The sequence below is a fragment of the Camelus ferus genome, chromosome 7, assembly GCF_009834535.1.
Source record: "Camelus ferus isolate YT-003-E chromosome 7, BCGSAC_Cfer_1.0, whole genome shotgun sequence".
NCBI classification, from domain to species: domain Eukaryota; kingdom Metazoa; phylum Chordata; class Mammalia; order Artiodactyla; family Camelidae; genus Camelus; species Camelus ferus.
Window position 1 is genome coordinate 46,463,695 of NC_045702.1, and position 116,166 is coordinate 46,579,860.

The window sequence follows — 116,166 nt, forward strand, 5'->3', positions numbered from 1 at the left end:
TAATGAACCACTATTGGTTGCTGGCAGCCATCTTATTGTCATGAGGAGAGAACCTGCCTCAATAAACAGCCAGTGCTGCGGTCAGCAGAGCAGGGAGGGATAGGGCCTGAGCCTTTGATGACATCATCGAGCCACTGAATCACCCAAGCTAGAGTCTTGATCTTCCTCTGTTCCTCCTGGTGTGTGAGGTAATGCAAATACCCTTGTTTAAGCAACTTCAAATCAGAGCTTCTGTTAATTTTGCCATGCTTAAGTACTCAATGTCAGATTAATTACTAAAAATCAATAAAATGAAAATAAATATATTTGAAATGAGTAACATTTTTATTTAATTCAAGCTTTTCCTGTTTCAAATAACTGACAACTTTGTCTTTCATTAATGAGATAATACATATATAAACACAAATCTATTTCTATGCTTTAAATTGCAGAAAGTGCTCAATAAAAGGACGACCCTATTCTTAATGCTTTCATGATATATTGTGGGCAGGAAAGACAATTCTCTTTCAAAAGATTTGATGTGATTAGTTAATAGTTGTCAGTGTGAAACAAACTCTGGTACATTACTAAGTTAGGAAACGCTTGAGATTCTTACACAAGATAAATTCCTTCCAAGGAAGCTGGGCCACACAATCTTAACAATCAGTTTGTTAGAGCTCCATTCTGTCTATAAGTCAAGGTAGGAGCAGAAGTAAAATAAATTACTTCACATCCTTCATGTTTTATGTTGTTATTGTAAATAATTGCAATTATAATAAGGATATTAAAATAAAGGAGCAAACCTCTCAAATAGCAAATTAGCTCTTCTATCTGGCATCACAGATACCATTCATTGTTTGTGACTGTAAGCAAATAATATTTTTGTCTATGATTCTGATACATTTCCATGTAAGAATTCTCTGTGTGAAAGGTCATTTTATTGTAGCATACTCATGCAGTTCTCCCTCAGAAAATGTATGTTACCTGATGACAGAGCCCATCTAAGTCTTTAAGTTATTTTGAAGGAGGGGCAATAACAAGTTTTGAGTTTTTCTGTGTTCTCTAAACCAAAGATCAAGGTGAATAGTAATAATAGCATTTGTTGCTACTTATTCTGTGTCAGTCATTGTGCTAAGTGCTTTACAGGGACTTGCTCATTTCATTCAAACATTAATTCATTCAACAAACACTTGCGGAACGCTTAACACTTGCCCATCTGGTACTATGTAGACCATTTCAGCTAGAATGTTTATCGAGGTGGAAAAGAGCAGCAGGCTAATTTTGGATCCTAGGGCAAGAGCCACATCACCCAGGAAGTAAGAAAAAGATGGAGAGGATACAAATCGTGTTTTTCTCTTTTTATTCCCTGAGGTTCTGCTCCCATATGATGGACTGTGTTTTTCAAAGTTTGTTCCTTGATATTTCCACAAGAGAATGATAATAGGTGTTATTTAAAAAGTTCTCTAAGAATTTTGAGGGGAAATATGGGGATTCCACCATTAAACAGAGTTCTTTACCACAGGAGTTCTCAGTACCTTTAGTTTGCTCTGGGACTCTCTAAGGAGTTGCCACATTTTGTATTATTTCCCAAACTTATTTGATCATAAAAAATGTAAATTTCAATAAATAAATGAAACTTGGCACAGCTCTTCTGAAAAACTGCCAATTCCTGACTAAAACTAAAATGTATAAAAATGAATGTCCTGGATCGTATTTATCCTGGATGCAAAGTGAAGGGGAAAACTTGGAAACTGCCTGTTTAATCTGGTCACGTCTCAAAGTCAAGTCCAATAATTCTTGTTGGAGGAGGCGTGGAGAGGGAGGCGATGGTCTTTGTAACTTGGATCATGTAATTTGGCATTTATGTTAGCCAAATAACCATTTCCAAACCTGAATTTCTTTTGTGTGATGTGTGGACCTGCCCATTGTTTTGAGTTGCTGCACTGATGCAGTTCCATTGAAAAATAATAGTGTAAGTAATGAAAAAGGAAACCTCTTAACTCCAAATACCTTTCCCTCCTCCAAATAAAAACATCCATCAGACCTTATCATTCTCTAGAAATGAGAAAAAGTAATAGCTAGCATCAAGTGGGGAGAGGGGGACTTAGGGAGCTTTCATAATTCAAGAGAAAATTTTTGTATGAGCCAGGATCCTGGTAGGAAACTGAATTCTCCACTCAAAATAGTTCAATGAAAGAGGTTTTAATAAAGGGACTATTTACAGAGATGAGGGAAAGGTTAAGGGAACCAGCAAAGATGTTAAGGTACTCAGGGACTAGCGACAGTGGGAAGCTATTACAATTACAAGATCTAAGGGGGCAAAGAGAGCAAAGATATTACCAGGAGGAGGCACCACCCCACAGAAGCTGTACTTGTGGACGCAGGACACCAAAGCAGGAAGGAAGCAGGAAAGAAATATGTCTCTTTCATTCAGCCCTCTGTTCTCCTGCAGGTATTTCCCACTGGCCAAACCAGACAGAACCAGAGAGCAAAAGAACCCAGGAGATGCAGTGTGAGTGGGATGAGCCTCTCCAGAACCAGAGCACACAAGGCTTTGGTGGGGAGAAATTGAGAATAATCAGGCCTCTTTTGCCACACTCTTACTTCTGGGTAAAAATGTTGAGTAAAACCCCAGTATGTCACTTAAGGGAACAGTTTACTTTCAGTTCAGAGTTCAATCCCCTCATTTTACAGATGAGAAAACTGAGATCCACAGAGCTTGTTCAAAGTCACACAAGACCCACGTGGGATGTCAACTCAATCCTGACTTCTAGTTCCACAGTGCATTTTTTCCATGCTGCCACTCTGAACCTATTAGTCCTTCTGGGTCGACTTGTCATCTTACTTTTCCCTCATAATTCAGTTTCTCAGTTCTGTGTTTCCTGGAGAAGGAAAATGAGAGATGACAATTTCATCTCCAGGCAGACAAACACTACAAACACGAGGTGGTTCATCTGAATAAGGTGCAAATTGCATACAAACGAAAAAGCCGAACTACATCCCTTTGGGCAAGATGGATGGATAAGAAAAACTGGCTCACCAGGAGAAGTCAACTTGATCCTTCCAAATACATAACAGGTATGTCCCCAGGAGATCTGAATGGGTAATTAAGGTGGCCAGAATGCTAGGGTCTATTAACAGGTTCATTGCAGGGAATGCAGGCCGCTTTAGGTTTCAATACTTTAGGGCCAGCCTTGGGGAAAATTGGGAAATGGTTGACCTTTGTCTTAAGTTGCCTCATGTTCACTCCTTCTTCCAAAGTTCCTTACTCCTCTTCACTCTCAGTCACCAAGAGCTAGTTCCCCACTTAGCCAGGAGCTGGTCATCCTCCCTCCTTGAACATAGCCCAGCATTTCAGGCTGTCTTGGCCCTCTGCTCAGTCCAGGTCTATTGTCCTTTAGGGTTTCCCTTTCACTGAGGTTTCAGCAGGAGATCTGCTAAACAAAGTTGTGTCTCACTGTTCAAGGTTGTGACTTAGTGTGTTAATGCATTACCCTTCCCAAATACTCCCCCCACGTTCTCATTCCTGGCCAATGCATGTTGACAGCATCTCATTCTGATAAACAGCACCTACGGTGGACTATTCATACACTCCAGCCAACCTGTGACAAAGGCAGCAGGGGAAAGGTCATCTAGCACTACCTCTTGGTTGAGATGCAGAGGAAGATAATTCGCAGCCTCTTTGCCTAGAACAGAAGAGAGCTTCTCAGCAGCCCCTGTTGCCATCTCTGGAAAGAAATGTTTAAAAAAATAAACTTTTCTTTGGCCTTCAAAGAACATCATGTTCCCAGAGGTTCATCCATGTTTTCAGAGAACCTGTCCTATGAGTCATTCAAAGAAAGATCTTTCTGGGAGATTTTTATTTCATAATACCATCAAACACCTGTCAAAGTTCACTTTTCCCTCGGGGCTGATCGGTTAAATTATTTAGTTGTAGAAACTTATCAATTATTTTCAAGCTGTAAAGTTTGGAAACCCAGCTGGTTTTCACTTTTTATACTCAACCCCTTTCCCACCCTGCTGCCTCTGCCTCTGCCAGCACATTCTTCTCCTAGTAGCTTTCTCTTCACAATGTCAGTGACAATTTGTTGGAGCTAAACCAGTAGGTCTGACCAGAAATCATCTAGTCCAGAAAAATCTCTCACCACCATCTTCAGGTATGTAATCAGAGGCAACTAACACATGTAGTCTCAGATTTACAGTAGGGACTTAAATGATTGTTGATTTTTGACTAGTAGACAAATAGGTCCTGGGTATCTTATGTACAGTATAATAAATATATACAATACTGTATTATAATCATCCAATTTTCTAAGAATCTAGATCTTAATTATTCTAACCACAAAAAAGAAAATTATACGATATGATAGAAGTGCTGGCTATAGCTCTGATGGTAATATATTATAATATATAAATGTATCAAATCAACATGTTGTGTGCCTTAAATTTACAATGTAATATGTCAAATATATCTCAGTTAAAAAAATTGTTAATTCTGAATCAAAATGTGGTTGAGCAGTGATTTACAATGAAACAGACATGCAAAGATCCTTTAAAATTGCAGAGCATGGAAAGGTCGGCATTAATCATCTGAGAAATGCAAAATTAAACCACAGTGAGATACCATTACATATCCACCAGAATAGCTAGAATTTCAAAGACTAGTAGCACAAATATTGATAAGGATATGGAGCAACTGGAACTCTCATATTCTACTAATGGGTGTGTAAATGATTTAACTACTTTAGAAAATGATTTAACGGTATCATATAAAGGAGAGCATATGCTGGCCCTACACCCAGAAATTCCACTCCTGGTTGTCCTGTATATCCACTCCGGTATGTCCACAAAGGTGAACATACGTGTGCAGTAAGAACCATCAAACAAGTTATCTTTAGGAAAGAGGGAGTGAGTGGTGATTGGCAGCAAGCCCAAGGAACTTCTGGATTGTTGTCAATTTTTTTTTCTTGACCTGGATCAGTGGTTGCAGCATTCACCTGTGACAATACAGTGAGTCAATCATATTTTTGTTTTCTGTTTTTTTTCTATATGTATGTTATAGCTCAGTTAAAACAAAAGTACAATTGCAGAGCCAGCAGGACTGGTCCAAGTCAATATAGCCTGCCCCTCCTTGACTCTTTTAGCATATCTTATTTCCTTCAACAGTCCCCCTGATTCTTCTCAGCTCCCAACAGCATCTTTCTGCTCATGGTCTCCAGAGGGAGAGAGCACTTTAGATACTGTCCCAGGCTCACATATCTACATCCCTTCCATCTGTCTTCCTCATTATCTTTCCTAAAGCCCGGCTCTTTCTTAGGGACATGATCAATTAATCTTTGCTAATTTTTTGATGATCTATGTGACTTCTTCTCTTCCTGGTGTAAATCAAATTTGAAAAAAATCTTCGAGAGTGACTTTAAGGATTAGTACCATGTTCAGCCCATAGAGGTAGAGTTTTTTTGGGGGTGGGGGGATGATGCCATTTAAAGGATACAGGGTAGCTCGGCCTGGACACATGTCCCATGCCTGTGCTGAGGAGTTGCCTCAGGTAAGCAGAGAAGTCTACAGAAAGTGTTCCTTAGTTATGCTGACATAATGGGTATCCAAGAGAGACTAGCTAAAAAAAAAAAAAAAAAAGGATGACTAGCTTGATGGAGGACTGGGTCACTTCAACATGTTGGTGGAGGAGATGAGTGTTGGGCTTGTTCTTACTGAACATTGTTGATGATGTTGAATTTGCTCACTGGAACTTTTTTTTTTTTTGGCATAAATATCAGGGTGTGATGATGATGACTAAGTAGATGGGAAGGAACAAAATTAAAAAATAAAAGTATTAATCATACACTGGACTCTCATAACCCGAGAGTTACAGACCAGAGTGAATGGGCTGGCAAAACTCTTTGGGGTGTGCTTCCTGCCTTTCTTTTTCATTCCTCTCCTTGCAGCTGGGCCTTGAGTTCCCAGACTCATCTACTCTTCAACCAGTACTCATGCCTGTTGAAATGCTTTGGGGGCACCACAGGGCAAGGGCAACCAAGGAAGTGTATGGCCCGACTGCTGTCTCTTCTGTCTAGGTGAGAGGTTAACAGATGGGAAATAATTTGGGAAATATTCAAGGTGCTACACAACTAAGTGTTACATTGAATACAGCTGAAATACTTTGTCTCTGATGAATGCAGTGAGTGGTCAGAAAGGGTGAGAAATCATATTTTCACTTGGCCTACGGATGTGGGGATAGGGGTACAAACTTGAAAAAGATTCATAAACCAAACCAAGACAGAAGGAAAAGTGTGGTCCTTTTAGGTTCTCCTTTAATCTGAAGTTTCTCTGTGGGCCGAAAACTTTACTACTGTAAGGGACCCAAAGATGACACAACACAGTTCCACTTCCTCTGGGGGGGGGCTCACTGTTTATCATAGTTACCTATATTTTTTTTCTGTGTTTTCTGTTTTCTGGGACACCATTTGGAAGAGAAAATCTATATTTGTTTGTGCTTTTCTACTAAATACTCACTAGCAAGATCTTTTGCTTGTCAGAGATAAGAGCTTCTCTGCAGGATTTATGAGAACATAAATAATACATTGGTTAAAAGTAAAAGGAAGAATGTTAACCGAGGTTCACTTGGACAGAATTAACAATAAGTGATGGACAGTCCACTGTCTCTAAATCGTAAAAAAATAACGTACACCTTTTTTTTTGGTTGTAAAACTAACACCTGTTTACTGTAGAACATTTGGTAAATTAAAAACATATGTGGGTCCCACGCGTCTGGGTTGTGGAGCGGTCGCTCGCGGTTTACTCTGCAAATGGGCTCGGGGGCCTAGCGCCCGCGTCCCTGTCACCAGTGATCTTGCGCCAAGGCCCGTGACGGATCGCCGCCGAGGTTCCCACCAGCCCACAGGCAAGAGCACGGCAGCCACCACTCCAGCGGCTCGCTCGTGGCCACCCACGACCACTCCCGGCGCCGCCTGGGTTCCACTTCCAGTAACAGCTCCTGCGGAAGTGCGGAGTACCCTGGGGAAGCCATCCTCCACCAGCCTGGTCCCCCCAGAACCAACGTGGGACACTGGTGGGCTAGCCTCTTTTTCAGGAAATCCACTCTCCCATTCATGGCCGCAGTGTTGGAGTCCCCAGAGCACTGGGAATCCCCTCAGCCCTCCACTGGCACGATCACCTGCGACCTGGCTCGGGAAGCCGTGGGGAAGCAGCAGCCTGGCAAAACCAACGCCAGGCTGCCGTCCTGTGTGGCCACCACTAGCTGCCAGGCTTCCTTCCAAGGCGCTAGGCTCATAAGAGCCCCCTACTCACCTTCCTTTCCCTTTCCCTTCCCTCCCCGGGACTAAGCAGGCTACAGCCAGCGGAAGCAGTTGGATTCTTCAATATGAAAATAGCAAAACACCAAAATACCAAAAAGGAAGTTGAGAGAAACCCACTCTTTACTGCCTTAGCCACAAGAAAGCCTTCCTGATACCGCATAACCCTGTGCCTTGCACCAAGTAGAAAATAAACTCCAAGCAGCCATCCAAAACAACAGAAACAAAACAAAACAAAAACTGTGAAGAAAACAAAATTCACTCATAATTTCTCCATGCTTACCTGTTGCTGATAGTCAACCCCCGAGAAATAAACTGTTGCAAAATTGTGACCATGTCATATATGCAGTTTTGTATCCACCTTTTTCATCTTTTTCCTGTCATAAAATATTTTGCAAAACATGATTTATAAAACCTGCAAAACAAGACTCTCCCAACAATAATTCTTCTAGAAAACATTGGTTAGTAAAATGTCTTAGAAGATAAATGTGGATATTTTTCATTTCCAATCACTTGAGGGTAGCAGTTAGTCATTAGGCTTTTCACCCCTATCCATATGGCTTTTTCATAAATATGAACAAGATTGGCTCCACTATTAAAAGATAAGAGAAAGAAGATTGTTTTCTCCTTAAAATATCTATTATAGAAATATTCAAATTATGAATCCTTTTAAGATGTAGAAAATGTTTTCTTCCTTCTAGAATGTAAGCTGGTAACGAACCTTGAAGGATAAAGTTCCCTTTGCAAAATGCAATTGATCCAGCTTCTTTCACTCGCTGGGGCTCATGGGGGTTCTGGAAGCCTACTTATTGGTTTATATAGGAGTGAAAGATACAATTTACTTGCAGTGTCCCAGGGGATGCAGGTGGGACTCTTACAGGACTCTGGAAACAGCTGCGGTTGGGCCGCACAGATGGGAACAGCTGTGATTCAGTGTAGCTGTAGGAAATGGGTTATCTTCTTATCCCTCTACAGCAGGACTTTATTGATTCCTATCTTTATTGCAGTGACTCATCCTACTGTCTCCATTTCTATTGCTCCTTTGTTACCAATTACTTCATCATCTACCTTTTAGGTTTTTTTCTTTCTTTTGTTTTTCCTTTAATGGAGGTACTGGGGATTGAACACAGGACCTCCTGTATGCTAAGCATGTGCTCTATCACTGAGCTATTTCCTCTACTTTTTATGTCTCTTCTCTACCTAATGGCTTCAGTTTACTCATAACTTGCCCCTCTTAGGGCTTCTCCGGGCTTCTTTCTACTGCCTGACTTTTGAGCTACTGCTCCCACCACCTGATTGGTTTTCCCTTCCCATTTCCACTTCAGATTCTTGAAAGAGAATGGGTACAGGCAGTCATCTCTATTTCTGTTTAGGTGGAGTGTTCACATCGGGTCACCTGTGGACCTGCCTGCCCTTGGGTTATATGGTTCTAAGAAGGGGTTGTGTGGCTCTGCTAGGGGCACTGGCTGGCGTGGCTCTCTTAGAAGAGGACTCTAGTACAGCAAGACAGAACGACCTCTTAGGTAAATTCTTCTTTTGATTTTTTAAAATGTGTTTTAACATACTTGCCACTAAAGTAACATATTTTCCATGTTTTTTTGTGAGATAAAATTCTTCTGACTCTTTCATGTAAAGTACTCCTGGTATATAGAAAGAAAGAGTAGGTTGGTGGTTGCAGAGGCTTGGAGGTTGGGGAAAATGCAGAGATGTTGGTCAAATGGTACAGATTTCCTGTTATAAGATGAATAAGTTCTGGAGATGTAATGCACAGTGTGGTGACTTCAGTTAACAATACTGTAGTGCAGACTTGAAAGTTGCTAAGAGAGTAGATCCTAGATGTTCTCACCATAAAAAAAAAAAAGAAAGAAAAAGAAAAGAAAAGAAAAAAAGAAAGAAAAAGAAAAAAAGGCTTAACTATGTGAAGTGATGAATGTGTTAACTAATCTTATTGTGGCAATCATTTCACAATCTATATGTATATAAAATCATCATGTTACACACCTTAAATTTACACATTATGTGTCAATTATATCTCAATAAAGCTGGAGAAAAAGTCTTGTTATCTAGCTGTTTTCCCACTAACTTTAATAGAAATATATTTGAGTGAAATTTTTCTTAGTTTCTGAAATTTATTATCATAGGGAAAATATTGTGCTTTATAATGTTCAAATGACATTATACTTATTTGCAAAAAAGATAAATGCATTTTAATAGTTAATGTAAAATTGTGCCTACAGATACCAGAGACTAGCAAAGATGGTTAAGGTCTAGAATATGCTGACTTTCATAAAGTTGGTTAAAAGTGTCTCCCTTTTGAAACAGAATGTTCTCAGGCATTTTCCTGGTGCTTTGCTGCTAAAACATAAATGGTTATGTGTAACTGTTAACTGCAGACTGTTATTGTTGGAAATTATTTTTACATGTACAAATTGTGTTGCAAAGGAGAGTGGACTGCAAACATCCATTTATTTTGGTCTTTCTCTGACTTAGAGGGAAGACAACTTAAATTGCCTTCTATACCATCTTACCACTGCAAAACAGGAAGTAAAGTCAGGCGATAAACTGCTTCCTGTCTTTTTGAAGAAAGGAAACAAAATTTCCTCCTATGAGCCTTTAGTCTCTCTCCTCTCAATCCATCCTATGCACAGTCTTGATTTAGAATTAGTAAAATGTTATGTCATTCCCCTGTTTTCAACCCTGGGTGTATGTTATAATCACTTGGGAAGCTTTAAAAATAAAGACAGAATCTGAGCGTTTGAGTTGGCTTTTATCTACCTCCAGCCCAGCTTGCCAGGCTCTGGCCAGCTCAAAAAGCTTCCCATGTCTTTAATACTTTGCCTGTACTTCCCCTCTTCTGTTTCTTTTCCAGGCATTCCAAGAGTTTCCTTCTCACAGTTTTTTTTTTTTTTTTCCTTCCTGATTTAAAGTTCTGCCCATTTTTCAAGACCTAGCTCAGTTTTTACCTCCCCTGTGAAGCCTTCCCTGACTACCCTTGACTGGAGATTGCTCCCTCTTCTGAACTCACAGAGCAGTTATTGCCTAGAAATTAATCTGAACAGTGAATCTCTCATGTACTGCTTTGTGTGATTTCTTCTACTGTGTTAAATGATTCATCTTTGCTCGACTGTTCACCTGTTTGTTATTCAGCTACCTATACTGTGAGCTTCTGGCGTTCCTTTGTGTCCTTGACAAGGCGAGTGCCTTGCGTAGCGCAGGAAGTCCATAAGTATTCACCCCTGTCTTCCATCCCCAGTTCACAGGTGTGGTTTGGGGACTTCAGCTCTGCTGGAGTCTTGCCCTGGTCCTAGTGGGCCTTCCTGCCAACAGACTCTCTGGCTCTGTAAATCAGGCCAGCACATCAGTGGCCCACATGGCTAATGGCCAGTAAAGCTGATTGTGTGTGTGTGTGTACTCCTCTGCTCACCCTTGCTCTCTCCCTGTTTTATGATTCAGCTGACCCTTTGGCTTCCTTTCCTTCTCTGACCCCTCACTCTCCTACTCCCTGTTCTGTCAGGAATCGATGGCAGAATTCAGTTTCTCGGGTTTTGACTGCTTGTGTTCTCTAAGATGTTAGAGCACAGCATCCTCTCTGTATCTTCCTGTCCCTTTTCCTTCAGGTAAACACTTCGTCTGGACAGGCTCTGGCCCAGCTAACCTAAATTATGCTGCCAATTTTCCACCAGTACCCTGGTCTGATCTGTCAAGCCAGATTCCCCTCAAAGATAACAGGCACTCTCTGCAGTGTCTTTAGGATTTTCACGCTTTAGAAGAAAACTGATTGTCTTGTCCACCTGGTTAAAAGCTTCCATTGGTCACTTATTGCCTGTAGAATAATGTCTAAACGTAAGCTGTCCAATATGGGAGTTATTAAAATTCAAATAAAAAATTGAGTTCCTTAGCTTTGCCATATTTAAAGGGCTGGATAGTCACATGTGCTAATAGCTATCATATTGGACAACACAAATATAGAACATTTTCATCATTGCAGAAAACTCTGGCAGATAGTGTTCATCTAAATATCTGAGTGTAGTTCATACTCAGATATTTAGATACTGAGTATCAACACTACACTATTCATATGGCCTTTTATAGCTTCATCTCAACCTTTTGCTGTAGTGTAATATTTGACTGCTACTTACCTTTCAGCCCCACCCACTTTCTCAGTGTTCCCCAGCCACCCGGTGCTCTTTCACAACACCATGCCTTTGAACATGCTGTTCCCACTTTCTGAAATGCCCTTTAAGTTTCTTTTCTGGCAAACTCCTAATTAGCTTTTAAGGTCCAGCTCCAACATCACCTTCCTTGTGAAGTTCCCTGACATTCCTAAACACAATAGTTTCTTCTGTGTTCCCCTGGCGCATTGAACCTAGCTCGGTTGCCCTTGTCACCGTATTTTGTTATGAATATGTCTATACTCTTGGAAGGGGGAATCTTGATTGTTCTATAGATCTGCCCTAATAATTGCCTGAAATTGTTTGCTTGATGCCCTTTCAATATCAAGTAATATATTTTCTTATTTTTGTGCTTATTTGAGAAGATGTGTTTGAAAAGATCTGGGTTCTCCATTTTTCTTGTAAAACTAGAATGATTTCCTGTCTTCCAGGTTGAAGTTCCATTTTTTCTGTTAATTAATTCTGATTGGACTAGAGAGAGATGTGGTAGGAAGAGTTGATAAGGTCAAAAACAGAGGGACTTTATGTAGGAAATGGTTCAGATGTGTTCAGTTTCCAGTCAATACATAAAATATTTAGTATGTATTTGGGAGAGGAGTAGGGAAGTAAGATGAAAGAAATAAAAGCAGTTCATGGAAAGGAATAGTGGAATTGTGTCTGATTTTTTTCCAGGCTAAGACCAAAAGCAATGATATAAGGTGAGAAGAGTTTTTATTACCATTTTGCAAAAACATACTTTTTTTTTTTCTTTTGGGATTTGGTAAGATTTTGAGAAATTCTTGTTACTTGAATTATTGGGAGGTAAATCCTCCTAACTAAGAAATTAAAATATCAATTAGTTTCTCTTCTGTGATTATGGTTAACTCACTCCTAAAGGCTTATTTTCTTGGCCTTAAGTCCTAATGACTCAGTCCAAGAGGCCTTCTCTGATCACTATCGCCTAACTGCTGCCGCAATCTGACAATCATCTCCCCTTGGATGCCCCGACCACGCCTATTACCCAGACCACGCCCACTAAATCGCCCTCCCGCCCACCTCATGGCTCCGCCCCAGGCCTAGGAGAAGCGGATTCTCATTGGTGAAGAAGTTGTTCTGGTCCCGCCCCAGGGAACGGCGATAGGCCGAGCTGGTGTGGGGCGGTGGTGGTTGGCTGCCTGGGGACAGGTCCCTCGTGGTGCCTGTCAGAGTAGCTGGCGGCAGTGGCGGCGCTCGGGGCTGGGTTGTCAGTCAGTGAGCGGAGGGGGAAGATGGCTCGCCGGGACCCGTTCTGCTAGGAAGAAGGGGGGCAGGTGGTGCTGCTGACTCGGGAGAAAGCAGAGCAGCTGCTGTCGCTGTCTCTGCGAGCCAGACAAGTCGAGGTTCTGGAGGTGGACCTTGGGGAGCCGCTCTGGTGAGTCCGGCCGAACGAACCACGCCGGGCCCCCAGGGCGGCCGGCGACCGATAACTTTTTTGTCAGGGAGGAGTCGGGCTGAGGCGGCGGCGGGGCGGGGACCGGGACTTTGTCCACGGGACGGCGGCTTCGTTGAGGGTAACCGCTCCCGCGCGAGGCGCTGCGGGTGGGCGAGAGACAGTGCTTGGCGCCGGGGGCGTCCGGGGGTCTGTGAGGCGGGACCTGGCGGTGGGCTGCGGCCGCCGGCTGCTCGCCCCGAAGTTGGGCGCAGCTCGCCTGCTGCCTGGGCGGCGGCAGCTTTGTGAGCGTGGACTCGCGTTTTTTCTTTCCCTGGCGAGGAGCCGTCCAACCTCCGGGCTTGACCCGGGTGCAGCCGCCTCGGCCAGGCCGGCGGCCCCTCGGTGGGGTCGGCATGGGTGGGACCTGCAGCCCCCGCCCTGCTCCGGCTGATGCTCCGGCCAGACCTCTTCCACCCCTCCCACCCCTCTTACCCCTCCTACCCCTCCTACCCCTCCTTCCCTTTCCAGCGAGGCTACCGCTGTCTGTCCAGTCTAATGGCCAAAATGGTCACTGTCGCCCCCCTCGTCTTTGAAAACAGGGTTCGCCTCGGTCTTTGGTCCCCCTCAGGACGGAAAGCTTCAGAAAGCAGCCACGATTCCTTCCTTGGCTATTTACACTGTAATCTCCGCAGCCCTTGCCCTCTTCTTATTATGAGTTATTCTTCTCCTGAGGCTGACTCTAACACAGTCGAGAATCGTGGGGGCTTTGTCTGAAAATTGTTGCGTTGAAAGACCCGAAGTTTCCAGGCTTTGGCAAAACTGGGTATCCGCCCTTCGATGTGCACATGTGTGAGTTGTACCCTCAGAGTTTAGACATTCCTGAAAAATTTTAATTTGCCCTAAGTGGTTTGGAACTGCACAGAATCGGTTCTCTGTTAAATACGCTATCACACGCCCGGCAGCCGCTCCGCTCTTCAGGTAGGGGGAGTTTGCTCCGCCGGCCGTTACTCCTCGTCTCAGATCCCGAACTACCAGCAGTAGGGCCAGGCTGTCCTTTGCAAATTATTTGTCCTTTGGGTCACACAGCAGTTTTTGGAGCAGGTATGCCACCTCTTTGGTTCGTGTAACACTTTAGAGTGAAATTTTCAGCTTTTAAAATCTTATCTGCGTGGAGACACAGATACTGGTGTAACCTTGAGCCAATGTGGTAGTCCTGGGAGGCTTGTTTTCTATAAGAACATTCTCCTAACCTCCATAAATCACCAGTCCCACTTCCCCACCCCCTCCCCCCCAATTTCTAAGCATGTTTCCCTCAGGTTAAAACACTTTAAGGTTTACAAAATTAATACTAGTCCAAAGCACCATATTTTTGAAGTGCAGGTAAAGGCAAGAAAGAAAAAAATTCTTTAGGATCTGCCTGGCCAATAATAGCTTCAAAGTCTAGTTCCAATAATTCATTTCAACAAAGTGACCAGGAAGAAAACCATCGCCTATTTTAAAAAATAAATACGGGATTTGGTGTATTTTATCCTTTTATTATTTACTATAGTTATTACCATAGGGGGATTATAATCTCTCTAATGCTGTTATCAGCATTAACAGTATCTGTATACGGACATTCAGATGAAGCATTGGCTAGGTCAATGTGTTATCCCTGCTTGCTTCCTTTGTTGTATTCCTATTTTATGAAATCTGCTCTTGGTTGCATTTTTAGAGTGGTGGTGTTTTGACAGAGTTTAAATATATCTTGTAGTCAACTGTTTTACTCAGGATCCTGTTGCCTGATATTTATTTTATAAAGAATATTAAGAAATCTTTTAAAAATGTTAATATCAAGACCATTTTGGGGATATCAAATTTACATGTTGTAAATAATTGATATTATGTCAAACATTAATTTGCACTTCCCCAGGCTAAGTAGGTATTAGGGATACAAAAATGAATGTTTTAGCTCTTGTCATCAAGGAATTTACTGTGTAATATACAAGACAGTTCAACAGAGTAGCAATTATAATACCCTGTGATAAGTGTGAATAGAGGTTTGCCTCGTGTAGTGAGGGAGCAGAGTAGGAGATGGCTAGCTTGGGTATATGTAGAGTCAGGAGCATTCGGTAGAGTTTTGAAGTATGATGTAATTTTGCTAAGTATAGGAGGTAAGTGAATAACTTTCCAAGAGGAGAATGTAATAAGTGAGAAAGCAAGGAGATAAGAGAAACCCTGGCAGTTTAGACAAGTCATTGTCAGTGACAAGTCCAAAGTCAGTAACACTGACAGGACTTGAATGCAGGGTTTAAATAGGAAAATGGTGGAAGATGAGAACTGTGAGGGTGGTAGAGGGCCAGACCAGGCCACTGTACCCTTAGCTAAGGGGATTGTATTGAAAATGTTGAGTTAGAAACCATCCAGTGAATTTGTGTTTTAGACCCTCTGTCAGGGTGAGGTAGAATCTGATAGATCCTGTCACCTCTGGAAAGAAAGGAGGAGGAGTCAAGACTCGTAGGATTTGACTTGGTTCCATTGATTGGCAGTGAGGAACACATAGATAGAAGGAAAATGATAAATTCTATTTTGGATTTTTTGAATTTGAGGAAGCTGTGGAGCATTCAGGTGAAGATTTAGGTAGATGTTTGGATCTAGGATGTGGAGCTTGTAAGTGAAATCTGGAATAGAGGGAAGATTGGGGGTTGAATTGAAGATGCTGTATTGACTTGGGTATGTTGAAATGACTCAAACTGGGAAAGCCTTTAGCATAATAAAAGCAGCAGTCAGAAAATAGACAGCTAAAAAAGCAGATAGGTAGAATAGTGTGAAGGAGAAAAAAAGAGTAGGAGATGGAAAGGTAGGAAGAACTTCAAGAGGGATGCCAAGGGTAAAGAAATTTTCAAATAGAGGGGGAATGGGTCAACAATTTTGAATGCATTAAAGAGATGTCAAGTAAGGAGAGGACTTCAGGGATTAGTGAATTTGTCAGGAGTCCATAAGTGACTTTAACAAGTAGAGTGTTAGCTGAGTGATGGTTCAAAACTAGTCTTCAGAAGATTGAGAAAGAATGGATGTTGATAAAGTAGACATGCTTGAGTGAGGCATTTAAAAAAAACTGAGGAAAGTAGAGAATGACAGCTATAGAGCAGTGGTTCTCAATCTTACCAACATATTTACAGTCATCTGGGGGAGCTTTTATGAATCCTGATTTCAAGGGGGAACCCCTATACCAATTTGAGGTATGGAGTGGGACCCAAGCATCTGTATTTACTTCAAAAGCTGTACTGAAGTATAATTGGCATATAATAAACTATGCATATTTAAAATGTGCAGGTTAATGTTTGACATATGTTTATACTCATTAAACCATCACCACAATCAAAGTAATGAACATATCCATCTCCTCCAAAAGGTTCCTAGTGCCCTTTTCATCTCCCTCTCATCCTCAGAAACAGCTGATCTTTTGTTACTATAGATTGGTTGCTTCGGTATTTTTAATTTCCCTGGGTAATTCCAGTGTGCAGGCACAGTTGAAAACAGCTGCAGAGGGATATGAGTTGAAGGAATATTATGCTTGGTTTTTTACATGCATAAGGAAAGTGAGAAGTAACAGATCAGGAAAGATGAGATATCTATTGAAACTAAGTCCCTGAAGAGAGAGAGAAATAGAAGTAGATGGAATTCAGAACTTTGACCTGTAAGGAAAGAAGACAATTCTGGAAGCAGCATGTCTAACAAAGAATATGATATTAAAGATAGTATCTGTTTGTTAACAGCATCAAGGTTCTCAGAAATGTTAATAAAATTAGCATCTTAATTATTATGAAAGTGGATGCCCCTCAGAAAAACCCCTTAAATGGAGCCTGAGACCCCTGGCACCACCATGTAATTTTGTCATTTTTTGGAGGGGAGCAGATGGAATTAACAGTTTGACTATTGCTTATTGCTGAGAGCCAAGTACTGCCAGAATCTTTTTGGCCCTCTTGGAGTTAGGCTGCCTGAGTATCTACACTGTGGAAAGAGAACATTTAACATTTAAAAATCTCCTGTATAAAGTATATTTGTTCGGAAGAAATCCTGCTTACTTGCCCTTTAGATATATGCCTTTAAATGCATTGGAGGAGAAAATCATTCTTCTGTCTCCCAAGTGAAACAGAGAAGAGTTGTGATTAGAAGTTGTCAAAGGCCCATACTTTCTATCTTGAGAAACTAATACCTATTCCTGTACACTTTTTTTTTTTTTTTTTTTAATTTCTGGCTCAAATTTTGGATGGAGGTAAAAGCCAAGCCCTGCTGGTTCTGAAGTCCAGGGATCTTCACTCATGATTCTTACCTTTGGCTATATTGAAATATTATTTGACATTGTACTTGATCATAAATAAAAGTGAAGTGAAAACTTATGCCTGATTGTTTCCTAGAGTCCTGAAAATCTTTCATTGTGATTGAAGTATAAAAGTATGACCAGATCTAGAGAGGGTAGACATCCCTAGTTTTGGTGCATCCTAAAAGAGTGGGAATATCAATGTTACCATGATTTTGGATACTGTTGTTACTATAGTCAAAGCAGTATTGTAAGCATTCTGTATTTTCTAATATAATACATAATAATTTTAGGAAATTTCAGGAATGCATAAATGATAAATAACATTTATAATGCCTCCACCCAGAGATAAACATTTTAACACTTTGGTGAATATTGTTATAGGTCCTTTTTAATAGGATTTACTCTTTTTTTTTTTTTAAATGGTACATACTCTTTCTGTTGTTGTTTATGCTGTTTTGTTTCTAGTTTATTTTTACTTAATTGAATGAATGCTTGCCTGAGTCAATAAAATATTTATTCTTTTACAACATAACAACATTTTATTTATTTATTTTTAATTATTTTTTTCATAACATCATTTTAAATATGTGGCTAATATTCCAGCATATGGATTTACCATTGTTTATTTAACCAGAATTTCAAATCTTGAAAATTTAAGCTCTTTCCAATAATTTTGGATGAATAGTGTAGTAGTTAGCTTCTTGATGGATTAATCATTGTCCGTATCTTTATTATCTTAAGATAAATTCTGAAGTCAAAAGGTATACATATTTTAATTACTTTTGATAGATATTAGTAGATTACCTTCCAGAATGGTTTAATTTTCATTTTTATTAATTGTGCTTGAGAATGCCAGCAACCTCTCCGTATTAAAAACTGCCATTTTGATATGAAAAGTTCTATCTTCTATAAATGTTTTTGTTTCGTTGACTATTAGTAACATTAAATGTTTTTTGTGTGAATTATCTATTAGTGTCCTTTGTTTATTATGATATTAGAGATTTTTAAAAACTGAGTTATAAGAGCTCTTTGTATATAAAACTATGAGACCTTAGTCAAATTATGTTGCAAATAATTTCTCCAGTTTGTCATTTGCATCCTGATTTTATTTTTGGTGTGAATTTTTTCTTTTTAAACAGATTTTTAACACCTAGTGTAGATAAATCTATCCAATTTTTCTTTTATGGTACCTGCCTGCTTAGAAAGGCCTTCTTGCATTCACAAATTATATAAGTATTCAATTCTATTTTCTTAAATTACTTTCAGAGTTTAAAAAAATTTTTACATCTTTGATCTATTTGGAATGTATTTTAAGGCAGAGTGGCAAGTCCAATATTTTAATACTATTTATTGAAAAATTATCTTTCCCCAGAGGTTTTAAATACCTTCTTTATTATATGCCAATTCATGATTTTTTCCCTAGATTTTCTGTTCTTCATTGGGCTATATTTTTTGCTCCAGTAATTCCAAACAGTTCTAATTATTGTAACTTTTTAATGTAATTTACTGTATGTTTGTTTGAATTCCTATTATTTTTTTCAAAACATTTTCAGCATTTCTCATATGTTTCTTTTTTCAGATCACTCTTGATTCAATTATATAAGGTCCTAAAACACCCAATTGGAATCTCTAAATTAATTTTTTAGAGATAGCTGTGGTATCTTTACAATATTTTCATCATTTCTCCAAGTCATCATTTATGACTCAGTGTTTTGTAGTTTTTTTCATATGGTTCTGCCTATTTTTAAAGTTGATTTTTGGTATTTTAAAACTTGTTACTGTGAATGGAATATTTTTTTCATTGTATTTAGAAGAGGATTATATCCTCCTGGTTGAACATAGAAAAGTTGGTGATTTGTGTATACTGTTTTCTAACTGGTCATCTTATGAAATTTTTAATTCTAATAGTTTTTATTGGATTTTATAGTAAGGCAGTTACAACATTTGTAAATGACAATTTTGCTGTCTTGACAATATTTAATCCTTATTTCTTTTTTAAAAATTACATTGATCAGAACATCTAGAATAATGTTAAATTACAGTAGTGAATAGTGAGCATCTTCAGCTCATTTCTCATTTGAATGAGAATACCTTTAGGGTTTCACAGTTGTGTATTCATTTTGAGATTTTTTTTTTAAAGTATGTTAAGGAAATAGTCCTCTATCCCCTTTTTTGGAATTGAGATTAAATTGGAAAAAGATAATCAAATTTGACCATATACTCTCATAATGTATATTGAGATGATTATATGTTTTTTTTCTTTTCCCTGTTGGTTGATGAATTGTATTAGAAGATTACCTAGTAGATTTCACCAATTTTTCTCTCTTCGCGATAAAGGCAACAGGATAATAGCATACCTCTTTAAAGCTAGATTTGTTTGCTATGTAAGATCTCTAGTGTTCCTTTTGTATTACCTTTTTCAGATTTTGGTTTCTGAATATGCTAGCTTTGTAAAATTAGAGAGAGAGAGAGAGAGAAATAATGTTCCATCTTTTTATAAGCTCTGGCAATCTCTTCCTTGAAGGTCTGAAATAGTTTAGCTATAAAAATGTCTAGGTCTTTTTGGACTGAATACAATTTGTTGAGATTTTAATATGTGCTACTTTTGAAGTATTTTGCATAATTAAATTTCATTTATCTGTGCACAACTTTGCAAGATAAGTATTATTATCCTTATTCTACAGATAAAGAAATGGAAACTCAAAGAGATTAATATACTTACTCAAGGCAATGGCTAATTAGTGGTAGAGAGAGTTTAAATTCAATTCCTATATGATGCTGTAACTCATGTTTTTTAAGTACTCTACTTTTTTTCCTAATCAGAACTCTTCTCTTCTTCTCTATTATTGAAAAGTAAACTTAATTTTGAGTATCTTACTAAATGTTTTCCTCTTTGCCTAATTAGTTTCAGTTTTTGGTAACTCTATCATAATTGTTACTGGTTTGTTCTGTGTTGATATCATATCTTCTGCTGTTTTAACAAATAACAACTATAGTTCTGATAGTATGGTTATGATAGAAGATCCGGGAATGGGAATGGGATGATATTTGTTTAATGTGCTTTATATAATTCACATTTTAATTTATTGGGTATTCAAGATCAATTTACATTCCTGAATCCTGTTTGTACCTTGTAAAGAATGTTAAGTGCACGTATATAAGAGAACAGGAGCTTTGGAGACAGTACTTTTCTATTCTAGTTTAAATATTTGTCATTGTTGAAGCTTGCATCAGGCTACCCTTTTAGTAGTAAATGTTAAGTGATATTTGTTTGGTGTGTGCTTTCTTGAACAAAGAGCCTTTTGACTAGTGGATGAACATTAGTTGCTTTCTCATATAAATGCATACACATTCATTCAGTTATTTGCACTAGACCTAGTGAAAACATTATATATGAGTTCTTAAATTATACAATGAAAATTGTTTGAGGTTTCAGCTATTGGAAGATCTACATTTACTCTTTTATAGAGGGACTTATAGGCTTGGAAATTTAAGAGATTAAGCCTTAAAAATGCTTAAGTTGGACAAGCAATTATATTCTCTATTTCTTTTTGAGCTCCTCTGGGTTTTTTCCCCTTTAAATATAAGTAACAATTCATTTAGGGTATTAATTCTAATCAACATACACAGACTTCTAGTGGGGGCCATAAAAAGCTGGCAGGCTGATCTGGCACATATATGCCCTTTTGATCTAAATGTCAAAGTTCCTGTTGATTTGTTAATCCATAGATATTATTATGGTAGATGGAGTGACAACACAGTCCCCAAAGCAGTGCACACCTTAGTAGTTTAGAAGAGGGAGAGACTATTTTGGGAAATTATGAAACTTCAAGTGACCCCAGAGAAAAGAATGGAGAGGAAGGTGGAAGTATTTTAGAGATGCATAAACTAAGCACAAAAGGTAGAAATGTGCAAGTCAAATAGACTATTAAAAAAGTACAGAAAATCAGAAAAATAGGTTACACAGGTGATAGAAGCAGAATATTGAAGTCAGTGAAATCTTCTTGGAAGAATCTCAGAAAGGAAGATGCTTGTGGCAAGGTTAAAGAGAAAGAATGAATATTGAGAGAGAACCAATAGAATTGTCATTTTAAGGTCATGGAGAATATATGTTGAGAACCAAATATGTATTGTAAAGTGAATTAAGGAATAAACTGGTAGTAAAATAATTGGAAACAGTGGCAATAGATTAGGCTACTAAATGAGATAGTGAAGAGTAAATAAGGATGAAAGTAACTGGAGGGCATTAAAATCTAATGAAGCTTCTCTCCCATTTCTCCCCCTTCCCCCCATCCTCCCACCCACACCCCCAGATCCTGAAATGCATTTTGTTCAATTGAATGAAATGCAAATTGTCCAATTGAAAATATTTTGTTAAAGATAACTAGATCTAACATTATTGAGCATCTGTGGTACACCAGTGCTTATTTGTATTATTCTTAATCCCTAAAACATTCCTGTAATGTAGATATTATCACCTACTTTTCACAGTGGAGGAAACTGAAAAGGTCTATGTAATTTGCTGGAAAGTGGGCATGAGTTTTTTGGACTCTTCATTATGCCATGTTGCTTCTTCTATTTATTGAGCTGTATTAAAACACTTGGGGAAACAGTGGTTGTAGAAGGAATATAATAAGGTATATCTCCCATTATAGAAAGGAGTGGAAGAGAAATTTTAGCTATATTTGCTGTAATTTGTGTTAATTGTATTTTCTATTTTAAATGTTTTATAAAAGGATCCCTTTCAATAAGCTCCTCTACCACATGTATAATATTTAATTTTTAACAATTTTGTTTAGAGATGAAATATTCTTTTTATCCGTGATAATGATAGGTTGAAGGGGAAGGAAGGACAGTTCAAAAAAGATGTCAAAAAAAGTAAGAGTAAAACTTGTTCTTTTCACCGTGAGAGCTACAAATATTGTTGCCAAAAAACGGGCCTCTGTACCCTGATAGCTGAATTGAGAGTCGGAGGCAGAGTTTTGGGACAGTAGAAAAGAACAGCTTTATTGCTTTGCCAGGCAAAGGGACTCACAGCAGACTAATGCCTTAAAGGCTGTGAGCCCATCTTGGGGTTGGGGTCTTGAGGTTTTATAGAAAAACTGGATGGAAGAGAAAAGGTAAGAACAATCGGCGTTTTACAGGGTGTTACATTCTCTTCATCTTGATAGGAATTTGCTGTTGTTATGGAGGAATTTAGGAGAGTATGCCCATTTTCTTGAGGTTCAGTCCATCACCTTCTTTCAAGACCTCTAGGGTAAAAGGATAAGTTATTTTAAGAAAAGAATGCGCAGGGAGGGGAGCGTGTTAGTCATAAGATCAGTTTAGCTAGAAGTACAGGCCTGAACAACTCAAGGGCCACCTTGTTAGTTTTCTACTCTCAGTATGTTATATAGTTTTAGGTAGCACCTCAGAAAGGCCAGCTTCTGCATGGAAATCATATTGAGCTGGCCACAAGATGGTAATCAGGGCAGATACTTTGCATGACACCCGATTATAAAGCTCCAGAGTTTATTGTACTATAATGTGATTTATTAAATTTGGATTCCATCTGTCAGGAATTGGTTAGTGGTGAAAGAGTCCAAACAGATGTTTAATTTTCTGTTATGAACACTTTCTTTAGGAACAATGCATAACTGAAAAATACTTAATCTACTTTAGGGATTAAACATTCTTACAGGACTTTCAAATACTTTGAGAGGAACTAAGATAGAAATTTTTGCTGTACTAATTTTAGTTTCAGCTGCAAAGCAACATCTAAGTTATATTTTGTTATACTAGTATAAGACTTAATATTATTAAAAACATTAAAAAAATTTTATAATTCAGCCTATGCTAAAACAAATTGGCTACCCCAGTTAATATGAATCAACATGATCATACTGAATTATTTATTTCTGCTTTGGTTATTATAATTTTTTAAACTAAGAAAAACAACTGTATTAATAAGATCCACTGAGTTTCTGATTGAGATGAATCAAATAGAATTTTGCAGTGTAGTCAAGAGCTGTTGCTTTTGTTATTTTGGCTCTATTTGTATATATTATTGCCATTAACTGTATTTATTTGAGTTTTCTCATTGTACCCTCCCTTTGTCCTCACCATTTTCTGATTGAACATCTGAACCTCTGTTGTCAGACTTCATTAATCACTGAGTGTCTCATTCCAATTTTCGAAAGGGCAGTGACTCACCCTAAGACATCAACCCAACCCATGAGTCAATTAGAATTTGGTTTTCTGAACATTTTTCTATTTTTTAGTCTCCAACATTAGAGAAGGGAAAACTGCCTCTTGATAAGGGAAAACTGCCTCTTAAGAATGCAAAAAACTTTAAAGGAATTAAAGTAGAACTATGCTTTGGAAGGAGTATTTCTGTATGCTATTATTTTAAGGAAAGAGAGAGGAAAGAGGGCAAATAATAATACTTACATTGGGCTTTCTTTAACATTCCTCCTCATTTTCCTCATAACATTTGTTTTTATTTATTTTATTGGCTTATACTCTGATTTGCCTTGATTAGTTACAAAAGAGATTAAAGAACACTCACTTCTGCAGTGTTTCGGGTTGACTTGTTTCTCCTAGTAGACTGTGAATCCCTCAAGTTAGGGGCTGTGTCGTATTCATTTTTGTAAATCTAGCATCTAGGACATAGTAGACATTTAATAGTTCATGAACGGATGATATTTAAGCACCTCTAGAACAAGAAAAGAGAAATTAATTGATGCAATCCTAGTTTATTGCATGCAGCTTTGATGGTGTTAATGGGCTGAATTGTATCTCCTCCCCTCTCACCCCCCGAATCATATATTGAAGTCCTAATCCCCAGCACCCCAGAATGGAACTGAATTTGGAGATAGGGTCTTGACAGAAGTAATTAAGCTAAAATGAGTAATTGGGGTGGGGGTGGGGTCCTAATCTAATGTGACTGGTGTTCTTATAAGAGGAGGAAATTTGGATACGATTTTACAGGTGGAAGATGATGTGAAGAGAGGGAGAAGATGGCTACAAACCTAGGAGAAAGGCCTGGAACAGATCCTTTCCTTAACAGCTCTCAGCAGAAATCAACCCTGCTGACACCTTGATAATTAAATTTCTAGCCTCCAGAACTGTGAGACAATAAATTTCTGTTGTTTAAGCCACCCAATCTGTGGTACTTTGTTACAGCAACCCCAGTGAATTAATACAGCTGGTTTGTATGCTTGGTTGTAGCAAAATCTCAAATACTCTTAATTTGCCTATCTCCAAGGAACAGTTTGCCAAATTCAATGCCAAAATCTTAAAACTTTTTACTCTTCACATAGGCAAGACATGGAGAGAGAAATTTGGATGGCTTAATGGGGAAAGAAATAACTGTCTCCTTCCAGCTCCCTACCAATACAGTCAACGGCAGGCAGTTCAATTGAATTTGGTTTGGCAAAGGGGAAGTGTTTATGAAGTATTTGTGTTTTTAAGTCTTCAATAACTTCTGCCAGTAAACCTGGTTGCTTTTTCAGAGTATACAATGGAAGGGGAATCTTTTTAATATGATGTTAATTTGAACTAATTGCTTGTGCATAATCTCAGCAACATTACTTTGTCTGTGTCATAATCAACAGAGCAGAGCAGTGTGTCTTTTGGCTCATGCCTATGCTTTGATAGTTGTCATACCCTTTCATCATCAACCAGTCATACTGAATTGCCATGGCCATTTTCAGCATTTTTTTCATGACATGCTTTAGCTATAGCTAAACGTATGTGCGATTCTTTCCATTTATTTCTTCTTGTCATTGTAAAACTGGGTAATTTAGCAAATAGTACTGTGTCTAGTGAACTCTTTTACAGTGTTTTGAGATACTTAGTTGAAAGAGAAAATTTTGGGCATGTACAAAAGAAGAACATTTGCTCTTTCACCATTTGGAAGTAGTTTACCAGGGTTCTGAGAATAGGGTAAATTAAATTAACCAGCAACCGGAATAAAGGTCTCAGTCCTAGAGTTAAAAAAATTGTATTTTCCATAAAGCAAAACAAAACAAGTACCAAAAACCTCCAGCTTTTGGGCAAGTAAGAATTTTAACCTAATTTTATCATTTAAACTTCAATCACATCCACACAGTCTGAAACACCCTTGTTAACAGTCTGTAGTTACTGTGGTGGATTCCAAGCATATACTTTTTCATCCCCCCTTTTTTTAACCCCTTCCCAGTTGTTGAGAAAAATACTGAAACCAAGAATTTCCTTAGTCACCTGCTAACAAGTGACAGAGCTGGGTCTAATTGTAAATTGAAGACTTTTGCTCCATTATCCTACCATGTTCTTTTCTGACCCTATAGTTCTCAACTTGGCTGCCTAACAGAATCACCCATGTAATTTATTTTCCCCTACCGATTTATTTTGAAGTGAAAATATCCTAGTTTTCAGTTAAGCATGAAAATATTAAGAAGAAAAGAATAGACAAGCAAATTATTGATGAGACAGGGAATATAAACTTTGAAGTGTTGTGTGCTGAGGGTAGAGCTTGTTGATAGCATGAATAGTGATTGTGAATGGAGACTTTGGAGTTGGGCTGTGTGGGTTCTAATCCTAACTCAGCCACTTACTAGTATGTAACCTTGGACAAGTTATTTCTTTAAATTTCAGCTTCCTTTTTTCAGTGTGTGAAATGGAGATTATATTAATTCACCATTTAGGAAGATTGTGAGGATTAAATGAGAAATTCCATAAAGCACTTAGCAAAGTGCCAGACTTGTAAGTGCTTGAGGAATGTTAGTCCTTTTCCCAGTATTATCCATAGACATCTATCATTGACACATTTGACTCATGCTGTTTTTCATACTATACCCAATGATGCCAGTTGTGTCTGGACCATAGAGAATCTCAAAGTCAAATACACTTGGGGAAATATTTCATTCTAAACACCCTTTTTGGAGATTCATAATACAGATTTAGCATGTTAAAAGGCTCTGAGAAGTTGTTTGGTTTAAAAAGAAAGAGAAAACTCTAATTTTCTTCAATAGTTAAATTTTCACAAGGAAAGCCTTTTCTTCTTCAATACAACTGTTAATATCTTTTGGAATAGTTTTAACAGCAGTTTAGGAAGCACTACCTAAACTATATATACTTGCATTTACCTAGCTTGATGAATTAATAAGGACAGTGATCTTTTTATTTTCCTGATTGTACTCTATAGTGACAATATGATGTATAGTTGGAGGCAGCCAGGAATTTGGAATTCTAGCAGTATTTCTGTAACTAATTAGGAAAGTATATTGTATTTAACCTCTCTATGTACCTTAATTTCCTAGTAGGAGATGGGTATGTTACATCTCCAAAATTCTTTCTTTTACCTCTGAAATTTCTGAATTATTGGGCTTCACAGAGATTTCAAAGAATATATTTTCCTCTCTTTTTTAAAGTAACAAAATAAATGAGGGAAATGACGGTGAACAATTGATTACATTAAAGATTTACTATTGAAATAACTTGCTTATAAGATTTGACTTTTTTTCAGCCTTAGTACCAACTGTCATACAACTAGCCTTGCAAATATGTTCTAGGAATAGGAGTTATGTTCCTGATCAAGTCCCTGATATAAAATTCATTATGGAAATAGTCACTAAGAAAACTACAGAAGGCTTGAGAAATCTGGTTAAAAATAATTCCTTGACAAGTTCAAATTCTGTATATGGCTAAGAAGTTGAGGGGTTTTTTTTATTTAACAAGTTTAATTTAGATTACTTTCTCATATTCTGATAAGTTCGTAGCCTAACTTAAATGAAAAATAATAAAATCTATCCTTTAATGGAGATTACTTGTCAAATAGCATTCCCCCAAAGCAATACTAATAATGATACCTTACATTCATTTATCATTCAACAATTTAGAGTGTTTTCAAATGATACAGTAAAATGGGGTGGGAGAGGATAGCCATGTCACACGTCTTGGTCAGGTCCCTGGGACTTGCCCTGTCAAATGAGGGTCCTTGACTTTGCACAGGAAAGAATTTGAGAGCGAGCCATAGTTGCGTAAAAGCAGATTTAGTCAGAGAGATACACACTCCATAGACAAAGTGCAGGCCATCTCAGAGGGCAAGAGAAAGGCCACAAGGTGCGGGGTTGGGTGTTTAAAGTAAAAGTAGACACACACTCCATAGACAGAGTGAGGGCCATCTCCAAAGGTGAGAGTGAGAGGCCCCGTGGTGTGGGGTTGTTAGGTTTTATGTGCTAGGTAACTTCTCATGCTAACAAGTGGGAGGATTATTCCAACTACTTTGGGGAAGGGGCGGGGATTCCCCAGAATTGGGCCATCACCCAGTTTTTGACCTTTTATGGTTAGCCTCAGAACTTTCAAGGCTCCTGTGGGAGTGCCATTTACTGTGCTAATATATTACAATGAGTGTATAATGAAGCTCAAGGTCTACTGGAAGTCGTATTTCCTGCCATCTTGGGCCTCAAGGCCTATCGGGAGTTGAATTTTCTGCCATCCTGGTGCTAATTGCTGTGTCATTCCTTTAGTGGCTGTGCTCTGCCCACTTCCTTCCTGTCTCACATATGCTTTATTTTCTTCTCCTAACTACTATGTGTGGTAGCTCAGCTATTATTTTTTGCACTCCAGTGTTATTTAACAGTCACGTCACTTAGACTTTCTAAGCCTTAGTTTCCATATGTGCCTGGTTGCATTGGAATAATTGGTGGACATGGAACTCTGGCCCCAGCTGCTGTTCTAGCTTTTTCCTGTACTGTTCTATAGCATCTTTAGAATACTGTGTTCTGTTGTAGGTGTCAGACATTCAAATTCCTCATCCTAAATATTTCCTATTAATGCATCCCAATGTTTTAAAAATCCTCTTACTGTTTTTTTAAGCACCTAAATTTCTGTATATAGTCATGTTTCCCCCATCTTTGTTTTTCCAGTTTCACTTGTTAGGCTCAACTATATGGTCTTCATTTAATTTCTGTTCAGCTTTATCTTTTGAGATTAAATGTGTGGTACCAAGCTGTCACAAGGATGTCCTTTGTATAGGTATTAGCATGACTAAAATATTTGTGTCTATTGTGAGTGTGTGAGGGGTGAGGACGAATTGGCATAGGTTATTTGTGGTAGTGATAGCTCTCATTTAATTATGAACTAAACAAGCAAATAGTTTTATTCGGTATATATGTTAATATTTTTTCTACTTGGATTATTTATTTTTGAAAAATTTAGGAAACTTTTAATAAAGTAATATTTTGTGCAACTTTGGTGTTTTAATTATTTGTTACTATGGTGTTTTAGTTATCTGTTACTGTGTAACAAATTACCCCAAAACTAAGTGGCTTAAAAATAACAAAGATGTGTTTTTCTCAGGATTTTATGGGCTGACTGGGTTCAGCTGACAGTTTTGCTGTTGTATAGCTAAAAGCAGTCTAGCTCAAATCCCTTCTGCAGCTGCATTCATCAGGGAGCTTAGCTGAGGCTGAAATCCCCAAGATGGCCTCTCATCTTCCAAAGGTCTTTCTTCACATGGCTTCTCATTCAGATGTCTGTTCCTGAACTTTTATAGCATGGTGATTACCTTCTAAGAGGAAGTATTTTAAGAGGATATGTCCCAGGCGCAAACTTTTATTAAGCCTCTGTTGGCATCATGTTTGCTAAAGTCCATTGCCAAGCCCAGCATCAGTGTGTGAGAGGACTACATAAATATGTAAATGGTACGAAGGATTGTTTGTTGAAGGACATAAATATAACAGTAATAGTCTGCCTCAAAGGAATAAAAATGTCCAGCATATATTAGATGGAAAAAGATCAAATCTCTGTGGAAAGTGATTCCATTTTTTGAGGGGGAGGAGAATCGAACCACAAATTTACCATCATTATTGTATCAGTTTCACTGTAGAAGCATTTATGAGGATCCAACTATGTTGTATGAAGCTAAGATATTAAAGAAATTTACAAAAAGTGAAACAAAACCACTCTTCTCAATAATTTTTTTGTTTAGAGATTTTTTAAAACTAAAAATACATTGATATATAATAAAGACTAAAAATAGAGTTACCATATGATCCAGCAATCCCACTCCTGGGCATCTATCTGGAGAAAACTCTAATTCAGAAAGATACATGCACTCCAATGTTCATAGCAGCACTATTTAAAATAGCTAAGACATGGAAACAACCTAAATGTCCATTGACAGATGACTGGATAAAGAAGTTGTGGTATATTTATACAATGGAATACTACTCAGCCCTAAAAAGAATAAAATATGCCATTTCCAGCAACATGGATGGACCTGGAGGTTGTCATTCTAAGTGAAGTAAGCCAGAAAGAGAAATACAAATACCATATGGTATCACTTATATGTGGAATCTAAAAAAAAGACAAATGAACTTATTTACAGAACAGACAAACAGATATAGAAAACAAACTTATGGTTATGGGGGAGGGAGTGGGAAGGGATAAATTGGGAGTTAGAGATTTGCAAATACTAACTACTATATATAAAATAGATAAACAAGTTTCTACTGTATAGCACAGGGAACTATATTCAATATCTTATAGTAACCTATAATGAAAAAGAATATGAAAACAAATATAGGCATGTATATGTATGACCAAACTATTATGCTGTACATATAGTACAGAAATTGACACAACATTGTAAACTGACTATACTTTAATAAAAATACATTGACAGATAATAGGTTTATTATTGTAATAAATACTTAAAATTTTATCACTGAAACTATAAAATATGATAAATGTCAGTAAATATATCTACCATAAGCAAAAGCTCTTTGGAGTTCTCAATAATTTTTAAGAGTAAAGAGTTTTGAAAACTGCTAATTATATAGTATATGTGTAGAAAAAAGTTTGGAGTAATACATAATAGTACACCAGTTCTTTCCTTTGAAGAGTGAGATAGCAGCAATGAGAAGGATGAACATCTCTTTTAATTATGTGGAAAAAATTTAAGTGTAGCAATTTAAAAAAACTCCAATAAAGAAAAATATTAGTGGAGATGAGAGATTGATGTTCTATGAAAGTATTTATAGTTTTTTGGTTTATTTATTTTCTTTCCTAATGGAAATTTTGTAAATTTTTTACAGATTCATAACAAGCAGAGACCTTGTTTTACATTGCTCATTTTGTGTATTTTTCATAATGTTATCATAATTCTAGTACTTGTAATTATTCCTCTAGAAAATATAGGGTGCTATCTTGATTCCCTTTTTCCCTCATCTCTTCTCCCTTCCTTTGCCATCTGGATTATAGGCTCCTATGGACACAGATCATATTTTACAAAGTTCTTTTTTCTAATAGTACAAAGTAATAGAAACACTGTATTATACTCAGCAGGCACTCAAGGGCTTGTTGAATTATTAATGTTGCAATTTGAATATATAGTAATATTGACTTTTTGCACATATAAAAATATTGGTTGAGTTAGTCACATGACTGGTTCCCATCCTATGTCTGTTTTTGCCTAGTCTTATTCTCTTTTTTGTTTCAATGTTTAAAACAATCAATCAGATGATGCTGTTGTGGCTCATAGATGCAGTGCTGTAGTCTCTCCTGACAGTTTGCATTGCCAGTCCATATACTTCATCGACATGGGCCCTGAGTTTTTCCTGAGTAGGGTGTAAGAAACTGAGAAGTAAAAGGAAGGTATAGCAAAGTGGAAAAACATAGGTAAGGACATGGTGGTTGGAATGGCATGATGTATTTTGGAGAATAGCAGTAAATAAAATTTAGGTAGATAAATTATGGCTGTATTATAGGAAGAGCTTGAGGTAGAGAATATGATAGATATGATGTGGAAAAGTATCATAGTATGTTCCAGGAGAAAAGCAGTGTTTCAGGAAGGTTAGTCTAGCAGTAATGTGCAGGGTACCCTAGAGAAGAGACAGGAGCAGGAGCGCTGTGTGAACTGAGTGTGCAGAGGCAATAAAGGCCCAGTCTGAGGGTGTTGCTGTGGAGATGGAGAGCAGATGGCAAATTTGACAGGTGTTATGAAGAGTGAAATTTATTCCTTTATTCAACAAATATTTATTAAATACTTGACTTTTTATATTTATGCTTCTAATATCTGGACTGAACTTTGCCTATAATTATAATGCAATTTCAAACTTTAAAATTATGTACACTGGTGGTGAAGTTCTTAACATTCTCTTTTCTAGTGGTTTGTAATTTTAAAAATAATTAATTTTTTATCTTAAAAATAAAATAAATTTAAAAAATTAATCTTTATAAAAATGAAGAGCAAATATTTTTTTCTTAATCTTCCAAAACAATTTGTATTTTATTTCATCAAGAAATTGAAAGGCAGCTACTTAATTATACATATGAGAAATTCTCTGGCAAGCAAATGGAAGTTCTTAACCAGAGGGCTTTATTTTTTTGACAGCTTATATTTATATTTGTGAATGAGTGTTCTAGTGCCTTAAAAAGTCTTTTCTTTACAGTCTTGTAATGCCGACTGTCATTTTATGCCATACTTTCAGCATCTTGTAAGTATAATTTCTACATTAAGCAATGCTTTAAGTAGGTTGTTGGTTTAAAAGAAATTGAAAAGTACTTTAAGTTCAAGATCGTTTTCTCTGGTGAAAACCAATGACACAAAGTATGTATGAATCCACTCAGAGACCCACATTAATCATTCTTAAAAGAAGACTTTCCTCAAGTAATGTTAACACATAATAGTCTGCATGTTGGAATATAAGGGCAGAGTGAGGCAGTGGAAGTAAATCATCATGTTATAAATAATTCATACCTTAATTTGCTGATGGGAAAGTCAGAAATTGAAAATTGAAATTGAGAATTTCAGTTTTAATAGTATTGTCATCATTTACAACAAGCAAAAGTAATTTTTCTTCCTATATTCATAACTAAATATACTGCCTGTTTCATTGCTTTCATTTTTTTCTCTATTAGATCCCAGTGAAAGCCCTGGCTTTCAGTGCTTTCATTCCATTGGAACTATTTTGTTTTCTGTATTGTCTTCCGGGATAGTCTTCAGATTCATTGTTGTAATTCTTGTATATTTTATTACTTTTTCCTTGATATTTCTTCTGTTACCCATTTCAAAGATTTCTATTATTGGCCTATCTGGAACCTTCCTCAGCATAGGCCACTATTCCTTCTCCATTCTAAACATTGAAAACAGATTTTTACCATGGATATTAACTTAGTTTAAGGCCTTCTGTTCTTAGCCTGTGTCCAGTTTGGGAAACATTGCTTATTGTTACTGCACTAATAATTGCTTATACATGGATGGCTTTATAACATATCTCTAGCTCTGATTCCTTACTTTTTCTCTAGTATAAAATTCCTTACATTCAGGATCACTTTTATTGCATGGAGGGCTAATTAATAAGGTAAATATTATGTTAAAAACTCAGACTGGAATTCAGGGCCCAAACTAGCGAAGATTCAAATTTTGACCACTTATTCATGCACTGAGCAAATGTTTGTGTATCTATTACGTGTACATCAACTTAAAAAGGCTGAATTGTAACTTAGATTTTCAAGAATTGAATAGGTAATAAGTATAAGATAGGAGTAACCTGGTTTGGAAGCAGTTTGTCTGAAAAAATGTCTTGGGATTTAGCTGTCTCCAAGCATAATATGAGCTCTTTCTGTGAGACTTGATTTACTGATACAAGAAATTCAGCTAACTCCAAGTGGGATACACTCAAAGAAAAACACACCGAGCTTTATCACAGTCAGACTGCTAAAAATCAGAAATAAAGAGAAATCTTGATATAAGCCTATTTCAGATGTCTCATGGCACCCTTACATTAGATGATATACTAGAAGAACTCATAGGAGTCAGAGGCAGTTATAGTCACAATGCTTTATTATAGTGAAAGTATATAAAGCTTAATTGGTAAAGGAAAAAGATGCATTAGGTAGAATCAGGAGGAAACTAGATGCAAACTTTCAAAGTCCTCCCTCATAGTGGTCACATGGGACACATTTTTTTCTCCTGCAGTGAACTGCAGCAACACATGTAGAGTGTTACTGCCCAACTCACTAAAGCTGAAATGAAAAGAAACAGAAGAATTTTAACAGCTCGAAATCTATTAGAGAAATTGAATCCTTCGAGTAAGTAATAATCTCTTAAACAGGACCCAGAAAATGCTAATTGTGAAAGAAAAAATGGTAAGTTGGACTTCAACAAAATTAAACCCTTCTTTTATTTAAAAAATACCATCAAGAAAATAAAAAGGCATGTCTCAAACCAGGAGGAAATATTTGTAAACCAAATATAAATCTAGAATATCTTAGAGAACACTTGAATTCATCAATTAGACATATAACCTGATTAAAAATGGACAAACAACTTGTAGAAACACTTCACAAAAGAAGATAGATAAGTGGATAATTGGTGCATGAAAAGATATTCAACATTAATCATCATAGAAATGTAAGTTGAAATAATGAAATACCACTATACGCTCACTGGAATGGCTAAAATTTTAAAATATCAAGTGTTGATGAGGGTTAGGGGAACTGCAAATCTTATAAATTGTTTCTGAAAGTGTAAAATGGTATAGCCATTTTGGAAACAGTTTGGCTATTATTGTGATGTTGTATGTGTGTTGCTGTATGTGTGTATAAAGTTAAAACATACAGTTATTATGTGACTTAGCAGCTCTACTCCTAGATGTTTTACCAAGATAAATATAAATGTGCCCTCAAGACGGTTTGTATACAGATTGTTTCAGTTACTATTGCTGCATAACCATCCCAAATTTAGTAGCATAAAATAAAACCATTTTGTATTCTCTCGGATTCTGTAGGTCAGGATTTCAGAAAAGGCAGTTGAAGATGACTTTCCTCTATTTCGCAATGTCTGTGGCCTCAGCTGAGAAGTCTGGAAGACTAAGAGTAACTTGACAGTGGGGAGCTAGAATTATCTGAAGACTCCCTCACTTCACAAGTCTGCTGGTTGATGCTAACTGTTAGCTCTAACTCGATAGGATTGTCACTGGAGGACACCTATATGTAGTCTTTCTGTGTTACTCTTTGGGCATTTTCACAATACAGTGGATAGGTTCCAAGAATAATGGTCCCACAGAGAATCAGCTAGAAGTTATTTCACCTTGTATGACCTAGCCATAGTAACAAGCTTGCCTAGATTCGAGGAGAGGTTACATTGATTCTACTTTTTGATGAGAGGCACGTGCAAGTTATCTTGTAAGAGGACCATGTTGTGGTCATCTTCAGAAAATACAGCCTGCCACATGGATGTTTATAGCAGCTTGATTCATGATAACTCCCACCTGGCAGTAATCCATTTGTCTATCAAGTGAATAGGTAGGCATATTGTGGTATATTCATACAAGCCAGAAATAAAAAAGAAAAAGCTACTGATACACTCAACAGCATGAATAAATCTCAAAAACATTACGCTGAGAAAATGAAGCCAGACACAAGTATACATAATGTATGACTCCATTTATATGAAGTTCTTGAATAGGCTGAAGTAATCTACTGTGACAGAAATCAAATCGGCAGTTGCCTGGGATAGGTGGTTGGAGGGTTGACAGGAAAGGATGTATACATTGAACTGTACACTTAAAATGTGGATATTTTATTGAATATAAATTACACCTCAAAACTAATTTCTAAAAACTAAAAAAAGTTGTGAGGGGAGGTAAGAATTAGAAATGAGCATTCAATTCTTGAGAAGTTTGAATGTAAAGCAGAAGTAGAGAAATGTGAAAATAGCTGAAGAAGAAGGTTGAGAGTTTTGTGGGGAATGAGTTAGTAGGGAGAGAAGGAGACTTGGAGCAATTTCCTTAGGTAGGCAAGAAAGCATAGTTGTAGTGTGTAATTCAAAGGATCGGCCACAGATAGGATCATGGACAATTCATTTATGGTTAACAGAAGGGAAGATGGAGTATAAAGATACAGATGCTATAAGGGAGGTAGACACTGGGGAGTCTGTGGAAGTTCTCTTTTGACTGTTCAGTGAAGTAGAAATTAAAATCGTCAGCCCCGAGTACGAATGGGGAGATGGCTATGGAGTTTTGAGGACCAGGTAGAATACAAGAAACAAATGGGAGAGTAGCAAAGTGAATGGACTTTAGGACACTGCATGAGTGCCAGGCAGCATTAAGAGTTTTTTTTCGGGTTCTTGGTCATAGATTTTAAGTGTTGTTTTAGTTGTTTTCTTCACCTTGTTCAGCTGCATGGGTGGTGACATGGACCAGGTGGAGAGCTGGATTTTACTAAAATTGTATTTTCGCTAAAGAAGTGAAACAAGAGCAAAGGAGTTGAGAGAATATATTCAAACTGGTGATTGTAATTGACCAAAGAATTTGAAATGAGTAAGGAGAGAAAGGAGAAAATTGCAAAGTGACATTAGGTTCTGGTATGGTCAAGAGGTTTTGGGATCTGAGTATATGAAAGGATGTGCTGGAAAGATAAAAGGAGAGATCAGAGTGGGTAATGACAAGGGCTAAGGCAGTGGTTCTCAAAGTATCATTTTGGGACCTCTAGGGGTCCTGAAGACCCTTTCATGTGGTCTGCAAGCTCAGAACTATTTTCATAATACTGGGACTTTTATTTGTTTTTTCACTCCCATTGATGAGTGTGTAAATGCTACATGATAAGTGATGACTAATGAAATATGTGCTTATGTGTTCTTGTGCTTTAAAATTTTGTTTTTGTTCTTGAATACAGTAAATATAAATTGGATTGGATCCTAGAACAGAAATATATCAAAGCCTCAATAATTTTTAAAAATAATTTTAAAAACAATTTTAGATTTATAGAAAAGTCGCAAAGATAGTTCAGAGAATTCCTGTATACCCAACACCCAGTTTCAGTTTCTCCTAATGTCATCTTATATTATCATTGTACATTTGTCATTACTCTTACTGTTAACCAAGTTTGAGACTTTATTGGAAGCTCCCTGGCTATTTACTTTACTCTCCCTCTTCTGCTCTAGGGTACTGCACTGCGTTTAGTTGTCATGGACCTTAGTCTCTCTGGTCTCTAGCAGTCTTTTTTACTTTTCATGACCTTGTTAGTTTTGAGGAGATATTTTGTAGGACATCCCTCAAAATGAGTTTCTTCTAACGTTTGTATCATGATTATACTGGGTTTATAGGTTTTTAGAAAGAATTTAGAAGTAAATCACCCTCCTCATCATATCAAGGTTACAAGATATTCACATGACATCATGGGTGATGTGAACCTTGATCAAGGCAGTGTTTATCAGATTTCTCCACCATTCCACACTCTCTTCTTTGGAAGCAAATCACTGTGTCCAGCCCATTCTCAATGGGGAAACAGGGACTAAACTCCTAGAGGGGGTAATAGCTACATATATTATTTGGAATTCTTCTGAAAGGAAGATTTATCTCTTATTCTCTAATAGTTATTTATTTATTATTTGTTTGTTTGTTTATATAATCACTTATTTATATCAATATGGACTCATGTATATTTTGTACTTTGGGGAATAATTCACTACTATGTTATTTGTTTTGTTGCTTATATTGTTCCAACGTTAACCATTGGATTTTCTTTCAGGTTGGCTGAATATTTAAAGTGTAAAATGGTCCTGACCTTAATGTTTCGTCTAGGTTATCATCATAGGACTGAGTTGCTGAGGCAGGGAAGAAGACAATATTGTTGGAGGAGATTTTAAGAATTAAGAGTTGAGAGAGTGAGAAGAAAACACTCTAAGGTTTTAAATAAGAGTACTTCGAAAGCATGACAATAAGCCAGAGTTAAAATTGTCTGGAAATGAAGGAAAGGGATGGCTGATGGGGGAGGGATTAGTTAATAGATGACAACATGAGTTTTGAAGCAGCATTGGGTGGATGGATAGAGGGGAGAGAGGGAGAATGATCTGAAATGGTAACAGGGAGGAAAGAGGACACTTTCTTTATCTCAAAGGCCAGTGGTTTCTTCCAGGGCCATGAGAGGAAAAACTTTGAGAAGTTTGCGCGGAAAGCAGTGTCTTCAGAGAAGAGCCAGGCTTAGAATAAGAAGAAAGTGACATTCAGAGAACTGTTGAAGATACAGAGGATTTTACTGGTAACAGATTGTGAATTCCAGAAGGCACAGTGAAAGAGAACCTCCTTCCAGAATTAGGGTGGAATAGGAGATGGGGGTAAAATAGAGGACGTGCAAGGGCTGAGTATAACGTGAGAGCTGTAGTTTCTTGTGGGAAAATGACTAGTCCTGATGGACCTGAGGCAGGTAGTGGTGGTGTGTTTGTGAAAGTTTCAGGGTAGGGAGGTATTTTGAGGTCTCCCTTTAGAGCTCTTCAGACAGAGGCAAAGAAGTATGGGAGGGGCAATTTTCCTGAGTGAGTATTTATGAACTCAGCTATGCAAATTGAGGCTCCTATATGATCTCTGTCAAGTGAGTAATAAAAGCCTGGGGCTGTCTAGTGTTACTAATGCATAATATACACAATGAAAAATGCACAAATCATAAGTGTTCACCTAGGTGAATTTTCATTAATGAACACACCTGTGTAACTAGCACTTAGATCAAGTAGAATATTACCAGAACCTAAGAGGTAACTTTCTCAAGTGCAACCACTCTCCTAACTTTTAACACAATCGGTTAGTTCTGCCTGTTCTTGACATTTATATAAATGTAATTATATAGCATGTACTCTTGTTTGCCTTCCTTTTCCCAACATTATGATATTGATGTAGTTATTGTTTATTTACTGTCATTGTTGTGTAGAACACCATATATGATATACCACAACTTATCCATTCTACTCTTGATGGACACTTGGTTTTTTTCTAGTTTTTGGCTATTTATGAAAACGGCTGCTGTGAAGGTTCCTGAACACATCTTTCAGAGAACATACATCTACATTTCTGTAAGGTGTATTTTTATGTGTGGAATTGTTGGATCCATAGAGTATGCATCTGTTCAGTTAAGGGATATCGCCAGAGTTTTCCAGGATATTGTACCAATTTACATCCATGCTAGCTGTGTGTGAATATTCTGGTTGCTTCATATCTTTTTCTACACTTGATATTAACACTTTCATTCTAGCCATACTTTTGTGTGTGTGTGTGTGTGTGTGTGTGTGTGTGTGTGTGTGTGTGTATTTCCCTGATGACAAACGAAGTTGAGCACCTTTCATAGGTTAAGTTTCTATTTGAATAAGTGATATGGTTTGCCTTTCCTATTGGATTTTCTGCCTTCTTCTTAATGATTTATGAGTTCTTTATATGTTCTGGGTATGGGACTTCTGTCAGATATATGAATTGCAAATATCTTCTCCTACTCTGTGGTTTTGTCTTCTTACTCTCTTAGTGGTATCTCTCTCTCTCTCTTTTTTAGTTTTCTTTTTTCAAAATATATTTTTGTTTTTATTTGTTTTTGTTTTTGGGGGAGGTGATTAGGTTTATTTATTTATTTTTTTAATGGAGGTACTGGGGATTGAACCCAGGACCTTGTGCAAGATAAGTATGCATTCTACCACTGAGCTATATACCCTCCCCTCCAGTGGTATCTTTTGATGAATAGAAATTCTTCCCTTTCTCCCCCCAGTTTTACTGAGGTGTGATTGCTAAATAAAAATTTTATGTATTTAAGGTGTATGTGATGTTTTGATATATCACTATCAAGCTAGTTAACATATCTGTCACGTCACATAGTTACCTTTTTGTGTGTATGTATGGTGAGAACACTTAAGATCTACTCTTTTAGCAAATTTCAAGTATACATTATTATTAACTATGGTTACCTTGCTGTACATTAGGTTATCAGAATTTATTCATTGTATAACTGAAAATTTGTGCCCTTTCACCAACCTCCCCCATTCCCCCTGCCCCTATACACACCCCAGCCCCTGGAAACCACTGTTTTACTCTTTGTTAATATGAGTTTGACTCTTTTGGATTCCATGTATAAGTGAGATCTTGCAGTGTTTGTCTTTCTGTGTCTGGCTCATTTAACTTAGCATATTGTCCCCCAGGTTCATGCATGTTGTTGTAAATGGCAGGATTTCTTTCTTTTTAGGACTGAATAATATGCCACTGTGTGGATGTGTGTATATCACACTTTCTTTATCCATTTATCTGTTGGCAGACAGAAGTTCTTACTTTTAATGAAGTCCAGTTTATCTTTTTTTTTTTTACCCCTTTATGATTAGTGCTTTTGTGCCTCTTGTTTAAAAAATGTTTGCCTACCCCAACGTTATGAAGGTATTCTCTTATGTTTTCTTCTAAAAGCTTTGTTTTACTTTTTAAAATTAGATCTGTGATCCAACTGCTGCTGACTTTTGCGTATGGTATGATCTAGTAGGTTATGATTCTCTCCCAAACCCCTGACCCCTTGTATCTGTCCAGTTGATCTAGCCCCATTTCTAATAAAGACTATCCTTTCCCAACTGAATTATAGTGTCACTTCTGTCATAAATCAGGTGATCATGTATGTATAGGTCTGTTTCTGGCTATTCTATCCTGTTCCATTGGTTTTTTGGATAATGCTGATATGATAATACTTTATGATAATACCATACTGGCTTAAGTACTGTGGTTTTTGGTAAGTTTTATAGTAAGCCATGATATTTAGAAGTCCAAATCCTCCAGCTCTGTTCTTCAAGATTGCTTTGATAATTCTTGATCCTTTTGCATATCCTTCTTGATTCATTTCAACCTTTTAAAAATTAGTCTTAATTTTAACTAGAAAACTATTTTGAATTTTTGTAAAAATGTTACATTCCCAGTTCTCTGTAGCTTGTAGTGTGGTTCTCTTTGTGATTGCTCTCTGTCCTAATTTACTAAGCAATGAATAAATGCAAAAGGAAATTCATGTGCATTTATATTTACCTTGCTTCATTTTGCTTCACAAACATGTATAACAGGATAAAAATAAGTAGCTATAGGTAGAAAGAAAATAAAGGCAAGTGTACAATATAAAGTGATAGATAAGATTAATCTAGGCCTGCTTTTTTGTGGACAGAGTTAGGGCAAAAATTATTTGATTATTAAAATCAAAGCAAAGAGAATCTGTTATGAGTCATAGTATCTGTAACTTAAAGGCAACCCAATTACTCTAAAGGAGAGTTTTTCCTGGTGCTAAAAACTGAAGATGTGAATTTTTTCCTTCTTTTGATTTTAGAGGGGATAATTTGTGATCCAGCAGGGTTTTCAGTAACATTTTGGATATAATTCCAAAGCTCAGTTTATCTGAATGGACAGTTTTATAAAATCAATAATATGGTACAAATATGTGGGTTTTTGATAGTCTGGCTTGATCCAGGGATAAAATTTAGAATAAAAGGGCTATTTTTTATCCTGAAAAGATAAAATATTTATCTCAAGTAATTCTTCATGTATGAATTAATATATATATATTTTCTTAACCATGTTTTTTAATGGAAATTAGACAACGGAAGCTTTAAGATTTATTTCTTTGCAAGAACCTGTGTTGTTTATTAAGAAGTTATTTGTATCCTTTGATAGATGGCTGAGCAGAGGCTATACGAGTTGATATTCTCGTATATTATAGAGAATGTAAGAATATAATTATATTATTAATTATATTAATAACAGTACATAAGTGGTAACACTTTGTCAGGTACTGTAATAAGTGCTTTTATTTGCATTTTTTTGTTTAATCCTCACAATAACCCCTTGAAAGTAGGTGCTGTGTTTATCCCTATTTCACAAATGAAAAAAAGTATGGCAAATAACCTGCCCAAGATTATATTACAAGTAAGGGTAGAGTTGGGATTCAGTTTCTGTTAATTCTGCCTCTGTTTCTACTACATGATAATGCTGATGAAAATTAAGAAGCCTAATGCAGGATTTGTGCCTGAATTAGGAGGTTAGGAAATTCAGATAGAGCTAATAAAGTTTTTACTAACCTCTAGAAACAGTTTTTAAGTCCACTCTAAAATAGCTGGATGGGTGAGAAAAACTAAATTGTACTTTGACAAAAATTTTGGCTGAGATAAATTTGTTTTGCATTTCCTTTAGCTTCCTTTTCCCCTTATTTATACTTAAGTAATTTTCAACCTTCTGAATAACTATTATTGAATACGGTCATGATCTTGGATATTTTTGTGTTATGAATATTAAGCTTTCAGGGAACCAGTTGGCTTGCCTAGATTGTTATTGGTGTAAAGAACTGAACTTTAAGCAAATTAAATTACTTTAATGCTTTCTATAAAGTCAATTTTGGGTGCATGTGTTTTTACATTTTCACAGTTTTAAAATATTTTTGGTAGTTTTTTAAGATGCATTATCTATTTGGAATAATTTAATTGAAACTAGGGGAAAATGTCCAGTATGTTTTGCAACTGGCATTATTGAAAGCTGAATGAAAATTGCAGAGCCAATTTCATCATGTTATGGTGTTTATACTTTTGTTAGAATTCTTACATTTTAATGCTTATTTTTGCACATCAGTTTGGAAATGAACCCAGTAATTTATGTTTGAAACTTATTTAATTTCACAAATAATAAAGTAACTAAATTTTATAGGATTACTTCTATCCTTGGTAATCTGAGTATAAAGAAAATCTGATCAAAATTTTAACGTTTTTCTATGTTAACTTTCAGGTTGAAGGTTTAGAACAGATGTGGCAAGATGTTCACTTCAGAGAAAGGGGTTGTGGAGGAATGGTTGTCAGAGTTTAAGGTAATATTTACTATCTTAATATAATGATTATATTCCAAAGTTTTGTCTGGGGATTAAATTCCAGTGGCTTTTTTTTTAATGCCTAAAAAGCTAAGTGCCTTGAAAGCAAAAATATGTTCCAAAAATCTCATTAGGGAATTATTTACACATAGTAGTCTTTTCTAGGAAATTGATTCCTTTTTTTTTACCCAAGTGGTTTAAAGGTTTGTTTTCTCTCTTTTATGGCAACACCACAAAGAATGGTTAAAATCTCTGAAAGTTGTCATTCTCTCCAACCACCATCAAAGATTCAGTGTTGAAATTTTTCTCCCAATTTGGGGGCTGTGGGAGTGGGCATGATCAATGATAAGGAGAAGATACGAAGTTATTTGCCCAATTTTCTCTCATTGGATCTAGTTTGCTAACCCAGTGCCTATATAAGGGATGTGTAACTTTTGGTTAGTTGATGAAGAAAATAAAACCGATTTCTTGTCTCATGAACTTCTCTAAAGCTTATCTAAAGATAGCTAAAATTATGTTCCTTTAGCCAGTAAATTACCTTCTTTTTGTCCTCTGAGTCTTATTGTTACATATAATTATGTGAGCTTCCTGATTGTGAACCACACGAATGTAAGGTTTGGGCTGAAACTGTCATTTTTTTTTTTTGTCCAGCCCAGTTAGCCCAAAACCTTGGACAAAAGTCAGACTTAATGGCTTGTTTCAGTGAGGGAGACTATACAATAGGTACCATGTGGCATCTTACCAAACAAAGGAAAAAATAAAATTGTTACGGGATTTGGAGGAAAGATGGAGTTTAGATGAAATTTAAATGAAACAGTATTTTGACGGGCTCAAAACAAAGCAAAGCCATGTGTAATGGTGTTAAAATCTGGCCTGGACTGTGAAGTGGACCCAGGGTTATGTTGTCTTGAAAACTACAGTTAATATCTGTGTGGAATGTCGTATTCAGAAACCCCTTATGTGAAGCCTCCTTCTCTTTGTCTAGGTGACTTAGATCCTCCAGGCAAGAGTGGGATGTTTCATTCTTACTGACATATGTTTAAACAGCAAAGCTTTTGATATCTATGACTTTAGATAACAAGGCTTCTCATTGAGTAAGAATACAGTAGTCACTCAAAACAATCGAGGTTTTTATGACACTTTTCAGCTTCAGTATGTCCTTGAGAGAAGCAATGCTTCCTGTTAGTTTTGTAGTTGGCCTTACCCATCACTGTTAGCTCATCCGGATGAATGACAAAGAGTTTCACTCCCTCAGCTTTTATAGTCATGAATTGGGTATCCTTTTATGGGTCCCCCAACTCATCATAAAGTGATGTAGAATATTATAAAAGTGCAGGGTATATAGTGCCTTCTACATATTTCAATAGTTTGGTTAAGTCTTGTATGTGCCTTTTATCCCCCCGTATATGTTGTCTTTGTGAATAAATGTTCAAGATGTTTTTTAAGCTTTTTCTGCTTTAAGTGTGTTTAATATGGTTCATTATCATGATTTTTTTTTGGCAAGTTGATGAAAATGGGCAAGTTTAACAGTTGAATACCACTTGTAGGGCATTCTTATGTTTAATGGTGAGGTAAAATTTGCAAAAGCAAATACAAGTTAGCCATTTTTTTAATATGGGAGTTGTGGCAAGAGGGCATGATAAAGGATGAGGAGTGTAGGGGAGGGGTCAGATAGCTGAAATCTGTTGAGGCAGATAGTTGAAAATCATGACTGACCCTTCCCTTCCCATCTGTTTGTTTATTTCCTTCCCCTCCTGGGGAGGAAACTTTTCCCTTGGGAGAAAGGAAGTGAAATCCTGGGCCCCATGAAATAAAAAGTTATCTAAATTTTCTCCCTAACCCTCCAAGGTTAAATTTACTAAATTTTCAATTAATTTGATATAACAAATGTTTTAAGTTATTGTCAAGTGTAAGAGAAGGTATTTCCTATTCCTTGATTAATTTGGTAGGCATTTCTGAAAATTGTTTTGAACTGTGTTAATGTTTATTGAATTCAGCTCTGTTTATGTTTGATAAAGGGATTAAGGTTGTCAGGCAGAATCAGCAGCATATTAAAAGTAATAGAAGATAGGAAAGTGCATGAGAATAAATCTCTTAAGTATATTTTTTTAAATTAGAGTATTTTGTCTTAAAATGTTTTGTGATATTAATTACATATTTTGGTTTAAATACATGCAAAAGAATGTCTAGGGATTATTTATCTATCTATCTGTGCCTCTGCTTGGTTGTTTAATTTAATAACCATGGTACTGGTAAGATCAAGGTCATCATGACTGATAAAGTAAATGGTACAAAGTACATGGGGCTGAGAAGTCAGAAACCCTTTAGTCTAATCCTAACTTTTCCTGTGGGTGGTTTTATGATGTTGGACAAATCACATAACTTCTTTGGGTCTCAGTATCCTCATCAGAAAAACTGAAGTCAGTAGTCTATGAAGATGATTTTAGCTCTACACTGTTCTGTGGTTACAGTCTGAATTCCCAACCTCATAAACTCACTCAGCATTCTCTCAAATGCACAGAGAGAACATAATTTGCTTTGTGCAAATCTTTTTTTTTTTTTTTTTTTTTTTGGTGTCTTTGGAAAACTAGTATCTACTCTAGCTATGGGCCCTCATTTGTATTCTCTTAGTGTACCAATAATGGGACTTCATTATTTTAAGATTTAATGAATAGTTAATTCAATCTCTATCTTTTCAAAGATGTATTTGTAAAATATTATCTTTCAGATTGTATTGTGTTTTTTGTAATGTTATGTGTAGATTTATCCAGCAGATTTTTAGGCTTCTATTTTTTTCATTTTTCTGGTAGTCACTGAATCTCAATATGTGACTCTAAATCTAGTCTTATGCATAACACTGTTGAACAGAGTTGTTTTATTTATTGGTTCTCTACCCATCTGCCCATCTTCATTAATTGTCTTCCACTCAACCCATATTACTTCCTTACATTTTATAAAAGCCATCTGTTAAATGATACTTTAGTATAAAGCATCTGTCTTCTTCAAATTTTGCCAAGACTAATTTCCTAACATAATTTCCCATTATTACTTATTTTGTCTCCAGTTCTGCCTTCTGAAAAGTGAGAAAGCTTAGCTGGTATTTAAGAAGGGCAGTACCTTTGGACTAGTACAGTGCAAAAAATTTAAAGGTTTGCTGTAACAGTATTTAAATCCATAGCTTTTTTAGATCTTAAGATTTTCAAAGCACTGTTCATAACACAGAAATTATATTTCCTCCCCTTCTAAAAGACAAAAGTAACTTTTCCCACATTCACAAAATGAAATAATGACAGAATTGTGATAAAATATAATAGTTTACTAATTTTTAGGAGACTCTTCATCTCATTTAGCAGTAGTAGCCTAGGCCCAGGGTATTTTCTAGAACTTGTCTTTTCAGAAAAGAGTTGTCTTCCGTCTAGCTGCCTTTGGCTGTTTCACATAAAATATTTTACTTTGTGAGTGTTAATTGGTACATAAACTGAAAATTGTAATTCACATTTTTAATGAATTTCCAGTTTTAGCCTAGCTATTGTATGTAATAATCTTTCTATTCACTAATTTTTTTAATATTTATATTTCAATTCACTTAATTTAAAATTTTATGTTTAGATGCACATACATACACATATATATATAAAATAATGTGTTTTACATATATAGTTTAGATTCATTTGCATTCAGGCAATTAGAAATCTGTTATTTATTTGTCTATTATTCCCTTTTATATAAATATATTAAGTTACCCTTGATCAAATAACAGAAATGGAATGTTGCCTGGAGATCTTTTGTTACATGCTTTTGAAATACTAAAGAAAGCCCTAATCTCCTCTTTATGTAAGCAGTTGCAGAGAAACTCTCCCCACCCTGAGAATGGTGGAAGGTACCCAGATAGTTCACATTTGCTTGCAATTCTGGTAAACAAAACCTACCTTATTAAATTAAAAAAAGAATCTATTCACTTATATATCCTAAGGTGAAATGCGACCTATTTTAAAACAATCTACCAAAGTGTGAACAGTGACAGTACTTATTTCTTATTTTGTTCATCTGTAATAAATGTCCTCAGCTAGGGTTTGAGTATGAGGCTTTGTGCTGAATGCTGTGGAAGGAGAGACAATAAGGTAGTTCTTGCCCTCAAAAAATTCACAGTAGAGTAAGAATGAATCAAATATCCTTATTATAAAAATTTATGCTGTTTAATTTTTATATGTCTATTGATGCACACATACACCTATATACAATAACTATAACCCATTTAAAATCATGAAATATTAAGATATGGGACATGTAAGAAACAGTGTATATCTCAGAATGACTGTTAGTGAGATCTTGAGACATTATATCTACTGCAGGATTAGTTGGTTGATTGACTGATTGAAAGAAATAATTTTCATGGGGTAAAAATACTTGAGAGACAGAAGTTGTTAAGGAAGGGGTATATTCTAGAAGGCTAGGTTTTTATCATTTGTTATAATGAAGTGTTTTTTTTGTTTGTTTGTTTGTTTGTTTCAGATTTCCCTACTACTTTGCCCAAAACCAGTCTGACTTACTCCTGGAGTTTTATCTCTTCCTATTCCTCTCTGGTCATGGTGTTCTTTCTGAAAGGGTGGTTTTAGCAAGCTGTGATTAATTGTCAATATTTAAAATGGCATTAGGAAAACGAGTCTGTTGATAGTGTGGCTATCTTTTTCTCTAGTTATGAGAAGTCAAAGATTTCCCCTGAACTCTGTAAAGTAGAACAGCCTTACCTAACTTAACAGTCGTAATACGTAACTCAGTGGTTACTTTGATAGATGATCTGTGGCTTTAAGGTTTGAAACATTAGATCCTTATACAACATGTTTATTAAGAAACAGGATAAAATACTGCTCATGAGATTTGTAACTCATATAATGCTACAAAAAATATATCTTTGGCTTCATAAATGGTTTATATTCTCATTTCTAATCCCAAAGTGTGATCAAAGATGGAAGTGTTGATGTTAATTTATGTCCCTATTGATGCTGAGGATTAAGTATATTTTTATTTTTACAATTGGTTTTATTTTTACAACTTTTTTTTTGTTGAGATATAATTCACATGGTAAAAAATTCACTCTTATAAGGTGAAAATACAGTAGTTTTTAGACTATTCACGATGTTGTGCCCTAGCACCAGCATCTAATCCTAGGACATTTCCATCACCCCGCAAAGAAATTCCATACCTGTCAGTTACTCCCAATTCCCCCTCCTGCCTACTCTCCCTCCCCCAATCTCTGGCAATAATTAATCTATTTTCTGTATATGAATTGTATTCTGTACCTTTCATACAATTAAAATGTATTTTTAAAAATTTGTTTAGACACTACCAGAAACATCTTTACCAAATTATGCCACAAATTTGAAAGACAAGAGTTCTTTAGTTTCATCTCTCTATAAAGTTATCCAGGAGCCACAAAGTGAGGTAAGTTCTCTCACAGTTTATTGTGCTAGTAGTATTCATTTGATTGATTTTTCATTTTTTATCGTGAAATATAACATATATAAAAGAAAAGTATATGCTTAAAGAACTGTAATATATACTATGGAGTATTTAGCTGATTACTTTTTAAAAAATTATTATTTTTTATTTTTTTGAGGGTTGGAAGTAATTAGGTTTATTTATTTATTTACTTTTAGAGGAAGTACTGGGGATTGAACCCAGGGCCTCGTGCATGCTAAGCATATGCTCTACCACTTGAGCTATATCCTCCTCCCTTAGCTGATTACCTTTAAGCAATGGGTAGAGGCATAAGAGAAAAATACTGTATGTTGAAAACATGGTAGAATAAAAAAATTATGGTAAAATAAACTCCAATATACCACCCCCAGGCCAAGAAATAGAATTATTACCATATTCCGAAAACCATCTTTGCACATGTTCTTCTTATCTATCTGTCTACCAACCTCTCTGCCTTGCTGGAGATAGCCTGTAAAAGTCTGGGCCACGGCATTCATTTATTCATTCAGCAGGTATCTGTGTCCCCTTAATAAACCAGCTGCAGTGCTAGACAATAGAAAATCAAAGAAGAGTAGCACATGGTCTTTATTCCAGAAGAGGAAAAAGGGAGAAAATAAGTAAATACATGCTTTCAAGACAATGCTTAACTGAGTCCAGATGGATATGCACATGTTTCCAGATGTGTATGTTAAAAGAACATTCCAAGCTGTAGAGCTAGCATGTGGAAGTCTGAGAAGAAGCAAGGAATTTAAGGAGTAGCAAGGAGTCATTTAAGGCATTTGAATGTCACATTTTTATTATCATTAAATTCTCATGGGATGCAGACTTCTTATTTGTGAACAAATTATTGTAGAAGTTCATTTGTAACTCAATTGTTTTAGAATTCAGAACGTATTTTAGAATGGAAAGAGTACGTGATGATTAGACCATAAAAAGATCATTTAACACATGAAAATATACTTGAGGTGCAGTTCTCTCTTAATAGTACTATGAAACCTACCCACCAAGCATAACAGTGTTTCCATGAGAAAATACATTCAAAAATTAAAAGGAGACTCTAGCAATATAGCATGTTCTAATGCTCCATTGCTTGTCTCAAGTATTTTCAGGTTAGATTAAGTCAAACTCTGGCTGTATTTCCCACATTAAATATTGTTTTATTCTTTTCTGAAAATTTTCAGGTATATTTATACAGGGGTTAAAAAGCCTTGGCTCCAGTCTGACCTTTGTGAGCTGTATGATTTTTGATTATAGTAGATAGCTCTTTGTCTTAATTTCCTTATGTAAGAAGTCTACATAAGGATAATGACATTGTACCCTAAAATGTTGTGGAAATTGAATGGGTTCATATATATGAAAGTACTTTGCAAGCTGGAAAACACTGCACAGATCCTGGTATTTATCTCTAGTGGTTTGATATGCACAATTTCATCTAATCTCATTTCAATATATAATTTCTATGTCCTTTTTGAATCTGTCTTCACTTGATTCTGCTTTCATAAAGCAAGACTTTTTAATTGTGGACTTTAAACCAATTTTAAAGGCCTTTTGGGGTGTTTTGATTAAAATTGATTATGTGTTCATGCAGGCTATTGAATAAATTTTCATAATAATTGAATAAAACCTCAAATTAAAGTTTCACAGTTTTGCAAATACTTGTTATATTATGTCAATTGATTTAATCAAAGCTTTCCCAGGTATTTGAAGATGAGGAATGTCACAACACACAGTACAAGATTACTGACACTGGTCCACAAAGAAATTTTAAAAACTCCACCCTGAAAGCTAACCATTCCACTACCAGTCTTTCTTCTACCACTCCCATCCCTATTCTTCCAAATTCCTACCCTAAAAGCTTTTCTTGCTATCTCTGAATGGGATCACTTTGCCTTTGACCCTCCAGTATCCTGTTACATTTCCCATGCCACAGTGGATACCTGTTGCCCTCTAACGACCATTTTGAGAGTGGAAAAAAATGTTCAATTGTCAGAAGTTAGATAATTTTTCAATAGGAAAAACTAGTTTCATTTAGTTGATGTTTATTGAAATGTAACTTTTGCTATACCTTGTATAAATAATACTGACTTTAATTATACCCAGTTTACTTTACATATTTAACTTTTTTAGAAATCAACACATCCACTTTAAATTTGTTTCTGTTCATTCCAATTAATGATAATAGAAAGCCTGTTTAGTAAATTGACTTAAATCTTTTGCCTAAGTTAGTGAAGTGAATGAACTATAATTTATTGAAAATATTATAGCCTGGTTGTTTGAAAAATAGCCCTGTGAGTATCTTGACAAATTTGCTGATGACTTGTGTGTGATACTCTATATGCTTTAGGATAATATGTACTTATAAGAGGTTTTTGTCTTGACTTTCTGATTTTTTAAAAACATGTCTATTTTAAAGATACAGTCAGGTCTAGTAACTGGATAATGGTGGTGGTGTGGTGGGAGAGAGAAAGATTATCAGTAACTCCAAGTCATGTTTAAAGCAAAGTGACAGCAATGTCTAGATTTTTCAGGGACAATTAACCATGGTTACAGTAGGAAATTCAATGTAGGAGTTCTGTATTGTTCAGCTACTCTACATGCAGGTCGTTACTGTCAGATGCTGTCTGATTATAAGCTCAGGAGGGCAATATGACAGTAACTACCTAGGATTCCCACTTCAACTTCTCCAAACCTGTATCCAGTCATTTATATATTGGCATGTTTTATCTGAAAGAAAGTATATTAAGGGTATTAAGGAAAAAACTTCTCACAATCTAGCCATTCTAGGAAGTTAAAAAGATATAGTATTAAAACTACAATACTACCTTAGAATTACAGAATGTTTTAAAGTTTACAAAGTGCTTCCATACACACTTATTTTGCAGTTTGGCCTTCCACTAGAGTCATAGATTTACTAAATAGCGTACCCATGAGTAGTTTGGCTTCCCTCCCCGCCTAAAGGAAACATTTGTATATTTCAGTAGTAACCAATTAGGGAAAACCTTTTATATTTCATGTATCAGTGCCATTCAAATATGGTCCAATCCTTGAATTAATATTTTGTCCTTCTTCTAGTTGCTAGAACCTGTCTGTCACCAGCTCTTTGAATTCTATCGCAGTGGAGAGGAGCAGTTGCTTCGATTTACACTGCAGTTTCTTCCAGAACTGATTTGGTGCTACCTTGCCGTCTCAGCCAGCAGAAATGTGCATAGCAGTGGATGCATTGAAGCTCTTCTTCTAGGGGTTTACAATTTGGTTTGTATTTAATGTAATCAACAAAATGTTTTCCAGCAAAAGCAAATATATAATCCTTTCAGCAAGAGAGAATACAAAATAGCAACTACTTTTTATTTTAGTAAAGCCAATACTTATTTTTCATACATCAAATGACTCATAGCTCATTCTCCCAAAAATAACTGTGTGGAGATTGAGGGCTATATGGGCATACATACAATTATGTAAATATACATTTTATGATTGATTGAAGACTAAAAATCAGACCATTTAAATTGTTTTAGGGAGGTATCTGAAAATATCGGTGTTAAATTTTAAATTTTTTAAACTTAAAATCCACTGTCTATAAATTGTCTGTGATCTTCATAAAAAGTTTTGGAGAAAAGAGCTACTCTAATATCGACCAATAAGAATTCCATAAAATCCAGACTGTCTCTAGAGTTCATGTTGTTGATTTAAGATATAGTTTACATTACTAATAGTGTTTGCATATTAAATAGTATGATATTCTAGATACTTAAGGTTTGTACTTTTTTTAAAATGGAAAAAAATTTACGGGCCATTTCTTAACATATTTCATAACTATGTTAATTCATTTAGAAAATACAACTTTTTGCATGAGAAAAAGCAATGATTATTAAGACACTACGTCTGTATTTCATCCTTAAAACTATGTCACAATTTTAAGGGGAACGTTAACTCCTAGTGTTTATGAATAATTGATAATGGATTATCATAGTTTAAGATTTTAGTTGACTTTAAAATTCCTTTCCTTGCAGATCTTTTTTTTTTAGACTAACAATTTTAATTTAGCCTTTAAATTTATGTGTAAAAAATAAATATTGTAAGATATTTTCTTTCACTTTCGTAGGAAATAGTTGACAAACAAGGACATAGCAAAGTATTGAGTTTTACAATTCCATCTTTATCCAAACCATCTGTATATCACGAAGTAAGTGACATTTTATCAAAGTAAGTTTATTGGTCCTAAGATTTGAAGTTGCTGTAAATTAGGGTCTGGTTATTGAGGCAAAAAAAAAAAATTGATCAATTTATTAGTACCTTAAAAAGTATAAAACACCACATAGAGTATTTGCTATTCTCAAAGTAAAATGAGAAAATCAAAATCATTAAAGTTTAAACTGCAATATGATTGTAAAAAATCCATTAAAAACATTCATTTTGAAATAATTTTTCTCTTCTTCTGATGGATTAGTCTAAGTTTTGTGTGTATGTGGCAGTTATGTATTTCTGGGGCAGAATTTCTGAACTTAAACTTCTATATTTCTGTGGTTTGTTTTTTAATTATTGTTGAATCTTAGAGCAGAAAATCGATTAGGTGGTCTGAATATTTTTAAGATATATGATGTCATGGCAGTCATTCTTACTGGTGTACTGGTGTGTATATTCTATTCATCTTTAAGCAGAATGGCTTTTCCTTTATTCATATTTCTTTTCTTTAGCCTTCCAGCATTGGGTCCATGGCTCTGACTGAGAGTGCACTATCCCAGCATGGTTTGTCAAAAGTTGTGTACAGTGGACCTCACCCACAAAGGGAGATGTTGACAGCACAGAATAGGTATACTGTGGAGACATAACCTGCTATGCTACCTACATTGTTTTTTTTAAGAAATTATTTTAGTGGATTTATAAATAATTTTTAATGAGTTACGTGTAGCAATTTTTTAAAGTATTGAGTCATTTTGTACAAGAGAAAAAAACATATCTTCCCAATTTGTCACTTACACTCTGCTTCAGATGTCATTTGGAATATTGAATTTTTAAGATAATTTTCACATGACGGTTACTTGGAAAGTCTTCTTTTTCCTTTCAGTTTTGTTGTTGGTTGACTATTTATTGTGTAAGACTGTTCCGTAACATAACATCTCTCCCCAGTGCCTGCTTAGTTACAGTCAACTTCCTAGAATTCTCAAGGTTTGTAAATATTCTTTTGGTTTATCTTTAGGTTTGAAGTGTTGACATTCCTTTTGTTGTGTTACAATGCTGCCTTAACCTACATGCCCAGTGTTTCTCTTCAATCACTGTGTCAAATTTGTTCAAGGTAAATTAAAATTCAAATGTTTTTAATATTGAAATATATGAATCTAGGATTGCTAGTCTGTTACATATCTGAGTTATTTTGTTTTATTTAATTGTTTGTTTAAAACACTAAATAAGTTAATATGAAGTTTCACCTAGCTGTACAGAAAGCTCCCTAAAAACACAGTGATGAGGGGAAAGCTGAATAACCTTTCAATGGAATATTTAATTAGAAAAGGATCATACTATATAATTAAAAGGATGGAACTGTTATGATCTTTTAATTTTTGGTATGTGATTGGTTTCTGTTTTGTTTGCTTTTTATCTATGTATCTATCTAGTTTAGTTAGTTATTTTTATTGTGCTCTAATTTGGTACCAAGAAATAAGTAAGAGATACTGATTTTTAAAATTTTCTTGTTAAAAAAATTTAACCAAGAGCTTGGTGAAATAAATTATGATAAACATAGTGTACATGGTCCTCTTCAAGAGATCTGAAAGGAGGCAAGAGCTAGATGGAATGAGTTTTTGTCGGTGAGTTTTAATTTTCTGCTAATACTAAACATTATATATGGCCCTCCTAAAAGGAATATACCCACCAAAACTACAAATAAGTTTTGCTAGTACATACCAAAGTCCTCTAAATTTCAGCCAGTAAATGACAGCTCTTATGTATTGTACCCAAGGATGAACACACATGTTCACTATAGATGCACAGCATCTCTTTCTTTTTTCCCACCTGTCTGCAATTACCAGCTGTTCTAGAGTATATCTTATACTAGGTCATTCCTTGTTGAAAGAACCTATAGTTGACTTTTCATGACTTATTAGGTTATTTGTAAATTTCTTTATGCCCCTTAAATCTTCTCTGACTTTCCTTCACAACTCAATTGAAATAATCTTTTCTCCAACAACTCAAGCACTAATTTTGTGTGTGGTATTCTATTGAAGAAAGTGATAGAAGATGCAGCCTTTATAAGGCTCCTAATTTCAAAAAGCAGAGGCACAAGAACAGAAAAGTGCTCATTACTGTACTGTATTACAGCAGTTCTTCCCTCTTCTCTCTTCTCTCTTCCCCCTTTCTGGTCTCCTGCCTTCTCCTTACCTTGCCTCTTCTCACTACTTAAAAAGCAGAGCAGAAAGGAAGAGGCTTTGAAACTTGTTAGTCTTATTTCATAGTCTGTATATTTTATCCAGGTGGATAGGATGTAGAACTGGACCAAGTTTTAAATATTTCTCAAATTAAAAATTAAGGAAGCCATTGTTTCCCTTTTTCTGGCTAGTTTCTACTCACTGGTCTGACGATCTGATGATGGTAGTTAATATATTTTCTTTTCTACTTTAGGTTCTGGTATATTCATAAGTAAATGTTCTCTCCAGTTAGCCCCACTGGAATTAGGCCTCCTAATCATTTTGTGGTTTGTAACTTAGAATTTTTTGACAAAAATCTCGAAAGTTTACTTTAAGTCTAAGAATGAGACAATGTCTCTCAACAGAGAATGAGAATCATGGCATAGTTTTCCTCACTTATAAATTGATATTTCAAACTTCTCCCAGAGATGTATTGACAAAATAAGCCTTCTAACAGGATTTTTATTTTAACATGGTTTGTGAATTTGGGAGTTATCTATGTGTGACCATAGCATAGGTTTAATACAGCAGTAGGGGTTAGGCCACTCAACTGCTCTTTTGTAAATTCAGGTCTTTATGTTTTGGATTTGTAAAGGGAAATCAGATACCTTCAATATACTCCTCTGATGAACAGAGGAGTCAGGCATTCATGGCATTTAGCTTTATTGATTGTTTTTGGTTTGTTCTGCATTTTATTTAAATTCAGTGAAGGATCCATAAGAAAAGAATATCCTTGAATAGAGCAATCAGCATACTGAAGAGTAAATCAGAGAATGCTTAATGATTAAAAGAAAGGAATGGAGAGAAGAGGGTAAAGAGACACCATTATCAGTTAGTGATATAGCTGGTTATCTGGTTCACTTACTGTATACTAACATACCTCTAGCTTTCTAATTTTTTTCTCTATCTCACTTAGGAAAATGTTGTGGACAAGTGTTCTGTTTGGAAACATTCTTTGTTTCATAGTTATTTGGTTTGTTAAGAGCATACCTTTCGTTTGTTAAGAGCATCTGTTGGAGAGAATATCTAGTACCTTATTGACTTATAAATGTTAAAAAATACATTACCTAAATTTTTACCATTCTACAAATATATTTATTTTGATCTTTCTAGAATCTGTGTTTGTGGATATCCTCGCCAACATGTAAGAAAATACAAAGGTGTAAGTAGCAGGGTACCTGTTTCTTCAGGATTCATGGTGCAGATGTTAACAGGGGATTTATTTTGCCTTGTAAGTTTATTTTATATACAAAGTAAACCTTTGGTCTCTTTGGAAAATTATAGTCTGTTATGTTATTGTTACTATTATAATCTTAATAATCAGTCAGCATATTTTTGTGAAAAAAATGTGACTTAATATCTTGATGATAGTTTTGTTTAAAATGTATCTTTTAGTGCTCTGAAGAATTTGTAACCAACTGAAACACTTCATCTTCTTTCTTTAAATTAAGGACAGAATGAAAATTAGCAACATCTAAATACACTCACAGTTCCTTTCTTCATTACTCTTTTTTCTTTTTTTGCTGTCATTTCCAAATAGCTTTTTTCTCCAATGAATATCTTTTTCCATTTCCAGAAATTTTAATTTTTGAAAAACATCTTAAAGCTTCTTTCATCTATTATGAATTTACTATTAATTTCTGATATTGATGCTCAGTCTTACTTGATGCCTTAGATATTAGTATTTTTCATTGAACCCTGTATTTTAACTTTGTAATTCTCTGACTATACATAGCGTACTATACTTTGTATTATATTCACTCAGTACTTTAATTTTCCCTAGTAGATTGTAAACTTCTTGACTGAAGGCAGAATTTACGATCTTTGGGCCAAATTTGTCCTGTTCCCCAGCTTTTAAAAAGTGTCATTGAAACACAGTCACATCTACTTGTTTATATGTTGCCGGTGACTGCTTTTGTGCTACAGTGACAGAGCTGAGGAGTTGTAGTGGAGGTTGTGGGGCCCACAAGCCTAAAATATTTATTATTTGACCCTTTAAGAAAAAGTTTGTTTACCCCTATGTTAGACCATTAATATTGTCCCACAGCTCTTGAATGCTCTGATCTATTTTATTTTCTCTCTGTTTTGCTTTGAAATTACTTTCAGATTAAGTAGTGTTTGTTGATCTACCTTCCTGTTCATTGATTCTTTCCTTGACTGTGTTGAGTCTAGTCTACTAATGAGCCCACTGAAGGAATTCTTCATCTCTGTCATTGTGTTTATTTCTAGATTTTTCATTTGGCTTTTTCTTATAGTTCCTATCTCTCTGCTAACATATCCATCTGTTTGTACATGTTGTCCCTGTTTTCCACTGGAGCCTTTAATATGTTAATATTAGTTGTTTTAATTTCTCTGATATCCATAACATCTGAGTCATCTCTGAATTTGGTTTTATTGTTTTTCATCTCTTGACAGTGCGTTGTTTTCTTCTTGCTTTTTGTGTCCTTGTAATATTTGATTGATCATCATTTTGCTCATGGATAGGACAGTAGAGAATGAGGTAAATATTATTTATGCCTGGAGGTGGATATGCCTCTTTTCTAGGCTGTTAGTAGAGTTATTGTAGGCAGGAGTGAACTGGGGCTGGATTTCATTGTTGCTGTGGTTACCTATATTGTATCACCTACTTCAAATTCCTTTTATGTAAACCTGGTACTTATTGCTGGAGGGTTTTTCCTCAATATTCTTACTCCATCCTCAGCTTTCAGCTTTCCCTGTGTATCTGTACCTCAGAGAGGGTCCTTCTGCATGTTCTTGCCCCTCCTCCTGCAGTAGAATGCTGTTGCATGTTCCTAGATGTGTACTAGCCTCGTTGGAGGTGGAGGGAGGGGAAGCAGTGTTCCCTGTCGTCCTGGTATGGCCTAAGTTCTAAGCAGGCCCTATGTCCCTGCATCTCGGGATAGGCAGGAGGTGGCAGTTCCTGAGTGGTCCTGCCCCTCCTCCAGTGGTAAGAGACATCTAGCCCTCCTTCTCAGCGTAGGATGATTTCCTTATCCTCCCCTACAAGTAAAGGGTTTTTTCTTTTTCTCTCCCTCACAGCCACAGTCGGTCTTACCTTTGCCCTCAGAGAAAGAGTTTGCTGCTCTTTTCCCAAAGGCTTTAAACTTTTGTTCCACTGGAAAGGATCTGGCTGGATCTTGGTGCCTTTCTTGCTCTGGTGGCCACTCTTCTCCTTCAGGCCTGCACTACCAAGAGCAGCTTTCTCTGGTCCCCCACCTGGCACTTGGTGTTTCTTATGAGTACCTGTGAGTGGTTTGTGGAGAAGAGCTTGTGAATGGGTATGATAAGCCCTCGTATCTGCTTCCAGAGTTTTTATACTCTTGTGCCAGCCCCCACGTAGCTTTTAGCAATTTGTTAAAAAGTTTAGCTGAATTCTTCTTACCTGCTTTCATTGTGGCCTGACTCTCCTCAGAGGCATCTGCCTGCCATTGGGTTTTGGGCTACTTGGTTGCCCTGTGACCTTAGCTCCTTGCTGGATTCATAAGAAGTTATGATTTTGTAGATTACCTAGCTTTATCTTATTTTTACGGTGAGAGCAATGCTCTTCTCATTTTTTAGGCCTTAGTTGCACTCTTGGATATAATTCACACTAATTAATCTTGTTGGCAGATGACCAAGCCACTCCATTTCTGTCCATTTCATCATTTAGACAATTTTTAGGAAAAGTTTGGCTGTATCTTTGAAAATTAATTTACACATGCACTTTTTTTTCCAGTCTTTCTCTGATATTTGCAGTGTATATCACATACATTACTAAATGACAATCTGAATGCAGAGAAGTAGCTACTTAGGATGCTGCAAGCCACAATAGTTGCAGATTTTCATTAAAACCTGTGGGAGTTACAGAGTAATTTGGCTATAAAGTGTTCTGAACATTATTCTAAGGTATATAATTTATTATGCTCTGACTTGCTTTGAAAGTGTAAAATACTTTGAGATTGCCTACCTTTTTTGATATCTGTTCTATAAATAGACATGTTCTTTAGAGAAGAAATGCACGTGCATAAAATTTTCTTTGCTGTTAATAGACTTTCAGATACAATTAAAAGGAATTCAAATATGTAAAAATACATTTTTAATTAGGGTGGAATGCTAAGCAGTGTGCTAATATGATCTATTATTTTCCTCTGTAAAGATAAACAGTTTCTCATTATATTTTGTTCAGTTATATATAATTAATTTAAAATAATTATACTTTCTTCATTTAATTTTATAGTTATAATGGAGAATGGGATCTAGCTCAAAAAGCATTGGATGATATTATATACAGAGCCCAGCTAGAATTATATCCAGAGCCATTGCTGGTAGGTGCCTCACTTACTTATATAAATTTTGTAATTTAAAATTTCTCAATTTAGAACTATAAATTGAGATGTAGCCATTCATAAAGCATTAATTATATGTCATTAAATACTTAGTGATTCATACTCCTGTTATAGTAGAAAAATTTTATACTTGAAAAGGTATGTATAACAAAATTTGAAAATTTCAGTAGGCTAACTTCTTACCCTGATGAATAGTCATTTTAACTTATAAGAATGTTCTCATTAACATGCTAGAGTTGCATTTATTAATTAGCTTTAGACATTTGGAAATATAATTTAATATTTTAGAATTTAAAATTTCATCACATATATTTTTAACCATAAATTTCCTTCTGAGGTCTTACTCCTTATTCTAGAAGGTTTATGTATCATCTTGTGAAATACCTTGGAGAAATTATTCTTTTTAAAAATGTGTTAAAATTTAGCATCTTGTTTTATCTAAGGGTATAATAATGCATCTGGTTAGTATCAATCTTAAACTGTATTTTCCCTTCTTAGGTTGCTAATGCAATAAAGGCTTCATTGCCTCATGGTGCCATGAAATCTAGTAAGGAGGGTACAAGGTGTATTCAAGTTGAAATCACACCAACTTCCTCTAGAATATCAAGAAATGCAGTAACTAGCATGTCAATAAGAGGTCACAGATGGAAAAGACATGGTAAGAAATAAAACACTCTTCAAATTAGAGTATTGTTAATGCTGTTCTTTTCTTCTCTGTACTTAAAGGTGCTGTAACTGAAAACTTTAGTGAATAGTATCATAGTGGCATGGAAGAAAGAGCTATTGGACCACATTTAATTTATTTTCCACGAATGTCAGGCAGTAAGGAAACAGAGCCTCTTATGATACATATATGAAAGAAAATTTATTTAAACCTTGTATTGGCTTTTAAATTTTATTTCAGTAGAGTAGCAGAGTAGGAAAATGCATCTTAAAATTATTAATGCATTTTGGGTATTCATCAGTACTTGCAAATATTCCTCAATGTTTCTGATTTTTCAACTCTTTAGTGGGTAAATTTGCATATTGATATAGAACAACTAATAAGAACTTTAACATTTTATTCTGGATTTCTTGGTAAAGAATCCCATAGTACTGACGCATCTCTAGGCACTTCTGTTTTCTAGAAGTTAATTTTCTTGCAAGATTATTTGTTTGTTTTAATATTCCTTTTTGACTGCTTCATTTTATTATTTAAAAATTCTACTGGAAGTTAATTTTATTCACCATGGCCTTCTCGATGCTTTCTATCTCTCTCCTTTCTCTTGTAACTTATAATTTTTTATTTAATTTGTTATTCTTTTTGTAACTTTCGTCCTACCTAGAATTTGTTGTGATGGCAAGAATCAGTTTAAGATAAGATTACTATCACCTTCCAAGAAGGTAACCATAGAATAGAAAGTAGAAAGCCACTTCTTTACCCCAAGCATACATAGATATTGGGGTAAAACAAAATCCATTCTCTATTTTCTTCTTCCTATAATCTGCGATGAAAACAGTAGCTCCTTTTGGTATATTTGGTTCCAGTTGTCTCCATGGCACCTATAGAGAAAAACGCAGAAGTGAGAAGAATGAGATAATTCACTGCGAAAGAGAAAGTTAATGATGAGAACAGTTGCCATTGTTCCTACTTAGGGAATCTAGGAAACAGTATGTCCCCCCAAAATGATGATGAAATTCTCCAGCTTAACCAATGATCATTTTCAATCTTTTCCTTCTTTAAAGTGATGTGACCAGTTCTTGAAAGTTCTTCAGGAAGGCATAAAAAGAAGTGGTAAATATTTGCCATCAACAAGGCAAATTATGCTCCTATTTAAAGCATACAGTCAGAGTCTAAAGATACATCAGTTTCTTCAGTGAAAATTATGCTACTGAATGGGACTAGATTACAGGCAGAAAGTCATTTCATTAGACATCACCATATTACCCTAGAGATCATTTTTCTGTTTGGGCATTAATAGGTGAAGAGAGGCACAGAGGTGATGAACCAGTTCGTATGGGTCATTGTGGCCATGATCACTGCAAAACTATCACTACAGGAAGTGCAAGAATGAATTTTAATTCCTTTCTTACTTTTCCTTCTAGCTATTTAGGAGGACAAATTGTAAATTAGGGGAAAAAATAATTGGTCCTGAGGTTAAAAATGTGAAATACTGAAGTTTAATTTTATATGTATGTGTATATGTGTGAAAGAGATTTGTGTATGTGTCCATGTCTGCATTTAACTGAATAAGATGTGTACCCTGCAATAAAATAGAACCAATTTCTGGAAATATTGTATAGCAATAAATTATCAAAATGAAAAAAGACTACTTGAATATATTGTAACTACTAGATTCCCACGTATCTTCCAGATTCCATTTTGGCTACCACTTGAAGGGTTGGCACTGTGTCTTAAGGCTACAGACTCATTACAGTAACCTTCCTTGACACCTATCTCCCTACACTTATTCAGCCTTCCCAACTCTAACACTTGGGGAACTCCCGTTTATGGTAACAGAAAAAGTCAAGGATTAGGATGTAGAAGAGAATGAACTATAAAAAGCAAGTCAGGTGCATGTAGCAGATACAGAATGTAGCTTAGTCTTGTTTGCCACTCCCCTGCACTGTGAATTCTCTTTATCCAATGGGCTCTAAAATATTCCTAGTCCAAGGTCCTTATTTATCTCTACAGGTAGGTTGCATTCTCCCTTTTTTGCGTAGTCTTGGCTTTTCAAGCCACCTACAGATTAGATGGCTATTTAGAAGTCACAATTTGAAAGTAAAATGCAATTAGAGAAGGCTCATAAATAGAATAAGGATTTTAAAAAGCATTAAGGTAAGACAAGAATGTGAGTAGATGATGACCATAACAAGAATCAAAATGAAAATTCCAGAAAGAAAAATCACTTAAAGCAGTGAAATAAATCTATTAACTTTTAAAATTAATAATAAAAGTGCAATTTTATTTTCTTAAATCTTTATTTCCTTTAAACAATAAACAGGATAGCCAAAAGGAAAGCAGAAGGTATTTCTTTATAATTATGCTTCAGTCCTATAGTCATTCTTAAGAGTTGCTTCTCTAGCTATCTTTATTATCTACCATTTTATCTAGAAGAGCCCTTTTTCTTAAATCCCTGAATGATTCTCTATAACATTCTAGTATACAATCTAAACTTATTTCCTTGTACTTTTCCATCCCTTCTCCTCTTCCGGAGCAACTCTAATTGCTTTTTTTTTTTTTTTTTTTTTTTGGTCTTTTTCCCTACCACCACTACTGTTATGACTCACTTGTCTTCCACTTAAAAAAAATTATCTATATTTGGAATGATGTGATCAACTCTCCTCCTTTCTTTTAAAATAGTTGAAATACTCGTTCCATAAAAACCCCCTAATTAAGTTATGGTTGCAAGTAATGAGTGCTTATAATTTTTGCCAACTGGTTATCTGATAAAAACCTTATCTAGTGAAACACTAATTCCTTATTACGGCCCACCGTATTTCCACTTGTGCATTTGTGAGATAATGAGCCAAATAAGTGAAAAGCATTTGGTATGCTTTGACGCACTACCTAAAGGCTGATTGTTTATTAAGAGCTATTTACTTTGTTTTATTAGCTGCACAATAATTGTATGCTTTTTTATTAGCCAGCTTGCTATTCAGATGGTCCTGTGATTGATTTACCCTTTCATTGGCTTTCCTCAATTTGAGACATTTTTAGTTTGAGTGTAGTATCAAACAAAAAAGTATATATATGTTTTATAATAGTAACAGTTAGTGATTTTTTGGTAATTTCTATAGCCCTGAAGTATAGTACTCTAACTCTATTATCTGACATTTATGTCACCATTATAGTCAGAACTTTTTAAAATGTTGTTTTAATACCTGTTGTCTTAATTCTAAATTGACATGAAAATAGAATAGATTGAACTTGTAGTGTTGTTTATATATGGTTACAACTGTTTGCAACAGCCAGTATAACAATAAAGGCAATATTTATAATCTAGATTCTTTGTATTTTGCCCTACTTTTGGTCCTGGTATATGTTAAATTATTTACTTTTATAATATTGCATTTCATTATTTTGACTTAGGAGATCCAAGAGTACAGAATTCTAAGTAGTGAAAAAGAATTGAAAATAAGAACTATATATATTTTTAAGTCTTCTAAGTTAGTAATACCAAATCAGTACCCTGAGAATTTTAGAGTATTTTATTAATTATATGGAATGTTTAAGTGAAAACTCAAACAAAATACAGTTCACAGAGATTGAATCTAAAGAAAGTAAAGTTTCATGTTGTTATAGCCGTTTTATTGCGTTTTCAGCATTGTTTCTATTTAAAGGATGCCAAGGTATTTAAATAAATATATGATTATAACAATTCAAAGAGACCTGTGATTATGCTTTAAAAAATTGACAAAAAAATGTGATTTGTTTCAATTTGCTCAGTGGTTTAGTACTAACTTACTAGATGAGAAAAAAAAACAGCATAAATATGCAATTCTTATTGGAATAGTTTATTTAAAACTGGTTATTGATTTAGAAAATGGTAATAACACTATTATATAATAACATATTGATAAAACAGAACATTACTAACTTTCTAACTGTTGAACAAATCTGAATAATTATGAGGTATATTTCAGTTAAATATTTTTAAAAAGCTATAAATATTTCAAAATGTTTAAGTTCATCTTTCTAGGTACTACAAAAGGTAAATGCCATAAATCTTGAGATGAAATATTTATTTTGTGAATCTGCTTTTATGACCTTATGAGTAAAGCATTAGAGGAAAAACAGTCTCTAATAGTTACAAAAGCATTTTGAAAAATGCAAAGAAGGTCATTTTAAACTCAAAAGTAGCAAACTTTAAAGAACGGGCTATTGGAGTTTTACATTTGCAGTTAGATATTTATAATGCTCATGTTTTTATTTAAAAGTTGTTTATACTTATTAAAGAAATTTAGAAAAATTATTTTGAGAAGATCCATTATTTTCAGACTCTAAAATGCTATTTGAGGAACAAATTTTCCTTTCCCAATATAGATGATAAAACATTTGGACCAAAAATAAGCATTTCCTTCTGATCAAACTTAGCACTGCATGAATTTTAACTGGCATTCTTGATATGGACCTTTTACTCATGGAAGACAAAGTAATATATTAGGAAATATTAGGTGACAAAGAAAAAAGACTATTAACCAAAGAGCTAAAATACAGTTGACACATGTGAACATTAGATTTAAAGAGGAAGACAGTAGTCTCAGAATCCTGGCTTAGTCAATTTTAGAAGAAAACAAAAAAATCTTAATCTACCTCTACGTAAAATAAGATAAATAATTTTCTATACAGAGAAGCAAGATATTTCAAATTACTTATCTTATGAGGCAAAAGCAGTTGTTTATAAATTATTGTGTTCTACATTTTTTACTAAGGAGGACTTACATGATTCTTGCTGTAGTTAAGGAACTTAGTATTTATTATTATATATTAGTGAGCACTACCCCTCCCCTCCACCTTTTAAGGAGCATTTGTTACACAGTGTTCATGGAAGAAGAAATAAGCTTTTATAGATAGTTTTGTAGTAGATGTTGCTTACCTATTTTTGGTCTATCTGATCAGAAAGATCTTAAACATGAAGGATTCACCTGATCCAGCAGTATCCATATGTTGCAATTCTCTATAAGATTTTTTTTTAAACTTGAGACAATAAAGGTGACAGACATTATCGAGAATGATTGAATCCACCTTGATGAGGAGAATTGTGCATTTACTATATACACAACAAAAGCTAAAGACTTGACTGTTCTTTACTTAAGGAAACTGGTAATAGTTGCTAACCAGTGCATCTATAAATACATTGTTCTGGCCCAGACTGTGTTTTTTTGTGTGCCCCAGGTTGCTCTTTTCTTATCTGGAAATTCTTCTGGCTTCAGGACTCAGATTACTAAATCTTAGTTTTTGTTCATGTCCTTGCTCAGAGTACAGCCCCTTAACTGCCAGGATCTTATTCTGTGTTTCTCTGGCAGCTTTGCTTTCCTCTCATCTGCCTTGCAAATTACTGGCCCAGGCTGTGGAAGGTTACAGTGCTGTTCTTTCTAACCCAGGACACATTTGTGCTCAATACTTTGTGTTACACAAATGCAACTTCTGTTGATTAAAAAAAAAGCGCTAATAAAGTACCCAAATAATTCATTTGCATACCTGTCAATGGCTGCCCATTGCAATCAGTAGCAAAATCTAAGCTCTATACTATGGCATAGGTGGCCCTAGTGTTATGTCTTGCCTATTGCTTTGAACTCATCTGAAGACCACTGTCACCTTTCCTTCTAACCCTTAGATTTGCTAAACCATTTCTGCCTTAGCGACCTTGTACTAGCAATTTGGGATATTTGAGCTGAGATTTTCCAGCTTTAACTCTCTTCCTCCACATTGTTGTGTAGCCAGTACTTTTTCATTCAGATCTCAGCTCAAATATCCCTTTCTCAAAGAGGTCTTCCCAGACCACCCATCTAAAGTTGACTTTCTCTCCTACTACCCTGCTCGCTCTTTCCCATTATTATTTTCTTTATTGAGTTTTCCACTATCTAAAATTCTGTTGTTTACTCAATTCCCATGCTATAGCGTAAGCTCTTTGAGGGCAGGGTCTTGGTCTGTCTGGTTGGCCATTGTATCGCCAGCACCTAAAACAATGTTTGGCACATAATAGGTGCTCAATAAATATTTGAATGCATGAATGAGTGAATAAATGATAAATTTATAATACAGACTGAGCAATTTGTTCTTTCCTTATTTCATTGAAAAAACATGTAACAACATGATAGTAAACTAGGTGGAGGAATATTCACTTATAATCCGGGTACTTAAAAAGTTACCATTTTTTTTTTTTACAGTTTTTTTCCTATATGTGTATGTATTTTTCATAATTGTGCTCTATTTAAATTTTTTTTTGTTATTTTACTTTTGTTCAGTTAACATTGTCAAACATTTCCCCAGGTTCTCCTAGTAAGTCCAATTATTTTAATGGCTACATAATACCACATTGAGTTGATATTCCATTATTTACTTAACCATTTACTTAATAAGTTAAATAATTTGTTTCTAACTTTTTGCCTATTATAGATAACACTACAATGAATAGCTTTAACATTTGTCTACCGTTGAATAGAATAAATTGTAAACATGAAACTGATTGGATTAATATGAAATTGTTCAGGTATTTTATGACATTTAAAATATTTATATTTTATAAACTGTAAAGGAATGTATATAACCTTTCCTTTGGGGTTTACTATGAAATACTTTTCATAATTAATGTCAAAATTATGTGATGCAGACATTTGAGGTATAGATTAATTTTTTTAAATGTCAGTTTATTTTATTGTTTTTATGAATAACTTTGGAAGAGCCTTAGGTCATAACTAGATTCCTTTAGACTTATGAATCAGTCTGAGTACAGAGCTGTGTAAACTCTGTGAATAAATTGTTCCTTTATTTAAATTGTCACTTTTAGTAAGTCAGCTGTGAAAGAATAAAAGCTAAAACAAGGATAAAGAATTTCATGGGTGACATACTGGGAACAGGTATTTGGGATTATAAAGTTACATATGCAAGAAATGACAACTTTTCAGCATCAGTTTTAATGATATTTGCAATTTGTTTCACTTTTTTTTCCCCTCAAAGCCAGAAGAAATTTTGTAGGGGAGAAATGATTTGAGTGCCTTTGAGAACCAATTTGGAAATGTCCATTAAAAGTACTCTTTAACTCTCCTCATTTCTGTATATTTTATTTATATACAAATAAAATATTCTCAGAAGTTTCTCTTTGGATCTTTTTTGAACTTTTCGAATTATTTGAAATCAAATGTAAGTATTATTTTTTTAAAAGAATTGAACAGTTAGTGATACCTTTTACGTAGATTTTTAAGTTCTAGGCTTTTAAACAGATTCTATTTTCTTATGCATTTATATTTCCTTAAAACATTTCCCTTATAGTTTTCTTAAAGGAGGAAGTAACTTCCTCTTCTCAGCTGTGTATGTTATCCTTTGGATAACATGATAAAAGCATCACAGATTTTTTTCAAAAAGCCTTTTTAATGTTCCTGAGCATTTTACTAAACCTGCATTTAGAGGCAGCAGATTCACTTTTCTAAAACAGGGAGCCTTTGCTTTTCTTTGCCATCTAAAAATTCTCAAAAGCTATATATTATTTCTTCCTTTTATCAAGTCAAGTAACACATTCCCCGCTTACCCTAATCATGTCTTCTTCATGTTCTTTCAATTTTATTTACTCTAATAACAATTTTGTTTCACAACAGGAGATTCATTCAGTGTATCAAACAAATATTTACTGGGCATGTACAGTATGCAAGATACTTTCCCAGGTACTAAGTACACGGCAGTGACCAGACGAAAATCCTTACCCTCACGGACCTTACCTCTGGTAGACGAGATAAATAAGTAATTGTAGCTTAGAGAGTGATGAAGTACTAAGAAGAAAAAGAAATGAAGTAGGGAAAAAGCCATATGTAATATGGGGAATATTGAAACTTGATGGGATCATCGGGGAAGGTTCACTGAGAAGGAAAGTTTTGAGAAAAGACCTAAAGGAGGTAAGCCATGTAGCTCTGTGGGGAAGAACCTAGGCCTAGGGAGCAGTAAGACCAATAAGAAGGTGTGTGTAAGGGGATTGGGTCACAAAATTATATAGAGAAAGAAGCTGGAGAAATAATAGAGAGCAGGATCACGTAACAGTTGTTTATTACATAATTCTCTTTCTTTATTCTGTAATTTTCCTTCTTTCTGGCTCTTTCTAGCTCTGTGCAGAATGGCATGCTTTTCTTTCTATGAATTTACTTTAATAAGCAGTTTAAAAACTGTGCTTTTTACCATTTTTGAGTGATATACAGTAATTAGTCAAAATTTTTGCTTGCGGGAAAACATATGATCTCATTTTTCTACCTCCCATTTAATTTCATGATTTAAAAAAATTCATAATATTGTTTCTTGGGCTGCAGATCTTCACCATTATCCCAGTAAATATGATTAGCAATCTAATTGCTTTGTGCAGCTTTATAAAATATTCTTGTCATTTTCTGGTTTTTCTTGCAAAATTCTAAATTTTCACCTTTGCAGCACCATTTTAAATTAATTTTCATTGGCATCTTTTAAAAAATAAACCCAATTTTAAAAATAAATTAACCTTGCGAGTTACGATTTATTTAGGTTTTCTTAGAGGTTTATTTACTCTTGCTCTGTGTTAAGCCAAAGTAAATTATTTGCTTTCTGTGAAATGACCAGGAATCTAAGCAAATAAGTGAAACCTAATTGAAAGATGTCTGTCAGAGGATATTTAACTCAAATTGACCTTAATGAATTGAAGAGTTAGAATTTATAGTATGTTAGAATGGATATTTAATGTCAAAAGGCTTTACTGTTTAGGTCCCCCATTCAGTTGTTCAGCTCTTTCTGAACTTCAATTTCCTTGTCTGTAAATGGGAGTCCAATTGCCTGCTTCAGAGGCTCACCAACACACTGTTTTGAGGATATAATTGAATAATGTATGTGAACGCTCTCAAAAAAACTGTTTAGTGTAAATCAGTGTAAGTAGCATTTTCTATTCTGTTAGACCTCTCATGCTTGTCTTTTAATATTTTGTTAAATTTTAACATTCACGGGCTTTGTTATATCTGGGTAATTTCAACAGTTTATAATTTTGTTTAGACTAATGATCCCTTTAATAGATCTTTTGTGAAACTGCTTCTACAATGTAAATGGACAAGTCTTGGTTGTCACCCAGCAGTGCCATGGTGATTTTGTTCTCAGTTGCAGTGGCCTCTGGTGTTTACCTCAGTCAGATTTTACTTGCCTTCACTTTGATGACAACAATTAGGTCTCATTAAACCTCTGTTAGGGAGCACACAGAAGCAGCAGTTTGTTAGTACCTCACCAACGTGCTGTGGCCTGTCTAGAAAATAAAACTTTCATTTAGAGCATATTTAGTCAAAAGTTTATCAAGCAGTAGGTAGTTGTGAAATTAGTATACCAGCATATTGGCCCACCAGCCCAGGGCAAGATGAAGCTTTGAGGACCTTTGGAAATACATGTTGCTGCTGAGTGTGGAGTACCCAGGGCATCCGTAATAACTTGCATTTTATGTTTTCAAAATGTGAAAGAATCAGAATAGAGTAGTGGTTCGTAAACTTGGCTGCACATTAGTCATGTGGGAGCTTTTAGAAGTCCCAATACCCAGGTTATACCTCACATTACTTAAATCAGAATGTCTGGGGTGAGGGACAAGCACTGCTAGTACTTAAAGATGCACAGGAATATGTGGCTCTGGCCTCTATTCTTTTACCTGTTACTATTTCATATGCTTTAGCACCATTAGTGAGAGCTGACATCCTATCGTGAAAAATATTTGAAAGTAGTAGGTAACATCCCTCATGCAGATCTGTGGTCTACATTTTTTAAGAGTATATACTGTTTTACATAGTCTTATGCTGTTTTGACCTTTAACTTTCATTACTTGTCCATGGTAGATATATTCATGTTATTTTTTCCCATTCATTACAGATATTTCTTTGACAGCATTAAATAAACAATGGCTCTGTGATTAGAGACAAAATAAAATGTCTACAAGTATTAACTAAGAGTTTCATTCCTTTGTTTTGATTACAAATGACCATTTTCAGAATAAAGGACTAATGGACAATTTGTTTTTCCAAATCCACTTTTAATTTTCCCCAGTTTAGTAATGAACTGTTAGAAACTAGCCTAAATTTGTGGAATTAGTATGAGTCTGAAGAAATAGACTATTTGATTATATCACAGCCACATTAATATTTACTAACGTACAAGATGATTGGTGTGTGAGGCAAAAACTATACCTATAGCATTACTAACCATAATATAAGTGAATAAGCATTTCCAGTATCATGGTTTATTAAGGCAGCCTCAGTGTAACCTAATAAAAGGAATTGTGCAAGGGGAATTCTTATGTGGCTTGGTTCCTCATGTTGACAATAGCTAGAGTTCTGGCTGTACATCCTTGAAAATTTGCCTAGGGCTTGACATGTGCTCACAACATTAGCTTAAAACAATAGAAATTCTATTTTGAATTAGAAAAACATTTCTGTTTCATAGTCCTTGTCAAATATGTGTGTGAAAAAATACAGAACATAAATTGATGCTCTGAGTTTTTTCATTGTTGTTTAAAATTAAAGAACATGACTATTGTCTCCCCTGCTATCAGAAAATTGTAAATTATGGGAATTTCTACAGTGCAAATATTTGGCTTAATACCTAACACTCAGTCATCCAGTTTTTGTTTTGTATCTTTTGTTTTTCTTGTTTTGCATTTTTATTTTGTTTTGTTTTCAGCCATCATTTTGTCTTATCATCTTCAATTCTAGAGCAACCTGACAACAATAATGATACTACTGAATTGGGCATCCTTGTCATTCCTGAGATTAGTGTCACAAATGTGGCCGGAGAGAGAACCGGGAATGGGGAAAAAGGCAGAACACTAGGAGAGATTGATGTTCAGCATATACAGGGTGTACAGGAAACAGCCACAGATCCTAGAACTGAGAGCAAAGGCTTGCCAGAGATCAGGAGGCAAAAATCTGTAAGAAAAATGATGGAGGATGGAATAAACTCAACTGGCAGAGTGCAGTTTTAGCAGAGAACTTAATAGCTGCACTCCAAGGTATCTCTTGGCAAAGGGCCACTGCTGCATGTTTTAAGAAACAGTTGCACAGTCACAAAAATTTTGCATGTCACCTAATCAAAATGCATGAATTATGCACCACAATTTCCCAATGACTGTTAATATTCTTTGGAATGATCATATCTATACTGTCATATCTAGCCTCTGAATAAATTGTTATGAAAATGAGGCAGAAAATTGCTTCCAAAATAATTTTCTGCTTTTTTTTGAGATCTAAGATTACTTTTTCATCTTTGTATTTTTGCCATCTTTGATATGAAGAATAATGTATAAAGAATTTTAATAAGTTTGAGCTTCTGGTACTTATGATCTATATATTTTTCTCTTAGTAAGATAACCTAGAATATAGAATGCAACCTTTAAAAAAAGTCTTTAAAATATTTTAATACCATTTTTAAAAACGTTCCTTGATACAGTCTTTGATTTTATATTGCTTTTGTTACTGGGGAGAGAATTTACCCCTAGTTTTACTGTGGTATTTTTCCTAATTGTTTCTGATCTGTTGCATGAATAGTAAGAGAACTCTTACTAAAAACACAGCGGGGTGTGGTTTATGGCATGCTTTTTATTTAATACACTCTAAATTACTCATTTAATTATAATGAACTATTGTTGACATTTTGTAAAATGTTTTGATTTATCCTTTGATTTTGGTCTATAATCTTTTGTTTTACATGATTATGCTAAAGTTTAATTTATTTAAAGTATACTTGATTTGGTTTAAATCATGAAAAAAGAATTACGTAAAATAATGTTAATTTTTGTTATTTCTTTGTTTAGGAAATACAGAATTAACAGGTCAAGAAGAACTGATGGAGATATCTGAAGTTGACGAGGGATTTTACTCCAGGGCTGCATCTAGTACCAGCCAGTCGGGTTTATCAAACAGTAGTCAAAATTGTAGTAACAAGACAACTGTAGGAAAGACTCAGAGGCGGTCAGGAGGAAGCAAAACTGGAGGAAAAGAAAAAGAAACTACAGGAGAGTCTTGCAAAGATCATTTTGCTCGAAAACAAACTCAAAGAGCCCAAAGTGAAAATCTCGAGCTTCTCTCCTTGAAGAGACTTACATTAACAACCAGCCAATCCCTGCCTAAACCTAGTAGCCATGGTTTGGCTAAGACCGCTGCGACTGTATTTAGTAAATCCTTTGAACAAGTCAGTGGGGTCACAGTCCCTCATAACCCATCATCTGTTGTTGGCTGTGGGACTGGGACAGATGCCAATAGGTTTTCTGCTTGTAGTCTCCAAGAAGAAAAGCTTATTTATGTTTCTGAAAGGACTGAACTTCCAATGAAGCATCAAGCAGGTCAACAGAGACCTCCTAGTATTAGCATTACTCTGTCCACAGATTAATTTGTAATCACTTTCTCATGTAACCAATGAATCTGGAAGTACGACTTTGCTTCTTTATGAAAGTGCCCAGGGTCTTTCATCTCTGTTCCTGACAGGACCCATGATTTCTAAATTCTGGAGGCTACCTTGATTTTATGAAGGGAATGATGTCTAGGTTGCAGTAAGTTGAAATGTGGTTTTATTATTTCTTGGTTGTGGTTTTTTCACTTGGTTTAAGTCTTTTTTTTTTTTCCTTTTTCTTTATTTCTTAGTTGTTTCTGTTGCCCTAAGATTGTCAGCATGACAATAACATTTTGTGGCAGGTTGTCTGATCAGATTGATTACATCTCATGTGAGGTTGTGAGTCTTTTTTTCTTATTTTAAAAATAACTCCTATTTGGTAGTGTACGTTTGTCCTTCAGTGTAAAAGGGAATATCCATGTATGTGAACTGTTTGTTTTTTTTTTTTTAAGGATGAGACATAAGTGCAACTCCAGGGATTCTCCAGCTGGCTGTTCAGCAAGCCAGTCTAAAAAACAGGCATGTGAAAAAATAAAAAAAGATACGTATGAAAAATGCCTGACAAAAATATTTATAACTGGATCATCTTTAAGATTAGTAGAACAGCTTATATAAAGCACTGGAAAATGCCTGGTAACTTGGTACCCTAAAATATCGTATGATTCTAGGTGTTGGGAAGAGGGATTTCTGTTGTTATCTTTGGTACACTTTTATACCAAAAAGTAGGTTGCTGGTAGATGTGTTGTTTTGAAGAGTTTGATCTGGTTTTAGCAGGTGAAAATCTCTTTCAATTCCTAAGATGTAATAGGCCATAAAGCTGACTCATCCTCTTGCTGGACTTCAGAAATCCTACTTAGTTTGGATTCCCATAATTCAGAGCACACATCATTGAAGACTTCCTGGAAATCGTTGTAAATCTTGCAACACAGCTCTGAAGATACCATTGTTCATCATATAATATTGAATTGTCTGTCTACAAATGAAGGAAATTAGGTAAATTTTTCATCTATAAAATATTATTGAAAGAAAATAGTGAAATATGGACAAAGGACATTTATACATTAACTAGGGCAATTTATGTTTGTGTTCTTAAGTTTACAGTTATAAAATATGAAAAAAATGTGTTTCTTATTTTGCAAATAGGCTTATTTTAAATGTTCTCATTATGTGAAAGAGTGATCAGTGCCCCCAATTAATAATTAGGGTAAGAGAGAGAAAGCAGAGCTGAGGATGAGAGTAAGTTGCTTGGGAAGAAGACTTAGGGAACTGTCCATTTGTTAGTGGTTAGTACATAGTGGTTTCCTTATTCATGGTCCTTAGCTGTGGTCATACAGAGAAAATGCTAGTTTTCCTCTTGTACCTGCTTGTGCAGAGCTCAAATATGTAAAAAGGTTGTATATCTTGAAGACTGCTAAAGCATTTAGACTATGAATGCAGTTTTGAACATAATTGCTTTGGCTCCAATTTTAAATCTGATTCTTCAAAAAGCACGAATCCTGAATTAAATTTTTTTTTTTTAACACAAGTTTATTTGACTTTTTTAGTTCCAGTAATAGAAATGGAATAGGATCTATTGGCATAGATTGTAGTTAAAAAAAAAAAAAAAGGCAACCAGACAGTGAAAGTTGATAAAGTATTAATTTAATAGGAATCCTGTGTACAATTTAAAATATTTGTAAAATGTCCCTGTGAATTTCTAATTGTCATTTTGTAATTCTTTAACAAAGAATTTTCCCTAGGCATAGCTACTAATAATATTAATAGTCTTAAGAACTAATTTAGTAAAAGATTGGCATTGTAAGCAACTTAAGGTGCTTAGGAAACATTGTAGAATAAATTTGAGGAAGCATTACCTTGCACAAATGAGAGATCAGATTTTAACATTCAACTGCTGTAATGGAACCTCATTTTGGTATTATTCTAGATCATTGCTGTTCTAGATCACTGTGGTCTGAGGACCAGTAATGAGCATTGGCATCACTTGGAATCTTGTTAAAAATGCAGAATTTCAAAGCGACCTTAGACATAGTGAATTGTAATCTGCATTTTAATAAGATCTCAAGTGATTTTTATGCACATTAAAGTTTGAGAAGACAGTATCAAAGTGCAAACCACTTAACTGATATTTAGAATTCTCAGTGGTCTCACAACCCAAGATCAATTATATAAAATACTAGATCATTATAATCTTCATTGTTTTGAACAGCTAATTAATTTTTACATGGTGTCAACTGACTTCTTAAGTTCTCTAATTCTAAATCTTTAATGATTCTCATTTATTTTTACAATAAAGAATGTAACATTTTGTATTTTTTTTTTGTTAACTGTAAATGGAAACAGAACTGTAGGACACTTACAACTTAGTATGAAAGGGGTACCACCCTTTTATACAGTGCACAACAAATCTGCATGTGTTTATTCTTTTAAAAATCCTGAAGGCTTACTCAAAGGAGTGGTCTGAATTTTTGCTCTAAGTTATTTGTACTAGTTGATTTTTTGGAGTGTGGCATTAGCTGGTAAAATTCCTTTATAGTACCTTTGATACTCTTTCAAATAAGATTATATGTTTGAAAATTTTTATAGTAATTATAAATATTGGATAATGCTAACTGTGGTGACAATTGTAATTATCCCTAATATTCTTGTCCCACTTACTTTTCCAAATTTGAAAGTTGAGATGGCTTTTATAGGTCATTTTCTCATGAAGATACTGATGTGACCATTTGGTCACAGACCTTCTATAAATCCAGAGTATCCTTTTATCACAAGAAGGATTCTGCACAAAACTGGGGCCTTGCACCCCATTGCTCAGAGGATCTGAGCAGACACTGTAGTCCCATTACACATTTTAAACCTTAGAGATTCTTGAAATTACCGAACCTCTCATTCTTCAAATACCCAACTACCTAGGATATTCTAGTGAGGCTGGGTCCTAGCTTTTGCCTTTTGGAATCCAACTACGGGAGAGAAACAAAGACTTTTCAGGGGAATGTAGCAGAAGATCCAGGACAAGTGAGTGCCCCAGAATCCCTTGCCCACGACCATGGAACTTTTTAAGGCAGCTCTTTTGACTTGAAGAGTAGAAATTCTCAGTTCTTAATGATTTCAGTTTGTCTTGAAAAAGCAGTATTTCATTGCCCTTTTCAAGTATAAAGTAACTGCTTAGCAAACATTACTCATTTAAAAACAAAAAGTTGAAATAAAGGGAAATACAATTTTTAAACCAAAATAGGTAAAAATGATCCCATTTTTAAAGGGATTTTGCCTCTTTTTGAAGAATAAAATTAGTGTTGAAACCCTGTTAAATTTAAAGAAAAATATACTCTGACTTGCAATTTTCAGCAAATATTTAAAATAAGGCTATTTAACACTTTGAGTCTATAGGCACAGTACACCTACACTTTACTAAAGGGAAGCACATCAAGGAAATATATATGTTAAATAATGTAACTGAAAAAATATCTTTTAAAAGCCATTTAAAAAAAGAATAATTTGATGGGTACTTAAATAAAGCATTGTACATAGAAATTAATGTATAATAATGTCTTCCCAATCTTTGAATGAAAAATAAACTGTTTAGTCCTTTAATTAGCATGAATTTATACTTTTAGATTAATTGCTTAGTAAAATTATACTCAGTACCTTGAGTTATTCACATTTATGTTTAACATCGTTAAATTCTTCATCATAGAACATAAATATGTTGACATCTGTATTTTGTAACTTGTGCATATCTAAAGAAACTAACTGACCATTTTGGAAGATGTTTTTGAGTTTTTTTTGATAGTAGAGTTCTAGAGTACTGATGTCTTGATACGAAGTTTCTACCAGTAAGCTCAAGATCATACTTTCTCTTATGTGGGGTTTATTGTGTACCTCTTATCTTTACTTCTAATCATGTAGTGATACTAATCTTTTCATAGGAAATATACTTGTTTCTAATTGTATTCCTAGAGTTTACATTCCTAAAGAATAAACTATGACTTTGGATATTTTTATGTGCTATATATCTTTTTAAGGATATGGAAATAAACTGGAGTTTAGTTTTTTGAAGTTTTGTATATTTGTGTAAATATTCTCCATATGCAATACAATAGTGTTGCCTCTTGTCTTATTGAAATAAAAACTGAAAAAATATTTTTTCCAGATCATTTTACTTATTAAAAAAATCTTCATAAAATTTTGCCAAAGTCATGATGTGGAGGAAAAAATTAAAGGAGGAAGACTTAGGTGAGTTGAGCCATTGAGAGCTTTGGGAATAAGCATAGGACAATGACATGTCATTCCTGCCTTATGCTTTACATGGCCTAGGAATGAGAAGTGTGATGGATCCATTAGTGTCTGTCCAAAAAAAGATGAGCTCCATGGGTCAGGAACCACTGACTGATTATTTGTCATACTAGAAGAAGGGGCAAATTTAGATAACAGTGCTTTGCCCTTTTATCTTATTTCTATGAGTCTTTATCTCTTGAGTGCAGAGATTATGCCCTTGGTACGTAGCATAGAACTTTGTGCATGGTAGGTATTGAAACGTTTAATGAATGAGTGAGTTAGGTTGACATTAGTTTTGGGAAAGAATCAAGGATAAGTTTTCCAATGTATTACAGTAAAATTTTAAAATTTCATTTATTGGCTCTAGGAAATCTTCATGACATTATTTAAGTAGGATTACTGTTTGTGCTTAGAAACAAAACCCTCTTAGAAACTTGAAAAACAATCCTGTTGTTTAATTGATTGTATATTTGGATAATTACATTTCTTAAGAACTAAGTAATTCAGGAAACATTTTCTGAACTATTACTAGAGAAGCATTCATAGAGAACCAGAACAGTGACTTTGTAAGCAGCATGTTAGCCCTATGAAATAGATGTTCTTCTGGTGACTTTAACAATCCTGATAAATAGTTGACTCACCCTGTAGAATCTGTAATACCAGCATAATTATTTTATAATGATTAAGAGAGGCTTTTACAAATAATTCTAGTCATTTAGTAATTTCCCTTGCATTTTTATTGTAGCTAATATTTGTAATTAAAATTATAATCTCATTTAGTCTTCAAAACAGTCATATAAAATGATCAGAGTTCCCATTTTACAAAAGAGGAAACTGAAGCTCTCAAAAGGGTAGGTGACTTGCCCAAGGCCACTTAGCTGCTGGGTGGCAAAGCTAGGGCTTGAACAAAGGTCTTAGGATTTTCACTTCTCTATAACTTGGTTAAAAAAAAGATACTAAGTGAATACTACAAAATAGACATGTATTTTATATTTGCTCATTCCGTCTGTCTCATAGGTGATAGAGTTAAGTTTTAAGGTGAAAATAAGTTTTCCAAAAATAGATTATGATATGCTTTGTAGAACTTTAGGTAATTGTGTTTCAGTGGTAAACTGCATGCTAGTTATTCCAGTATTAAAAATATAGTAAAATGCAAATTGAGATTTTATTTATTTTTTTATTTGTCAGATAAGGATTAAAAAGATTGATACTAGTATTGGTATAGGTGTAGGGAAATCATTACTCTAAGTAGCCTAAGAGACCATTGGCAGGACTGTACATTGGTACAGCCAGATTGATGAGCAGTTCAGCAGGATCTATCAAACTATGTATGTGCTCTTTTACCCTCTAACCTAGCAATCCTACTTGTTTATGTTTATTTCACTCTCTATATTCTACAGAAATTTTAGCACAGATATGTAAAGATATTCATTGCAGCATTGCTTATAATAGCAAAAAAAAAAAAAAAAAAAAACCCCAAAAAACCAGCAATCTAAACGACCATTAATAGAGGACTGGATAAAATATGGTATGTACATATAGTGGAATATTATGTAGCTGTGAAAAATAATGCAGCTGTATATGTGATGATTCAGAAAGATTATTTAAGATAATATTCCCTGGGAAAAAAGTCATAGAACAATCCCATTTTTATAAGAAGTGTATAGGACATTTAGTGCAGGTGTATTTTTATATATACAAATATGTACATATACAGCACACATATGTTTGCTGGTATGTAGGGAGGAAAGCATTATTTCTGCAATATGGTCTAAAGACAGTCTGCACTGGGGAAAAAAATGGTGCTCTTTAAAATAAAGATTCCTGGGCTTTGTGCTCATCCCTCTAAATCAGATCACTGAGTAAAGCACGGAAACCTATATTTCTATCAAGTGCCTCAGTTGATTCTTATACAAACTTAACATTTGATCTAGTAGCTGACAGCAGTGAATTGATTATCTTTATGTCTCTGGTAGTGGTTTATAGTTAGGAAAGGCAAGCTTTTAAAATAATTAATTAATTATTAAATTGAGGTATAATCCACATAGTGTTATATTAGTTTCAAGTGTGCAACATAATGGTTCAGTATTTGTATATATTGCAAAATGATAACCATAGTAAGTCTGGTTGACATCCATCACCACAGATAGTTACAATTTTTTTTTCTTTTATAATGAGAACTTTTGAAATTTACTCTTCTAGTTATTTTCAAATAAGCAATAGAGGATTATTAACTATAATCATCATGCTGTATGTTACATGCCCATGACTTATTTATTTTATAACTGGTAGTTTGTACCTTTTGACCCCCATCACCCCTTTCACCCACCTCTCCCCCCAGCCTGTGATGTATTTCACTTAGCATAATGCCCCCAAGGTCCACCCATATTGTCACAAAGGCAACATTTTCTTCTTTTGTATAATATTCCATCGTGTTTCTGTTTGTCTGTGTATGTGTATCCATTGATGGATACTTAAATGTTTTCAGAAAGGACAAATTTGTTGAACAGATCTTCTATTCCAAGTGGGGCCCTCTCACAAGATAAAGCCAATTAACATTGACTTAACATCATCAACATGACCTGTTAGTGAAAGGTAAGTTGGCCTGACATAGAAAAATGATTGTACTGTATAGTACATGCCAATTAAATGAACAATCCTTAAAAAACAAACAAAAACACCCTAACCTTTGTTATTGTTGAACTCTCTCAAATACTATCCAATGACCTGCTAATAAAGCAAAAAAACTTAGTGCAATAAGACAGTGTACCACCTCAGTATGCTAAGCTGTGTGTCAGAACTAGAAAATTAGTTATTTATAGAGCTTTGGGATCTGTGCCCAAATGGTTTAAGGCCTGTCTGTCAAGACAGGGAAGTGATTAGATTTGGCAAAGTTAATGAAATGGTTTAGGATTGGTGGACACAACAAACCAGGGCCTTGAAGAGTCTTGATAAGTAAACTCATTTGATTCTCTAGTGTACGTCAGTGTGGCGACGAAGATAAAGATTGTAAAACTTTACTACTTTGGTTCTTTATATCTGCATAAAAGTTTTTTGAAATGTAAATTATGATACATCGTGTTTCTTTTTACTGAAAATAATGAATAGCATGTAGATTTTTTTCCTGGGCTAATGTTTAACTTTTTTTTTCTATCATGTTCTCTTCGGTATTTCTGTGGTACACGTAAGTGATCTCTAGACTCATCAGAAAATAAAGTGAGAAAGAGTTCAACACTATAGTTTCTCACTTCTTGCTTTACTTGCTTCCTTTTATAGACGCTCCAAGTATGTTTAACTTTGGTATCCCAGGTCCACTACTACCTAATGAAGGCCTCTAGTGCATTTTTCTTATTCTCTTATTCTCTTTGTTTAGCCAAGATGTTTCTTCTGTCTTGATATATAATTTTTGTGCTATATAATTTTTACTAACATTTTCTTCTCCAAATCTCTTGAAATATAACCCTCTGGAAAACATGTCACCACTTCCTCTTCTGTTCTAATTCCACTCTAGTGTAGAATCTTGTTTCAGTATTCATTTACATCCACCAAGTTGAATTTAATGAGGCAGGATATGTTTGAAAGGAGAAAACAAGCAAGCAAGCCAATCCATGAACTATTCTTATAATAGGAGAGAATATTGTAGTTCACCAAGCAGGAAGAAATGGAGCCGGGGTATATAACCACTACTGCACAGTATGCTGGTACTAGTTAGAGGTGAACTGTGGCACCAGAACCCCACTCAGCAAAGGTTGTGGAGGACAGTAAGGAGAGGGACTCTTTACAGTGAGAATAAATCTGAGTAGTGTTTCTTGTCTGCTCTGCACAAAAGGTACAGATATCCCAAGGTACAGATCTGCCACATTTTATGACTCATAGTTGGCCAGGTGGTGGTGAACATGGAAACAATAAGCTCTGGGGATAAGTGATAAAATTTGACACTAAATGTATGGTTGGACTTCTCCAAGTGGGCTCAGACTATAAGAATAATTGTTTTCTGCATAAATACTAAACAAAGTCCCCTTTGTGAAGGAGATGCTAAATAATCAGATGTTCAAGATGATTCTGAGGATGTCAGTAGAACTCTTTATTTGATATCCCAGTCCTTGTTCAATCAGCTTATGAACAAAGTGGCTGCACAGGAAGCATCAGGGCTATAAACAGACTTGAAAAATATGGCCCTCCTTTCATCAAGGCTACCTTGATTACTGCCACTGCTAAGAGCCCAAACTGCCAGCAGGAGTGACCAACCCTAAGATTTCATGCCCTTGGGTGGCCAAGTAGTTGCTTAGTGGCAGACCAACTATACCAAATCTCTTTTTCATGGAGAGGCAGCTATTTGTCCTTGCAGAATAGACACTGTTAATCTGCATTTAAATTTGCCTTCCCTGTATGCCATGCTTCTGTGTGCAATGTTAAGCACCCTATTCACTGTTAGGATTTTCCTCAAAATATTGCATCTAAGGAACTTATTTTATAGTGTAAGAAGCAAGATAGAAGGGGAATTCTACTTCCATTAATGCCAGACTAGATAACAACATCAAAATTTCCATGGACAACTAGATAATCTGAACAAATTCCTTTTAAGATATGAAAATCTAGAGAGGCAAGCCCAGCATTGGGGCCATTTCTTACTTGGAGTTATTGGCTGATTCTTGAAGGAGCACTTAAGGGGATTAGAAGTGTTTTTACTACCCCCACAAGGCTAGGAGGACAAAAATTGGATGCTTGTGACTGCCAACTCATGGGGAGGGCATAGAAACTCCCATGCTTTGGTTCTGGGGCCCCCAACAGCTCCACACACAAAGCTTCAAATCACTTTTCCAGAGAAGGAAAAGTGAATTGAAGTTACAATCCTCCCATTCTCTCCTCCCCCAACACATACACAGGGAATTCAGCACAGCATCAAATCATCCCAATTCCTGAAACTGAATTAAAGTAATCCCTTAGGTGCCTGGTAATAGACAAACAAAAAAATATTCTATGAAGAAAAAAAAACATTATCTCAAGTTGCAATTTCTAAAACTTTTCAAATTGAATGTCCAGCAGTGAAACAAAAACAAAAATAAAAACAGACACAGCAGAGCAGCACTCATTGAGAACAACTAGCAACATTGAATAAAATTGTTTAAAACCTCTCTTTAAAGCCATTGAAGAACTTTTAGGCAAACAGGACTCTTAAGAGCCAAAATCCCAGAGATAAGGTGTGCAGAGAAGAATTAATAGAGCAGGCCTGAGATCCTATCCTTAAAAAGCCCTGCTTGCAAGGTTGGCCTTTGGCTGGCATCTGGGAACTTGGATTACAGGAAAGTTTCCACCATTTCCTAACTGATAAGGTACTTTACTATATACAAACTATTTATATAGACAACGTGGTTTATGCTGAAACTCTACTTTCCTCTGGGAGTCTGTAATTATGATACATTTCTGCAGAAGGTACCTATATGACCAGCTTCCAATACAAACCCTGGGCAGTTAGTCTCTAAAGAATGTCCGTGGCAGACAACATACCACATAGGTTGTCACAGTTCAAAAACGCTGGGGGAATTTAGCACATCCTGTGTGACTTCATAGGAAAAAGGTTCTTGGAAGCTTGTGCCTGGTTGCCTCTGGACTTCACCCTATGCACTTTCCCCCTGCAGTGCTTTTGCTTTGTATTGTTTTACTGTAATACATCAGAACCAATGAGTACAACTGTATGTCAAGTCCTGTGAGTCTTCCTACTGAATCAGTGAATTTGAGGGTTGTCTTGTGGACTCTCAATACAGAAGATAACCAGGGAAGTGACAAACTTTGTGCAGCTACTTCTTCCTTTAAAGAATTTGCCAGTTTGGGCCACAAATCTGAGTAAAAGTCCCAGGAAGAGATTTACTACTAGGAATCAGAGAAGTAAACAAATTACAACTACAAGGGAGTAGAGAGACAAAAAGCTTAGGATCATCAAGTCAACCAACACTTGGGAGACCTACAGTCCCAATAAGGCGGAAAGGTTCAGAGAAATGAGCCTGATACTCTGCTGGTTTTCCCCTGGAGTAGTCATTGGATTCTTGGACTGATAATAGCAGAAAGATAAAAAAACAAACAGAAGCCTGCTGAAAGCCAAAGATCTCTCTGTTGCATCAGTGTATGGAAGAGACAAAAATGGGAACAGGAGAGAATCAGAGTAAATTAAAGCTTATAAAAATTGCAACCTAGTTTCATATCCACTGAATTATAGCTTGGATTAATGTGATGTGCCGGCCACAACTCTTCCTACCAGGGAATAGGGTGATCCCTCTCTGTATAAAGATAACATCCAGAGACTATGCAGTGTGTCATATACAATACCTAGCATTAAGTCAGAAATTACAAAGAATATCAAAGGGTAGAACCGTGCAACTCATGGTGGGGGAGGTGTCCAACCCATTAGATAAGAGTGTTCTTCATAGATCCTTTACAGGTCATTCCTGGATAACCCATCTCTATTTCTGGCTTGTGCAGAGATGTTCATTGTATCCATAGTCACATGTGCAATCTCTTCAACAAAATTTTGTCCAGCCACCACACCTTTAGTGTTCTCTCCACACTGTGCTTTTCATCTTTTTCTATCTGGATAAGCTGAGACTTTTCCAAATCACCAAGTGCTGGTTCCTTTTTGCTTAATAGTTCTTTTCTCAGTTTATCTTTCTCCTCTCACATTTCCCTATAGGCAGCAAGGGGAAACCAGGTTGCACCTGCACCTTACAGACTTTGCTTGCAAATCTCCACTAAATATCCAAGTTTATCACTTACAATTTCTCCTTTCCACTCAACACTGGAACACAATTCAGCCAACTTTTCTGCCATTTTATAACCGGGATCACTTCTTCAGTTTCCAATAGCCTGTTTCTCATTTCCTTCTGACCTCATCAGAAGCATCTTTAAAGTACGTATTTTTACCAACAATCTGTTTATGGTAATATATGCATTCTCTAAGATGATAGAAGCTTTCACTACCATCTCTTCCTTCTGAGCTCTCACCAAAATCACCTTTAACACCCATACTTCTACCCACAATCTCATCAAGGCAATCTCGGCTTTTTTATCAAGCACCTCAAGATTGTTCCAGCCTCTACCCATTACCTAATTCCAAAGCCACTTCCACAATTTTAAATATTTGTTGTAGCAGCACCCCACATCATGCTACCAAAATCTGTATCAGTTTCTCAGGGCTGCTGTAACAAATTACCACAAATTGTGTATCTTAAAACAACAGAAATTTATTCTCTCACAGTTCTGGAGGATAGAAGTCTGAAATTAAGGTGTTGGGAGGGTCATGCTCTCTTTGAAGTCTCCAGAGGACTCATACCTTGCTTCTTCCAAACTTCTGGTACTTGAAGCAGTCCTTGGTGTTTCTTGTCTTCTAGCTGCATTATTTCAATTTCTGGCTCTGTTACCATATAACCTTCTTCCTTGTGTATCTTCATATGACCTTCTTATAAGGACATTGGATTTAGGGGCCACCCTGATCCAATGTGACTTCATCTTAACGAACTACATCTGCAAATGCCCTATTTCTAAATAAAGTCATATTCTGAATTTCAGTCTTTCATTATTATGATGCTAGCTGTGAGTTTTCAATAGCTACTCTTTACCAGATTGAAGATATTCAGTTTGTTGAGTGTTTTGATCATGTTGGATATTGTCAAATGCTTTCTCTCTCTCTCTAAGATTCTCTCTTTTTTTGAGGAGGATATTGATAGTTCTTTCTTTTTAAAAAATTCATTTACTGAGGTATGATTGACATAAAAAAGACTATACATACTTAATGCATACATCTTGATGATTTTGAAGGTTAAGTATACACTCATGAAACCTATACCATATACAATGCCAAAAACTAAACCATCAACTGTAAAAATTTCCTTCCTTCCTCTTCTAAAAATTTATAATAAATTTAACATAAGATCTACCCCATTAACAAATTTTTAAGCATACAATACTATATTGTTAACTATATGCAAAATGCTGTACTGTAGATCTCAAGGACTTACTTATCTTGTTACCTGAAATTATGTGTGCTTTGACCAACACCTCCTCCAGTCCCCTTCCCCCGTCAAATGCTTTCTCTACACTTAATGAGATGACCCTGTAGTTTTCGTCCTTTATTCCGTTAATATGGTGTATTACATTAATTTATTTTTGAATGTTAAAACCTTGCATTCTTGGGATAAAGCCCACCTGTTAAAGCTGTAAAATCCTCTCTATAGAATGTGTTATGTTATTAACAAACATGTTATGCTTGTTTTATGACCTAACATAAGCTCTATCCTTGAGATTGTTCCATGTGCACTCGAGAAGAAAGTGTTTTCTACTGTTGTTGGGCGGAGTGTTGTATAGAGATGTGTTAAGTCAAATTTATGTATAGTATTGTTTAATTCCTATTTTCTTGTTGATCTTCTGCCTACTTATTCTATCCATTATTGAAAGTGGGGTATTGAAGTCTCCAGCTATTATTGTTGAATTGTATATTTCTTTTTTCAGTTGTCCATTTTTTTTTCACCTGTTTTAGGAGTTCTGTTCTGTGTATATATGTTTATAATTGTTATAGCTTCCTGATGGGTTTATTATTAAAAAGCGTCCCTACTATTTTTGTTTGTTTGTTTTAAAAGTCTGTCTTGTCTGATGTTAATATAGCCACTTTAGCTTTCTAATGGTTGCAATTTACAATATACGCATTTTCTCGTACTTTACTTTCAACTTGTTCCTGTCTTTGAATCTAAAATGTGTATCCTGTAGACAGTATGTAGTTGGATCTTGTGTTTTTATCCAGTCTGACAATCTCTGCCTTTTGACTGGATGATGTAATCTCTTCACATTTAGTATTATTATTTGATTGATCTGCCATTTTATTTTTTTGTTTTCCATGTCTCATGTCTTTTTAGTTTCTCTATTTCTCCTTTACCACTTTTTTTCCTATTAAGTGAACATTTCCTAGTATGATATTAAACTTATTTAATTATATTTTTCACTATAGGCTTTTGAGTTTTTCTGAGTGGTTGCTCTAGAATTCACCATATACGTATTAACATATCAAAATCAGTTTTAGACTTATACTAACTTAATTCCTTTGAGATATAGAAATTCCTTCTTCCCCCTGTTTTTGTGCTATTATTATTATACATACTAAAATTTTATATGCTACAAACCCAAGACTACATTGTTATAATTATTACTTTATATAATTTTGTGTCTATTAAAGAAGCTGAGAAAAGAAAAGAGAAAAAGTATTTATGTGAAGCATTTGTCATTTTTAACTTCTTACTTACCATTTTAGTACTCTTCATTAGTTCCCATTGATTTGAATTACCATCTAGTGTCATTTCTATACTCCAAAACTTTGATCCAACCCACCTCCTTTGTACTGTTTGTACTGTTATTGCCAAATATAGTACATTTCTATATGATAGGCCAAACATAATTATATTCATATTGTTTTATATAATTGCTTTGTAAACCAGAGAAAAAGCATGCATTTTTTACTACAATATACTTTTATAATTACATTATTTGCCCTTACCTATGTCTTCATTTTTTCATGTGCATTCAAGTTTCCATCTGGGCTTATTTGCTTTCATCCTGAAGAATTTTGTACATTGGACTATAAATACTGATTTTCCTCCCCTTCCTCTGGGGCTTATTTTTGTTGCTATTTGGTGTGTGTGTGTGTGTGTGTGTGTGTGTGTGTGTGAAACTTGGCTAGATTATTTTAGTGAAGTCTGTTTTTTCCCACTGTGTCATATCCCTCGGAGGGCACAGCCTTGGGCATGCACACAGGCACGTTGGGGGTGACTGGTTTCAACAGGGCTTTTCTTGACTGTCTTTTCCCTTGGTCTCTGTTAAGCTGTCAGCCTCACCTGATATCACATTCAACTGTTAGGTTCCATGAATACTGGATAATTCCTCTTTAGTTTTCAGCTTATGCCCTGGGGCATAAATAGTTCTTCAGTCTGATCCAATTAAATTCAGGCAGAAGCAGTTTTTGAGGCCAGTTCTTGAGGTTTTCTCTGACCCTAGGAGAGCTCTCCTTAGGTGTCATTTTCCTTGGTTCTCTCTGATGAACTAGCTGGCCTATGATTTAACTGTTGCTCTTAATTAAGAGAGCTGTCGTTTCCTAGAGCACCCTTAGGCTTGAACTTTCCCACACTCTGTTTCAAATAAAGTCAGCTACTTTAGGGAAAACTCTGGAGCTTTCTTTTCGTATGAATTACCTGTCCCCCTAGGGAAAAAAAATCTCTGAAGTGCCACTCTGGGTGCTGAGTTGAGCAGTAGCCTCTGATCTTCTTGACTTGCCTATCCTGGCATGAACCCTCTGCCTTTTGAGAGAGCCTGAACAAGGGTAATTGGGGTCCCAGTGTTCTTGGTCTGCCACATCTAGGGTAGAGTCTTTGTATTGTGGGTGAGTGCTGAGTGGAGGAATGAAGCCCCCCACCTGTTGGCTGCACTTTCCAAGAATTTTTCCTCTTGAACTCGGAGTTGGAAGAGATAAGAAATGCTAGGGCCTGTCCACCTGGTGAGATGTGTTAACCTTTGATGGGAGCTTAGGAAAGAGTGGTCCCCCTATTCTTGGCCATATCCACCTAGAACAGAGCTTCTGTTTAGCTAATCTGGGAGGTGTAAGGGAGGGAGAGTTATCAAAACTCAAATCCCACATACTCTCTGTTTTTTTCTGAATTTTAGTAGTTTTTTGTGGGGGAGGGGTAATTATGTTTGTTTATCTTTTTATTTATTGGAGATACTGGGGATTGAACCCAGGACCTCATGTATGCTAAGCACACACTCTACCATTGAGCTATTCCCTTCCCTACTTTAGTAGATTTTCTTGAACAAATGTTTCTTCACTTAGTTGTATGCCCTTAAGGCAATTTCCAGAAACTTTCAATGGTTGTTTTCTTTAAATAATTTTCACCAGCTATACTTGTGTATTAGGGAGTAGGTCCTCGGAGCTCCTCGTGCTACCATCCCAGAGGTGGAAAAGTCACTTCAGTTTAGATGTCAAAATACCATCAACATTACTTGCAAATATTCTGTACTTCCCAATGAAGCCAATCAGTACACTTCTGTGATAAAATTATCAGCCAATCTTCAAATACATTTATCTTTTCTTATCTCACTGTTTCTTTTGAAAAGAGGATGGATATCTTGCTTTGCTAAATGGAGGCTATTTAGTGACAATACACTTCAAAGATATAATAGTAGGATTAAAAACATTTCAAAAAAGTTGAACTTCAATGTAAATATGAGAACAATAAATGATTTCTCTCTAGGGACTATTTTAGGGGTCAGTTATCTTGCTGTCAAAGACAATGCTAAAGTTCTTTGGGTTTTTTTCAAATCAAGACTTATTATCAAAGATTGTCTGGTGTAAAATAAAATCAGACAGAACTTTAGTATCAGGGCAATTGGTTGTGATTAAAAATTAACAAATGAGCCAAGAAAGAAAAGAAAACAAAAATAAGCCAACCTACATACTGCTGCTCTCATTTGCAAGGATCCTCTGTATCTGATACCTTCATGGGTTAAGAGCCTCTAAACAGCCACCAAATTGATGACAACCACTGGAATCCAATTCCAGTAATTGTTCCCAGATGCTATCATAAAAAGCCAAAAGGGCATGAGGTTCTTCCTCTCTGTTCCTGAATCCAAAACTCATGTAAATGAGCACTTCACATGGTTATTGCTTTAGCCTCACCATGAAATGCGAATCTGAGATCAGGACACCAGCATGGTCAGGTGAGGGCCCTCTTCAGAGTCACAGACCTCTCATTGTGTCCTCACATGGTGGAAGGGGCTAGGGATCTCTGTGGCATCTCTTTTATAAGAACACTAATCCCATCCAAAAGAGATCCACCGTCATGACTCAGTACCCTCCAAGGCCTCTTCCCCCATCACCATCACATCTAGCATTAAGATTTCAACATGTGAATTTGTGTCTTTTTGTTTAAAATATGACTTTTGTGGGGAGTATATAGTCGAGTCTTGCTTTTTTTTATCCACTCTGATAATCTTTGCCTTTTAAATAATGTGTTTAGATCATCAACCTGATATAATTATTGATGTGGTTACATTTAGGTCTATCATTTTATCATCTCATTATTTATACCCTCTGCTCCTTGTTCTTTTCTTCCCACATTTTTGCTTTTAAATTTTTTTCTTTCTGTTCCATTTTAAACTATTTGTTGGTATTTTAGCCACACTTTTTTTGTATTATTATTATTATTTTTAGTGGTTGCTCTAGGAATTACAAAATGCATTCCTAATCGGAGCTTGTCTTCTTAATACAGTACATCAGAAGCTATCCTGGAAGCACACCTAGCACGTGTTTATTAACACCTTGTTGGCTAAAACTGGGCCTCATCTCTACATTTATGGCAATCATTGTCCACAGGTAGTAACTGGGTTAGACAAATTAAGATTAATATTCAGTAAATAAATATTAATAGAAAAAGAAAGAATCAGTGTCACAGTAAATAATCTTATCTAATATATTTAGTTTGCCAAATTTTTAACCTCAGTCCATTTTAACACAATTTTTTAGTTTTTTTGGGTTTTTTTTTGGTCAATAATTTATTTTACTAAGGAAAAGTATCCCCTTCAAAGGATTACATGTAGCTTTTAGTGTTTGTTGCCCTACACCTCTTATTCCCACCTTATTTATTTGGGGTAGGAGTGCCCTTTAGAATAAATTTTGAAAGTTTGTACAAAATGGATCTATGGTAGATAATAGTTACAATCTATTAGTGAGTGAATAGCAAATGTACAGAAGTACCTATTTTCTGACTACAAACATGAAAGTTGATAAAAGATGGGTTCAATTTTATTCTAGCAGAACAAAATTTCTCCCAGTGAGATTTTGCCATGAAAGAGACAATCATAGTTAAAACAAAACAAAGCAAAAACAGAAAAAAGTTTAATTTGTGCTACTGGGTTGTTTCCTTTTCAATTTTTAAAAGAAGGTAGGTATTATGTGTTACTTGTAATTTTGTTTTAAAAAGCCAAAATAACATTTTGAGTATGTTTTTCTTAATATTAAAAATAAATAAATTAGGTTTATTTATTCATTTATTTTTAACAGAGGTACTGGGGATTGAATCCAGGACCTCATGCATGCTAAGCACACACCCTACCACTAAGCTATACCCTCCCCTTCTTTCTTAATATGTTTTAGTACAGTAGATATACTTGAGAAAATATGCCTAATTATGGGGAAAAGTAATTGTCATTTGTGAAGTTTAATTAAGTATAATATATTTGGCTTGTGAAAACCAGGCCTGTGATTTTGAAAGCACATTTCCTACTTTCTTCTCTAATGGGAGCTTATAGCTCTTCATTAATGATGATTTAATTACAAATTCTCGAGAGTAGAGACTGCACTAGCAACTTGTGTGCACAGAGAGACAGGTTTTTTCAGCCTCATGATTTACAATTTAATGAATGCACACACAGGCATTGTCTTATTGAATTTTCTTAACTTTCCAAGGCGGTAGTCAAGGAAAATCCTTCTAGATAAGGAAGCTGAGGCTCAATAACAAGTGAAAGGTCTACTTTCACATGACGTGTACTGTTAGAGTTGAGACTAAGAGCAGCCCAATGCTCTTTCCTCTGCATCAGCATACTCACACCTCCCATCCCACACTGCACACTTCCCTGGAGTCGGCCGTATACCATTTGCATGCAGACTTTTCTGCCATCTACGTGTTTCCTAGAGGGCCAGCATGGGCTGCTTGGGTAGGAAGTCATTTTTGTGCAGGGCTCTCCCATTTATCATGCCTGGACCTCACCCACTAAGTGCCAGCCAGCACTGGCCCTCTGTCATTGTGACATCCAGAAATGCCCCCTATCCATTGCCAAGTGCCTCCTGGGCAGTGCAGTACTGTACCAGTGTTCTCTACCATGCTGCCCCTCAGCTGTCATAAACAGCAGGGCTTAAACCACAAAGAGTAAAAATAGTCTTGGCAAAGCATTTTGAACATCTTGATCAACATATAAACCCTCTAGTATGCAAGGCTGCTCTAGGACATAGGAGAAGGTGTTTAGAAGGGATAAAGGAGTATGTGGAATCCCCCCAAACCCCTTGAGCAAGGGGAGTGCCACAGCTTAGAGAAGGAGCTGCCGGCTGGGGTAGAAGAATCACCTCAGATAATCATGATACTAACAATAACAATGCTAACGCTAGGCACTGTGTTAAGCCACTTACATGTACTATCCCATTTAATTCTCACAACGGCGCCATGCAGTTGTTGCTACCGTAATCCTCATGGTGTAGATCAGTGAACTACCATCATCGCTTGCCGCAGCCAATATTATAACTTCCTTTCCAGTCTTTCTGCTTCTGTGGTTCCCTCCATATAGTCCATTCTCCTTGAAATCAACCTAAGCCATTTTTATAACATGAAATCAGACCATATCATCCTCTGCTAAAACTCTCTGACGACAACTTCCTGGCACTGACTGAAATCTAAAGTCCCACAGTGGCCACAGGGCACAGGTGCCCTGGCCTCACGTACCTCCCTGACCTCATCTCCTACTCTACTAAACATGGACCTCACTCCAGCCACACTAGCTCCTTGCCATTCTCAGAACAGGCCAAGCTTGCTGCCCTCTGTGGTTACTGTCCTCTCCCCTAGCTAGGACTCACTCCCTTACCTCATTTGGTCTCTGATCCAACTTCACACCCCAGACAGCCCTTTCCAGATGGCTCAGTCTAAAATAGCCTCCCTTCTTCCCTCTTCCCTTCACCCTGCCTCACATTTCTGCACAGCTCTTAGTGCCATCTGACACTATTAAATGCCCCTTTACCCATCTGTTCATTATTTCTCTTTTTATGACAACGGGAGTTTAGTAAGTAGGAGCTTTGTCTTCTTTACCCCTTAGAAAGCTGCTTCGCACATAGTGACTCAATATTTGTTGAATACACGTGGCTTAGAGAAGTCACTTGCCTGATATTCAGAGCTAACAAATGGTTGATTTGCACTCTGAACTCTCAGAGTCAGAGAAGACCCCTCTTTGGGAAGGAAAAAAAATTATAGGGAAGCTGAAGATGGGAGATGGGAACGAACAAGGCCTTCCTGCTCCTTTCTGCTAGGGAGTGCTCAGTGGAACTTTTTTTCTTTTAATCCATAAAGTAACCAAAGAGAATTGTATAAAAGGCAAGGCTAAAGTGCAGACACTTCAGAAGTGTCAGGAATCTTGCAGGTAAAATTGGACCAAAGCCCACTTCTCTTCCTGGGCTACAAGGTTTGCTGGGACAGTTACATGCTTTAGCCTTGCTGCTTAATTGTCATATGAAAGGAATTCGTATAGCCTCAAACCTTTGGAGCTTAAAACAGCTCTGTAGGAATCATTTTGAACAAATTAATTCAAGGTTAGTTAGTTCACTTATAATGGCAGGGGACAAGAATAAAGCTAAGTGGTGTACTTTGCATTTAATACCATTCCTTAAGGTCTTGAGAACAGAAAAGAACTGGACAAAAATCACTGTGCTGTCGACAGGTACTTCCTTATTAGGAAAGAAGTTAAGCATTCACGCTACAGACTGCAGAAGGAAATTAATCTGGCAATTCTAGAACAAACTTCACAATCAGGGTTAAGTTTTCATAGAGTGGGGGAAAATAAAGGAGAGAAAATCATTTAGGACTGCCTTTTGTAGATTTGGCTACTTTCACGGACATCTTCTTTGCAGAGGGGGCTGCAAGTTTTCTTCAGTAACATTTAAAGTTTTGTTTTTGTGTTCATAATCTAAACAAACCAATACACACTTGTTCGGGATGACCTGGACTACCGCTTTCCACACCAGAGGGCTGCCACGTGGACCAAGCCGCTAAACCAGAACTGCAGTCAACCCCTTAATGCTTGCTTTGTTCCTCTGCTTTAGAGTCATTTTCAATTTAGAAATTTTCCTCTTCTAGTTCTTGGTATCGTGTCCTTTCATTCTTTTCTCCTTCCATACTGTAACTCCAGGAGCCTAACTAGCTGTATGTTGAATACTTAACATATTTTTAAAGTAATTACACAAAATTTTTAAATGGTATGTCTTTTTGGCTAGGGGGAAGCAAGGAAAGTTGACAGAATAGATTCTCAAGTGATGTGGACTCAGTTTCTTGCTGGAATTTGCAAAGCCGGTTTAAATACGATCTTAGTTGTCAGAAGATTGTTTTTAAAATGTAGAAATTCAAGAAGACAGCCTTTGAGAATGCAAATTTTGAAGAACTTGGAATCCTTTTTTTCATTTCAAATGCAATATTAAGCACAGAGCTCAGCTAGCTGGATATCAGTGTGTTCAACATAAGGAAATCACCGTAATAAAAACAGCCTCCCTGCCTTGCTGGTATTTGGTGCTATCTTTGCCCTACACCATTTCCTGAGAGTTATTGTTTAGAGAAACAGCAGTGCGCACAAGAGCTCTACAGGGTGGAAAATTAAGTCAGAGTGACTAGCTAAGAAGTAATGAATGTATTTCAGCAGGTGAAATATGATGACCTACAAAGTAGGAATGACGCTTCCAGAAATGTTCAGGGTTGTGAGCCTCACTGTTGGGGACCAAATAAAGCTTACGTGAGAAAAAAAAATAAGAATGCCTAAAAGTCACATAGTAATTAAGACAGGAATTAAGCCAAAGCAGTTCACAGGGAGGGATGAGGATGTAAGGAAGGCCTTTATCTTGAGGTGATCTTCATGCCTTTGGGATTCAGGGGTCTGGGCTCCCAGAGGGATGACCTAGTGGGTTTCAGCACTTGTTGGTGCTGACTTGCCGGTCCCCAATACCTCTGCAGATGTCTTGGCAAGATATCATTTACATATAAATGCCTCAAATAGAGGTATTTTAATAGAGCCTACTACTACGGAAAGGTTTGCAAATGAGTGAAAATGAGGAAGGAAGGATGTTAGACTTTTTATTCAACTTCAGATATTCATCTTTCCACCGTACCTAGAGGGCTCTTAGTCACAATGGGAACAAATTATAATTCTAAAGAAATTACTTTGTTAAATATACACATGCATTTTTAACTCTTTAAAATGAAATTTGTTTTAGATAATTCAAATATTTTCACTTAGAAGGGAAATTTCAAGATTAAACCAGTCAAAGCTTTTTCTGACATTAAATTAATATATGTGGAATGAGTTGTCTGAAAAGGAGTGTATTTATCCATGAATAGTCCATATGGAATATTTTTGAGAATTTCAGCCTAACACAGATACAGTAGTTTTTTAATGGCTGCTTTTTAAAGTCCAGAGTATTTTTTTCCAAAGTGCCCATATAATCTAGTTTTAATTTACTGATAAGTAAACTTGTTTTCAGTTTACATAAAGGATCATTTATAGCTTGTAGTCTGTCTAACAGAATGTGTGGGTGTGGGACAAAGGAGCAGAACTTAGCTTTCCTGAGGGCTCAGCACCAGCGGGTGTGGCAGTCATGATATGGACTCCCCAGGTGTTTACCACCTACAGCAGTTCAGAGGATAAAGCAAAGAAGGTGGGTGAAGGTTTGCTGGGTCTCCTTCTCCCCTCATCCCACACTGCAGCCTTCACATTCAACCTCCCCACGCACTCCAAATTGTATCGCTGTTCATGCACGCCATAATAGGTCCCTGTTTTCTGTTTCCGGTGAAAGAATATTTCTTTTTGGTGCCAGCAGTGATAATTTTTTAGTATATTCCAAATAAGATAATAATGAATAATAAATAAGAGTAATGAAATGGTTACTGTCAACCACTTCGCTCTCCTTTACTGATTAAAATATTAACAGTGGGGTTGAAGGGAACCTCATTAAAAGGACATGCTGACAAATAGTACTTCAAGGCTTCTTCTGAAATCTCTGGCAGTGAAGTACCTTGGTAGTGGACTGGGAAACAGGAGAACTACTCTGTAATGCAGATACCTTTTTGGGTAGAGAACAGACCATGGCTAAGATTTTGGAAGTACAAAAGCTAGTTGGTTCTTTATTTTAGTATCCTCACCACTGGGCAGAGTAGGTGTTCAATAAATGTTGAACAAATAATTGAATGAACCTTTTTAGGGTACTGGAACCTCTCCCTTTTATCATCCACCTGAATCTGCTCTCTAACATCCTAATTCTATTCCCAGTAAACAGCCCAGATGCAATATTTTTCAACCAGATTCTACTAGACAAGTTTGTGTATTCTTGACTACTCAAAAATATCTCGACTCTTGTGACTTCAGACAAAGCCCATATACTATTGACTACTATGTGAACATTAAAAGAATGAGGTAAACCAGACTCTATCAATGGACCGAACTTTGTGGAGAGCACGTACCTCTTTGTAGGAAGAACCACTTCCGAAATCTTCAGCTTCTCGCCCACTCAGACAGCACAGCTTTCCTCATTCTGACTGTTGGGAGAGATAGCCTTTTCTTTCTTAATAGCCAAAACACTGATTATTATAGCTGTACTGGAATCTAGAAACTATGTAATCCAGTTCTCTCATGTAATAGATAAGAGGACTGAGTTCTCAAGTTCTCCCTCTAGTTAGAAGTGGTAGCAGCAAAGACACATCTCCAGACTCTCAAGCTAGTGACATTTCCTCCTACAAGATAACTGCTTCTAGAAAAGACAGAGGGGGCAAGGGATGGACTCTCATCAGACCTGTTAAAGCTTTCCACTTGGTTATTGAGAATAGACACACACTGAAAAGAATGAATACGTTAGAACTATGTATGTATACAAGCACGGCAAAATCTCCAGACACTCGTGAAATAAAAAAGCAGTTGCTAGATAGTACAGAGTATGAGTCTGTTTATGTGAACCAAAACGAACAGTGTACATTTTCTATGGAGAGTCTGAAGGATGCATTCCACCCTAATAACAGTGCTTACCTCTGGCGAGGACTCAAGAATAGGGAATGTTGGTCAAAGGAGAGTTTGTTCTTATCTGTATTGTTTGTATTTTTATGAGGAGACTCTACCTATGCATTAATTATTTAAGAATTAGTTTAAAAGAGTAAAACTGCCTTTTTTGTTGTGCTCTATGCCACTCTGATGGCTGTTTCTATCACTATGGATCATGCTCGGGGGAACTCAGCTTGTTACCTTAATCCCGGAGCAATGCCTAGATTAATCCCAAAGCTGTAGGCGTGACAGTCTGGCACAGAGGGAAAGGGGAGAGAGTGTGTTTGTGGGCTTAATGTTTATCTTCCCCCAACTACTTATTGCCTTTGTAACTAAGCAGGATCCTATGGGGCCTCCCGGGACAGACTCCTCCATGTCTTCCACCTGCCTCTTGTTTGTAGAAAAATTTTAGCCTCCTAGACCTTCCCTAAGTTCCGAAGATTAAATTTAATAGAAAGGTGAGAAAATGTAGAAGCAAAGGAAAATAGTCAAATAAGACAAAATAATAATAGTTTAGCCTTTAAACAAAATCAAGGACCTTTAGTTCCTCCTCAAGGGCTATGGATAATAGTCTGAGTCAAATTTTTTGAGCTGTTTTCCAGATACTGAAACACCCACCAGGTGAAAGAAGTTAACTAAATGCTGACCAAGCACGTAGACCCCAGACCGGATGGAACCAGGTCGATGAGGTTGACTCCCAATTACCTACCCACTGACCAATCAGAAGAATGTCCATGTGCTGATCCCACACCCTGAAACCCTCTCCCTCACTCCATCTTTAAAAACCTTTCCCTGAAAGCCATCGGAGGGTTCGGGTCTTTTAAATACTAGCTGCCTGGACTCCTCGCTTGGTGCCCTGTAATAATAATAATAATTTTCATTTCACACTTTTACCGCAGGTCAGACCAAACTCCTTGAGTATGATAATACTGCTGCTGATAATAATAATAATAATTGAATACACAATACTGCTAATAATAAATGGCAACAGCTATGCTCTTTTGAGCATTAATTGCACCCTAGATGCTCTTCTAAGCTCCTCCATGCATTATCATTCTTGTTTAATCTTCATAACCACTCTCTGAGATTAAGTAGTAGTAGTATGCCCATTTTGGAGCTGAGACACTGAGGCTTGAAGTAATCAGTGACCCTGACTGCAGCCACTTGGCTGGTGGACGGAGCCTCAGTCTGAACCCAGGCAGTCTGACTCCAGTAGCTGTGCTGGGGCATAGGCGTCAGCATTTCCTGCACTTAGAGGGACGCTGACCACCCAGGGCGGGGAGGGAGTGCTTCCGGATTGGAAAATGCAATTGGGCTAAACCTGAATGTGTGAAGAGAACTTCTGTCTAATCTGGTATCCGCATTGCTTCCTCCTCGAACTCTTTTGAGCCTTTTAATTTAAGGCTTCAGTTGCCACTGGTGTACTAAATCAAGTGCATCACTCTATCTGGCACCGTGCAATGAGGGGGAAATACTCTCCTCTGGAGAGTAAAAACCCACTTACTATCATGTACATGCCTCACAGCTACCAACTCCTCTTAAAACAACAACAAGAAACGTCTTTTGAAAGAGAGAAAGGCTGCTTCCCAGGGGTAAGTGAATAATCCCTTTTCTAATGTTGACTTCGGATATGTCAGTTTTCTTAAAGGTGTGGAAAGCATAAAGTGGTAAAATTTGAAGTGATTTTGATAGTTTATGTCAAGAAAGATACTTTTTAGGAAGCTGTCGCCTTACTGTAAAAAAAGGGAACATTTTTCTCCCTGCCGCTTCCCCCCACTTCTCCCCAAACTTTGGGAGTTATTTTATTATGTCTCTATTGATGACCAAAGCATCTCAATTCATCATGGGAAGTCTGAGGAAGATCACAGAGATCTGTGTTTGAAACACACACACATATACTTTCATATATACTATGTGTATTTATGTGTATATACACATGTATGATAGAACATGTGTGTGTGTGCGCCATTTGATGGAATACTGTAAAATTCTCCCATTCCCAAGTACCATCAGGTTTCTGTCTAGAGCTTTAAATTGGCTTTTTTGACCCCTGCCAAACCCTGCTTAGGAAAACCACTTGTAGTCTTAAAAGTTGTTAATACTTCCATATACTTTGTGAATATTTTCCTTCTGAAAAGCACAACTCCACCTGCTCTCTTCTGCTCCGTTTCTGTCCATGTGGTGTCACATACACATGCATCAAAGATGAAATGGCGACATGTCCTTTTTATTCTTTGCCCTACAAGCTCAGTGTCTGGTGTTCCTGCCATATTCTTCCATTTGTAAATACAGCAATAGGTTCATTGCTCGAGGGCCTGCTCTATGCCCAACCCTGTGCCTGGGACCTGAGAGAGAGTGATGAATACAGGGGACAGAAGCCCTGCCCTCACAGGGTTGTGTCACACCCTGCCACGGGCAGGAGCTCTTAGCTCTACCAAGCTCCCCAGTTACCAGGGCAACAGCACTTTCTGATGGGTAAGGCATTCTGACAAATGTGTGGTATTATACACACTTCTGCAAACAAAGCCATTTATTTTAGGCTGAAGCCTTTGCAGCAAAATTTAAATAATGTATCTGGAATTTGTCAGATTGAATGCTTTGTGGTATCTTTTTGCTTTTTTGGTAGAAAATTTCTACAGTAAAAGCTTTGTTATCTTAGATTTCTCAGCTCTCTGCCATTCACTGCAGACAAGATGTCTCAACTAAATAGGGAGACAGTCCCAAGAGTCTGAGCCTGTCTAAGAGAAATGTTGTAGGTTGTTACTGAAGTGAATCAGGACCTCAAGGATTTTTGACTCCATGCTCTAAGGTATTGGGACAGAAATGACAAAAAAAAAATAGATTTTTCTGGGCCACAGCTGCTGCTAAATGTTACTCATCATGAACCAAAGATATGGGAACATCCCTGATCCCACCCTCTTCCACCCAAGAAAAAACAGAATTGAAATTCTCATTAAACAATGAAATCCTTTTGGTTAGGTTGGCATTGTGCTTGGAAAGAGGACCAGTCAGCCTAAGAGGACCTGCCCAGAACTTGGGCTTGGCATTAACCTTTTGTAGGATTCATCTGTGCAGGGCCCAGCCCACGCTCTTTGCCGAAGGATGAGGCACCCCAGGTGAGCATCAAAGCCTGGAGGGAGAAAGAGAAAGATGCTGAGCAGCCTTGCTTGGAAAGGCCTGGAGAGCCACATCCTTGGGAGGGCACTCTAAGCATGGAGGCATCTGGAGACGTCAGCTCCGCAGAGAGCCAGCTCTTGTTTGCCTCTAAGTGATTGCTGACATATCTCAAAGCACAAAATAAAACTTTCTTCTTTAGGAATCTTAATGAATGTTCCTGCATATGTCCTAGGTTTTTTAAGGCAGGGATGTTTTGGACATCTTATGTCCTTGGCCAGGCTGAGGCAAGAGTGGTGGGGTGTCTACTTCTCCCGGGGTGACGCCCACCAGGACCAGAAGGGCCCCCAACAGAGCATATTGTGCTGGGAGGTCACAGGTGGCAGAAACTGCTGGCCTCTCTTCCCACAGCCCACAGGAAACATTTGCACCTCTAGTACTTTCTGCACAAAGCGACCCATGGCAGCAGTGCCCGGATGTGGTTCAGATGCTGTTCGCTGCTCTGCTTTGTGATTCATCTTTCTCCTCTGCCTCTGGGAGTCAGGGGAGGATCCAAACCTTCCTGCTGTCTATGTTCGGTAAGCAGAATGTTGAAGTGTTAGAAATTCCTCGTTTTCACTCTATTTAGAGGTTAAATAATCATTAGCAGAAGCAAGCATTTGCTTCTTGGGACATGTTTGTGAAAATATAACAGGGCTTTTATTTGTGACTTGTGTCAATTATCCCAAGCTTAATACATGTGCCCTTTTGAAAAATTAAAGTTGGAAAAAATGGCATGCTAAGAAGGAGAAATTACTTACACCATTGTTCCTAGCTAGAATGGTGACACAGATAATTTAGTCAAAATGTATCTTTAACCATTTTTTGGTGTACGATAAGTTTGAGAGTCTCTGATTATAGCTGGCTGAGTATTTCCCCCAAAATAATGGGTTTTGAGTGTCAATAATAAGCCTCTATCTTTCCACAGCAGTTGCTGTGACTCTATTCATATGCAATAAAGCTCTTACAACAGATTACACAATTAAATATCTGCAGTTGAAATGAATGAAACATTAATGGTTTTGGGGGAATCCAATTGGAATTAAGTTAAAGCACATTGACTTCTTCCACTTTATGACCATATTGTAGTATTTTAAATGTATTTTTCATTATTTGAAATCTTTTTCTCCCAGCATGTAGCAATGGTGGGAGAAACAAAAGACGATGAAAATTCTGGAAATGAGGAAAAACAGACCAGAACCGCAAACACGAGGTGAATGAAGAGAGACAAGAGTCATTGAGTAAGTCTCTGGTTAGACATTAGTAAGTTCTACTTGAGAAGGGGACACATTGCCTCTGCAGAGGCAACCCTGCCGCATCCCCATGGCCATGTGAAATTGTACAGTTCCTCTGAGCATAGTGATTTTAATTAAGTAAAATGGGAGGCTAAAAAAATAAAGATAAGCAACATTTGTCCTTTATACAACAGTGTTCTGCAAAAACTCAATTGATTTCATTAATTTAAATGTCACGAAACAATTAGCTTTGTTTTCCCATCTGTGTCTTTCAGAGTGTGGGTGCATCTGAATTTTCCCTAATTATGCTTATAAAGAGTGTTGACTATTTCAAATACACAATTAGTATTGTAATTACTACAATTGTGGGTAAATAAATGTCATCTCCTGTTCATTTTCCCCTATGGTTACATGAAAATCGTGGAGTGGGATGTGCCGGGTCATTTGGGGAGGTAGCATGAAGTTAGGTCCCCAAACTAGAGAAGCCTGCCTCCCAGACAGGGTGCTTTACCCCACACTCAGTGTTCACGGTCCTTGCCTCGCTATTTGATTGAGAAGAGAGTTAGGACACCAGGAGTTCAATCCCAAATAAGTTTCCAAATGGGAATTCTTACAATGCTTTTGTAAGATATGTGCCTGACGTGAGAATTACAGTCTTAACTCCAAAGCCTTATTCACATCTTCCCAGGGGCTTCCCTGGGCTCAGAAGCCATCATGGGCTGGAGAATGAAACTCTGTTTTTGCTGGAGGGCTAAGTAGTGAATCCTCCTTTGTGACTAAAAGAAGAAGAAAAAGTAAAACAAAACCCCAAGTTCCATGTGTACCATTTAAATGGAAGTTTTCACCAACTACAAAAAGATATTTGGGGGATAATAAAGGAAACTGAATATGGACTAGCTCTTAGATAGTATCAGAAAATTCGTAATGTTTTTAGGAGGCATTCTAGTTATGAAGGAAAATGTGCTTATTTTTAGGAGGTATGTGCAGGAGGGGTAAGTTATGATAACTACAATTTAATTTCAACATAAACTGAAGATACACATACACACATAGGTAAAGCAAATATGGTAAATATTATTGATAGTTAAATTTGGATACTGGGTATATGGGCAGTCATTGAACCAGTAATTAAAGGTCTGTGGAGGTGAGGGTGCTGTAGCTCACTGGTAGAGCGCAGGCTTAGCATGCACAAGGTTGTAAGGTTCAATCCCCAGTACCTCCACTGGAAAAAAAAAGTCCATTTATCAGTTGGGAATGTATCCAGTCAGGGCTGGTTCAGCAATTCAGTGCTAATATCAAGACCTCTGCCTTGTCACTGATTAGCTCTCTTGTCATCTGCCTTGTCACTGCCTTGTCCACTGACTGGCTTCTGACACTGTTGATTCATTATTGCAAGACAGCTGCTGAAGCCCTAGGCAGCTCAGCCACAGTCAAAGGCAAGGAGATGGGTAGGGAGCAGCAACTGTGAGCTCTCCTCTCACGCATACCCCTTATATCAGAAAGCAAAACCTTTCCCAGCAGCCCCTGGAGACGTCTGCTTCCACCTCACGGGCTAGAACAGTCAGAGGCCACACCTAGCTGCAGGGAGTCTGGGAAGTGCCATCACAGCAAGTGCCTTATCAGTTGTGATTCATCCCCTGGGGCTGTGGATGCACAGTCTCCCTGAACAAGACTGATGCTCTGTTAACAAGGAAAAAGGAAACCTGCAGCTACTTTCCATTGGCTTAAACAGATGCCCTTTTTCTCAAGAGAGGAAATTGTCCTGTTTAACTAGGTAACAGAAAGGATTTTAAATGAACACAAAACTTAAACTCATTCTTTACTACATCTTATTGCTGTTTAACAGAAAGATAAATGGTGCTCCAAAGAGGCTTTAGGTTTCTTCCTGCACAGTGTCTCTTCAGTCCAGTGAAATAGAAACTGTAGCCATCCATGAAAACTCTCTTTTGTTTCACCTTCCAGTTTGGTAATAACATTTCAAAATACATTTCACTTTTAAAACTTGTGCTCATTGTGATGGACATCATGCAGCAGAATGGAATATATGCCACTCATATTTTTAGGCACAGTAGATCGAATGTCCTCTACAGGCAAGGTGCTGTAGCAGGTGGGTTACATGTTCTGTCATTTATGCAAGAAGGATGTGCCTGCCTGCCTGTTACAAAAAAGCCTCAATTCAGTCTGAGTCATCAGACTTAATAAAGAAAGAGAAAGCTGAAATCTTTTAGCAATTGTTCTAATTTCTACTTTCTCCCCAACCAGTGCAAGGCCAATTTGAGATAATATCGTCCCTGCTGCCAGGTTTGGCAGTGAAGGAGCTAAAATGATTTGAACTGTATTAAACTTTGAAAATTTTTTTTAAAAAGAAAAAAGACAATCTAGACCGCTGGGCTCTAAAGAGGAACTCCATTTATTGATCAAAGCAAGTAATAGTCATAACTAGAGTTCCCTTCTGTCCCCTCCCCTGTCCCTTGGTCCAAGAGTAGGTTTTCTTTTAGAAAGAATGATGGATGTTCATGGTAGAGGTCTTGAAATCAGTTCCCAGACAAATTATAGCCACCTAACCATCACTGAGAGCCATAGTCATGCGTCCTTGGGAAGCAGGCATAGAATTGCATGGCCTGGGCCCAAAAGGTCTTTGACTGTCTAAAAGCACCTCACACCACAATGGCATATTTGTGTGATGATTTAGCCTTTGGTGATGATGGTTAGCACTGTGCTCAGGTGCATCATGCCCTGCTGTCCTCTGTTTCTGGGACATGGCTGACTGTCACACTGCTTTTCAGAGGCTCTGCGGCAGGGCTGGCTTGGAGTAGACCCTAGAGCCCCTCTTCTCTACCATGTCAACCAGCACCCCAGGCTCCCTGACTCAGGTATCTTATTGGGGCTGCACTTGTAGCCTAGATCTTTCCTCCCTCCCTGTGGCGACCCCTGGCAGATATTCCATGGCAAATAGAAGCCATATGACTGTTCTACCTCCAAACTTAGATTTAACCCCTAGGATAAATATTTTAAGTGATTTCCCGTGTGTGTGTGTGTGTGTGTGTGTGTGTGTGTGTGTATGTATGTATGTATTTTATTGTTGTTTGTGGAGGAGAGGGAGAGAATTAGGTTTATTTATTTGCTTAATGGTGATACTGGGGATTGAACCCAGCACCTCATACATGCTAAGCATGCACTCTACCACTTGAGCTATACCCTCCCCCTCCCTAGTGTTTAATATGAACCATTTCCTTTAGCTCTAACTTTAATATAGAAAGGGCACATCAGTTTAAAAAAAAGGATCAATGTCCTGGAGGACAGGAGAGAGATGAGTGGTGAGGAGCTGGCTTTGCTGGGTGCCCATAGCAACAGGAGGGAAGGTGGAGCCACAGCTGTGAGCAGGTGGGAAGGTGTGGTGATGGGAACTCAAGGAAGTCCTCCATTGCTTTTATATCTTTAGTGACATGGGAAGCAAGGCCATCAGCTTGGAATGAGGGTAGGAAAGATTTCAGGAGAGAAGTGAGGAGAGTAGGAAAGTACTTGGACAAGAAAATCACAGTGTGAGTGCGGGTGTGCAGCCTAAGACCCCACATACTCTTTAGTGATATGAATTTGAAGTGAGATCAGTTAGTAGGGTGTAATATACCCCTGGCCAGGCCCTCATCCCTGGCTGGGCTAAACGGAAGACCCAGTAACATTTCAGGGAATTCCTGATGTGAGAGACCAGCTCCCAAGAAGTTCTTACCAGCAGCTGGAGGCCAGCAGGGCCAGCCTGGAGCAGGCCGTGGTACCAGCCAAAGACTCTGCTCTTCAATACAGTTCCTGACACTGGAGGATTCGTTCAGTGCTAGGTGTGAGGTGGACAGCAAAGTTGCTGTCCATTGCTGAGGTGGTGAAGAATGGGGGCACACCTGGGGAAAGGTCACAGGGTTGGTGATCTCTACAGATGTGAAGGATCCAAGGCATTGGTCTTCCAGCATTGAGGTGGGTGCTCCTGTGTCAAGAGATACCATGTCCAACTTGGTTGTCCTTCCTCAATGCCCTTTGCTGCCCTTTGGGTTGCAGAGAGCCTTTTAAGTGACCAGCCATGGTTCCTCCATGACTGGCTTGTGGGGTGACTGGATGGCACCCACACCCACCTAACAGGAAACTCATCACACTGGGTTGTAATTCATTGTCTATTGTCTATTACCCCTAGGTAACAGAAGAGTAAGAAGCCTGTAACTTTTTTACCACTTTATCCCCAGTGCCTGGTGAAACACCTGAAAAGTAGTAGATGCTTATTACATTTTGAATGCATGAATACATAAAAGAAGGCTAGAAGGAAGGAAGGAAGGAAGGAAGGAAGGAAGGAAGGAAGGAAGGAAGGAAGGAAGGTAGGAAGGAAGGAAGGAAGGAAGGAAGGAAGGAAGGAAAGAAGGAAGGAAGGAGGGAGGGAGGGAGGGAGAGGGAAGGAAGGAAGGAATGAAGGGAGAGGGATTCCCTGCCACTGTATCAGGGCTATTCTGGATGAGGGTTGCAAAGATGGATCTGAACTAGTGGTAGCCCCTATAGAAGACAGAGCAATGCTGGTAGATGGACGGTGATGGGAATCTAATGGAGAGGGCTTCCAGCAGGGCTTTCTAAAATAAGGAAGACACACTGGAGGTTGCAGAGGGAGACCAGGAATACCGGGATGTCAGTGGCGGGTACAGATGGGGATCAGGTGCTATTTTGGTGAGAGTGTCAGAAAGGTAATAGTAAGGAGTGATGGTTCAGATGGGCGGGGGGAAGTAGGAGAGGGCTCCTGGTGAATAGCTGAGACAGGCTCTAGTCCACAGCTCACTGGGTGTAGTGGGTGTGTTTAAAAGGCCGGAGATGAGGCCCCTGCAGCTCGGAATCCACAGAGGAGCCCAGTGGCTTTAATGATCCACTTCTCTTTCCTGTTCTTTCTGGGAATAGGGAACCACCCTTGGACTTGCTTTATCCTCCCTGCTTCCCACTCCCGCTAACTTTTGCACTTTACACCCCAACTTCTGGATTTTCTTGTTTGCAGTTTGCTTTCTCTTTTCTACAGACCTTTGCACCCATGTTTCTTCCAAACTAAAAAGCTAGCTCCACCCTTAAACCACCTTACTAGTTCAGCTCCTCCTTGGCCTTCAGATATTGCTGAGGGATACCATCCGCTCGAAGCCTCCTCAAGTTAAATTGGCTGCCATTTCTATGTTCTTGCATCACACTCTAGGCTACTTCCATTAAAGCACATATTGCAGTGAAATGGCTGGCTTACTTCTCCGTCTCTATCTTGAGAAAAGGGATGTGGCTGAACATTTCCCTAGTGGTCACTTAGTGGCAAATGAAGTCTGCTCTGAATCAAAGAGAAACAAAAGAGAAGCCTCAAGAATCCCCTAACTTGTTGAACAAAACCATGTGCTTTTCTGTTGCCTGTGTTTTTATTTAACACCAGGCTGTTCTCTAAAAGCAAACTCAGGCTAACAAGGATTTTACTGTCTCTGAGTTAGCTGGCAAAATTTGCTTTAAAGAACTTTTTTCTTTTACTGTTTCATAATGTTTATCATTTGGATATATGTGTTTTAGGAGCACTTTGATCTACCTCATCAGTCCCAGATTTTTGATTTATGTAAGCTGTGCCTTATCCACATCGGTAAGATGAATCAAAATGAAATCAATGTATTTTGAATGGTTAAGAGAAGAAATCAATTTATTTTGAATGGTTAAGAGAACTCTACAGACAATGAGAATGTCTCCAAATATCTGACACAAAATGTGTGTATACTTTGTGTATTGAATTACCAACTCTAGCACAAATAGAGGAAAGTGTGTGTGTGTGTGTGTGTGTGTGTATTCATATATATTGAATGATTATAATAAATAGTTATAAAGTGAATACATGAAACCACCACTCAAGTCAAAGAGTAGAATGTAGCCAGCACCCAAGAAGTCCCTCATGGGGTCCTTCTCAACAACATTCCTTCCTCACCAGGGAAAAGTAGATGGGAGCCTCACTTTTATGGCATTCACTTCCTTGCTTTTTTTATAGTTTCATCACTGGTGAGGCATCCCTAAATGATACAGTTGACTTGATTTCAAGTTTAGTTAGAACCTATCTACAGTAGGTAAATGAAATCCTACCATATATATTCTACTGTGTCTTGTTTTTTTTGCTCAGCATTGTTTGTAATCCCATGTTTTTGCAAGCATCCCTGAGTCACTACTTTTGATTGCTGTATAATAAGCTGCAGTTTATTAGTTTTCCAAAGAGCCAGAGTTTGGCTGTATCAAGCCTTTTATTCTATATTCATCTTTCTAATTTGTTAGTTTCTTTTCTTACTTTATCATGCTTTTATTCTATTTTCTTTGGGTTTAATTAGTTGTTCCTTTTCTAACATTTTTAATATAGATACTTAGCTCATTAAACTCAGTGTCTCTTTTCTAATATAGGCATTTATGAATATAAGTTGCTCTTTAAGTAGTATTTCAGTTGCATCTGACAAGTTTTGATATGCTTTGTTTGAAATATTTTATAACATCCTTTATGATTGCTGATTTGACCTATGGATTACTTGGAAATGTATTTCTTAATTTACAAACATGTGAGGAATTTCTGATATTTTTCTTATTGATTTTAGCTTAATTGCCTCTGGGTCAGAGAACATTCTCTGCATGGTTCAATATTTAAAAATTAGGATTTGTTCTAATATCCATTATCTGGTCATTTTGTCAATTTCTACAAATATTTCATGTGCTTAAGAAGTGTACATATTCTGAAATTGTCAAGTACAGTAGTTTTTATGTAACCTTTAGGTAGAACACACACACATATACACACATATGTAACATATGAAATCCATATAAATATATATACTTAATATATATGTATATTTGTTGCTTGTTCTATCAATTACCAAGGGGGAGGTGGTGAGTTAAAATCTTCCAATTCCACAATGATTGTCTCTTCTTTTAATTCTACGCATCTTTGAATCACATATTTTGAGCCTTTGTTATTATGTACATATAAAATTGAAACTTTTACATCTTCCTGATGAATTGAGTGAGCCTTTATCATTATGAAGTAATTCTCTTTATTTCAAGTAATGATTTTTTTGCCTAAAATTCCACTTCGTCTGATAGCAGTTTGGTGACATAGATTCTTTTGGGTTAGTGTTTGCATAGTATACAATTATCCATCCTTTTACTTCAATCTTTCTTATTCTTTTGTTTTTAATGTGTCTCTTATAAACAACATCTAGTGTTTTTAAATCCAATTTGTCACTCTTTATCATTTCATTGGAACATTTAACTTTTTTGTATTTAATGATAACTTGTGATGTATTTAAGCTAAATCTACTATGCTGTTTTGTGTTTTCTATTTGTCTGGCCCATTATATGTTTTTCTCCTTTTTCATTTCTGTTCTTACAATCTTTCCCTCTGTTTTATTGTGAGTTTTTCTTCAGACAAGTCTATAGTTAACTAATTTTTCTTTAATTATAATCTGCTATAGAACTTATCAATTGAATTTTAATTTTAATTTCTATTGATATATTTTTTAGGTGCAGAATTTCTATTTAGTTCCTTCTCAAACTGGCTATGTCACTTTTTATAGTTTCCAATTCCCCTGCTCAGATTTCCAGACATGGCATTTATTTCTTTAAATATAGTAATCATTATTATTTTACAGCCTCTGTCTGATAATTTAAAATATCTGAAACCTCAATAGGTCTGTTTCAATTGTAGAGTTTGTTCATGGTGCTTCATTTCCTTGTAAGACTGGTTATCTTTGTGTGCTGGGCATTGTATTTTAAAATTATTGTAGTATTTTGAAGCCTAAGATGATAGTATTTTTCCTAAGAGGGGAATTTAATTGGCTTCTACCAGATGCGCTGGTAGAAGTGGGCTCTAGACATTTGGGACCAGTTTAATCCAAGTTCAAGGCTTGAGATTTTCTGGACCGTCAGAAGAGGTAGTGCTGGACTGCAAGTCAAGGCAAGGGTTGGTTTATGTGTAGTTCACCCTCACTCACCCTCAGGTAGCGTGATAGCCCAGGTTGAATTGAGAACTATTTTTTCTCTTTGCCTTTGGTAGACATAGATTTCTATCATCTGACTTTCTGAGTCCACTAAAACTGCAATTCTGTTTCACAGCTGTTTCTTCTGAATCAGCAGATATCTCAGGATAATCTGGGCTTCGTTCTTGGGCTTCTCATGTTCTCACAAGTGTTCACCTGATATCTTCTCATGGGCTTCTTGGCTCTTTGGTGCTTGAAGATTTTAAAATATATCCTATCCAGCTTTTAAAAGTATAACCATATTGCATTAAAAATTTTATATCTGTATTGTGTAAAAGTGTAATTTTGACATTCTGGTTTTAAATCCTGCATATTACCTGTCCTTTGGGAGAAATGCATCTTTCTGGATTTTAACTTTGTTTCATCTTTTAGGTCAATGATTAAAACATGCTTTGCTTCTACTGCCTTGCAGAGAGACCAAACATGGCACTTTGCCATGTCTGTGTTCCTGACAGAATTATACGGACACAATCTTCTGCTAATAGCAGTGTTTGGCTTACTGGTAGCTGGATCTGTATTAGTATTTGGGGTCTTAATTGGTGATTGGATCCACACGAAGCCAAGAAAAATATGTATTATGTATTATGTAAATATGTATGACATATATAATTATATGGTAAATTATGATCTCACTAGCTTTTTTTGTTTATTTAGTGAAATAAAATACAGATATGAACTTAATAATAATAGAGCATAACTTTTAAAAGCTAGAAACAGAGTTATATAGCTTTGTGTCTCTCTCTAGTACTATATTTAAACTATTTTATTGTACTCTTTAGATTCTTATCTATCACAGATTTTTAATATTAAATTCCTGAAAACATGCTTTCTTTTTAATACTCTGATATTATCTATGTATAATAAATTCAACTTATTTTTCTTAAAGATAATTTCTATGTGTAAAAGATATCTTTTGTACCAGGTAATCTGTCTAAACTGGGAATTAATATTTGGAGACTTATTTGTTCAGATGTAGATCTATTTTTAGCTTTTGGCTCTAATACCTCTTTAACCCTCCTGTACCCAATAAAAATATGGGATTGTCTAAGTTTTTCCAATTCTTTTGATCTCTAGTCAGCATGAGTGTTTTCATTCCACTTAGAAGGCTTGGCAGGGCATTTTCTGAAATCACAGCACTAAAAAGATTAACATTTAAAATCTGGACTGTTGGTCCTTTAAGCCATATTGATGGCTTCACTCATAAATTAAATCCAGAAGAGTGTAATATATCAGTAGAAAATTTTAAGTGCTTTGATTTATCTAATATTCTGATTTTCATAACGTCTTTCTCTCAAAGCATGTTTTCATTTACTTGCAAAATCCAGCTTTTTTTTTTTTCTTTTTCTTTCAGTTGTGAAAGACTTTGCCCTTAGTGAGCACAGGAGCTTGCTCTTTGCCTCCTACTCAGACCGTGATGGCTGATGGAAGTGATAACCCTATTTGGCACAGGGATTTAGTCTAATGCAGTTACAGTACATTAGATGGTGATGTCGCTGCAACCTGTCTCTAAAAGCCAAGAGTAAATATTGTTTCTGTTCGCAGTTGCTCATGCCTTGTTCCACACAGAATGTCTCTGTCTCCACCTGCTGTGTCCTGCTGCTGCTGCTCATGTTCTACAAAAGGGAGCTGGAACGAGTCTGGCACAGCTAGCTCCCCGTGACGGTCTCCCATCTCCCTCCTGTGCCGTAAGCATGACTGTCAGAGGCAGGCCCGAATGCCCTTCGGTGAGTCACCTCGGGATGGCCCTGCCCTCTGATTTGGGATCTGGCTAATCTTTAACCAGTGTTCTCCTCACCCCTAATTTGTCATTTAGAGTCTAAATCCCACTGACACAAAGGCAGTGGAACAGCAGAGTCTCTGTCTGTAAGGTACAAATTAGTACTGGATCTGTTGCTCCCGGGGTCGGGAGGAGAAAATGCTTAGAATAAACACAGCGATGTTTGGCTTCGAAGCTACATCGAACCTCTTTCTTGCAAAGGTCTGTAGGTTCATCTAGACGTTCTTCAAGCTGTCAGATAAATAACTGTATGAGCCCCAGTGGGCTGAGGGGTCTATTCGGGTTCCGAACTCCCTTTACCCTCCTTCTGCAGTGGGCCGCTGTGCAGCTGTGATCACCCTGGTGGCCTCAGTGAACCTGGCCAGCACAGCACTGACCATCACCACGTGGAGGGACTGGACTACCGAGGCCAGCTGGCTGGTGCGCTGTGCCACCCGTAACGTAACAGGACATCATGTGTTCTTTAATCCGCTGAGAAGTAGGCCTGACTTAGTGAACAGAGTTGATGAGAGAACTGGGGCTCTGAGAAAGGCAGTGAAGGAGGCTTCAAGAGAAGGTATTTGGAGTCAAACTGGCCTGGATTTGAATCTAGCTAAAACCAGCTATGGCTCTTACCAGCTGCAAGTTACTTAACTCCTGTAGACTTTACATTCCTTCTCTGTAGAATGGGAGAAATTATGACCACCCACTACCTTGCCACCAGCTCAGTCTGGGAAGGATTCTGCAAGATACAGGATTTGCAAAGCACTTAGCACTATGTCTTCACATAGGAAGCACGTAAGAGATGGATGGTATCATTCTTATCAGAAGGATATACAGACTGTACTTCTGGGGGGGAAGCCCCCTCCCTCAATATATTACAGAGGTTTGGTAATTTTAGACTTGCAAAATAAGTGAATTAAAAGATTTCTTGGGAGTGGGGGAGGGTATAACTCAGTGGTAGAGTGCCTGCCAAGCATGCATGAGGTCCTGGTCAATCAGGACCTCCATTAAAAGTAAATAAATAAATAAACCTAATTACCCCCGTCCTCCCCTAAAATAACATGAAATGAAGTAGAGAAAGAGAAATTAAAAAAAAAAGATTTCTTAATTCTGGCCAGTGATAACTACTCTCCCCAGAAATTTCATCCCCAAATGTGACTGTTGATTATCACTTAATCCCTGATAATGAGAGGTAGAATTTTTTTTGAATAATGGTGCTAAAATGGAAAAATCAGGCATCTTCTTTATTTTGTCTTCCACTTATGAATCTTGGATTATTCACGTTGCGAGATACTCTAATTGCCAACCTACAGCTGGAGATCTTGCCCTACCCGACACTTGTGCAATTGGTACTCTTTCTAGAAAGTGTTCATGAGTGTTGATAGCCAAGATAAAGGAAGCTATCACAGAGGGGGTCTATTAAAATTCACTCTTTATAAAGTGTAGAAGCCCCTTATAATCATGTTTTCTTCTAAACTACACTTATTTGGATGTACTGTGGCTTAAATAACAACACCCAAAATAAAACAGCCGCGTGGGTAAAAGCAGGGTGACATGGTGTTGAAAGTATCCTCTGTCTCTGGGTAAAAGAAAGTCTTCCTCGGCACTGTTAATTAATTTTACAGAAATCTAAATTAAAGTGCAGACTTGGGTTTGAGGTTTATTATTATTTTTTAAAAGTCTTGTAAAGATGTTCGTCAATCATGGTGGAATAGTTAAGAGAATAAGCTGCCTGGGTTTGAGTTTCAGCTCCACCTCTTACCTCTCTTATGACCTTAAATAATTTCACCTTTTGATGCCTTGGTTTCCTAATTTGCAAAGGAGATACTATGAACCTCTTTAGAGTTGTGAGGATTAAGTGACATATTTGTAGAAGGCTTAGGACTCCTTGTTTGCACAGAGTTAGTATTCAACTATTTCTGTCCTTTATCCTGTTTTTTACCTCCCCTACCTGTCAATGTGTTAGTCATAATAATGGCTCTTAACATTATTGTTAAGATAGTGGGATGTGACAGAAAGAGTGCTGAGACAGAGTAATTAGCTCCAAGTTACCTCATCTCCCTAGTCCTCATCTGTTAATTGTTCAGGTTTCAACAGAACCGATCTCAAAGGTTTTTCCCACGTTGAAAAATCCTATGACTAATGTATGGTTCAATTGAAAGGAATCTTTCCTGTTTTCACCATCATTCACCTAGTGCATGGCTCACAAATCTAGCAAATGCATTATGTTAAATTCATCAGGAGGAGAGACTCATTCCTGAGTTGCAGTGTTTCCTTCTTCTCACTAATAGGGATTAAGACAGCTGTCCGACAGCTGGACCAGATCATCAATATATTTGCTCCCCTGTCCATGGGCCAGGTGATGACATGGGCATCTCATGTGGTTGGTTGTGGTTACATTCTTGGATGGAACTTGGTTTCACTTCTTGTTGAATTCTATTTCTATCCAGGGTTTTTCAACTAGTTCCCCAGTTGGCTGTAAAACCCCAGAAACAAACAGGAGGGCACTTATTAGAAAGGCAACAGGAGGCTGTGAACGTCCAAGGTAAGGCAAACTCAGAGACAGCTCTTGGTTTTATTTTTTTCCTTCTTTATGTGTTTAATTTTTTTCTTTCCAGAGCTTATGTCCTTCTTGAAAATATGCCTGGAAATGGTGAGAAATGAGAAGGCTTCTATTGTGCCATTGGTCATTCAGTGCATATGGCTGATCTCATTGGTGGGGGCAAGTGGGTCTGCTGTGTACAGTTACACAGGTTGTACACTGCACAACTTCAAGGGCTCCATTCAGAGAGATTCCAGTGTGAGTTCCCTTGGAATCTGACAGTACACAGCCTGCAAAACCCATTCCATGGTCTTCAGGGAAAATTACTCCTTCCTATCTCACTCATTCGCCTCCTCCCTAAAGATGCTAACTTATAGAGACAACTGTATCAAGGAATATGGGTTGCTCTTTGGTCAAGATAAATTGGCCATCCCTGCTATCAGCGGTGTCTTTTAAATCAGACATTCCCTAACATTTGTGTGAAGATGGCAGGAAGCGGAACCTGCAAAAATATTACCTCATTCGTCCAAGGTAAGGGCCATCCCTCCCTGCTGACAACGTCGTCCACCTGCCTGATACAACACAAACCAGGCATTGCTTCTGACTTCAGTTTCTCTTTCTGGACTTTTTATAATTCATTATCTTTTCTGTCAAGTTGTTTTGCAATTAAAGCTCACCAGGTTTCATTTCATTGTATGGATAAAATATATGTATTTATAAAGATAGATATACATATTTAGATGATGGATGGATGGATGGATGGGTGGATAGATGGATAGACGGATAGATGGATAGATGTCACTTTTAGCTGTGTGACCATGCGTGGCTAATTTATTCAAACTCACTGTGCCTCAGTCTCTGTAAAGTAAGGATAACACCACCAGAACTGACGGCAGGGATGTAACTAAGTAAGATAGTCTATGGAGAGCCCTATTTCACTCCAGCATATAGTAGAACTTAAGTCAACGTTAGCTGCTTTTATAAAATTGTTGTTATTATTGTTATCTTTTCTTTCTTTTTTAACTGCTCTGGCAATAAGTTCTTTTCTATACCCAAATTCACCCTTCCACAGTTCTTGAGCTAGACTGAATTTGGCCCTCTCGACCCTTTCTCCTTCCTTCATCACCTTATTTGCCTCCTCTAATCCTTTTCAGAGTTTGTCTTAATTTGTGCTAAATACCTCTCACAAACAGTTATGTATTTAAAAAAATCTGTTTGCAACTGTTGCCTATTCAATCCTGGAAGACAGAAAAGTATTTACCATTTTCTTTTCATGAGTATCTGCTTCATAAAAATAACCAAATGAAATATCCATCACTTTTTCCAAGAATATTTTATGACCACATCTCAAACATGTGCAATTTTATCTTTAACTCTCTCTTGTATCTTCCCTCTTCTGTCAGTGCCTACCTGTGTCTCAGTCTGGGCTCTCTCTCTCGAGCAACCCTTGACACAAGGATTCAGAGTGAAAAGTAATCTGTTTAGAAGGTGATGCCAGGAAGAATGGTGAGGGACTGGGGAGTGAGACAAGGGGGAAAGGCCAATAAAGGGTGTACTACTGTGTGGGTTACTGCAGAAGGCAATTCGGGCTCAGTCACCCAGGACCCTCTGAGAGGGACATACCTCAGAATTGTCCCACCAAGGGCCAAGGAACCAGAGTGAAACACCAAGTGTTGTCACTCATCAGTCAAGGGCTGGGCCCAGGGGCACTTACAGCCTGTCCTCATGTTCCTGTTGCCAGAGAAGAGACCCTCAGTTAGAGAGACCCAGGTGCCTGGCATAGAAAGCCGTGGGTGCCCACAGGAATTTCCCCACAAAGGAGCAGACGAGGTTGGGGTGGGCTGTGGGCATTTGGGCAGGCACCGACATACAGCTTATTTGGATTTTATTTCAGGTGAAATGGACTTGGGAAATCACTAATGGATTCATCAACAAGCCCCAAATTTTGGAAAAGCCAAAAGACCACAGGCCTAACCTTGGAGGACAACAGGCCACAACCTCAGGGTTTTCTCTCTGCCTTCAAAACGCACAAAGGCTGGAGTTAGGAGATTTCTGTAAAACACTGCAGCTGTGAAGAGCTAGAAATGATGGCTAATTCTGCACTGGTAGAATTATTTATAAATTGAAGGCATAAAGAGTCATAGTTCTTAGATTTTAAAAAGCAAAAACCTCCTAACTCCATCAGCACTGCTTTTTCAGGGCCAGGCGTGGCAATTTTACAGGTGAGCTCCAGGTCCCAGTCCTCTGGCAGGCCAAGCTCTGAGAAACTCAGAGGCCATGCCAGGTGGTCAGGACAGCCCAGGAGGGTGGGGAACCTAGGTGGGGGCTTCAGCAGGGCGGCGAGGGCAGCCCAGGAGGACAGGAGGCCTGGCCAGTGCTGTGCAAAGGCAGACACTGGGGGACACAGCATATTCCATCCAAGCATTCTTGAGTTCAGAGCTAAGTGCAAAGATCAGGGCAGAGGTGACCAGAAGGCCCCTGTAGAGCCAGAGCTGGGTCTCAGGGATAATCCAGAAGGAAACCAACCACAGGCAGAAGCTGGGAGCGGGTTCTCATGGAGGCAAGCACCAGAGCCCCCAGTACTGTCACCCAAGGACAGCACTGCCATCACAGTGGCTAGTTTCTGCCCTGCCTGAGACTGCTTTGGAAGTGTCATCAAATGTAGCCTCTTTAAGTGGTTGAAAGTAGGAGGGTGTGAGGAGAGAGGAGGTTCATTCCTTCTCTGCCAAACCAGGAGTGAAAAAGGAAAAACCTGCAATTGGGACTAGATCTGAAGCTCAAGGCTTGCTCTCAGTCCTAACCATTTCTGAAATAAAAAGGAGACATAAATAAATACAACCAAAATGAAGTTGTATCACTACCTAGTGATCGTGGTGGTGATGGTGATTCAAAAATACGATATACCACAAATAATGACAGGAACTACCACGCCAGGCACTGTGCTGCACACTTCAGAGTACTGTCCCATGAATCCTCTAGGGAGACAGTGCTCTAAAGATTCCCATTTTGCAGATGAGGAAACTGGGTCACCGAAAGCTTCATTTACCCAATGTGACAACGCCAGTCAGTGCCAGAGCCAGGATTCTCACCGACGTCTCTGACGTCTGTTTACATTTCTTCTCCCCACCACGCTGTTGCCTCATAGGTCTCTGGTCCTTTGACCTCACCGTGACCCAGCTTCTTCAGAACATTCCGGAAGCAGAGCAAGGCACTGTGAACCATGTGCAGTGCTCCCTGAACTACCTCCTGACCTCATTCATTTGGTCCTGGTCATGCTGGCCCTGTGGCTGCAGCAGGTCAGTGTGCTGGTCTTCATCTCCACATTGTTTGTCACCACGGGGCACGTGCTCTATTTCTTCTATGCAAGAAAGTGTAAGATGACAAGTGCCCATCCTCAGAAGACAGCGAAGAAGGGCACTTTAGCCTGAGAGGTCGGCAGCCCCTCTGACTGCTCAGAGCCCATCTGGCACTGGGTCCAGTGATGTCCCCAAGTTGATACTGGTGCCTACCTTGTTCCGCTGCTACATCTGAGAGCAGTTGTGTCAACCACCGCCTTTGCCAATAGCACCTGCCTCACATGCATCTCTGCGGTGATGGCTACTAACCAGCGTTTGAAAGGGGTGTGACTCATGGCCCGCCCACTAACTGAACTCAGATTCCACTCCAGATGACTTGAAGTGGCTTGTTTTAATTTTGCCAACATAATCAATGTTTTCAGGTTTTTATTGTTCTTTGGGTTCTAAAATTAGTCAGGATCTTTTTTGGTCGATGTTAAAATTAGAGTTGGATCATGGTCAATGGTGTTTGGTCTCGGTTCCTCGGGTTTTTGTTCTACAGCTGGCTTGTGAATGTTCTTTTGATGCGCTAAGTGCCCCTGGTGAGGACTGAAGCTGTTTGCTGGAGAAGTAGTAACCTTTGGGTGGTTTCTGAAGTCTCGGGCCAGGCCAGAGATCGGCTGGTCCCCCAGCTGACTTACACAAGCTTCCTCTCAGTGATCCAGCTAAGACATCCAGTTTGACTAATTCTAATTAAGAAAATCACTAGTTTGTGATGAGCGAATTTTGAATTTCTGGGCACTTATGAAAAATCAACACTAAAACTAGCTTTTGAGGAGACAAGAAGAAAATCCACATAGCTCTTTACTTAAAATAATGAATTGCTATTTTGTAAATGCTGCCATCTTACTTAGAAGTGAGAACAATGAGACTAGCAATGAAGCCCCCTTGGGCCTCAAAGCACAGAGGATCTGTGTGGGAGAAAGTTGCATTTTGGGAATGGCTTGTAGTGTACTCAGTAACGTCTTAGCAGCTTGGTGCTGTTGGGAGTGACATTTTCTAGGACAGGGTTCCTCAGTCTTTGCATTATTGACAGTTTGGGTCAGATAATCCTTTGGTGTAGAGGCATTGCAGGGAATTTTACAGCGTCTCTGGCCTCCACACACTAGATGCTAGTACTAGCCCCCACCCACCCATGTGTGAGAATCAAGTGTCTTCAGACATTACCCTCAAGAGGGCAAAACAGCACCCCTTCCTCAACCCCCTAAGAGAATCGTGAAAACTAAAGGAAGAATCCACTTATTGTTAAAAGACAAAAATGACAAAGTCTCTGGTAGTAAGAAAATTACAAAAGGGGATTTTACACAGACCTGCTTCTTAGAGCTGAGTTAAGTGAAAACAAGGGAAGAGAATTTTGTGAACATTTTGCTGAACATAAGGTAGTTAAAATTATACGGTATAGAAGTTCTGGTAATAGTTATGGTGCTACCTCCCCCAGTCTTTCTCCTTCCATGAAAAACCCTTTTGAAAGACTACATTACTACAGACACAAAAGCACACACACACAGACGCACCCTAAACCAACTAAGTCAGGAAACCAGAACTGTTCTTCACATGGATTCTTCACTAAGGAGCTTGTATTTAATGAGATATAGCACATCAGGTCCCCTGCCTGGATTATCTTAACAAACACTCAAGTACTTGCACAGGGAACTCTCAGAACAAAGTGTTTAATGAATTCATTCTGAAGTCTTTTATTTAAAGCCCCCATAAATGCTAGCAAGCTTGAGTGTAGAATTTACGTCAAGTCTTCGAAGCAGCACGGGCTCCCTACACCTGCACCTTGTGCACTTGACAAATTAGATGCTTACCTGTAAATTCTGCATTTTAACTGCTAATTTTATTCTGGATTTCCTCCAGGTCCTACTTAGTAGGAGAGCAACATCTTTCTCACTATTGGATTGTGGAACCACTATCTGCATGTTTCCATGAATATT

General features: G+C 36.8%; 2 protein-coding genes across 2 annotated transcripts; both read left to right on the top strand.

The window, feature by feature from the left end:
- Nucleotides 1-5,455: 5,455 nt before the first annotated feature.
- On the top strand, nucleotides 5,456-7,416 carry LOC116664747 (pancreatic progenitor cell differentiation and proliferation factor-like). Its single transcript, XM_032482952.1, has 3 exons — nucleotides 5,456-5,527; nucleotides 6,840-7,020; nucleotides 7,058-7,416. The coding sequence occupies exons 1-3, from the start codon at nucleotides 5,456-5,458 to the stop codon at nucleotides 7,270-7,272; spliced, it is 468 nt and encodes a 155-aa protein (XP_032338843.1). The 3' UTR covers nucleotides 7,273-7,416.
- Nucleotides 7,417-12,649: 5,233 nt separating this feature from the next.
- FAM126A (family with sequence similarity 126 member A) lies at nucleotides 12,650-78,606 on the top strand. The gene is given in 12 exon segments (XM_006179203.2): nucleotides 12,650-12,854; nucleotides 41,676-41,754; nucleotides 47,095-47,196; nucleotides 50,305-50,484; nucleotides 51,335-51,415; nucleotides 51,927-52,042; nucleotides 52,430-52,525; nucleotides 54,747-54,846; nucleotides 54,848-54,864; nucleotides 57,850-57,937; nucleotides 58,457-58,616; nucleotides 70,450-78,606. Coding segments are annotated over 11 exon segments (1,566 nt in total). The 5' UTR covers nucleotides 12,650-12,854; nucleotides 41,676-41,703; the 3' UTR covers nucleotides 71,025-78,606.
- Nucleotides 78,607-116,166: the final 37,560 nt, after the last annotated feature.

What these genes read in the sequence shown, in the direction of transcription:
- LOC116664747 (XM_032482952.1), top strand. Translation starts at nt 5,456, where the DNA reads ATGCCATTTAAAGGATACAGGGTAGCTCGGCCTGGACACATGTCCCAT. An exon ending in GTGCTGAGGAGTTGCCTCAG is followed by an intron (nt 5,528 to 6,839) that starts GTAAGCAGAGAA and finishes TCTTGCGCCAAG; the next exon opens with GCCCGTGACGGATCGCCGCC. An exon ending in AGCCATCCTCCACCAGCCTG is followed by an intron (nt 7,021 to 7,057) that starts GTCCCCCCAGAA and finishes CTGGTGGGCTAG; the next exon opens with CCTCTTTTTCAGGAAATCCA.